Here is a 143,484-nt window from a genome sequence, read left to right on the forward strand (position 1 = left end):
GTTTCTCTCTCCCAAGACTAAGTTTCCAGCAATTGTTTTGTTAAATATGCTTTCTGTGACTTTCTCCATCGAGAATCCCCACAGTGTATTTATCCACTTTATGGTATCCCATGGGTCTTATATGCTTTCTCTACTCTTTTTCATTGTTTTTTTTTTTTTTCCTTGTGACTGAGTTAAATCAATAGACTTGTCTTCAAGTTTAGAAATTCTTCTATTTGACTAGCCTGTTGTGGCTCTCAATTGTACTTAAAAATTTTGTTCATTGAATTCTTCAGTTTCAAGACTTCTGCTAGGTTCCTTTTTTATGTTCTCTATTTCTTTGTTGAATTTCTCATTCAGTCATGAATTGTTTTCCTTATTTCCTGGAGTTTCTATGTACCTTTTGTATCTTGCTGAGCTTCCTGGAGATGATTATTTCATAAATTTCCTTTCCTTTGGGGTCTGTTGGTGGAGAATTACTCTATGCATTTGGAGGTATCATGTTTCTTTGTCTTTTGTTTGCTGTGTCCCCACATTTATATCTGTACATTCAGTTGCCTTCTCTAATTTTATGGAGTTTTTTTCCATAGAGAGGAGCATTTTCCTGTGGGTGGGTGCTAGATTGTCAGTTGCTTTGATTCTGGGTGGACTCATTAGGTTGGCCCCGCAAAACTTCTTCAGCTATAGTCTTCATCAGAGATGTCTATGGGTGCATAGTGTCCGAGGCTGTGGGTTTCTGTGACTGTTGTGGCATGGTTTTTCTGGGGATGGGACTGCTGCCTGGTTGGCTGCTGGACTGAGTGCAGGCACCTGCAGGCATTGTGGTTTGGCCGGCTGCAGGCTGTCTGGTGGGTGGGGCTGCTGCTTGGCTGGCTGTCGGGCTATACTTGGGTGCATGTGGGAGTTGCAGGCTGGCTGGCTGGCTGGCTGGCTGTGTAGGGGGCTCACTGCCATCTGGATGTCTACAAGGGCCAAACTTTGGTGTGTGCAGGTGCCATGGGCTTACTGGCTGTGTAGCATGCTCTCTGGGATGGGGGCAGGGTTGATACCTGCTGGTTGTGGGCTCAGGTGTAGGAACCCACAGGTGTTTCAGGCTGGCTGACATGCAATTCTACCCATTCTGAATGTTGGGGTGCCACAAGGATATAGAAATTGGTGTCTCAGCTGTTCTATTGGGCCCAACTGGGGTCCTGGCATTATAGTCACCTGTATGGTGGAATAATGGTGGCACCTCAGGAATGGGGATACACTGGGACTACTAGTTCCCAGGGTGGACACACTATCAGTGGGTCTGGTTTCATTATGGTGCCAAGTCATGGCAGCTTAGGTCATAGTAAGTGGGGTATGTGCAACATGGGCTCCTACCCTGGGGTAATACAGGGTAATACAGAACTCTGGCAACTTTTCAAGCTATGGGAGGGCTATGGGAGTTCTCTATAAGATTCTGCAACTGCAATGGGGACTTTTGGGTATTTCCAACTTAGCTTTTCTCGATAAGGAGACATCTGTCTTGTCTCCAAGTAGATCCAGGTAGGGGACAGAGTGGAGGTGGCTTGCTCTGTCTCTGGTGCTATCCTGGATCTCAGTGCTATAGTGGAATCTCACTGTGTCCCTACTACTCTTTAGTGTGTTGTGTGTCACACCAATTATAATATAGCTGTTTCCCCCAAAAAAACCTTTATGAGATGTATGAGGTTTGTATTCCTTAAATAATTACAACTTTAGGAACATGGTGATTCTCCCCACCATACCCCCTGTCCCACGTACTCTCCAACCCCTCTTCCTCCTCCCTCTCCTATTGCCATTCTTACTTTTTACTAAGATCTATTTTCAATTAATGTTGTTTATTCTTTGCCATGGAAACTTTTTGTGAGGGGTTTGAGTGAAGGCAACTCTACTTGGCTGTCTTACTCTAGAAGCACTCTTACATGGTCATGACTTTTTAAATAAGTGAGTTGCGGAAGGAGAAGAGGAAAGGAAAGAAAAATAAGCAGGGAGCTCATTTGGGCTTGAAGTCTTCCAAGCAAGGCGCTGGGGCTACTTTAAATATATTACCTTTTTAAAAAAATTATTTATTTACTTGAAAGGCAGAATTACAGAAAGGCAGAGTCAAAGAAAGACTTCCATCTGCTGGTTCACTCCCCCAGCTGGCTGCAATGGCCAGAGCTGCACCAATCCAAATCCAGGAGCTTCTTCTGGGTCTCCCACACGGGTGCAGGGGCCCAAGGACTTGGGCCATCTTCCACTGCTTTCCCAGGCCATAGCAGAGAGCTGGATCAGAAGTGGAGCAGCCAGGACTTGAATTAGCACTGACATGGGATGCCGAAACTGCAGGCGATGGCTTTATCCGCTAGGCCACAGTGCCGACCTCTAAATGTATTTCTTAAACTTTTTCCTAGATACAGTGGCTCCCTACTTACCTGCATTTCCTACTTGTTACTGGGTTACTTTGGGTAATTCATTTTTTAAGCAATAAATCAGTCATTTCATTGAGATTGAAAAGCTATTAACATAATTGATAAACTTAAAATGTATGCTTCATAATTTTTAATCTTGATTTTTTTGATTTTGCACCTCTTTTTTTGCTTGGATTTGCCTGAAGATTTTTAAATAAAGTATTGTTGAATTTATTTATTGATCTCAGTGTTTTTCCATTTTTGATTTATTCCTGCTTTAATCTTTATTCTCTGCTTTCACTAGACATTTTGTTGATTCATTTTGTAAATTATTTAATCATTTAATTTTGTTTTCTGTCAGGTTAATTTTTTTTAATTACTCTTTTTTTAAAAATTTATTTGACAGGCAGAGTTACAGACAGTGAGAGAGAGAGAGAGAGAGAGAGAGAGAGAGAAAGGTCTTCCTTCCGTTGGTTCACCCCCCAATGGCTGCTACTGCCGGCGCTGTGCCGATCCAAAGCCAGGAGCCAGGTGCTTCCTCCTGGTCTCCCATGCGGGTGCAGGGCCCAAGCACTTGGGCCATCCTCCACTGCCTTCCCAGGCCACAGCAGAGAGCTGGACTGGAAGAGGAGCAACTGGGACTAGAACCCGGTGCCCATATGGGATGCTGGCGCCACAGGCGGAGAATTAACCAAGTGAGCCAAGGCCCCGGCCCTCTGTCAGGTTAATTTAATTAACAAATTATTTTACTTTTGAGCATCAACTTGGCTAGGGTGTAAATTTTCTTTTTTTTTTTTTTTCATCTTTTTTTTTTAACTTTTATTTAATGAATATAAATTTCCAGTGTACAGCTTATGGATTACAATGGCTTCCCCCTCCCATAATTTCCCTCCCAGCCGCAACCCTCCCCTCTCCCGCTCCCTCTCCCCTTCCATTCACATCAAGATTCATTTTCAATTCTCTTTATATACAGAAGATCAATTTAGTATAAAGATTTCAACAGTTTGCACCCACATAGAAACGCAAAGTGAAACATACTGTTTGAGTACTAGTTATAGCATTAAATCACAATGTACAGCACATTAAGGACAGAGATCCCACATGAGGAGCAAGTGCACAGTGGCTCTTGTTGTTGACCCAACAAATTGACACTCTATGGTGCCAGTAACCACCCTAGGCTGTCGTCATGAGTTGCCAAGGCTATGGAAGCCTTCCAAGTTTGCCGACTCTGATCATACTTAGACAAGGTCATAAAAGACAGAGTGAGGATAGTAACCAATGATCCTAAGAGTGGCATTTACCAGGTTTGAACAATTATACAGTATTAAGTGGGGAAGAGGACCATCAGTACACACAGGTTGGGAGTAGAGCCATTGGTGGTAGAGTGGAGGTTATGATTACAAAGGGATGAGGCCCAAGTGTGCTAGACAGGGTCTAGAACAAAGGACAGAGTCATTATTAGAGGAGCTAAGAAAGGTGCTGTCTAAGCTACAATTAAGTTTTCTGACTGAGAGGCAAATAGAACCTCACAGAAGGGGCTTGATAATAATCTGGTGGGCTTTAGGCCTTGTAAGTTAAGAGGCCCAGACCTATCTATCTCTTCACATGGGGTATATCCTAAGGGAGGTGTGAACCTCCTAGGGGAAGGCACTCTGTTGACTTTCATTACTTGGCTGGCCTGGGAGGAGAGCTGGCCAGGTAAAGGCAGGGGGCATCTCTAACAAGAAATTTACAGTTCTGCCTGCAATGTTGCTGACCCTACTTGACCACACCCTCAGCTGCAGTGGTCACTTTGGAAGTTGGGCTGAGTGAAGGGCTTTTCAGCTTAGAGCCAATAAGATCTGTGGCTCTGACCTGGGCATCCTTCGACTCCAGGGCAGGTCCATTTCCAGTGATCCAACTCTTGGCAGAGCTGCCAGGGCTCTTCACAAGCTGACTTCTGCTGAAGCCCAGGCTTACCACATTGAAAGCCATTGCAGTGGACTGGCCTGTTGGGTCTCCTTGAGGGCAGATCACTGTACAGATCAGCCATTAATAGGCCTGCCACCCATTGCTTCTGATGCCTAGCTTTCTTTTCCTCCTGGTTTGTGTTAAAGCAGACCAGAGGATGCAAGTCAAGGGAGTGCCCGTGTCCCATCTCTAATCTTCGGTGGCCTGAACTACAAGTCTATAGTCACAGGCATGTTCTGTAGTAGTTTTTCTAAGGTAGACAATGCCCATGAGGAAAATTATATTCTCACTTTAAAACTTTCTTTCCCTTTGGTCTGAAAAGGAGGTTTTTTCTACTTACTGTATACTTTGCTGATGGCGAAGTGAGTAGCTATGAGATTATTATTTAAGTTCTTATTTTGGCTATGCTATTACAGAAAAATGTTAGCCATCTCTTTTATAAGGTCTAAAGATTAAATTGTGCATCCTACAGATTCCTTTATAATAGAATTAGTTTCCTACCTTGAAGAGAATAGAGAAATGAAAGAACAAGTTGGGCTTAGAATAGAGAAATGAGGGAGCAAGTCCTAGATCGCTTGCTGACAATAGCAATATTACATGAATTCTTAGCAAACCGTTTCAACCATTAGATAACAACTTAAGAAAACATTTACCAGAAGGTCCAATGCCTTCTATAAATTTTAAGAATCATGTATTTGAAAACACCTCTTAAATATCTAACATGGTGTAGTTTGTTTAACCAGTAAACTTAAGCACAACCATATAAAATGTTTTTAGTTTCTTTCTACCAACAAGTTTAAAACATATGATACACAGATTCAGGTCACACAAATTAAAATGTATCTTTGATTGATTTTAGCAGCTTAAATGTATGGACAATCTTATCTATAAGCCATTTAAAATAAAACTCTTAATAAAATTTCCTATGTGGACATACAATATGCACACACATATAACATAGCATAATAGACCAATATAGCAATTTTAATAATAGCTTTTAAAATCTTTAACTCTTTTTGTAGATTGCCAATTGATTTGAATTGCTTTTTGTTTTTAGATTACTTTAACACATTGCTTTAACAGAGCATCAGAGTTTAATTCTATGTCAAAGAGAAATTGAGCTTCCTGTGATCTTTTGCTGTGAGGTTTCCTTCCTTTACCTTCTTTCATATTGGTGACCATGTTTCTGTGTTTCTGTGTGTAACACATCTTTAAGCATCTTTTGCAGGGCAGGATGAGTGGCAACAAATTCTTTCAGTTTCTGTTTGCTATGAAAAGTCTTAATTTCACCTTCATTCACAAATGAGAGCTTTATTTTACTTTTGAGCATCAACTTGGCTAGGGTGTAAATTTTCATATACAGTTTATTTTGTAAATCATTTATATTTACATTTCTTTCTTTTGACTGGGCTGCACGGGCTAGGACCTCTAGTACAACATTGAATACAACTGGTGAGGGTGGGCTTTCACTGTTTACCTCTTCTGGTCAAAATTATTTCTTAATAAAAACGTTAAAGTTGTAACTGGTTAAATTCATATGATTAACTTCTAGTTTTAGAATGCTGTATTTAGAGTATGTGAATTATACATTTTTTGGGGGTCAACTTTCAAGTTTTCTCTGCTTCAGTTTGTGGTTTTGTGGGAAAAACAGATTGCATCTAAAATTTGAGATATGCCCTTTATCCTATATCAATATTTTAAATTGTCATTCAGGGAACTATCTCAGTTACAGATTAAATGCTTTTGAGGTTGTTTATGGCTTCTCAAAGCTCAATTCAAAAACCATAGCATTGAAATTGAGTATTAAAATGCTTTCACCAGAGTTACATCATGTACACTTTCTTTCCTAGAGTGGAGTAACCTGGTGTACACCTGATGTACAAAATTGCGGGAGTAAGGCTCATTTGTGGCCATAATTAAGCCCTGAATAGAGCAGCCAGTCATACTCAAGTGAGACTTTTAAGTCCTCAGATCCATAAGTAGGCAGACACATAAGTAAGGTCACAGAAGGTTTGTATTTCTTTCTGTTTGGTTGAAGATCACAGTACATCAACGCGTAGAGGAGGACAATGAACATAACAGCCTATATTGTGTGCCAAATACTATTTAACCTTACAGAATTTGCAGGTTTAATATCTACAACCACTCATTAACGGCCACACCATTTTACAGTGAAGGCTCACCAAAGGTCTCAGAGTTAATAAGTTACAGAGCTGGCATTTGAACCTAGGTAGACTTATGTCTGAGTTGTGTTCTCACTGTGAAACCATCCTGCCACTAAATCAGTGGCAGAAGCATGGTGCTGCAGGTGGAGGTTTACCCAGTATGCCACAGTGCTGGCCCCAAGTGTTTTTCTGCTTTCTAAACAGTACCTTATGTGTTGGGAAGGCTTCATACTCGTGTGTGCATTCTTACTTTATATCTTTTCGAAAATGGACTATTAGCTACACACAAATGTTTATTTTTGCATCTTCATGGTAATTTTTTTTCAATATGAAGTGACTTGAAGTCTACTTTGAGTATAGCTACATGAGCTTTCTTTTGACATTCTTACAGATTTTTTTTTTTTTTAACAACTGTACTTGTTTACTTGAAGGCAGTTAGAGAAAGAAAAGGAGGAAGGGGCATCCTTGCATCTGCTGGTTCACTCCCCAAATGGCTGTGATGGCTGGGGCTGGGCTACGCCAAAGCCAGGAGCCAGGAGCTTCACTGTGGTCTTCCACTGGGTGTACTTGGGCTGTCTTCCGCTGCTTTTCCAGGCACCTCCCACCAGAGAGGTAGATTGGAAGTAGAGCAGCTGGGACTTGAATAGGCATCCATATAGGATGTCAGCAATCATAGGCAGTGACTTTACCCACTGTGTCACAATACTGGGCCCTAGTCTATTTTTTTCTATTAAAAAATAGGGACGGAGGAAGGGAGTAGGAAGAGGGAGGGAGAAGGAGGGAGAGGGAGGGGGAGGGGGAGGGGGAGGAGCAGAGAGGAGAGAGGGAGGAGAGAGAGAGAAACTGCCCCCCCCCCAATGTCTGCGAGCCCAGAACACAATCCAGATTTCTCACATTGGTGGCAGAAACCTGATTATTTGAGCCATCACCACTGCCTCCTGGAGTCTGCAGTAGCAGGAAGCTGGAGTCGGGAGCTGGAGCAGGGTGTTGAACCCAGGCACGCTGATGTGGGATGCAGGCGTCTTAACTACTAGGCTAAGCACCTGGCCCTATTTTTTCTTTTTACTTTCAGTTTTCTGTATCCTTACTCTAGGGTGCATTTCTTACAAGCAATACATAGTTACAGGTTCTAAAAAATCCAGTGTTTTAATCTTAAGAATTTTAAGCTTATTTACATTTAATTCAGTTACCAATGGGGTTTAAATAATCTGCTCCAGTTTTTAGTGTCTTCTCTCTCCTATATTGTTTCATTTTTGGATCAATTATTTTTAAATTCCCAGTGTATTCACGCTGTTAGCTGATTAGTTACACATTGTTTTACTTTAACAGTTGTCCTAATGATTACCGAATGCATACTTGAGCATGAGCTGTTGAGGTCTAATGTAAATTAATAGTCTGACCACTTTCTGTGTAGTGCAAGAGGACTTTGAGCAGCTCACCCCTCCCTTCCCTGGCGCATGTGTGATTGCTGTTGGATCTTTGAGCTCTTCAGACATACCCCTGACTTTGCTTCTGTTGCTTTGTGTAATCGTATGGATGTATCATCTTGCTTTCTGGCACTTCCGTTGCTTTCTGCATCTCACATGATGTCGTGCTCCTGCCGGAAGAGTGCTCTTCAATGCATTCACTGTGTGAGACTGCTGGCGAATTACCTCACCTTTGCTTCTGCAGCAAAATGTCTTCATTTTCTTTCATGGTAGCATATCTTCAGTGGATTTAGAATTTGGATGTAAAAGTTCTTAAACTACCGGTGTACACGATCCCATAATACTTCAATGTTTCCAACTAACAATTCATGATTTAGTGGCTTTATCCAAATGCAGGAGTTTTTCCATCCATCAGCCCACCCAACACATTTGGACACCTCCTACTTAGCAGGTAGTGGGTTTGATGCTAAATGTTTAGGGCTGAGAAAAACAGATATAATGTATGCCTTTGGGGAGCTTATCTAGTGGAGGAGACAGACATTAATCTAGTAAGCTAATGTGTATACTTCTAAATTGTGTTGTTCAGTGTAGGAAGTGTGTGAAGAGTACTTGGACTGTGATGAGTAGTCGGGAAAGAGTGGATCCTAAGCCTCTCTTTGAGGTGCCATTTAACTGAGCCCTGAGGGCTACAAAGGAACTAGCCTGGTTTAGGGGGAGTGAGAAAGAGCTTTCCAAGAAAGCAAGGAGAGTTGCATGTGAAGAGCTACTAATAAGATTGTTGTCTTGTAAATAAGATGGAAAATCCCATGTAGCAGCCCTTGGAGAGGCTGGTGCAGGTTTTTTTGTTTTGTTTGTTTATGGAAATAAAAATGCACTCAAGATGGCTCAAGTGGAAAGAGAATTATTGTCAAAGGTCAGGGGCTCAAGAGGGCAGAGTCTGTTGCACAGCTGGCTATTGTGGGAGCCAGGGCTGGACAGAGCTTGGGAAGGTGGGGGCCTTTCTCTCTTCTGTTAGGCAGGACATGTTCTTTCCTCCAGGAACCTATTCCACGGTTGCTCTTTCTGTGAAAGTGGTTTTCTCTGTTGAATCATCTGTTTGTCCAGAGCCTATTACAGCTGGTCTCATTCCTCCAGTCCCTTAAAAAAAAGATTTATTTATTTATTTGCAAGTCGGAGTTACAGAGAGAGAGGAAAGGCAGAGAGAGAGAGAGAGAGAGAGAGAGAGAGAGAGAGAGAGAGAGGTCTTCTATCTGCTGGTTCACTCTCCGATTGGCCCCAATGGCCAGAGCTGGGCTGATCCGAAGCCAGGAGCTAGGAGCTTCTTCCAGGTCTCCCATGTGGGTGCAGGGGCCAAAGGACTTGGGCCATCTTCCACTGCTTTCCCAGGCCACAGCAGAGAGCTGGATCAGAAGTGGAGCAGCCGGGACATGAACCAGTGCCCACGTGGGCTGCTGGCACAGCAGGCGGCAGCTTTAGCTGCTGTGCCACAGTGCTGGCCCCTCCAGTCCCATTTTTTTTTTTCACTCTGACATTGGTTTTCTCCTTTAAGAAAAATCTCTGAAGGAATCAGAAAGCTGTGACTTCTGTGACCAGCAAATTGATTCCCAAGGCTCCTATGGGCCCATCACAGTCCGTTCACCAAGCCAGGCTCTCCTGTAGGAAGGGCGGCTCTTCAGCCGGCAGATGGAATGCATTAGAGGGATCTAGGAGCCTCAGGGGCAGAATGCTGAGTGGCCATTACTTGGGTCAGTACTCCAGGGCACCAGAATATCTCCATGTGGAAAAGAATTTCTGCTTTCAAGAAAAACAATGAATATTATGAAAAAGCTGATGATCACAATGTTACTGAATTATAATCTCAAAGTTGGATGCTTTCCTCTTGCTGTAGCATTTGTCCTCGGACCATCCAATTTCAATCGTAGCTTTGGAGAACCTTTCTGTGCTATTGCTGTCACCCATGAGGCCTCTTTTTCCTTTTCAAAGACATTTTAAGTTTATTTGAAAGGAAAAGAGACCCAGAGAGGGCTTCCATCCTCTGGTTCACTCGTGGGACAGCCAGAGCTATTTCAGGTCAAAGCCAGGAGCCTGGGATTCGACCTGGTTTTCCCTGTGGGTGGCAGGTACCCACGTCCTTGAGCTGTCATCTGCTGCCCACGTGTGCATTAGCAGGAAGCTGGAATCAGAAGCAGAGGAGCTGGGACTCAAACCAGGCGCTCTGATACGGGATGTGGGTATAGCAAGCAGCAGATTAACCACTGTGCTAAATGGCCACCCCACCAGGCCTCGTAAATCAGTACGTGTATGCTGGTGGGGAGTTAACGATCCTGTGGCGACTCTCAGCCACTGAGTGATGGCAGACAGTGGCTAACCCCAGCCTTCTGATCTTCAGAGGCTCAGTTTGAAGTTGGCATGCTACACATTTCTTCCACAGGGGACCAGCAGGCTTGAGCCCCTGTTTTGCACAGTGAGGCTCTGTAAGACACCCGTCTTTGGCTTTTCCTCGTTCTCTAATTCTTCTAGACCCCTCATTCCAGCTTCCTATGACCTCTGAAATAAATCGTCCAAGTTCTGATCTCAGACCTTACCTTTGGGGGAACCCACGTTTTAAAGCAGAAAAATGTCAAAGGCTGGCTTTAGGGAGAAGGGACCTGATTTTGTAGCAATGTCAGCAGCTGGATTGCTCCTACACACACACACTGTGTATTTCTGACTAGATGTTGGGTTTCAACTGATACAGGGTTGTAATTCGCATCATTGACTGTTGTGATCTGAGTGCTTCCGAAAAACAGACTAGCATCTATAGGAAGCAACCCCAAGAAAGAAATCATGCTAATGGCTCAGGAGAAAACCCCTCCTACTGCTCTCCTGTCTCCGTGTACAGTCTTCTCATCTTCAGCCATGAGCAACTCACGGGGCTCAGAGCCTGGCGCTTTCCTGAAGGAAGGCTGCTGGGTGTGGACCATTAGTCAGCACATAAACAGAGCCAGGAAAACAATGAACGAAATTCTTGTGCTGGACTAACAGTAGAATGGTGAAGGGGTTAAAGACGCCCATCAGAGTGCCTGGGGCAGAAGTCCTGCTAAGCTCCTGGCCGGAACATATGGTGTATTATACCCAGAAGCAAAGCTATTCCTGGTAGACAGGGAACTGGGGAGGGTGGAAAAGACCTATTGGACCTCCGAGGTGCTGACTAGAGTGACCACACCAAGTCCCAGTAATGTGGCCCCACAAACCCAGGGGCTCTGTATGATGTTGCTCCTCTGCCTCCAGACACACATGTTGGTCCAAATAAAACTCAATATATCCGATGACTTTTTCAATAAATTGTTACTGCATTATCCATCATGCCCTAGGTATTAGGGTAAATGCTAGGGCTGGACTGCAAAGGTGCACAGCACAGAGGTTCTTGACCTTGAAGAGCTACCACTTGGGGCATAGGATGGCTTAGGGCACAGACAGCTCCTGGAGGAACAAATGGTTCAGCAGAATGAGTTGGATTCCATCGGAAGTGTGCATACAGTGCTTTGGGTTCCTTGGGGAGTGTAGTAGTTTTGTGCTCTTAGAATATCTGAGGGTAGGTTTTAAAGACTTATTTTATTTGAAAGGCAGAGTTACAGAGAAAAGGGGACACACACACACACACACAGAGAGAGAGAGAGAGAGAGAGACCGACCTTCTCTGATTGATTCCCCAAATGGCTACAATAACCAAGGCTGGGCCAGGCCAAAGCCTGGAGCTTCTTCCTGGTCTCCCACATGGGTGCAGGGGCCTGAGCACTTGGGCCATCCTTCACTGCTTTCCCAGGCATGTTAGCAGGGAGCTGGGGCAGAAGTGGAGCAACTGAGACTTAAACTGGTGCCCACATGGGATGTCAACATTGCAGGTGGTGCTTTGACCTGCTGCACCACAGTGCCAACCCCAGGTATGGGTAACTTTATGAAGAAAAGAGGTTTATTGGGGCTCCCAGTTATGGGGGTCCAAGGTCAAGGGGCTGCAAAAGATGATGGCCTTCTTGCTGGCAGAGTCCTGAGGCAGGGCAGGGCATCACAGGGTGAGAGATGGGGAGTCTCTGTGTCTTCCTCTTTTTTTTTTTTTTTTTTTCGACAGGCAGAGTTAGAGAGAGACACAGAGAGAAAGGTCTTCCTTTTTCCGTTGGTTCACCCCCCCCCCCCCCCCGAAATGGCTGCTACATCCGGCGCGCAGCGCTGATCTGATCCAAAGCCAGAAGGCAGGCGCTTTCCCCTTGTCTCCCATGCAGGTACAGGGCTCAAGCACTTGGGCCATCCTCCACTGCATTCCTGGACCACAGCAGAGAGCTGGCCTGGAAGAGGAGCAACTGGGACAGAGTCCAGCACCCTGACCGGGACTAGAACCCAGGGTGCTGGTGCCACAGGCAGAGGATTAGCCTATTGAGCTGCGGCGCCGGCTGTCTTTCTCTTCTAAGAGCTACTAGGATCCCGTCACAGCAGCCCTCCCCAATGACCTTATCTAACCCTAACCCCTCCCAAAGGCCCCATCTCTGAATCCCACAGTTGGATTAAGCCTCTGCCCTCTTAATGCCTCAGGATGGAGCTGAAATGGCAACACATGAGTCCCTTGGGGACAACCAAATGATAGCACACCAGCACAAGGAGGGAGGGGCTGTCTTCTCATGGAGGCTCTGGGGGGCTTCAGGGAGGAAGCAAGGGGTGAACCCATTGTCAACCTTTGGTTAAGCATCATTGGAAGATAAAGGGCAAGGAATGGAAGGTTGACAGACAAGCTGGAAACCATGGGAAGCCATCGCCACCCCTGGGACTGAAGGGGCATGTAGTGGGGGCTGGTGCCTTGGGGGCTGGTCTTTGGGGTTTTGTGGGGCCACATCACTGGGACTTGGTGTGGTCACTCTAGTCTCTGGGGCCTAATTACTGCCAGGGATGCATCTTTGGAGTAGGGAGCTGGCATGACACCTTCTCAGGAACACTAACAGGAAGCTAGATCAGGACAGAGCAGGGGCCGGCGCTGTGGTGCAGTATGTTAATCCTCTGTCTGCGGTGCTGGCATCCCATATGGGTGCTGGTTCTGGTCCTGGCTGTTCCACTTCTGATCCAGCTCTCTGCTGTGGCCTGGGAAAGCAGTGGAAGATGGCCCAAGCACTTGGGCCCCTGCACCCACATGGGAGACCCGGAGGAAGCTCTTGGCTTCGGATCGGCTCAGCTCTGGCTGTTGCGGCCATTTGGGGAGTGAACCAGCAGATGGAGGACATTTCTTCTCTCTCTTCCTCTCACTGTCTGTAACTCTACCTCTCAAATAAATGAAATCTTTAAAAAAAAAAAAAGGTAGGGGGGACAGAGCAGCCAGGACTCCGACCAGCAGTCCAATGTGGGATGCAGGCTCCCTAAGTGGTGGCTTAGCCCACTGCACCACCGTGTCTGCTCTCCTCGCTTGCCAGGGACTCTGTGGAAGTATTTCTCATGACTCTTTCCCTCCCATGTCTGCCTTGACCTTGACCTGAAGGTCACTGGAGGATCTAGAGAGGGGGGCCTCCTGGAGTTAGACAGCAGTTGAATGGCGCTTAGGATCATGCCAGCCCTGTTTATTCCGTGAATTTGGCACACTTGGCTCCTGAAAAGCTTGTCCACTTGTGTGTGACCTCCAGCACTAGTCACGTGGCGCTCTGCTGCCCACAGCTCTTCTGCTTCTCTGCCTTACATGATTCCACTTGCAAGGAGGCCCAAGCCTCTGAGTTTCCCCAAGCACTACCACGGAGTGATGGACTCGGTGTGGAGGAACATACGCGATGCCCTGGGGATGTAGCAGGTGCTCAGAGTTCCGAGCTCCCTGCTCCCTGGGACTTGGTATATTCCGGAGGGCAGAAGGGATTGGATTAGAGGCACTAGGAGAGGTTTCAAAAGACGCTCAGAGTCCACCCCCATGCATTTGAATCCCTCACTGATCTGGGGTGAGACGGACATTGCTAGTCCCCGCTGCTGTGCCCTTGGGCGAGTTGCTCCCTGGGTTGGAGGTGAAAGGCCGTGGCAGAGAACTTGGGGCCTGCTGCATGGAGCAAGTCCTGCAGACAGCAAACCTCATGAAGAGGGTTCAGGAGCCAAGTGCTGGGGCAGGAACTCCAGGAGGCTCCAGGGCCAGGAGCTCTGAGCTTGAGTGGGTGGAGGCAAGGCTCAGGTTAGACTCAGACACCCCAGCGCTGGGCCAGGCAGGGATAGGGCACACAGAAACCAGGAATAACAGGGGTACCAGGTGTGAGGAGAATAACTGCGCCCAAATGACCTGGAACGTGGACTTGAAGTTGTCTATTGCAGGTCCTGTGATGAGAAAGGGCCTGACGCAGTCTAAAGCTTGTAGGTGTTTTCCCTGGGCTGGGTCGTCCCTGCACCAGAGCAGTGCGCCTGGCCCCGGGTTCTTGCGGGCAGGCAGTGTCAGCAGCAGGAGGAGGGGAAAATGGGGGAGCCGTGGGGAATCCCGAAGGTTAGGAATCAGGCCTTCGGATGTCCCTGCAGATGGACTGGGGTCATGAGCAGGAACGCATGGCAATGCTTGTGCTCCATGGAGAGGTGGGTGAAGGCTCTCTCTGGGCACGGGGACAGGCCAGGGGACTCGGGAAGACGAGTTGCCTGGGCTCCCAGCTTTCTGCAGGTTAAGCTGATCCTACCCTCTCCGGAGGTTGGATCACAGGCTCCACTGGCTCGTCCCTTGCCTCAAAGAGCTGAACCTTCTCTGGGACCGAGATACTGGGCCATTCTGCAGCTGGCTCACCCTTGGCTGCTTTGCCATGAGGTGTTCATGTGTGGCACAGGCGAGGCCCACGCATGGGCGGGAAGTACAGAGGCTGTCCCATGGGCTTACGGAAGGGGGTTGACAGTTTCAGAACATCTCCCTACGGTTAGAGACCAGACAGTGGGAAGGGGGCAGGCAAGTTGACTGCGGATGCTGGGAAATGGACAGATTGAACCGAGATCTCGATAGATGCAGGCCACCATTCAAGGCCATACTTTGATGGCGATTAGATGCCAACTCTAGCCGGTAAAATGTTGACTTCCTCTGCCAGGTCTCCACAAAGCTTTTCCTAAGCGCTGTTGCCCCATACTGATTGGTTCCTTCACCAAGTCCTGTAGCACCAAGGTGCACAGATTTGAGGGTGCCGTCAGAATCGCCTGGAGGGCAGAGGGGGTGCACGACATCCCTAGGTTTAGTGGATCTGGGCCGGGCCTGGGGATTTGCATTTGTAACAAGCTCCCATGTGATACTGCTGCTGCCAACCGGGGCCCACACTTTGAGAACCACAGCTCTGGACACATCCTGTCCCCCTTATTGTTTCCTAGTACCCTTGTGTTTTGTCCACAAATAGTCCAGAATGGCTTCTGTGTGTCCGTCTGTCCTCCAGCCAGACATCGTTGATTTGGGGCAAGGACTGTGGGCTGTGTTTTCTCTTCCACATCAGCCAGCACTGTGGGACACACAGATGAAAACCTGAATGTGGGAAGAATTTCAGAGAACCTGATTTTGTCAGGTACCACAGGCATCAGCCATGGTTCATTTATGATTCCCACACTTGGCAAATCTCTCTTCTCCTCATCTGCATTTGCAGGGAGAAATCGTCATTTGCTTTGGCAATACCTCCATCTCATTAAAGAAAAACTCCACTCTTGATTTAGGAAAAAAGTTCATTCCTTCATCCTTCCAAATAAAGTACAGTACAACTGGACAACAACGCACAACACTGACGGACACAACTGCATCTTATACTGCTCACTACTCTAAGTGTAATTCAGATATTAAGGAAAAGAACTGCTAATCACATTAACACATTACAGAAGTCAAAATTAACTTACCACACAATAAATTAAAACATTAAATATTAACCTTTTCAGTGCAACATATACAGAAGTCAGAGTAATGAGTTCTAAAAAAAAAAAAAGCATCATGTTATAACAAAGGTAACGAAAAGTTGAACATTTCAGTAAGATTTCTCTAGCAGGGCTGGCTTGCTGTTCAGTATCCTCTGTGTGTGCATCGCTAGATCTTTCTGGAAGGCTGGTAAAATCCAGGCCTAGAGAGAATAGGTTGTACTTGAGAACACTAAAGACAAACACACGTGTTGGTCTTGTTTCTAGGACATCCCGTGGTTCTGGGCTTCTGGATCCTTCTTTGGCTGGGACTGTTCACGTTTGGCTGGGCAGGGGTCTCCCGTGCAGAGCGAGAGGCTTGTTGGTGCGTCCCTGCCAAAGTGTGGAAAAGCAACTTGGTGGGGGAGGGGGCCCATGCCCTGAAAAACCTGACTGGAAAATCCTGGACGGCTTTCTAGACATGCACAGAACATCCTCAAGAAGTTCGGGAACCACACATCCTCCTCCCTCACCAGTGTGGGTGGGAGAATGTCACCCTCTCCCTTCTCCTTCCTCAGGAGAAAGCCCGGTCAGGCCGTTCTGCCCAGCTCCTGTGCTGGGACCCGACAGGGAGCTCACCCCTTGCTTGGTTCCACTTGAGTTCAGTGGCGGCCCTGCCTGCTGGATTAGGCTTGGCTGTGGTAGAAGAAAACATTGTAGCCCAGAGAGCAGCGGGAAGACCCAGGCTCTAGAAAAGATTTGGAGCCCTATTGTAAAAAGGTTCTTAATGGGGCTTTTCAGGGTCTCCTGAGCCTTTCGAAGCAGCTATACTCCCCCTGCCAGGTGTGTGGCTGTGCACCAGGTCGGGCCCCTGGAAGGCTTGCCTCGTCTCCAGCACTGGCTTTCTGAAGGGCAAAGAAACACAGGGAACCTGCAGAGATGGATTAGCAGCGCTATTTTACACCTGCAAAGAGAACACGGATACGGCTCGCCAGAGAACCACCACTGCCGCCAAGTGACAGGCGGCTGATGCTCAGCGGTGACTTGATTTCTGAAGGAAAAAGCACCCAGGGAGCAAGTGCGCCCTCTCACAGTCCACACAGGCCTGCCTTGACCCAGCAACTGTTTCCAACTCGCTGTTTCACTCGCTGGTTGACAAAGGACCTGTCTGGGAGGAGTGTGTTTACACCTGTCCACTGCCTGGTGGTACAGGCGCCAGGAAGGGGGCGCCAGCAGCTGCCCCCTGCTGGACCCCAAAACCACAGCATCTGGGAGACGCCCAATCTAAAGTCCTTGCAGGGAGCCCGTGCTTCCACTGGCCACCAGTGCTCAGCTTCTCAGCCTCTGCTGAGTCTCTTGGGCGCCAGCTGTTGACACTGTCTTTAGGCGGGCACTGATGCTTCCAATGGCTGGGTGAAGAAAGCCCCACAGAACATGTCCACACAAGCTCACCCTCTTCCCAAGCAGTCGGATCGTCACGGTTCTCCAGCAGACTGAGAAAAGAATTCTTAAAGTAACCCCAAGGGATGCCACTCCACTTTCATCAGTCTCTGAGCCACAATCTCAGACTTTCAGGAAGTTCTGATGAGAAAGCTGGGTGTAAACTGGTGCCTAAAAACCAGCGACAGCGGCTGCTCTCTGAGCAGGCTGCTACCGTCGTGCCGTGGCCCACACATCTGCTGCTATAGGACCAGCCCAAGCAATGCAAACTTGAATCTAAGTAAATAAAAAGAAAAAAAGAAAACTAAAACCAAGAACCTGGAGCTCAGTCATGACACAGTTAGGGGCCAGCTCTGGTTTTTCTGCAGTTAGCACATCAGGTGTGGCATCATGAAACAAGAATGCCAAAGCGAAGATCCAGCTCCCGTGTTTGTCTCAGTTACAAAGCAGCAATGAGGAATCTCAGGGAAGAAGAAACTCGGGGAGGATACAATTTCCTAATGGAAAGTTTAAGCCAACTTGACATATCCCTCTCCTGGTGGGATAAGCTAGATGCAATGAAGGCTTAACGTGGAAATCTTGTACTTTTCCAGTACTAGTACGAAACTTTCCCCACACAGAGTTTCTATATTATTCTGGTTCTAAATTTTCACGAAAATTCCTGGGCATGAGCTCCCTGCTGTTCACTGGGAGGGGTTCCCTGCTCCCCACGGCGGGCCCGGGGGTCAGAGCATCCCCCCATGTTCAGGACAGCCCAGCCCTTCCTCTTCTTGAGGGCAAACTCAGACCCACATGGTGGAGATGGCTCATCCAGCCTTTTTGTTAATAAAACCAGCATCCTGAACGGAAAAGCAAAAGCCACTGGAATATTTCTCCTAATGCTTGAAAATAAATAGGAAAGTTAACGTTTCTCCTTTAAAAATAAAGTAACCAACCAAGCAAGCAACCAAATGGAAATTACAGGACTGGTCCCCCTTTCCATGGATTTGGCCTGTAATGCTGGGCGGGGCACACGAGGAAGTCCATCTGTGCAGTCACTGCGTGGTGGCGTATACGTTGTTTGTCCTGGGCAGAGGCACACAGGCTGGCTTTTGCAGACGGGCGGGCTCGGCTAACTTTCCTACCTGGGTGCATCTGGAGCGTTTTCCTGCTTTGTGTCCTAAATGGTGGCAGGGCCTCTGAACCCCAGTCCTTGCTTCTGTCAGGAACCCAACTTCCAGATCCGTCTCTACTCGCCCCCCACCCCCCCCACCGGGGGCCTCTCCCCAAACCCTACGTGTCCCAGAGAGGCCGGTGTTTCTGATCAGTATAACAATACATACATCATGAATGTACAAGTCGGGAGGGGTGTATGCTTTTTACGTTGACTTAAGAGATTAAAAATAGAACCATTATCCATCTAATAAATAACAGATGAGCTCTGAGGGCAGTGTCCATGGAGCCCATCAGAATGGTTGAGGGCCTCGGGGTTAGAGGACGTGGCTCTTCTTAAGCTCAGTGTCTTCCTGTAACGACAGGCAGCTTCCCCTTCGCTGCTTCCTTCCCCAGTAAGCAGATGGGAGGAAACTGTAGTGACTGTAGGAGCCCCCGGTGCTGGACAGCGTTCTGTGCTGGGGAGCAGGCGCATCACAAAGAAATCCAGCCTGGATGCTGTGCCTGGCAGCAGGTAACCGCACACACCTGGACTCGGACGCCGATGACACACCTGCCATCGGTAAACAGGAAGTCTACCCTTTGCAGTTCTCGTTGGACCAGTCTCTCCATCCTGGTCCACTGATTTCTTGGTCACAAAGAACAACCCGAGCAGACAGAGTTCTTGGCAGAGTTTTAAAGGCCCAAACAGGGCAAAAAGGCTGCGCAGGTGATGGCAGGCAAAGTCGGAGAGGTGTGCTGGCATGCCCCAGCATGCCTTGCAGCGCCGTCCTGAGGAAGGCCTTTCTTCTGCAGGCTGCTGCAGTCCACCTGGCCAGACTCCGCCCCTGGGCTCTTCAGACCACTAGGAGGGAGGAAACACAGGCTAGGTCATGCGGGCCTGGCACTCAGAGACGGCATCAGCCGCTGCTTCTTTGGTCTTCTCAGGAAGTCGGGCCCGAGTTTAGAGTCTACTGGTTCAACCTCAAGAAATTGTGCTTTCAGTGCCAAAGGCAGGCAGCAAGCTGCCTGAGAGCTAAATGGGTTGCAGCAGAAGAGGAAGGGGGAGGGTGTGGGTGCACCCTATCCTGAGGACCTCCAGCGGTCTGTGGCCAGTTCCCTGGCAGCGGGTGGCTGGGTGGTAGAAGGGGCCCCAGGTGTTCTCTGTGGCTGTCGAGGTGAGGCAGCATGGACACTGCCCTCAGCTCTTCAGTCTAGCTCAGCCTCTTCCTCCCCTGGTCCTTCCCATGGTTCCCCTGGCCCAGGGGTGGTCCCTGAGGTGGTGCAGGTGTGCATCCCCCCAGGGAGAGGGGCTTCAGCCTCAGGTCATCTCCAAAAGGCCAGACCCATCCTCAGATTCAAAGGTAACTTATTAAATGTGGCCCAGGAAAAAGTGACAAGAAACCTGCTCTACTGTCATGTAGCTCTGCTGAGGTCCAGACAAATGCTATAAAGTTTATACTCTTTCTAAAAAAGAATCAAGTAGTTTTCTATTGGTGCTACAAGGAAAAATAAAATTTGCCTTTAGCTCAAGGGATGGTCCCCTCCCCAGGCCATGGAGGAACGTGTGAGGGGAGCCTCCGCAGCCCCAGATTCTTCCCCGGGTTCCCGCATTGACTCGTGGGAGGACCCACACGGGCCTTTAGAGGGCTCCGTTCACCCACATCTCTGAGGCCATCACCAGGATGAATGTGTGTGATCCTCAAGAGCTGTGGGCCTCGAAGCCCAAGGTCGTGCTCTTGCCCGGTTACCTTGGTTACTGAGAGAGACCCAGGGAGGGATGCTCTTGGGCTTCCAGCTGCCTCCAGCCTTTCTTCCTACTCTCTACTAGAGCCGGGCACTTGTCACAGGCCACACAGTCACCAGCAAGGATAAGCTGAGCACACCTTAGAAGAAACTAAGCTTGACCTGCTGAACCTAAGAGCCCCTTCCTGCTTCCAAGAACTTCCGCCCGGCTCGGAGGTGGTCCCCGAGCCGGCCCGCCCTGGCGCGGCTCCTTACCTGTCTCCGAGTGGCAGCAGGCGCTCCTTCCCTTCAGGAGGGCACTGGGCTTCTCGTGCCGGCACACGAGGGCCCGGCACCACTCACAGTGTTTCCGGACCTGGCAGCAGCTGCAGACAGAGAAGACAGCCTGGGCGGGGGCCTGGCGGGGGCCTCTCGAGCAGCCCCCTCCTGGGGGCTGTGGCGCTCGCAGGGCAGCGGTCCTTTGGGACGGACGCTGGCCAGCACCAAACCACCCACTGGCTGCCCCAGAGGCCGAACGGACTCCAGCTTCCCTGGATGTTGGGGGGGACTGGCCGCTCGCCCGGCTGCTTTCTCCATAAAGAACACGTTGAGTAACTGCAAAAATGTACCGAAGGCCTAGAAACAGACATCGGGTCTGGGACAGCGCAGCTGCCCCGGCTGGCAGGGCTGCGCGGCCTTAGGAGGTCTCATGAGCTATTGCCAGCAGCAAAGCGGGGAACTTGAATGGGCTGAATTGACCCAGGGAAAAGAGGCGAGAATGAGTCATGGAACTCGATGGCTTTCAATCTTCTGAGGATAACATTCTAGTTTTGGAAAATCCAATTTCTCTGTAAACCTGTGTGACCAGGAGTCCCGAAGCATAAGGGTTGCAAAGACGCCAGCCTCTGCCTGTGGGCAGGAGCAAGCACGTTCCGGAGCTGGTGTGAAAAAAGAACCAGGGAACTTGGAAGCAGCAGCACAGAAGGAAACTTTGGGTGAGACGTTAGCTACCCATGGGATGTCGGCGGGCTTTGTACACACACGAAGGTTAGAGTGACTGCAAGCCATCCAGGGGCGGGGCTGGGCAGAGCCTCCCAGCTGACCTGTGTCCACAGGGAGACAGACAACAAGCCTGTCCTGTGCTTCTCTCTCAGTGCCAGGTGGCATCTCGCAGTCCCCGCCCTGGCCTCTCAAGCTGGGGAAGGTTACCAGGCTCTGAATCTTTAAACGACAGAGCTGAGCAGGGGGCCCTGGGACCACCTATTTCTGTCCTGGGTAGAAAAGGGGAGGCCAGGACAGTCTGCCTCGCATGACTTACAGAGTTGGGGCTGGGACCAGGCCATTCCACGCCACACAAATCTAAGGGCCTCGATTCCAGGTGCATCGGTGACTTTCTGGCAGTCAGCTGGCCAGGCAAACTTGTCTCGGTCCCTTTCCAGGCAAGAGCCCCAGGGCAGTGGGATCAGAGCCTATATATCCCTCTAGCATGAAATACAGCGATCTCAGCCTGGCCCCATGCCCAGGCGGCCAGCAGCCTGGAGAGCTCGAGGGCTTAGTCTGGGAAGGGACAGGAGAGGTGGGAGTGGGTACTTCCCTGGGAATGAGATGGCCAGGCTTCTGGAGCATCCAGGAACATTCACTTCAGTTTCTCCGATTATAACCTCCTCCTAAGCCTGCACAGCCCTGCCAGCCTGAGCCTAGACTTGATGTCTGTTTCAGGCCTTCAGTACCTGGGAGTTATCCAACGTTGTTCTTTAGGGAGAAAGCAGCCGGGCGAGTGGCCAGTCCCCTCCAGCATCCGGGAAGCTGGAGTCAGGTTGGCCTGTGGACACAGAGCTGGCACTCTGGGGGCAGCTAATGGGTGTGTTGGTGCTGGCCCCAGTTTTGTTGTTAAGGTTCTGGGCCCCTCCTGGCTACAACATCAGGACTGTGGAAGTGATGGGTGAGCGCACAAGCAGCTGGTGACGGGGGATGAGCCCAGCGGCCCAACAGGCTGCTCTTGCCCACATGGAGAGTGTTCATGAGTGTCAGAGCCCAGGTGATGCCCAAGTCTGAATCGGGGCTGCTTGGCCCCTCCCAGCAAACCTGCTTCCCCAGGACACCTGGCACCGAAATGGACACTGCCTGGGGAGGAAGGGAAGGCGAGCCCGGTTCACACCATATCCCTCACCGCCTAATTCTGGCTTGGTCCAGAAGCAGGATGTGTGCAGGCTGTGGCTACTGCCAGAAAGCTGGGGCTCCAAGAGGCATCTTGTTTGCTGCCAGAACGAGGGGGCCTGTGCTTCTGATGTTACAATAGCAACAAACCAACAGGACCGAGTCTCTGCCTCTCTGTCCCAAACCTAGGCATCCTTGGAGGGCTGACCTCTGGTTTCCTGCGTTAACATGTAGCTGCTTATTCCGGCCCTTGCCCAAAGTGGCCTGTCCACTAACTGCCTTTGCCATGTGTTATCTGTGCTGAATGGGCCCATAGCCTTTAAACGGTCTGTGAATTCCTTGTCATAGCCAATTAGTATAACTTAGGCTGCAGCTATTTCCAGGGAATACATCTAGCACAGTACCAGATTCTGGGAAGAATCTCTGACTTGGCAGGGCAGTGCAGGTGGCATATGGAGCAAGCAAAAGGGGTCAGGACACTCCCACCAAGGGGCAGGGCTCAGGACGGCTTTCTGTAAGATGCCACAGGGAGCCCGAGGTTGGAGGCGGTGGCGGGGTGGGAGATGCTGTGCAGAGCGGTGGGCACCGGCTTTAATAACAGCATGTGCAAAGTGCCTTCTGCAGCGAGGAAGCGCTTCTGCTACTGCTCACTAGGGGCTGGGAGCTGTTTCCCGTTCTTTCTGGAGCACTTTTCTGTCCTTTATAGTGGAGAGGGAGGCACCTTCAGGCCTCCCAAGTGCACAGACCCACCCACCCAGGATCGCAGCGTGGCCACTGTAGCACACCAAGAGTCACTAATGTTCCTCTTCTCTCCACTGACAACACCCTGGTTGGCTGTCAGACAGCAGATACTCACTGTATCAGCACACACGTGATGATGAGGACAGCCAGGGCCACAATGGAGACCACCACCAAGGCGGTGATGGCCTGCTTCTTCTGGCTGGCGGCCACGACGGCCAGGAGGTCCGCGTGCTCACAGCGGGCCCCGACGTACCCGGAGTGGCAGCTGGGGAAGAGAGAGATGTCAGCATGTTCTCCCTGTGGGAAGTCTTGTTTCCCCAGCTCCCCAGGGCTGGGCTGGGCGCACCCTGAGCCTTTAGGAAGAACCCAAAGGGGCCCCTCTCGCCTTTGCTACGGGAGGTGAAGGTGTCAGCAAACGAACTCCTTCCTGGTCATAGGCATCGCCTGCAGGGAGCAGAGGCTGGGATTAATCACCTCCACCCCAACATGCTGCTGAGCCAGATCTTGGCAGAGTAAAGGCAGCCAATGTGTCCGCAACACGAACTGCATTTTGACAGTTCATAAAAACCCAGGTGACTTGTAAACCAAATGTGTGTATTCAGGACTTTTCATTATGGACGAAAGAAAATATACTAAGTCAGTTGGAGACACAGGCTGTGCTTGGCTTTTTAATCTATGTCAGCACGTTTAATTAGTCCTGCAAAGATTTACTTGGTGGCCCAGGACACAGGGGGACATCGGGAGGTAGACAAGGGCCTAGGGTGCACTACCCAGTCACAGTGGGGCTGGGGAAGGCACCAGTCTCCTGGGAACCCTGATGGCCTCACAACCAGTGATACCTGGCCTGCCTCCACTGCAGGATTAGCAAGGGCACCGCAAGGTCATGTGTGAACACGTGTGTCAAGTCCACGGCGCCCTGGCCATGTTATCCCTGGCGTTGCTACAGTTCACAGCGGCTTTGGCATCCACCGCATGGCCAGCAGCCTCCTGCTGGGTGCAGATGGGTCTCACTCCCTTGGTGCTCAAGGACACGCCCCTGCTACATTTTGTCAGGCCTGTGGCTCTAAGCACGTGATTGGAAGACTCTTAGCTTCCACAATGGGCCTTTGTGCAGGGTGGGATTCTTGGTGTCAGTGAGAACGTTTGATCACCACTTTCTTTCCCCAGGGGACTTCCGGAAGGGGCAGCCCCACATCACAGGCAGGATTTAAAGTCTGGTTTTGTTTCATCCTCTCCCCCCAAGCCTGCTGCCACCCCAAGGCTGTGGTAGCTAAGCTTTTCTTTTTAAGAGTCTATCTTTGGTGCAACTAGCCTGCTGGTAAGCATTGCCTGTAGACTGAAGTGCCTGTGAGTTGAACTGAACGGAGACTTGATCCTGGCCTGTCACTGTGCCAGGCTGGCCCGGGGGCACTGCCCTTGGAGTTGCTCTATGTGCGTACTCCTGAATCGCTGAGCCCCGGATGTCAGAGGGATGCGAGGAGCCACCAGGTAGACCCAAGAGTTCCCTGGAGCAGCCACTTTGTCCAAAATCAGCAAAAGTGTAAGCATTTTGGTGCTAAAGGACTAGGTACTGGATGGATTTGAGATTAATAGAAAATAGGAAATGCTGGAAAAAACTGTCCCAGAACCGCTACACGTGAGACCCCGGGGACACAGCTCTTGTCTTTAATGCTGCCTCATGAGGAGTTGTTCACGGACTGTTTATTGTAAATGCACCTGATTTAATCCAGAGGTTTCTTCAAAATCTTTGTGGAAAAACAAAATGTGAGTTTATTTTGGTGCAAAAAATTCTGAAATCCTAGTACATCAGGAGTCTTCCCAAAGTTCATGGAAAACGATATTATGAAAAAACTGCATTGATTTCAAGATGTTTTTGCACCAAAATAAACTTATCTTTTAATTCCATTGCCTACCAACTTTTGGAGGTACCTTTATGGGTTTTTTAGTTTGCATTCAGGCACTTGTTCTACTGTTAAGGGTTATTATACATTTAACATACAATTTTTCACTTAATCCTTGCGTGGAAAAGCCAAGACAGTTGTCCTCCTCGTGTTCACTCTGCTAGGGATGAATCTGTCCCCAGGTCTGCTGACCCGGGGTCTGGGCTCGCCCTTATTCTCCCAGATGCTTCTCCTGCATGCTAACCAGGCCCTGGGGTGGGAAGGCCACAGTGAAGCTCTTCAGGAAATCTGGCTTCTGGTTTCACCTCTAATCTCGAAAGGGTGAAAGGGACTTGTGAATCAGATTCAGCGAGGTGCAAAGGGTTTGTAGGCTTTGCTAAGTAAGGAAACTGAGGAGGCCAGTATGTTGGGAGACGCCATCCAGGGTTCCGTGTAGACCCAGGGCAGAGAGAGCTGCTCCTAAATGGGGGAGGCACAACGTGGAAACTAGGGGCATCTCCAGCAGGAAGCTGCCTCTTGAAAATGATCCAATCAGAGTTCTGAGTAAGAACACTGTCGGGGCTGAGGGCCTAGTGGGCCCTGGTAGGCTTTGCCTTTTGTCTGGTTCACATTTAATGACAAAATTATGCAAAGGCAGAAGTCCAGAAACAGCTTATGCTAGAGGCTCGCCCTGTAGGGCGCTGGCCCTTGCCCAGTGGCGGGAAGCTGGCCAAGGCCTAGACTCAAGGTGGCAGCGGGGTACTCAGCACCAATGTCCACGCTGCCAGCACCTACATACCCGGTCCTCAGCAGGCCCACCTGAAGTTTTTGCATCCAAATGGCTCCCTACCTTCCAGGGGGCCACCTGAGATGGTGGCTTCCTCTAGGCAGGACCCTGATCCACCCTTCTACCTGACCTCCCACCACCTTAGCTTCTAGCCAACTGGAAGCTGTCACCTCTCCTCCAGCCCTTTCGCACAGCGTCCACCACACGGGCACTCGGGGTGTGCTGCACAGTGAATGAAGGACCACCCTCATTTGTCCATCTCTATTCCTGCCGTCGTCTCTACCGAGACAGTTACCCCCACTCTCCCCAGACTCCCCCCTCCACAATCACATTCTCCCAAAACACGTGCCTCACCCCCGCCCCACGTGCTGGTCTGCCCATCCATTGTCCCTCAGCTCGGCCAGGGGCTCTCCCTAGACTCCTGCTGTGAGCATCCCCGCGACTACGCCAGTCCTGATCGCTTTTCTCTCCCCAGCCACTGTGAACCACCACCAGAACGGGGCTGCAGAGCCGGGACTCTGGAGTGGGTCACTGTATTTCTAACCTTGAGCGGCAGCCAAGGCAATGGGACCTCTTGTAGAAGGGTGCCAGTGCTGACAAGGAGCTTGGGTGGAGGACTTGGGTATGAGAAGGTGGCACTCACAAGCCTGTCACATGCTGAAATATTCCCACAGGCCCTGGGAGAGAAGGATCCTTACCCCTCCCCCATCACTGGGCTCTGAAAACCCTATGAATGAACTCAGGGTTGGGACTCCCAAAAAAAAAAAAAAAAAATCCCATTTAAATAAAACAGTGCCAGCCAAGTGCTAATTACAACATGTATCGTTTATCGCAGGCATTATGCTAATCCCACCAATCCCAGCTGCATTTGAAGTTGTGCCCCTTTCCTCTCTAAGGTAAGGAAACGAGCTTCTAGAGGTTTGGAAATGTTAACCTCAGCTGCGACAGCCACCATGCTGTGTCCACGCAAATTCTTTTGGGAGCTGTGCTCAGCTAGGGAATTCAGCGACAGACCCCACCGTGGTCAGGGGAACCACAGACAGGCTGCTGGCAGTCCCCTAGGAGTGCTCCCTGTTGCCACTGTGGCAGTGTGCCACCAAGATGTCCCCAGTGCTGCTGTCCTGAGTCATGGAGGAAGATAACCCCCGGGGCAGGGTCACAGGGGGCTGACCTCCCGTGGCTTTCCCACCAGAGGAACATCTGCCACTTGTGTGTGTGCTGGTGCTGGCCCAACCAGCCCTGCCTCCACGCTGGCCCTAGGCGAGGTTCTTAGGAAGGTCGTCAGGGCAACAAGGACACCTCTCTGTCACCCTGTCACTGTTGCAGACACTTGGAGCCCAACAGGCTTCTGATTGAAGGCCTGGGAGGCGCGTCAGGGAGCAGGTGAGTGCCCCGCAGGTCTCCACTGCAGCCGGGGAGCTCCAGGAGCCTGAGCCGGCCCAGCCTCCCTTAGATCCTCCCTGATCAAAATCCCCCGAGGAGAGGGGCCTGCACATATTAAAGAAAGGGCCAATGGTCTGAGCATACTTCAAGAAACTCATAGAAAGCTGGAATGAAAATGTTTGTTTTGGTGCAACAATTTTGAAATCCATGTATCTTTTTTTTCACAATATGTATTTTCATGAACTTTTTGAAGACCCCTTATGATTCTGATGAAGGCAGAGCTGAGAGCCACCATGAAGCTTTTTAAAACTTTGAAAGGCAGAAGGGCAGCTTCTATCCACTGGTTCACTCCCCAGTGCCCACAACAGCCAGGGCTGGGCCAGGCTGAAGCTAGGAGCCAGGGACTGCATCCAGGTCTCCCGTGGAGCTGGCAGCAACCTAAGTGTTTGGGTTTCATCTGCTGCTTCCTAGGCACGTTAACAGGAAGCTGGATGGGAAGGGGAGGCAGGACTTATGGCAGACGCTGATATGGGGTGTGGGCATCTCCAGCAGTGGCTTAACCTGCTGTGCCACAGCCCCTGCCCCCACCAGGAAGCTTTACACAGTAAAAGCAATGGTTCCTAACCTTGGGCACACATTTCAATTGCTTAGGAAGCTTTCAAAAATCCTGATGCCTAGGCTACCTCCTAGTCCAACTCAGTTGGGATCGCTGGGGTAAGTCTTGCGCATGAGTATTTTTTTTTTTTTTTTTGACAGGCAGAGTGGACAGTGAGAGAGAGAGAGACACAGAGAGAAAGGTCCTCCCTTTGCCGTTGGTTCACCCTCCAATGGCCGCCGCGGTAGCGCGCTGCGGCCGGCGCACCGCGCTGATCCGATGGCAGGAGCCAGGTGCTTCTCCTGGTCTCCCATGGGGTGCAGGGCCCAAGCACTTGGGCCATCCTCCACTGCACTCCCTGGCCACAGCAGAGAGCTGGCCTGGAAGAGGGGCAACCGGGACAGGATCGGTGCCCCGACCGGGACTAGAACCCGGTGTGCCGGCGCCGCCGGCCGCGCATGAGTATTTTTGAAGCTGATGATTGCCTTGGCAGTCAGAGCTGACAGCCACAAGGCAGCCTTTCTGACCTGGGGGTGGGGAGGGGTCCTTCCTCTTCCCAATCATTTATAATAATGGGGACGCTTCTCAGTTGCCCTTTCTGAGAGAAGGAAAAAAGATGGTGTTATCTTTTTTGAAAAATTTCTCAAGCTTCTACTAATATTAGATTTCATTCGATTATTTTAGGCACAAGTCACAGCAGGAGGGGGAGGAGCCGCACGGCCCCTGTGAGTCACGCTTGGCCTCAGGTAGGCACTGGTTTCTGCCCGGCTGCACGGCAGTCACCTGGGCAGCTCTGGGAGATGCTAGGACCAAGGGCACAGCCCTGGAGACGCTCCTCCAACTCGGCTTGGGCACCCAGTGGGTTTCTACCATGCAGCCAGGTCCGAGAACCTCTGAAACTGATCTAGCGTGCGAGTAAGGGAACCAAGAAGCCCCAAGGTCACAGTCTGCTGGCTCTGCTTCCCCCTCCCTCCCTCCGGGCTCCTCCTCAGGGCTGGGGCTGTAGAGTGGCCCCTTCTATCAGCTGCTGGAGAAGCTGGGGAGGTGGTGCCTCTGTGTAAGAAAAAAGCAGCGCGAACACAATAGGAGCAAGAACTGTGCAAGACCCCATCTTTCCAGAGTGGATGTGGTGGCTTGGTGAGCACCATTAGTTCTCTGAGAGGGAGGGAGGGGGGAGAGAGAGGGAGGAGCCCAGGAGGCTGCAGGCGGGCTGGGATGGAAGGCGAGCGCCCTGCCTGGTCGGGCCTGAGGCCTTTTCGTGGCTGTTGCTGCCGAGGTGTTGCTGCTCCCGTGCTTTCCTTGCACCGCGGCCTCTCCCCCTCCCAAGGACAACTGCACTGTCCGTGGACCGCCCTTCCCTTCTGCAGGGCGTCTGAGTCTTCCGCAGGCCCCGTGGCACCTGGCTCCTGGTGCCTTCTCACACCTTTAAGAAAACCGAGGGTGCGTGTACAGCTGTGCTCAAGCTTGTTTGTTTTGGTATGAAAATTTTTCTCCCACTAGAAAGTGAATGTTTCTAAGTAAATTGGCAAAGGCAGGAGGCCCATCCTGTTTCACACTCCCACACCTGCGCAGTCTGAGCGGCATGTTTCCTTCCAGACTACTTCTGTGCCATTTTTAACAGTTAAGCTTTTTTTGTAAAAACTGATCAGTTTCTCATTTGAACATGGCCATTTCACTGCATCATTAGAAAGCTGTGGAAGTCGTTATAAATGGCTGCACAGTGATGTATATGCCGCCATTTGCCTCACCAAACCCTCATCACTTATGCTGTGCCCAACCCTGCTATCGGTAGTGCCAGGTGATTGTCCTGGTGCACACATCTCTGTTTGCATTTGGGCTTATTTCTTCAGGACAGGCTTCCAAAAACAGGCAGCATGGCACAGACCCTGTGGCCAAATTGGCATGAATTCCAATGCCACTGCCACTTCCTGCCTGTGTGACCTTGAGCAAGTTATTTAACCTGTCTGAACCACGGATTCTGCATCTTTAAAATGCAATAATAAAGCCCTCGTTTGAAGAGTTATGGGCATCAGATGAGTTAATCTCATCAAGTCCATCAGCCAGCCCTGACAAAGGCAAGTCTATGTAAGTGCTGGAGACACAGAGCAGGAGGGGCGCATTCTTAGGGCTCTTGAGATGTGTTATGTTCTGGTGGGAGGGTAGTCCCTGATTCTTAGCCAAGGCTTCTGGCACGGTCTTGAGATAAAGTCTTCACCGTGATGTTCAAGGACCGAGTTGAAATAGTTTAGAAACACGTTTTATGCCAACTTGCCTTTAACCTGCAGGGATTCCCCAGGGCTGGGCTGGGAAGTGCAAACACCAAGTTCAAGGGTATGTGTAACTGGGCTCGCCCATTCTGGACCTCTCAAGAGCTGGATTCTCTGTCCTAGAACCTCTCCACTGCAGGGGCAGGGAAAGGGTGGGCTGGAGTCCAGGCTACCTCTGCAGCTCTGATCCAAGGGATCAGAGGGGATGCCCGTGAGTTCTGTGGTCAACTCTCCTTCTGCACTCCCATCAGCAGGACCTCTGAGCGGCCCTAAGCTGTGCTGATGGTTACCGTGGTGTTGACAGAATGGTGAGGGTGCCGACAGCAGCTGCAATAGCGAACACTTGAACTCTTGTGTTACACTGGGAACCGGGCTTGAATGTTCTCTAGTGCTGTCCAGTGGGGCTCTCTGGGATGGCAGGAGTGGTCCATTACCTGGGCAGTCCAGTACGGTAGCTGCCAGCCACCTCAGGGTACTGAGTGTTTAAAAAGGCCTAGGAAACTAAGAAACTAAACTAAATCAACCAGTTAACTGGCTGGGTGTTTAGTAGCTCTTATCCTGGGCAATAATTGCTCCATGTGTGTCACTGGGTGCTCAATACAATGCTATGAACCGTTCATGTTCCCATTTTGTACACAGAGAAATTGAGGCTGCATGGCACCCAGTCACTTGAATGAGAAACTCAACTGGATTTTAATTCAGCTCTGATCTCAACTTCCTGTCTTGACTGCTGTGTGACCCCTACCACCTGCCTGTGGTATGGGGAGGGTATGCCTTCTCCAAACACGTGGACAGGCATCATGCCACGACCACAGGTCCACAGAAAGTGGCTCAGGTGCCGTGGAGAAAAATCACTCTCCTGCTGTGGTCTCTGCAGAGCCACGGCCTTGTCCGGCACGCCGGCAGCCCGTTCCCACACTGGTGGCAGCAGTCACGTCTCCCTGGGTGTCTGACTCTGCTCAGGTTCCCCTGGAATGTTCTGCGGCCAGGCCCTCCTGGATTGTTTTCCTTGGCTGCTGCAGATTGTTTTCTCGCTTGGCTACGGGAGAACTGTCAGAAGGGCAGAGGTGGGGAGCGTCGAGGAGAGACACTTCCACCTGGCTGCCACAGGGGCCCCTGGAGTGCCACCTGGGCGCTCCCTCCGACTCTTTCCCTTGTCTGAAGGCTTCCGCCGGCCACAGACTGCCAGTCTGAGGACTGCGCCTCTGGGAAAAAGGAGCTGTCTGAATTTCCCATTGCTGCAGCCTTACTGTCTTGGGAAATCCTCTTCCCGTTTGTTTTGTGAGGTAGCTGGGCACCAGCACAGGGATTTACTGCTGGGAATCAAAGCCATACATGCTGCACAAGCCTTCAACTCTTCGCTCCCTTTGCTCGTCTCTGGTTATTTAACATTGTCTGTCTTGCCCTCGGTTTACAGTGTGCGGTGTCAGCTTGGCTTCTGTGGAAACTAGAGACTGTTGTTCTGCACACGACGAGGGAGAGTTCCTGCTTCCAGGCTATAACGTTGGCTCCCCGGGAGTTCTTTACAAGCCCACGGCAGACGGGGCCTTTCCTCAAGGTACGTCCGATTTATTGGCCAGAATGTGCTGGGGCAGGTCTTAAGAGCAGGGACAGAACATTCTGGCTCTTCCTGCCTGGACTCGGAGTTTCTGGTCTAGTGGGAATTCATTAATTAGAACATTCCTCTAGGATAGGTATAAGACATGGTCTTGTCTTCTCGGAGCTAGCAGGGAGGCCTTGGAATTCTGTGCCCTGTGCAATGCTGCCCGGCAGAGTGGGAGGGGCCTGTGAGGGACACTGTCCAGGGGCTGGACGCTCCAAGCCCTCTGGGGCTGCATGGGTGGGTGAAGCGAGCCACGGGGTGCGTGCTAGCAGGTGACTGGGGACCAACCTGCTGCTTCTGTGCTGGGGTCTGGGCGGGGCCAAGCCCTGTCTGTGGTGTGGCCAGCACCACCGGGTCCCAGCCGAGTGGCCTGCTGCTGCCATTTTTCTGCACATTCAAGAAGAGGTGAGCATCTATCTGTATGGACACGGAAGCCTGGCTTCCGGATGCTGACCGAGGGTCCAAGCTGTGTAAGGCGAGGCGGGGGCTCACTAGTTCCTTTGCAGAAGTTGAGGTCACAAAGGAGCGATTGCTTGCAGGGCGGGGCCTCCCTGCAGAGGAGGGAGCATCTGTTTCCAAACTGTGAGGGTATCTTGGCTGTCTCTGGTGGCCCCATGCTGTGGTCAGGGGCCACCACTGTGCCAATGATAATCATGAGAAACGCCAGTTATGCCGCAGCATCAGCATCCTCAGGGGGCTCTGTACTGGGAGGGTGGGCAGTGCTTGGCTCTGCAGACATTCCCGGGGGAAGGTGCTCCAGTACCTCCTTCCTCTGTAGGAGAACTCACAGCTGCCCCTCGGGGAGAGGAAGGCCCTTCCACCCTCACTCCCTGCAGCCGGCTTGCTGGTCTCCCGTCTCTCCTGGGTGAGTGCACCTGCTACCCTTCAACACCACGGTTAAGCGGTCAGCAGCCCAAGAGCCAGGGTTTGAACCTGACCTCTGCTGTGTGACCTGGGCACCACCTCTCTGTGCCTACCCATGGGGTTGCTCTGTGGATTAAATGAATTCACACGTGGGTTGTGCTTGAAACAGTGCCTGGCATGAAGCAAAGGTCAATCAAGGATCATCTTAATTAACATTCAGTATTTATGATGTGATTAGGTTGCATCACACGCAGTTGCTGACTCGCATTTTTAGAGGTCAGAAATGGTCAACAATTTCATATAGACGAGTGACTCTTAACTAGGGCGGGGGTGATGGTGCTACTGGCACCTAGCGGGGAGAGACCAGGGCTGCTGCTCACCTTCCTACATTGCACAGATGACCCCACAGCAAGAAGTTACTGGGTTCTGAATCTCAGCAGTATAGAGGTAGAGTATAGGCCCACCTGGTATAGTGTGCTAGTATGGACAGTTTGTCTTAACAGAGTTCTTCCCAGAATGTACACTGTTGTTCTCATCTAGGGGAGAAAGGCTGTCCTCCAGCAGGCTCTGGCCTCCTCCCTGTCTCGCAGTTGTAGCCTTGCAAAGTCTCCCAAGCACTCCAGGCCTGGAACCCTTCCCAACCTGGCTTACTGTGGCAATCCCTGGTGGCCCTTAACTAGTACGATCCTCAGGGTCCACTCTTGGAGGTTGAAATTCAGTGGTCAGCAATACTAAAGGAACGATGAGGCAGTGGATGCTCAGCCAGGTACAGAAGCCGCATGCCCTGGCCTCATCTTTATTTCTAAGTTGCTCCTTGTTCTCTTGTTGTGTCCATCTATGGACCCTGTGCCTGCACATCCAGCTTACTACTAGCTGGACTGTGAAGATGTTGGAGGCGAGCCCTCATCTCTGGCGCTGCAAAGGTATGCAGCCCCCTGCTTTGCCCTCCAGAAATTCCAGGTAGTGAATTTAGCTCTAATCCAGGAGTTTTCAGAGTCCCAGGCTCCAGCCCCCAAGGGGCCCGGTGGTTCTAGGCTTGGGGTCCTGGATTTTTAACTGATGACTTTGAAGCAGGTGGCCCTCAACCAGCTGTTCTGATCCTGCAGCAGTAAATGCTCTTCTAATTGGATGCTGGCCCTCCCCCAAGCCCTGGGACACTTACACACATGCTGGCTTGTCTTCCTGCACCAAAAACCTGCAGGTTCCATGGAAGCAGAACTGAGTGTGGGAGTCTGGGCAGTCGTTAAAATGGGACACCACTGCTGCGGCCACAGGCGGGTCTGCTGGGGGAGAGAAGAGACACTGAGGTCAGATCCAGGCACTGCTGAGCACACCCTGGCCCCGATCCCACTGGTCAAGGAGACGGAGCCCCTGATGGCTGGGACTTCTGGTCCCCACCTGGGGTACCCCATGCAGCGCTCCCACGGACTTCCAAAGGGCCCGTACAGGACAGAGTTCCTGCATCTTACAATTTTAAGCAGGACTTTTTTCTTTTGTGCAGACAATGAAAAATATCTCTCCAGAACTTTCAAAGACACTCAGAGCTACTTTATCATTTCAACCCAAGAGCAACCTAATCTCACGTTTGCAAAGTGTCGGCAATCATCTTTTATAAAAAGGTGGCCTTCATAAAAATCCATTTTCAAAGTAGGAAACCAGAAGAAAGGTACCTAAGGGTCTATAACCATTACATTGTTACAAGGGCACAGGAGTTAAAGATGTTCATGACGGCTGCAAGTGAAACCGTGGGTTTCTAATATGGTGCATATCTTAAGATTCTCTTTACGCCACAAGGACATTTAGATACGAAGGAGTCTGGGAGCAAATACACTAAAATGGCAGCAGGGCTCTCTCGAGTTGAGGACTAGAGGGTGACAAGGTGAAAGCAGAGAACTCCCTAGGACTGCAGCATGGGCACTGCTGGAAGAGAGGGGGCAGGGTTAGGGGAGGGTCTGCTCTTGCTCAGAGCCCTGGCACAGTAAGTCTCAGTAGCTCGTGTTGGGCTGCAAACCTCCCGGGTTCTTTCCTTGGCTTTCAGACAGGAATAGAAACAGCTGGCCCATCGTAAGCACTGTCCTGCATAACGCATCACAGCACAAAAGGCATCAATTTGATTTTTGTTCCATTCCCACAGCCTCATTTAGTCCAAGTAACCCTGGAGGTAGAGCAGGCAGCTGTTCACAATGGCACAGGCACTGGGGTTTGTGCTGCTATAAGATTTATTTATTTGAGAGGCAGGGGATCTCTCCCTCCACCTCTATCTGCCAGTCCAGTCCACCCCACAAATGGCCAGGCCAAAGCCAGGAGCTTCATCCTGGACTCCCAAGGACTGGGGTCATCTGCTTCCCAGGCCATTAGCAGGGAGCTGATTACATGAACTGGCGCCCATGTGGGATGCCGGCGGAGGCGTAACCCACTGCGCCACAGTGCCAGCCCATGTGCTACTGCTTTTAGCAGCTCCACCTATGCTGAGGTGTGGGGAGTGAGTCCCATTCCATTTTGCTGAAAGGCCAGAGCATTTCTAATATCCACTGTCTTCCTATTAGTGAACTGCTTCTAGAAGGGGCATAACTTTAGAAGTCCCAAAATCCCAGTGGAAAAAGCAGAGGCTAAAAACAGAACTGGATCCTTGACATGGAAGGTGAGAATGTGTGGTACTGAAAAGCCTAGGGGGCTGGTGCTGTGGAGCAGCGGGTTAAAGCCCTGGCCTGAAGCGCGGCATCCCATGTGGGCGCTGGTTCTAGTCCCAGCTGCTCTTCTTCTGATCCAGCTCTTTGCTATGGCCTGGGAAAGCAGTAGAAGATGGCCCAGGTCCTTGGGCCCCTGCACCCACACGGGAGACCCGGAAGAAGCTCCTTGTTTCAGATCAGTGCAGCTCTGGCCATTGCGGCCATCTGGGGAATGAACCATCAGATGGAAGACCTCTCTCTCTGTCTCGACCTCTCTCTGTAATTCTTTCAAATAAATAAAAATCTTTTCTTTAAAAAAAAAAGCCTGGGATTTGGGGCCAGGCACCCATCCTGCCTCTGTGACCTGGAAGAAGGAATTTGGCCTTGACCTCTCTGAGATGGGGGGTCTACCTGTCCCGTGAGTGGTTCTGTGGTTCAGTGAGTGACGAGTAAGACCTGTTAGGTGCTGTATCAGACAGGTTGTCTGTTGCACGACACTTGGCTGTTAGCATCACTGACAACCCCAAGATACTGATGAAGCACCCCATGTGACAAGACCTCCACGGCATATCATACTTTTTCTTTCTGGAAGTTCACTGAGGTGTAACTACATGTTCAGCGTCCCTCCAGCCCCATGGCCATAGCTTTGACAAGGGAGGATAGGCAGAGGAGCCCAAAGCTGGTGGCAATGTTGACCTGGGGCTCCTGGCTGTGGATTCTCCACCCAGCTGTAGCCTCTATGACTGCTGTGGTTCGAGGGTTCCCTGAGGGTCCCAGGCTGGGTGGCTGAGGAGCAGCCCCAGCCAGTGGCTAACAGTGGACACAGGGAATGTGCAGTGGCAGCTGGAAGGGTCTGCTGTACCTCCCGTCACTGGCTTTTCTGTGCTCCCTGAATTTGTCAAGGATCAAACGTGGAGAGATGAAGGGGCTGCAAATTACTGCATCTAATTTGAGGTAGATGTTCAAAGAGGTTTTTGATGGGCTCCACAAAAGGCCATTTAAACAACCACTCTAAGCAGCCAGGGGCAGGCCCTGGCCAGGCTTTGGGCTAGACCCCTTCAAGTACGGTCCGTGGACTGACCTGCAACTTTACATCCCTGGGAGCTTGTCTGAAAGCCAAGTTCACGGGCTCCACCCTAGACCTACTGAATTAGGGTCTTTGGGGGCAGGGCCTAGGATTCACGTGACAAGTTCTCTAGGTGATTTATTTAAAACTTACTGATAATTTTTTTCATCTTTGAAAAACATATTTGAAAAGCAAAGTAACGGGGGGAGACACAGATCTCCCTCTGCTGGTTCACTCAAACAGCTGGAGCCAAAGGCTGGAACTCCATCTGCATCTCCCACTTGGGGGGCAGGGACAGCTGCTGCCTTCCCAGGCAGCTGGAGTAGAAGCAAAGGAGCTGGGCCTGGAACCGTCACTCCAATAAGGGACGCGGGCACTCCAGACGGTGGCTTAACCTGCTGCACCCTACGCTCAACCCTCTAGGTAAGTTTTTATAAGTGGAGCTCGTTGAGCTAGAATTGTTACGTGGTGACGTCCACCCTGCAGGTGACGCTGATGCATGCCATGGTTGGAGACACACAGGAAAAGTAAAGCAACAACAGTCCTTCCAGTTTCCTTTTGGAGCTGGTCTCTGTCCAGCTCCTCAAACTCCTGGGTGGTTCTGAAATCCTAACTCTGCCGAGAGTCTATGGTGCTGAAGCATCCAGTCAACAGAAATTCACTAAAAGAAATCTCCGGACATGGTTCCGGGCACATCTCTCTGCTAACCTGCTGCGGCATGGATGAACCTCACGTTCTCATTTTCCCCTGGGAGATGATGCTGTGCCTCTTCTCATGCATGCCCTGGGGAGGGCGGGCTGCGTACAAGTAGGCACCACAGATAGGAGATGCACACGAGGCAGGTGCCCATGTGATGGGGAAAGAGAGGGAAGAGAGAGTGCAGGCACCACGCACTAGCTCCGCTCTTCCCGGCAATCTCAGCAAGGACCCACAGGAGACAGAATACGCGTCCCCCGTCCCCTGACGCAGGATGGACTCAGGCAGGGAGCAGCTTCACTGTGGCTTCTATTCCCAGGGAGGACTTCATGTGCCAACATCCTCCACAGCATCCCAAAGACACCTCAGAGAAGCATCCTGCACTTCACCCAGCTTGGACAGAAGCCAGCAGGGCCCAGCTAGGAAGCCAGGCGGCACCGCAGTCACGCGTGAGGGCAGGTAGCTTGGGGTGTGCAGAGGCCAGGGTGGAAGCGAGGCTGAGGACCGCGCTCCACCAAAGTGACTGGCCCTGGGAGCCTGCGGCAGTCAACCATCACAGTCCTTAAGGGACGGTTCTGTCTACAATGCCCTTCCCCTAATTTCACAAGGAATGCAGTCTGTAACTTTTTGAAAATAAAAATAGCTCTTGAGCCTCCACTCAGGATGGTGTTAGTGCGCGCTGACCGAAACGTGCACACGTAGCCATCTCTAGCTCATGACATGCACTCCCCAGTTGTTCTCGTGGACACCTTAGAAGCAGCGTTTAGGGTGGGGATCCACCAAGGGTGCTGTCCTCACTTGAGTCCGCCACAGGAGGGGCTCTATTGTTGCTAGTGCGTTGGGCAGCTTTGGAGCTCGTCACAGGGGGTTAAGCAGGGGACTTGCACCTGAGAAGCAAGTGGACAGGAAGGACAGACCACCCGACAGTCCCTCACAGCAAGTCAGCCCTGGACAGAGGGTGAGGCATGGGCACGCATCCATCCCCAGAGGGGCTGTGCCAGCTGGGGCCGAGATGGTTCTTGGCTGGGGTCTCGGTCATCACCGGACTCAGCAGGGCACCCCCGGCACCCCACAGACGGTTCCTGGGGAGGCAGGTGTGCAGCCGCCCACGGTGCACGTGAAAATAAGCTTTACAAGGAAGCGCCCCAAATCGCCAGCATCTTCCCCAAGAAAGTCTCAGCCTCTCAGGATCTGAAGCTTTTTTTTTTTTTTCTTTTTCAACCCTCCCCCCCTTTTATTTTCCTCCTCTTTCTGAAAATTCAGAAAGGTATCAAGTGAGGGAAATAAAGGCGCAGAGACAAAAAATCACATAGGAAAGGGAGAAAAAATACAAGCCACATAGGCGACAGCGTGAGGTATCAGGAGCACCCCAAGGAGGCATCCTTGTGAATGCAAGTGGAAGGGGCGGGGCTGGCCCGGACTCCGGAGCCGTCGCCTCCAAGCTCCGAGTCTGATTAGCACTGGGGCTGATAGGAAAAGCAAATGTTCCCGTTTTCGGAACAGACCTCAGACCGCATACGCACACGCGCCGGCAGCGGCGCTATCAAAGCCGCGGTTCTGGTTGCTATGAAATGGACGGGAGGCCCAGCCAAGACGTGAACGAAACACACATCCTGCAGACACGCCATCCTCCCGGGAAGCTATGGAAGCTCTGCCCAGAGACCACAAACCTCCTAACGGGGCCTGGAGCCCGGCCCCCTCACAGGAAGAGGGTCTGGAATAGCAATTGAGTGGCAAGGAAATCCCGACTTCAGTTCCCCGAGGGAGTGGGGTGGTGGTGGTAGTGCCGCTGGTTCAGAAGCACAAGGAGACAGCATCTGGACAGCCCCCGCAGGCAGCCCGGCGGGGTGGGGGGGAGCGGGGCAGGGGGCACGCCCCTGAGAACCATTGCCCCCCATAGAAGCAGCCCTAATTGGACTTCGTGCCGGGCTGGCCTGCGGCAGCTGCTAAAGCCAGGCTCTCTGCTCTCTTTCCCAGATGTCCAAAGTTGCGAGCACGTTTGCCCCTTGCAAAGCTGACGTCATTTATAGGCATTTCACGACTTCCTCAATATCCTGGCTAATGTGCGGACAATTTCCCAGTGATGTCTGCCGTCTAGGTATGGAACCTGAGCCAGGGTTTTCACTCAGAACTAAGTGTTTTTCTCTGTACAAACTACAGTGGTGAAAGTCAGACTGATGCCTCTGGAGCGTCCAGGGAGAAAAGGCAGTAGATTGACCTAGAGAGGAGGGGAGTTGCAGGCAGCTCTGGGGGTGGCGGCTGAGCCTGTCAATCAGAGCTGCACACCTGGATGGCTCCAGGGGCCCGGCTGGATTCCCCCGACCCCACCCCCCTGGACTGGGGAAGCTCAGCCCAGGTCCCAGGGAGCCTGCGCCAAGCCAGGAAGGAAGCAAGCAACGTGTGGTCTTGCACAATCAGCCACGGTGTGGAGGAGAAGCCGCCAACGGAAGCTTGTACCTGGGGTGGCAGAAAAGCTAATCCTGGGCTTAGATAGGTAAATGCTCTGGAACACAGGCGCCTGTCCCCAGGGACACTGCTGAGCAGGGCGACGTAGGAGAGGATTAGGACCTAGGATCCAGGAGAGAAAGGCAGAGTCGGGATGGCCCTGGGATGCACAACTCCCAGCCTTCCCCAGAGAAAGGAACGCCTGGCCATGGAGAGCCCAGCGAGGGCGTCTCCCGGGGCCGTGGGTGGGCACGGGGATGCCAGGGCAGTTTTCCACCGAGCGGTGAGTCAGCAGAGGACAGAGCGGTGACGCCATTGACAGGAGCAAATCCACCTCCCCGTGATGGATCCGGGGAACTCAAGCTCTTTTTGGAGCAGAGATGACGAAGTACCATCACGTAACTTGTTCACTAAGGAAGCCTAGGACAGCGAGTGTCTTTGAAGTAATAGTTACAAAGCAGTGTGCGAACAGTTTAGCTTCTTCGCAGTACCATCCTTTAAGAGCGAAGGGGCTTTGATTTAAGAGAACAATGAAAGGCTGCGCTTCCTCGGCCACCCTGTTTTTGTCGCTGCCACTCTCCTATCCCAAGCCTCTTGATCTCCTGAGGGAACGCCTACACTTAGAGATGCCTGCTTTTCCTGTAGCCCGACACGTGACCAAAGATTGACTAACTCGGCCCTCCTTCCCCACCACGGGCTAATTTTGACCCAGTTTGAGGTTTTCCCTTACCCTGATCCTACACTGGCTTTAAAACTGTGCCCTCGTCAACACCACTACCTTAGTACCCCTCAAACCCCCCGTGCAGTAAGCACTGTCGGTCTGCTGCTCCGAAGAGGAAGAGCGCTTCAGCGACCTGGCCGAAGGGCATGCGGGGAGAAAGGACTAGCGCTGGAATTTTCAGTCTGCTCGGACAGAGCTGTAGAAAACGAGGATGCTGTTCCAGGCCAGCAGGACAAAGGCGGAGAGGGCACACGGCCAAGTCTGCAAAGCACCGGGCAGTGAGGAAGGGGGCGCTCCCTGGTGTAGCAGGCTCTAGTGCTACGGGAGAAACCAGGGGACTGTGCAGGTGGGACTTAGTATCCCTGCAAGGGAGCAGTGGCTGCAGGATAGAGAGAGATTCAAGACAGATGTCTGCACGGCACATCCACAGCGAGGGGTAACAGGAGTGGAAGGGGCAGGGGGCTGGCTCACGAGACACCACTGAGCACCCCTGCCCCCCAACACACACTTTTGAATTCCAACAGGAAGGGCAAAATGAGATAAAAATCCACATGAAAATGCTTTGCCAGGCTCCTGTTCCACCTAAAGTATTCAGGTGTGGAGTTTTTAACCCAAGGTGGATTTTCCGATACCAATGATGGCAACTATTATTAATAGTAGCTATTATTAATAGATTGTCTGCTAACTGCAGATACGGTGCTCAGCATTTAGAGAGAATTCTCTTTCATCCTCACAAAAATCCTGTGAGCAAATCCTCACTATCCCGGCCTTGCAAAGAAAGTAGGGCTGAGGAAGGTTAAGGTGCTTCAGTGGCAAAGCTGAGATCAGAACTCTTGGTTTTCTGTAAGGTTCTTGTTCTAACACACCACCTCATCACTGTGTGTGTGTGTGTGTGAGAGAGAGAGAGAGAGACAGAGAGAGAGAGAGAGAGAGAGAGAGAATGAGAATGAATGGACAAGGGGTTAAGAAATCCTTGATGGGCACCTTCTGCAGGGAAGACAACTCTTTGATTTGGAGAATAAACAAATCAGGCTTATATGAAATTCTCAGGGGGTATTTGAGCATTCAAAGGGCTAAGATTTCCAAGGCAAATGGCTTTAATTAGCAAAGAGGCTTAGGAATCTAGAACAAAACCTCAGTAAAATCGTGTGAAGTGCGGGCTGAGGCCAGTCTGTATCCATGGAAGGAAGCAGAGCACATGTATTTCGGCTTGGCCTCTTCCCTGCACCCTGCACCCCGCACCCCACCCCTGCCGGGAGCACCCTCTCCCTCCTCACCCACGGGGCTTGCAGAGATGGGAGGCAGGCATGAGAGTCCCCTTGTTGCCTGTAAGTCTGTGTTTTAGACTCTTTGTGAAAATGACACGGAAACAGAAGGGCCCCGCCCCGGACAGCTGACTCCCTCTTGCTCCTCACGGCTCCAGCCTCCAGGCGGCTCCTCCTATTCCTACCTATCCTGACCCTTCATAATTTCAAGAAAAAAAAAAAAAGAAAATTGCAGGTCATGATTCTGCTTTGAAGATGGAAAGCCAAACCTCCCCACTTCTCTTAGCACTTTAGCAATTTCAAAGAGATCATTCTTTCTCTTCTATCTTCAAACCAGAAAGTCCCTTACTCTAATTACAACTTCTTGGGTGTCACCCAGCATTTTGAAAAGGCCTGGCTTCCCACTGCTGTGCACAAAGTAAATGCGGACATCTATGCTCCGCTCTGTCCAGCTGGCTTTGCGTCAGAACGTGCACAGCTCTGGGAACCGGGGCCCGGTCTTGCTGGCTGGGGAATTCTGTTCTGGCTTTGTTGGAAGAACAGCCTCGTTGCAGCCCAGGGCTACCTGCCTTCGCCGTTTTTGTGTGTGTATTCTCTTTAGAAATATCAAAATTGTTAGGTAACGCGGTTGGCAGGAAACCCTCAATCTTCCCTTAGGAAAAAAAAAAAAAAAAAAAAAAACACGCTTCCTTTTTTTGAGTCTTTGAACCAAGAATCCCTGGGAGCCTCTGTGGGGCGGATGTGTCAACACACGGGTGGGGGTGGCTACTTTTTTGGAACATTGCATGGTTTTCATTTGTGGTTTGCAGATGCAGATCGGGTGGAGGAGGCTTCTCGTTTGAAGCGAGGAAACTGAGGCACACAGAGGTGCATTTAAGGCCCAGCTCAGCAGCCTTCAGGACACAGGAGTGGGCGGGCTTCTGTCCCGTGGCATCAACGTTCACTTCCCTCTTCCATTTGAGGTTTGTGTGGCCGATTGTTTTAGAGGAAAACCCTTTAATCAAGATTTTATTCCAGAGGAAAGGCACTGAGAACTTAATAATGGCCAGATTATGGGTAATTGCATTCTTTCCTGATTTTTGAAATTTTATAAAGTGAGAACTTTACAGTATGAGAACAACCAGTATTTCAAATTACAACCTCGCCGCATAACCTAGTTACAGCACTAGGCGTTCTTATGCTTACTGTGTCATTCACAGGTAGAGCTGTGGTGTCACAGCTCTAAGGAGTCTAGGTTGGAAGGGAATCGTGTAAAGTCATGTGACTGTCTCCTGTTTTTACTGCTAAAAGGGGATACAGAGGAAGGAGAGAGAAAAGCCAGTCATCTCTCAGGATCCAAGGGGATTGGTTCCAGGACCTCCTGTGGAGACCAAAATCGGCCATGCTCAAGCCCCTTAGACAAGATACTGTAATATCTGTGTGCTTGGGGACTTCAGATAGTTCATGCAAAAACAGAATTAAAAGACAGGCGTATTTTGGTGCAAAACATTGTGAAACTCTGCATAGTTTTTGTTTCACAAAATGCATTTTCCATGAGTTTATTATGACCCTTTTATATGCATAGATTTCAAATATTTTTGCACCAAAAGAAACTTATTTTTAATTTCCATGACCTTTTTGAAGTACCTTTGATAACTTCTGCACACCTCCTTGTATACTTTAAATCATCTATAGATTACTTTTAATACCTCATATAGGGACCAGCATTGTGGTACAGCAGGTTAAACTGCTGTTTGTGATGCTGGCACCCCATGTGGGTGTCACTCTGAGTTCTGCTGATGAGCCTGGGAAAGCAGCAGAAGATGGCCTGTTTGGGCCCCTGCACCCACATGAGAGACCAGGATAGAGTCCCAGGCTCCTGGCTTTGGCTTGGCCCAACCCTGGCCACTGTGGACATCTGGGGAGTGAATCAGCAGATAGAACATGTCTCTCTCTCCCTCCCTCCCCCCCCTTCTCCCTCTGTAACTATGACTTTTAAATAAATAAATAAATCTTTAATAATAGGGAGAGAGGGAAGGAAGATGGAGAAGGAGAGGGAGAAATCTTCCATCCACCGGTTCACTTCTCAAATGGTTGCGATGACCAGGTCTGGGCCAGGCTGAAGCCAAGGACCAGGAGCTTCATCCAGGTCTCCCACATGGGTGGCAGAGGCCCAAACACTTGGACCATATTCCACTACCTTTCCTAGTCCACTAGTAGGGACCTGGATCGGAAGTAGAACTGGCAGCCATATGGGATGCTGGTATTGCAGGCAGTGGCTTTACCCGCTGCGCTGGAACACTAGCCCCTCTGTTTCTCTATCATGTCTTTTCTCTCTCTACCTCTGCCTTTCAAATAAATCTTTAAAAAATACCTAATATAAACAGTTGTTGAATTTTGTTGTCCAAGGAATAATGACAGGAGAAAGTCTCTCTGTGTTTAGGACAGATGCATTACTTTTCAAATATTTTCAATTTGTAGTTGGTTGACTCATGGATGCAGAGCCCATGGGTAGGGGTCGACCTTAAAGATGTTAAGAGTTGACCTCAGGCTTGGCCTCTGTGGACAGAAACCTTACATGTTCCTCCTGCAAACATCAAAAACCCAGAAAGAACTCAGCCTATTCCAACCAGGAGACTTGGGTCTTTTTTTTTTTTTTTTTTTTTTTTTTTAGTTGATTAAGCTTAGCTTAGGTATACAACTCTGAAGGGAGCAGGGAAGAAGAGAATGATAAAGTCCGGCCAGGGACACCCTGGCAATTCCTAAACCCAAGTTCCTTTCCCTCCTGGGCACACAGCCTACATTTTCCAGCCTCCCTTGCAGTTGGGTATGACCATGTGACCAACAGAAGTGACAGCTCCACTTCCAGGCTTGGTCCCTACACACCTCCCCTGCGCCATCCCCCTTTCTCTTTCCCCAGTTGCTGGCTGAACAGATGCCCTCCAAAACTGGGGAGAAGGGAGGGTCCTTGGTGGTCCCGGATGGCAAGAGCTTGGTCCTTGATTAAGCACATGGAAGCGTGCAGGCCTAAGGCCACCTGAACATGCTTTGCCACCAGCAGGCAATCAACACAGCCTGGAGCTTATCCTACAGCAGGGAGTGCTGATGTCTGAATAGTGCATTTGTAATTTTGGAGAAATCCTCACTATAAACCATAGCCCTTTTCTCCTGTTCTCCCATTGTCTCCTCTGGGAACCACACCCAAGCACACCCAAGCACTAACATGTCTCACACTACAATCTGGAGTCAGCCTGGCCCCGAATGGAAGCTCCACTGCAAAACCCTTGCTCCAGGGTACTAATGGTCCACACCTCTACAGGGGCGAGGGGTGAGCTGTCCTAGTGGTGAGTGTTGGAGGCTGGCTTTGTAACGGAGCCACGGACGGACCGGACGGAGCAAAGGATTCAGCTCTCAGCAACAGGGCAAAACAAAGGACAAAGCAGGCAGGGCGCAGCTGTTTTGATTGAAATGACACAGCCAATGGGAATTTACTGGGTTCTCACAAACCCTGCAGATGCAAATCTCCCAGATAGCTTCAGTCTTCCAGACACAAACACAGGAGCCCTATAATGATTTCAGATTGTATTGATCTGGTATTTCATGAGATGTAAAATGCTCAATTAATACCACCAGGGGGAAAAAAAAAGATGCAAGAGAGACTGGTACCTTGAGAAAACCTAATTAGGACTACCACTGCGGGCTTTCATCTTTCAGCAGTTTTACTAGTGATATGTTACACACAAAGCAACTTTTTATAACCACTTCCTCCAAGGGTTTTATAATTTGTTATTTAAAAAGTAAAATATGCTCATTGTAAGCAAACACAGATTTAAGAAAATTACTTGTCATTTTATCACTGAGAAATAACCACTGTTTTGGGGCCAGTGTTGTGGCGTAGCCTGGGACACCAGCATCCCATGTGGGCACTGGTTCAAGTCCCGACTGCTCCACTTCTGATCCAGCTCCCTGCTAATGGCCTGGGAAAGCAACCTTCAGAAGATGGCCCAAGTGTTTGGGCCCCTGCACCCATGTGGGAGACCCAGAGGAAGCTCCTGGCTTTGTCCTGGCCCAGCCCTGACCATTGGGCCATTTGGGAAAGTGAATCAGGACATGGAAGATCTCTGACTCTCCTTCTCTCTGTAATTCTACCTTTCAGAGAAATAAATCTTTTTTAAAAAAGAAAGGAAATAACCATTGTTTTTTAAAAAAAATTTATAATTTTTTTCTAGTAGTTTTCCTTTGTCTCTTGCATAAAGGATTTTGTTTGACTTCTTTTCCTTTAGAGTGATTTTTAATATATCTTGTTAATATATTGGTTTAGATTTTTAATAAATTGAACCAGGGCTGGTGCTGTGGCACAGCAGGTAATCCTCTGCCTGCGGCGCTGAAATCCCATATGGGCGCCGGTTCGAATCCTGGTTGCTCCTCTTCTGGTCCAGCTCTCTGCTATGGCCTGGGAAAGCAGTAGAAAATGGTCCAAGTGCTTGGGTCCCTGTACCCATGTGGGAGACCCAGAGGAAGCTCCTGGCTCCTGGCTTTGGATCGGCGCAGCTCTGGTCATTGCAGCCACTTGGGTAGTGAAGCAGTAGATGGAAGACCTTTCTGTCTGTATCTCTCACTGTCTGTAACCACACCTCTCAAAATATTTAAAAAAAAAAATTTAACCTATTTTCTCTAATTATACGTGTTAAGAATGAAATTGAATGCTCTACTGGATAACTTTTCACACTTTTACTTCTTCCATCCTTTTGTCCCCAGTTACCAGTTAATCTAATTCCATACCCCTATTGCATTATTTTTATAAGAGTACTTCAAAAAGTTTGTGGAAAATGGAATTAAAAGTTGATTTTGTTGGAAAAAATTGAAATCCCTGCATAGTGTTTTCAAAGAACACATTTCTATGAACTTTTTGAAGACCCTGCATATGTGACTTCTATTTTAACAGGTAATTTTTAAAAAGATTTACTTATGTGTTTGAAACCCAGAGTTAAAGAGAGTGAGAGAGATCTTCCATCTGCTGGTTCACTCCCCAGATGGCTACAACAGCCAGGGCTGGGCCAGGCTGAAGCCAGGAGCCAGGAGCTTCTTCCAGGTCTCCCACATGGGTAGCAAGGGCCCAAGCACTTGTGCCATCTTCTGCTGCTGTTCCAGGTGCATTAGCAGGAAGCTGGATCAGGAATGGAGCAGCAGAGACTCGATCCGGCGCCGTACGGGATGCTGGTATTGCAGGAGGCAGCTTTATCTACTATGCCACAACGCTGGGCCCTAAGAGATGACTTTGATGTCTGTCCTAGTAGAACTAAGTGGACAGAAGCTCTGTAGACACGTTCTCACTGGCTTTTCTATACCACATCTTCTCCATCTGGGGGCTTCCTATCTTGATGAGGTTGCAATAGAGCTGAAAAGGAACATCCCCCTCCCCCCTCCAGGAAAGGTGGGTAAGAGGTGTGTGTATGCTGGGAAATGCCCTGTGTCTGTGCAGATCTTTCTGGGCTCTGTCCGCATTCCTGGCTTTGCAGATGAAGGACCTCCTGGGCCACACTGTGTGGAGCCCGCGGGCCTCTCAGCACGCACTCCTGTTCGGCAGTTGATGAGACGCCTCAAGCTAGCTTGGTTATATTCCGTTGTCAGTCACCTGCCCTTATTTTCACCTTTAGGCTTCTAAGATTTTTCTTTGTAATGCAAACTAGCTACATAACATTGACGCTTATGTTTTCAAGCTTAAGGAAAGTCTTTCTTCAGCAACTGTGGCAATTGTAAGTTTGCTTTCTTCTTTTGGACTGATTATCTGTGTGTTGCATCCTCTACTTCTGTTTTCCAGGTTTCCTTTTATTTGCTCAGTATTTTTATCTTTGGGATTTTTGAGTGTTGGGAGAAATTCCCCAGATCATTAAAAAAACAGGCTCAGTTTTTTCTGTACTGTCCAATCCGCTGCTCACCGATGCATGGTGGAGGCAACGGTGACCATTAGTTTTTCATCTTGCAGCTGTTTCTTACTTGTTTCATAGATGCAACCTGAGCTTCAGTTTTGACACAGATTACAGATCATCCAACAACTTCACCCACTTCTTAGGGCAGGGGCATTCAGAATTCCAGAATGTTCTTCTCAGATAACGAATCTTTGCATGTGGCCAGCAATGTCTTGTATCACCATCTTTGCAGAAAAAGATGGACTGGGTCTGACTGGGACTTTTGGTGGGTTCTATCAGACTGCGTGGGCCTTCTCAACACTCTGGGCCCAGGTACAGACAGAGAAGGGCAAGTTCAAAAATCTAGTACTGCTGTTTGGCAGAAGCGGGATACAGCAGCTCAGCAGAGCCTCCGGCCAGAAGGTGGTCTGTCTCCTTCCCCTGCGGGAAGTCTGGGCCACGCCGGGCGGGGGAGCTGACCGAGTTCTTCACTCAGCGAGGCCCTGACGGTCTGCTTTCTTCAGGTGTGGCCAGGATCCAGATGACCCCTCCTCCAGTCTCACTGCCACACGGGTCACCTCACCCCACACCTTGGCCTGCCAGGGCTGGGCTGCTATGTTTCTGCTCATGACCATCTTGTTTCCCAGGGGAATGGTGGATAGAATGAGAACTGTCTGCCCCTTCACTGAAATTCTTGAGAGCTTCTAGCACGGCTATGAGTTTGGAATCAGTCTGATTCTACTGCTCATTCGTTTCAATGTGTCCAAGGACAGAACGGGAAGAGGAATACAGGTGCCCTGTCCTAGTTTTCATTTTCCTAGCGGCTCTTCATTTTCCCATAGCTGTTTGCTACATCATGTGCACACAGGGCAGCCAATGGAACGGTGCCCCCACAACTACCACCAGCCACCTAAAAAGTTTCTCTAGGAGATTGTTTTAAGGCTGAATGCATTTGTTTGGGGGCTGGTGCTGTGGTATGGTGGGTAAAGCCGCCGCCTGCAGTGCTGGCATCCCATATGGGCTCCAGTTTGAGTCCTGGCTGCTCCACTTCCAACCCAGCTCTCTACTATGGCCTAGGAAAGCAGTAGAAGATGACCCAAGTCCTTGGGACCCTGCACCCACATGGGAAACCCGGAAGAAGCTCCTGGCTTCAGATCGGCACAGCTCCGGCCAATTGGGAAGTGAGCCATCAGATGGAAGACCTCTCTCTCTCTCTACCTTTCACATAAATAAATAAATCTTAAACAAATAATTATTGTATTTGTGGTTCTCCACATGGGTATCCCTAGCTAAGTCTCAGCAAGAATCTTTGCACAAGGAGAAGCGTGGTTTCCCCGATGGATGTCTGCACTCTGCCTGCCCGGTGTCCCTCAGAGCTGCACACTCATCCCTCTCTGGGTCTCCTGGGATTCCAGGGTATGCCAGTGTCCCTGCCCCTGCACCGACCCAAAGGCTCTGCCTCACAAAAAAGTTGGGAATTCCTAGCTTACCCCCCTGGGCTAAGTATAAACCAACCACTGTGGAACACGGTTCTTAAAAGGAGGGATGTAATGGTATTTCAGAAATACCAATGTCATTTTATCTTTTAATGGTTTTTCCATATCATACTGATTCAGAAATAAAGATCTCATATTTTGATGGAAAACTTCTCCATCAAAAGCAACAGAATGGAGCCCTCAGTAGGTCTCACTTCATGAAATTCTTCTCTAACCCAGAAATAATGTGTCATGGAGTTGGGGGTCTTGGCTCTTCTGGCATATTCTTCCAGCACTCCCCGAAGGCACTCCTGCTGGCTGGGCCTGCTCCTGGTTAGGAGCCTCTTCCTTTGTCATCTGCCTCCTTGAAACCGCTGCTTATTGGTCTGAACTATGTCCTTAGAAGCCACGCAAGGTGAGTCTCCCTCTTCTATACAGCATTTTTTTTTTTTTGACAGGCAGAGTGGACAGTGAGAGAGAGAGAGAGACAGAGAGAAAGGTCTTCCTTTTCCGTTGGTTCACCCTGCAATGGCTGCTGCGGCCGGCGCACCGCGCTGATCCGAAGCCAGGAGCCAGGTGCTTCTCCTGGTCTCCCATGGGGTGCAGGGCCCAAGGACTTGGGCCATCCTCCACTGCCTTCCTGGGCCACAGCAGAGAGCTGGCCTGGAAGAGGAGCAACCAGGACTAGAACCTGGCGCCCATATGGGATGCCGGCGCCGCAGGTGGAAGATTAACCAAGTGAGCCACGGTGCCAGCTATACAGCATTTTTTAAAAAAGATTTACTTATTTGAAAGAGTCACAAAGAGAGAGAGGGAGAGAGGGAGGAAGTGTGAAAGGGAGAGAGGGAGAGAGATCTTCCATCTACTGGTTCATTCCTCAAATGGCCACATCAGCTGGGGCTGGGCCAGGCTGAAGCCAAGAGCTTCATCCAGGGCTCCCACATGGGTTCAGGGGCCCAAGCACTTGAGCCATTCTCCACTGCTTTCCCAGACCATCAGCAGGGAGCTGAATCAGAAGTGGAGCAGCCGAGACACGAACCGGCACCCCCCACAGTATCTTCACTTATCTGTAGTCGGCCATCAAATCTCCTCTGAGTCTTCAGGATCCTTCAAGCTGGCTGCCAACAATCTGAGCTTCTTGATGCCCGCGGCCCGGGGAAGTCCCCTCCCACACCATCTCAGCGTTGGTCTGTGTGACCAACCGATTCGGGATGCAGGTGACTTCAGAAGCTAGGACATAGGCACTGTCACTTCTGTCTGCCAGCCCTCCCTCTCTGCCAGGCTCCCCAGCGAGGCTGGTTCTAGGCTGTCAGGATGCTCAGTGGAGAGGCCCATGTGGTAAGACTGAGGCCAGCAGCCAGTAACCACGTGAGTGAGATGCCCCTCCGGCTCCTGCTACAAGTGACATCTTGATGGCCTCCGAGCCACAGTGTGACCCAGAGCCTCCCAGCAAAGCTACTTCTGAATTCCTCTCAGGACCTACGTGAGATTAAAAATGGTAATTCAAGCTGCTGAACGTTAGGGTAATTTGTTACACGGCAATAAATGATACACGTGAAGGTCCTTGGAAGATGGTACTTGGGCCATCTTCCATTGATTTCCCAGATGCATCAGCAGAGAGCTGGATTGGAAGTAGAGCAGGTGGGACACTAACTGGTGCCCAGATGGAATGCACCTTATGACAAATGCTGTCTTCCTTTTCTGTGCCCTTCTTGAAACAACCCGCGAGAGAGCAACAGTGACGTCAGCGCCGCTAACCAGCTGCTTCTGTGCCGACTCCCACATATACCATCTGAGTTAGCTCTTACAGAAGTGCTGTGACCCCGGTCCTATTATGCTACTCAGCATACAGAGGCATTCGAGAGCTTTAGGATCTTGCCCAAGGGCACAGAGCTAGGAGAGGCAGAGAGGAAACCCAGAAAGAGGCAGTGTGATGCCACAGCCCTGGCTGCCACGCTCTCGGCTATGGCCCCCAGCACAGCGGTCCATCTCCTGGGCTCTGGTTCCTTCACTAATAGAATTTAAACCCCCACTGGTTTTGCGAGGAGTCCTGGAATGCCACTGGATTAGAACAGCTTGTGATCGACTAAGGTGCCTGGCTTTTTCTCCACTTGAAATGCCGTCAGAGCTGGCCTCATGTCCTTCCTAATTAAATCTGCTCAATTTAACCGGGTTGGCTGGCTTTGATCCATCATTCCAGCTCAATATTTATTTCCCCTTTTGAGTCTTTATTCTAGCATCCAACACTTCAGCTGTCACTCTGAGAAGTGTCACCTCTAAACTTGATAAATTAGCCTTACACAGATTCCTTCAATTTGCTCATAAAATTCTCAACAGAACAGGAAGATCAATTTCCTCTGGCACAGCCTGGAGGCCCCCATCCATGAATGCTTTCTTTTCTTTTTTAAATTAAGTCTATCTAGTCTGCTTTCTCTCTTTAAAAAGATTTATTTATTTATTTGAAAGGCAGAGATAGAAGTGATACAGCGAGAGAGGGAGAGAGGGAGAGATCCATGAATGCTTTCTTTTCTTTTCTTTTCTTTTTTAAATTAAGTTTATCTAGTCTGCTTTCTCTTTTTAAAAAGATTTATTTATTTATTTGAAAGGCAGAGATAGAAGTGATACAGCAAGAGAGGGAGAGAGGGAGAGAGGGAGAGAGGGAGAGACCTTCTATCCACTAGTTCACTCCCCAAATGGCCGCCATGGCCGGGGCTGGGCCAGGCCGAAGTGAGGAGCCAGAAGATTTTTTCAGGTCTCCCATGTGAGTACAGGGGCCCAAGCACTTGGACCATCTTGCACTTCTTTCCCAGGTGCATCAGCAGAGAGCTGGATTGGAAGTGGAGCAGGTGGGACACTAACTGGTGCCCAAATAGGATGCTGGCGTTGCAGGTGGAGGCTTAACTTTTTGTGCCACAGCACTGTCGCTGTGAATGCTTTCTGAAGATGCCTTGGTTAAAAATGTCCTGCCCTCCACTAAAACTTAAGCAGGGCACACCTGGGGACCCATTCATCTGAAGAGAGCACTGTTCATAGTTCCTGCTCACCAGCTGGTCCATTAGGAACGTTTAAAACTCATTTTTCTCTATTTTTGGCCAACTCAATACTTTCATTTGATTTTGTCAAGTGTCATGCTGAATACAAATTGTATTATCTTGACAGCAATATGCTGGTAGCATTTCACTTATATGTCCTATAATGGTAAAAAAAAAAAAAAAAAAGAGGAACTTTGCTCATTTTTAGTGACTTCATTCAAGGAAGGGCTCAGCTTTTCATTCTTTGTCTGCTACAATAATCTGGCCTAGCCATCTCCTGGGCATATCAAGTTTTATCATCTATTTTAAACAATCTTCATGCATTTTTACATATTTAAGGTCATCAGGAATATACTGTCTTTCCCCCTCTTGAGCAATTTTTACACTTGCTACTATTTTTTTTTTTTTTGCTTTTTCTTTTTTTAAATTTAGTAAATATAAATTTCCAAAGTACAGTTTGTGGATTACAATGGCTCCCCCCCCCCCCCATAATTTCCCTCTCCCATTCCATTCACATCAAGATTCATTTTCAATTATCTTTATATACAGAAGATCAATTTAGTATATATTAAGTAAGGATTTCATCAGTTTGCACCCACGCAGAAACACAAAGTGTAAAAATACTGTTTCAGTACTATTATAGCATCACTGCACATTAGACAACACATTAAGGACAGATCCCACATGAGATGTAAGTACACAGTCACTCCTGTTGCTGACTTAACAATTTGACACTCCTGTTCATGGCGTCAGTAATCTCCCTAGGCTCTAGTCATGAGTTGCCAAGGCTATGGAAGCCTTTTGAGTTTGCCAATTTCGCTCTTATTCTGACAGGGTCATAGTCAAAGTGGAAGTTCTCTCCTCCCTTCAGAGAAAGGTACCTCCTTCTTTGATGGCCCCATTCTTTCCACTGGGATCTCACTCGCAGAGATCTTTCATTTAGATCTTTTTTTTTTTTTTTTCCAGAGTGTCTTGGCTTTCCATGCCTAAAATACTCTCATGGGCTCTTCAGCCAGATCCAAATACCTTAAGGGCTGATTCTGAGGCCAGAGTGCTATTCAGGAGATCTGCCATTCTATGAGTCTGCTGTGTATCCCATTTCCCATGATGGATCATTCTCTCCCTTTTTGATTCTATCAGTTAGTATTAGTAGACACTAGTCTTGTTTGTGTGATCCCTTTGACTCTTAGACCTATCAGTGTGATCAATTGTGAACTGAAACTGATCACTTGGACTAGTGAAATGGCATTGGTACATGCCACCTTGATGGGATTGTATTGGAATCCCCTGGCACGATTCTAACTCCCCCATTTGGGGCAAGTCCAATTGAGCATGTCCCAAATTGTACATCTCCTCCCTCTCTTATTCCCACTCTTATATTTAACAGGGATCACTTTTCAGTTGAAATTAAACACCTAAGAATAATTGTGTGTTAATTACAGAGTTCAACCAATAGTACTAGAACAAAACAAAGAAAAAAATACTAAAATGGATAAAGTATTACATTGTATATCAACAGTCAGGACAAGGGCTGATCAAGTCACTGTTTCTCATAGTGTCCATTTCACCTCACAGGTGAAATCACCAGCATGAGGGGCATGGCTTTTTAGCATAGGGTGAAGATGCCTGGGTTTGATTCCTGGTTCTAGCTCTGGACGCCAGCTTCCTGCGAACACAGACCCTGGAAGGCAGTGCTGATGGCTCAAGGAATTGGGTTCCTGCCACCTTTGGGGGATACCTGGCTGTTGTGAGCATGTGGGACATGAACCAGTAGATGGGAGCTCTTTCTTTCTGTGGCTATTTCTCCACTTGTCAAACATATCAATAAACCACCAGCAGGGCTGAATCAATTTTTGCTGCAAGATTCCTCAGTATCCGAGGTATGATTCATCCACATACTTGTAAAGGAAATGCATTTGTGGCATTAGGTGGTCTTTACTAGGAACCTCTTCCCCAAAATAGCTTTAGATGGCCCTTTCTTGGGGCTGGCATTGTGGTACGATGGGTTAGGCCACCACTCGAGATGCTGGTGTCCCAAACTGGAGCACCAGTTTGAGTCCCAGCTGCTCTGCTTTGGAACTAGCTTCTTGCTAATGTGCCTGGGAAGGCAGGAAGGTGGTGGAAGATGGCCCAAGTTCCCTGATGCAATACTCTCTCTTGCTCTGCTTTCCAAATAATCTTTAAAAAGATAGAAAGTCCTTTCCTGGTGACCAACAGCCATGCAGGCAAGCCTCAGTGCCTCTGTTCCTCAGTATTGTTGTGTTCTCAAAAACACCTGCCAACACCCACAGTAATACCTGCCACCCGGGAGGCACCAAGGTGACTGTTCACTAAGCAAAGCGCCCTTCCAGGCCATTCCTGGTCACCTCCTGGAACATGTCTTTGGATTTTCCGTGCATAACTTGCCAAATGGTATACCAGAGAACTCCCTCTGCAGATGCACCTGGGTTGTCTCTGTCTCTTCCCCTACTTTCCCAGGTGCCTTCTGACTATAAACTGAAAACCGTGATGAGCCATAGTCCCTTTAGAATCCTACGTAGGGGAAATAACATCTGATTTCTCTGAATTTTTGGAGGGAGATTGTTTTCCTGAAGTTGAATATGCCTGGTGTTTCCTCCTTTCACTGCCACCAACATAAGACAGCACCTAGAGACACCAACTTGTCATCCCTTCTGCTCAGGACTGCATTCAAAGAAGCAGGCATCCCTGCCGTCCCCCCGACCTTATGAGTAACACCACAGCCAGCAGGTGTGTCAAGAATTTTTCAGGTGTTCCATCCGGGGCATGCAGAGATTTCCAGAAAATATACTGATCAGAAGTTGCTGTCAAACCACATTCTATGCTATGACTGCTCTGTAATCAGGACCCGGACAGGATGATTTGGATATAACCATCTGGCCACAGAACTGACCCATGATGATATTGCTTTCAATATTCCATTTTGATCTTGAATCAAATATCTGCATCTCTGATGAACATATTTGCTGATGTGGGGCTCCCCAGCAAACATTTCTCCACTTCCTAATGGTACTCAGGTTTTTTTGTTTTTGTTTTTGTTTTTTTTTTTTTTTTTAAAGGGAATCACCCATTCTGTTATGTATTTCCACTGGCTTATCACCATGATCAATGTCTTGCCCTCCTTTATATCCTGTCTTCCTATGAATCTTGAAACAACACAGGTAATGCTGACAGAATTAATAGTAGGTTACATCTGTGACATGCTGAACACAGTTCTCATTCGATTGCTAATTCCTGGCTCTCCAGATCCACCTGGTTACCGTTCATTTTTAAGTGGGATCCTTCAGTCTTCCTGCCAGTTCTGTGGACTCCCAACAGCCTTCCAACAAGTGTACTTTTGTTCAAGTTACCCAGAATTGATTGCTGATCCTGACTTGGAAGGCTTGGAAAAATACCCTTGTTGGTGTCTTCTTCCAATGACAGGCTGTAATACTGTTCCTTTTGGCCAAATCTCCAGTGCTCACAGCATATGGGATCACCCATTCAACTCACTGGAATGATCCACTTCAGTGTTTCAAAACCATTTCTTCAACCAACCCAAAGGCAGAAACTGGGTTAAAATATCAAGGTTAACCGATTCATAGCCCCCAAAGCAAGCTCTACATTCATAGTCATCCAAGGTCTGCAGTACTGGTTATGGTAAAGCTGTGTTCTGCACCATTACTGCTACCTCAACCACAGGTACCTACACTGTCACTCAAGATCATCCAAGAGGTACTGGCACTATGGCGCAGTGAATAAAGCCACTGCCTGTGAAGTTGGCATCCCATATGGGCGCTGGATTGAGACCTGGCTACTCCACTTCCCATCCAGCTCCCTGCTAGTGTGCCTGGGAAAACAAAGATGGCCCAAGTGCTTGGACCCCTGCATCCACGTGGGAGACCCAAAAGAAGTTCCTGGCTAACTGGCTTCAGCCTGGCCAACCCTCGCCCAGCCCGGATGTTGTAGCCATTTGCAGAGTGCACCAATGGATGGAAGATCGATCTCTCTCTCTCTCTCCTTCTCTCTGTAACTCTTTCAAAATAAATAAATCTTAAAAAAAATTCTAAGTAAATACTACCCAGATTCTTACAATTTCACTCTCTAGCCTTTACCTCTTATTTTCTGTACACTTTGAAATTTTACTCATGAAAGTAACATAGGTTTAAAGCAGAAAACTTGAGAGGACAAAAAAGCATCAAGAAAAAGCCCAAATCCCTGGAAAGCCCATGAGTCCCAGATTACCGTGCTAACACTTTGGAATTACTCTTGACCTCTATACTGAGTTCTACTGTGTGCTCCACGAGGAACAGAATGATCTTATCACCACCGTTTCCCACGGAACAAGGATCACACAGCAGAGTAACCTCCGACGTCTACATCTGTTCTACAGACAGATTTTATTTAATAATTGAGCACTGAGATGGCTTTCCAATAGCCCAATATGACAAGAGATACATGGAACTGAACATCCTTCTATAGAGATCTTGGTTCATGATCTTTTTCCTGGAAAAATTACTGTGCCCAAAGAATGCTCATTTTGAGACTTCTGTGACAAACCATCAACCTGCATTCCAGGACCTACCCTGAGGGCTGTCTCCCAAGACTGAATGTTATCTGTCATTTCCCTATTTCTAATTTCAAGGAGGTGTATGAGGCTGTCTTGCATTAGCACATTTTCTTAATTACCTGTGATTTGGAATGTTTAGCCTTTGTCTCCCAACTGTGGTTAATATGCTGCTTAGGTCTTTGCCTATTTCTTACCAATACCATCTTTCTTGTTTATTTGTAAGCACTCTCTCAAGCAAGAGTAACTCTGTCTCCTGTTCTACCTGTGGTAAATAATCTGTGGCTTGTGCTTCCACAGAAGTCGCCTCAACACTGAGTACAGGCCTCCCCGTCCTTAGGTTACAGACACATTTACTTAGGTTTCCTCCTGCTATTTTATCGTTTCCAGCTAATTCTAAACATCTATAACTCATTTTGGCACTCAGTGTGGACTTTGTTTTCTAAACAGCCGAACGACTGTCCCAACACCACCAAGGAACAGTCCATCTCATTGTCGATCCAAAATGTTACCTCTATCAGACCAAGTACAGCCGTCCCTCAGCACCCACAGGGCAGCGGGTCCAAGAACCCATGTGGATGCCCCCACCCAAGGATGCTCAAGTCTCCTAACTAAAATAGCATGGTATTACCATAAAGCTGGTGCACACCCTCCTGCACACCTCACACCATCCCTAGATAGGTTGCACCTGATTATGATACCATATGCACGTTGACACTGTGTAACTAGTTGTTATGCCACATTGTTTAGGGAATAATGACAAGAGCCTGCCTGTGGGAGGCAGATGTATTTTTCCCCCTGAATATTTTCCATCTGCAGTTGGTTGAATCCACAGATACCCAGCCCATGACCATTGGTGGTGGTGGTGGGGCAGGCGGAGTGCACTTACTTTCTGTTCCTTCTATTTAGTTCCATTGAGATTCTCTGTATTTTTGTACCAGTGCCACTTATTTCCTCTAACATTGTAGTATGATTTTTTAAAATTTTTTTAATTTATTTTTTTGACAGGTAGAGTGGATAGTGAGAGAGAGACAAAGAGAAAGGTCTTCCTTTTTGCCGTTGGTTCACCCTCCAATGGCTGCTGCAGCCGGCACATTGTGCTGATCCGAAGCCAGGAGCCAGGTGCTTCTCCTGGTCTCTCATGCGGGTGTAGGGCCCAAGGACTTGGGTCATCCTCCACTGCCTTCCCGGGCCACAGCAGAGAGCTGGCCTGGAAGAGGAGCAACCGGGACAGAATCCGGCGCCCCAACTGGGACTAGAACCTGGTGTGCCGGCGCTGCAAGGCAGAAGATTAGCCTGTTAAGCCACGGCGCCAGCCTGTAGTATGATTTTGTATCTGGCAGTACCAATTTCTCACTGTCCCTTGCTCCCACCCCTCAGTTTTTGGAAACAGTTTTACTTTCTCCAGATGAACTTTAGAATCATATTCTAATCTTTGGATGACTGGCATTATGAGTTAATTTAGAGAGAATGGGGCCATCAACAGCATGGTACTTCCTCCTCACCAAGCGTGTCCCGTATCTCTGTTTCTACCCATCTCTGTTGTGCACCTTGCAGTAAAGGCCCATGGACTCGTGCACACAGCGGCTTCTGGGTAACCATGGCTGATGGTAGTGAACGTGCCTCCACTGGAGGCTGGGATGGGGCACCAGGGCTGGAAGGGCAGCAATGCAAAAGGCTGAGTTGGCAGCCCAGGCCCTCATGGTGGCCGTCACCCCGACTCCTGACGACTTTGGCCAAGCCACTCTTTCCTGGTGTGCTCCCTGTGAGATGCGGGGTTTAGTCTCTACAGCCGCGCTTCCCTTCAGATGAACGCTCCGATTCTGGCAGAAAGGAGGTGGGGGATGGAGGAGTCCCTTGGGCACGGAGCCCCATGCACTTCAAAGGCCGTGTCTGTTATTCAGGGAGTGCTTAGGTGCTGCGGGAGCACAGAATAACGGGGGATTGTTTCACCGAGACAACCAGGAGACGGTGAGCTTGCATGTGGGATCCTGAGAGGCACAGTGAGAGCTGTGTGCAAAGCCGCAGGGGCAGGGCTTGGGTAGGGGAGGCAGATAGATCTGAGGCGCCCTGAGAGCAGAAACCCCGGTAGACACTCCACAGAGAGGAGCGCCGCAGGACAGCGGGGTATGAGTGAGTTTTCACAGGTCCGTTTCTTTTAGCTCTGTCTTGAGCGGTAGTTCTACCAAGTCACCCCAAATCTACCGCTCAAAGCAGGGGGCCGAGAGGAGAAGGTCCAGCCCAGCCCTAAGATTTCCCTGATCCGAAGGATGATCAAGAATTCAGGCACATTAATTTGGGAATCTTGGCCTTGACTTAGATCCATCCAGGAGTCAAGAAGTCCCCAGAAGTATGGAGTGAGATGACCTTGGCCATCCCAGCACACAATACCGGGTCCTCGGCGAAGGGCTGGGCACGGGAGGTGTGGGAGAGAGATGCCCCTTCAATCTGGACCCCAGAGTGAGGCACAGCACGCAGAGCTTGCCAGGGAGGCACACGTGCTCTGCAGCTCCACGAGGCTCCCTGGGCAGGTGAGCGCCTTCTCCTGTGAGCTGCTCAGGGAGGTGGGCGTTGGAATGCTGCTCTGAGGCACCCTGGCCTCGCTCAGCCTGGCGGTTCACACACCCATCCCTTAACCTCATTCTCTGCCTGGCTCATTCTTCTTCCCACGCCATGTTTACCAAAATCTCTCCTCCCCATCAGACGAAGCACGAGACCAGGGCTCCCTGTGGGGAATGTTCTCACAACCCACGAGCCACTGGGCAGAGAACCACAGCGTGGCCACCCTGTCCCACTGCTCAGGGTGGAGGGATCCCAACCTCTATCCCTGGGGTCATGGATGCTCTTGGGGACAAGAAAACTCTTGGGCAGCTTTTCCTTTGGGCCTTGTACATGAAAAAACAAAAGACCTCACAGGAAAAGGAAGGTGAAGCTTTGTCATTTGTTTATAAAACGGGACAGCAGTCAGGGACAAGTGAGAACCTGTGTGGCATGTCTCACTCTCCGTGTCTCCAGTCTAGCATCTAGCTGTATGTTGTCTTCTAAAGTCTAGGACCTTGCTGCCCAAAATGCAGTCCATACTGCAGGCTTGGGGCTGCCCTGGAGGTTGTGATTAACACAGAAAGTTAGGCCCCACTCCAGTGCCGCTGAACCCCAGCCGGCGTTTTAGCCAGCACCCCCAGGAAAGTGCCGTGCACCGTGTGGTCTGAGGCCTGCTGCTCTGGCACACTGCAATCAATGTGGAAAAATACCCGTGCCAGGTTCACCTCCCAGAGATAATGATTTAATTGTCCTGGGGTGCAGCCAGGACAATGGGGATTTTTTTAAAACTTCTAGCCGATTGTAATATGCAGCAAAGTTGGAGAGCCACTGATGTAATAGCCACATCGAGAGAGAAAGAAAAGTGAGAAATGCCTTCCCAGACCAAAAGAGGATCACAGAATGCTTTGTCAACAGCTACAGCAAAATTCACTGGCAGTGAGCTGAACATGTACCCAACCTGGTGTGTCTTTAGCATAGACTGTCAGTGATGTACTTAGAAGAGAAACGTAAAAATAGCGACGAATCGCACCCGCCAGTGAAGCTGAGAGATCACACTTCCTCTCCCACTCTCTTCCTACGTGGTGACTAATAAACCTCCCTCCCCATCTAAGGATTGTCAGACCATGGCAAACGGGAATACTGTTGTGCTTCCAGCTTCTTAGCACAATTTCATTTTTGCCGTGCAAAGTTCGCTCTGATAATGCGCTTTGCGCTGGGGTCCATGAGCATAGTGGAAGGTCTTGTGTTCACTTGTAGAGCACAGAGCTTCCTTTGACTCGCACACTCCTTTAATGTAGTTGGACATCAATCTTTCCCACTTAGAAAGGAGGTTTTATTTCACTGCCAGCGTATAGAACTTCCAAAAAACACAAATGTCTTTCAGCATCATGTTGAGTAAATAATCAAGGGGGTATGAATTGCTCTCTCTCTCTAACTTCCTGCTCTATTTTCCTTTCAACTCATAGGTGAGCCACAAAAAGACATCTGCCGTCACGTTCCAGCCACTAGGCAGGACGTCAGCCCCAAAGATGAGCGTCAGCTTACAGTGGTTCCCGTGTTTTGCACACGTATCAGGTCCTGGGGTCGCAACAAAAACTAAAGTGTGGATGACAGGGCTGTGGACCAGTCAGTGCCTTTCAGTTCAAGCCGCCGTCATTCATAAAATCGACTCAGGGAAATGTCGACTTCCCAGTCAGACTAGGTTTTACCTATGAGATGCCTGTAGCTCAGTGGGAACTGACAGTAGAGACTGTGGTCAGCAGTCCGAGCCCCGAGGCATCCTAGGGCTCACAGACCCTCAACCCACACCCCACCACCCAGTGCTGTCAGCTCCCGAGGCGCCCCCAGAAGCCCAGCACGTTCACCCAGAACGGGGTTGAGGACAACGCTTGAAATCCTGGTTGGGGCTTCGTCCAGGCTGCTTGGCAGCCAGGTTTGCAGCACCAGGAATGGGGTTGAATGGAGTCCCCCAGGACAAACCCACGTCAAGGCTGGGCAACCACAAGGCAGTGGGAGGTGCTGGGAGGCCCAGTGGCTTCAGCTCAGTAGAGTGCAGGAGACCGACAATCTTCATGACCCAAACCACGTTCTCCAGCTGGGCGTGATGTAAGGAAAGTGACCGCCACCCACGCATGTGCCAAGCAGACCACCCTGCTCGGGATGGCGCCACCAAAGTCCCCTGCACTTCCAGGGGTTGCTGTGGATTGGGAACAAGAAGGACAAAAGTGTCACCTTGTCCCAGTCTGCCAGCCCCCTCCTGGGAGACGGTGGTATAACCTGGTTATAACCAGACAAACTTTGGGAGCGACCACCAGGGGGAGCTGGGAAGGGGGAGAGCGCGCCATCTTGTCCCGTCTGATTCGAGCCACTCCACAGCTGCACAATTGCACTCTAACAGGTGCTGGAACGTGCAGTCTCCTCCACCCGAGGGCAGAGGATTCTTCAAGAGGAATTATCGGGCTCTGATATGGGCCATGGTCGGTGGGTGGCATGTGGCCCCAGCATATTCCGGGCCAGACTGTGCCACCCTCCATGTCAAATGCAGACAAGATGTGTGTATCTTTCCCACTTCCTAGACAAGGAACCAGGAGCCAGCAGCCGACGTGACTCATCTGAGGAAGCCAGAGCCATGTCAGGGGCCCAGCATGCTCTGCTCTCTCAACCCTGTTCTTTTTCCCTTCTCTTCCTGTTCTAGACTGTCATGTTCACCTGGAGGCCCCCTGATATCCCTTCTGATTACTAAACTGGATTTATGTCAACAGGGGTTTCCCATATTCCCACTGATAATTTCAAAACCCAGCTTCCATTTCATAACCTTCCATACGCTGAAGTAACCAGTTTCAACTCTGCTGCCTCCCCAAGCCTCGCAGTCTCTGACTGTGCCTCAAGTGCGTTCTGCAAACCAAAGGTGGCTTTCCCGCTATTCCTTCTCCCTTTGGGTGTGAATGCTAACTTCTACAGCAGTGGCTCCTGATGCTTTTAAGTTGACCGCGTTCTCATTTTCAGATGTTGAATAGATTGCAACAGTAATGAATATCGTTTTGGGTTCTTTTGTGTGTATGGAGAGGAAACAACACAGCAGGAGTGGGGGAATGTCGCCTGCAGACAGTGGAAGGCCTGTGAAATCATTTGGTCTGGTCCTACCAAAGTAAGCACTGGCACGACTCAAAGTTCAATAAATCGATAGCAGGCTGGTTTTTTAAAGATGATAATTCAGTGTGGCCCATGAATGATGTTATAAATATCCAAATGGCCCCTGACACACATGACAAAACCTCCTTATGCCCATGGAGTAAGCTATTAAACACGCCTCGCACTTGGTAGCAGCAAGCGACAGCTCCAACCACCAACACGGCCGTCTCCCCCTGCCACACTTCCAGTGGCTTTCTGGTAGACAGCCTGTGAGGACAGATGGCTCAGGAAGGCCCCTCCCTCCATTCTGGACAACTCATGCATGGTCTTCTTCTGCAGGTGGCAATCTGGAGTAGGTGTGTGAGTAGGAGGGGTATTCTAGGAAATCCTTCCAGAATGATCTAGGACCACCAGGGGAGACTGGGAGGCCTGCACACCCCGTGTCAGGTGCACTGTGGCATCCATTTGTTGTGGTTCTGATGGCTTCTCACTTCTGCACACACCTTCATTTGCCTCCACCTCACACACTCAAGTGTTCCAGGATCTTCCACACACCCCAGAAAGGAAAATGCAAACAGTAGTGTAGCCAGCTTCCAAAACAAATAAAGTAAATCTGCTCATGGCCTCACCCATACTTAGGTATCTAACAACGGTAAACAAATGCTGAAGGAGGAACAGGACTTTAGAGCCAGAAAGGAACCCAAGGGGTGAAGATGATGAAATGTGGAGGGGTGACTTCCTAAGGCTGTGGCTTCGGGTCCAAGTCTGGAACTCCTCACCCAGGACCAGCTAACGTCCAGCTACAGCTCAAGTTCAAATTCGGCTTTTCCTCCTTGCCCAAATATATTTGTTTTCTATCACTGCCACAACAAATGATTGCAAACTTAAGGCCGCAAAACCACACCCATTTATGAACTTGGAGTTGTGCAAGTCAGAAGTCTGGATTGAGTCTGACGGTGGCTAACATCAAGCTTTCGCCACCATCAAACTCGGTTCTTTCCGGAGCCTCTTGGGGAGAGTCTGCTGCTTTGCCCCGCCCAGCTCCTAGAGTCTGCCCGAATCACCCTGGCCTCTGCTTCCCTCATCACAACTTGTAACTGATGTTGACCCTCCCACCTCCCTGTGCAGGGCCCACCCACAGAATCCAGGAGCATCTCCCCATCTCGAGATCTTCAGTTTAATCGTATCTGCAGCGTCCCAAAGGCCACGGAAGGGGACATCTGCACTATTTCTGGAGATTCAGAGGTGGACATCTTTGGGGGATCACACCGGACACAAAGGTCTCCCTCCTGCAGCCCAGCCACCAGTGTATTATCTGCAGAAGATTCTAAAATGAAAACACTGACTGGAGTAGCAGGAAGAGGAAACCTAAGCTTTTGTTTATACAACTAATCCACAGACCAATAGGTCTGCTGGAACTACAAAAACCTAAGCAGGTGTGCAACGGCAAAACTGTACACGGGAAACCTGGCCCCCAGTTCAAAGTGACCCGAATGATCCAAACCTGAAAAACTTCCATCAGAATGGGAAAAAATAAGCAAACCCCACCCTCAAGTAAGAGACCACCAAGTGCATCATCACCATTTACAGAAGCACCTTGTTTAACCCTCAGCCCGTGAGTCGAGACAAAATGCTCCATAAAAAGCCGCCGGGTCCTGTGCTGTCCATTCCAAAGCAACTCTAAACCCTCCCCAGCGTCTCTTATCATCCCAGAGTTTCCTGATAAATATCTTGCTGCAATGAACATTATCAGTCAAATCTGGACACAAATCCACCCATGCTTATTTCCTTAGGATAAATGCTTAGAAGTGGAATTTCTGGGTCAGCGAGTGAGCAGGGCATACAAGTCTTTTAACAGCCTTGAATACGGGAGGATTGCCAAATGGCTCTCATAAAAGTTGTAACAATTCACACACGCAACAATACAAGTCTCCAGCCTCATCTGCTGTGTACACGGACAGCTTTTATCTTTGCTAATTTGGTCAATTAAATGTTATCTGGCATTGATTTGCATTTCTTTGATACTAGCAAGGCTACACTTCCTATGTTTATTGACCACATGTAATTTTACTATTGTGTCTTACTTATTTCAGTAATTTGCTCATTCTGTTATTGGTGTGTTAAAATGTTTGCTAGTCTTTCATAGGAGTACTTTGTATATTAAGCATATGAATCCTTTTTAGGATTTAAATACTGACAAATACTGCTTATGGTTTTTCTTTCTATAGTGGTTTCTATAGTGTTATTTTGGCACTGTTCAGAAATTTATCACTTTTATAGATCTCTTTTCCTGTATGGTTTCTGTCTTTGAGTTCTGATTTGTCCTGCTTTTTAAGTTATATGAGTATGTAACTTTCTTAGAGAAATGTTATGCTTTCACTTTTTAAATATTTTAGTCAGCTAGAACTTAGAATGAACTTTAGAAAGTCACCAAGTTTTCAGACCCAAGTTTCTTTTTAAATGTTTAGCTACCACCTCAGAACCATTTGTGACAGATTCACTCTCTCTCTCTACTGATGTGAAAGGCTACTTCTATCATGTGTCAGCTTGCATGGTGTAAATGAGTCTCTTTGGGGATTTCCCATGCTTCTACATACATGTATCTTTTCTGATGCCAGTGTTAGAATGTTTGCATTATTTCAGCTTCATAGTATTTATTAATATGTGATGGCACTAATCCCTCCACGTTTTTGTCAACATTTTCTTGTGCCTTATTCTTAAAGGCAAACTCCAAAAAAAAAAAAAACATTTAGTTAAGTTCATGCTTACCCAGCCCGATCCTATGAAAAGAGTAACTAGGGTTGCCTTAGATTTCTAAAGCAATAACAGAAAGAACAATTGTACAACATCATGCTTTCCCATTATAGCATGGGTCTCTTTTGTAGTTAAATGGTTATTTGAAAGCACAGTTTGAGAGTATTTCTCAAAAAAAATTCTGAACATGTCTTTCAAAGATTATTCCTACATAGTCTATAGCCTGTATTTCATTATTATTTTGAAGGTGATTTTCTCCAGTATATTTTGTATTGTTACTGTGATTATTATTGTTATTTTTTTGTTGTTGTTGTTTCATTTGGAGCTTTTGCCTTGTTAACTTTTTACACGTGCAGTACTATCAGCCATAAGCCCAACATGGTACAGCAGCTCCCTAGAACCTGGGCACCCTGCATAACTGGAGCTTTAAAACCCTTGGATAGAAACTTTCTATCCCTGCCCCCACCCTGCCTGTCCAGTGTATTTCTGATGGGTGATTAATGATTTATAGAAAAACCACTGTTTTCTTATTTGTACCCGTGTGGATTCCCCTAGTGTTTCTAATAGGCATTCTGGGAGTTGAGGGGTTTCCTGGGCATGTAACTATGTGACTTACACATGCAATGATCTATTTCCTTTCCAACCGGAGTTTGCTGAGCAGTGAGGCTGCTGCACAGCTGCCACCGCCCCACACGTGTGGCCCCTGAAGTCTGCCAGTGGATGGAAAGAGGCGTGGCTACCAGAGCATCACCACTGTTGTCTGGAGCGCGGCGCTGCTCTCCAGTTGTTGCTAGATTATTTGTATCATTTTATGAAAGCTAGACTTTCAGGCAGGCATTACTTCCCAAATAAGCATCACCCATAATTCTCACACTCAAGCAGATCTCTACAGCTCCCTCCAAAATACTCTCCCATCAGAGCACAAGGCTTTTTGCAGAAAACAGCAAGAAAGAACCTACTTCCAAGGTTGAGGACATCAAGTCCACATAACATTGTTTCAGTCACGCAGTGGCTATGAAAGGAGGCAGGTGCAGAGGCAGGGAGGATGCTGCCGTCCTGCCCCGGCTTTGTGTGCGGAGGGAGGGAGGGAGATGCACGCGCACAGATCCAGTGTGTAAGAAGAGCACGCCTGCCAGTGCAGAAGGCCTGGTATCTTCAATACCGCAGGCAGCAAACCCTTTCCTAGCCACTGGATCTTCTCTGCTATAGACAGGCAGGTGAACCCAGCCTCAGTGTGCATTAGAGTCAGGACTCCAGGGCCTTTGCTCTCCCCATCCCAGCTCCATGCCTATGGTTTCCTACTCTGGCTGCACAGTAGAGTCTCCTAGTATTCACTTATGATCCAGGCTGACTGTGTATCTGTTGCATCGGGCTTTGTGCTAAAGAGGCAGAGAGTCTCCCATTCCCCATCTTCAAGGAGCACACCATGGAGACAGCAGGGGAGAAAAAAAATTTCAAAAACAAAGGAATGGACCAAAGGACAAATTGCTTTTGCCTACATGGGTCGGAGAAGCCCCCTGCGGCAGCAGTTGTGTGACCTGGGTCTGAAAGTCAGCAGCTCTACAAGGGGGCGGGAGAAGGCGCTGGATACTTGGGCTGGAGCTCAAGACTGGGATGAGACCAAGCAGTGCGCTCTCAGGGGCTGGCGTTCCAAGAAGGAAGGAAGGGATGGGAGTAGGAAAAAATACAGGATTCTAGAACTGTGAAATAAATATGAGTCACACGAGTTAACTTGACATTTTCTACTAACCACCATTAGGGAAAAAAATTAATGTGAATATGTTTTATTTAACCCAGTTTTGTCAAAATAGTGTCATCTTAGGAAACAACCGAAACACTTACTATTTAGAATTCATTTTTTTAAACACGCTAAGTCTTCACAATTCGGTCTATATGGCATATTTCTGACATCTCAGTTTGCACTAGCCACATGTCAGGAGCTCCCCAGCCATGTGTGGCTGCCACAGGGGACACCCAGTTCCGGACAGAGCTGCCAGAGGCTGTTAGAGACCAACTCTTTTCAAGGAGGGTGTGTGTGCCAACGGCCTGGGCATCAGGAACTCTTCATTTAAAAAACATTAATTAAGCATCTTCCCCAGGCCAGATTTCCAATTATGTCAGTCTTTGAACACCCATAAAATATACTATTTCAAAAGGTCAGTGCCGCCAAAGCCTTCCCTGCCTAAATAGCATCCTGGTTATGTGCACTCACAAAGCTGTATCACTTAAGCCAAGTTTAAAATAACAAATCAGTGTTCAGTATTAAGAGCAAGACCACCAGTCAGTGCCGTTTTACAAAAGCAAAGCCTTGGGTAGCCCTGTAGTACCCACTCTTCACCAAGGTTGATCATTTGACCTTGAAAGGTGACCAGCAGGGAGAGGGCCTGCTCAGCTCAGTGACTGCCCCCCCCCGCCCCGCCCCCAAGCCGGTGGATGCTGCCTCCACCAAACCCAAAGACAAAGGACATCCACTGGGGCCCTCCGTGCTGTTGGGTTGACTCCTTATGTGGGGGCCTCTGGAGGCTCCCACGCGGACCCTTTACAGATGTAGGTTTGCAAATGTTTTCTCCCACTCCATAGTTTGTTTCCTCATTCTGGCGATCGCTTCCTTGGCTGTGCAAGAACCTTTCCGTTATATCTCATCCCACTTGCCTATGTTTGCTTCTGTTGCCAGTGCTTTTGGGTTCATATGCAAAAAACAACATCACCCAGGTCGTGGTTGTGGAACTTTCCCCTTTGTTTTCTCGTGGTTTTACAGTTGCTGGCCTGACACTGGAGTCTTTCACTACCTTGAGTTGACCTCTGTGTATGAGATGAGGGTCTTTAAGCACGTGAGGCAATGTGTACGTTAGCTAGTTTGATTTAGTCATCCACAAATATAAACATGTGAAAATATCATGCTGTATAACGGGTACATAATTTTTATTTGTCAACTTAAAATATTAAAAAAAAAATTTTTAAATGTTTTTTTAAAAAATTTTAAGTGCTGTTTGCTTGCAAAAAAAAAAAAAAAAATCAATTCTCTGGGGAAGGTGTTCCATCCCCTCTGGCAGAGGCCAGCCTGCGGCTGGTGCTTCCTGAGGGGGACTTGCACACCACTCTGCCAGCTACTCCTCACCTCCACCATGGAGCAGACCCCAGGGGCAAGGACTGCTCCCATCCACCTGGACGTCCAGTACAGCCCTCCACAGTACACCCTCCAGGCATCAAAATACTTTTTAAAAAGGAAGTCAATTGAAATTAGGGCAAGGGACCCTTTGGATTAATAATATCTTGTTTCTCCAAGGTTCTTTTTCCCCAAAAATATATGATTTTCCTCCTTGTCCCCAGATGGTTGAGAATTTAATCCCAACAGCTCCAGCTCCTCAATGGCGTACACGCTCCACTTAGTGATCTAATTATTCTCCCGTCTTTATGTGGCTCTAACCTGTACTCCTGCTCCGATTTCACAGCATTGGCATCAAAAAGGAAATTAGCAGTGAGCTTTTCCCACATCAGTGCCTATTAATAGGGCCCACATGATCCGCAGCCTCTCCCTGAACCCTGGGTGTGAAGTGGGAGCGACCCACTTGTAGGTTAGACTACTGCAGCGGGGGTGGGACTTCCTCAGCCAGCGGTCCTGCTGCGGCCCCCTGTGTGTGTGGGACCTGCAGGAAGCCAGGAACTCCCTGTGTCGTCCTCCCCCACCCTGCTGGGCCTCTGCTTCGCCGGCTGTGGCCCTCCCCAGGGTGTCCCTGTGCTCCTCTCCCATGCCTCCAGGCTCCCTCGGGTGCCTCAGGATGGCAGCAACCTCTCACATCTCCCGTCACTGCCACCGAAGGGGGCAGACGGAGCTTCCTCTGCGCTGGGTACCACCATTCCAAAAATAAAGCTCCATTTTTTTGGCATCTACTAGAATAGCTGGTCTCATATGCCACTTCCCAGCAGGCAAAGGGGGGCTTCCTTTCATCTGTTTTTTTTTTTCCCCAAAAATGTTTATGTATGTATGTAAAGATTTATTTATTTGAAAGGCAGAGTAGCAGGGAGGGAAGGAAGTTGGGAGGAAGAGAGAGAGGGAGGGAGGGAGGAAAAGATGAAGGAGAGAGGGAAGGAGGGAGGGGAGAGTGAGGGGGAGAGAGAGAGAGAATCTTTCTCTGCTAGTTCAGTCCCCAACTGCCTACCATAGCTGGGGCTAGGCCAGGCTGAAGCCAGGAGCCTGGAACTCCACTGGGTGTCCTGGGGACCCAAGCATTTGGGCCATCACTGCTCCCTTCCTAGGTACCTTAGCAGGAAATTGGATTGGAAATGGAGCAGCCAGGACTTGCACTGGTGCTCTAATACAGATGCTGGTGTTGTAAGCAGTGGTTTAACCTGCTGCACCACAATGCCAGCAACCCATATTTTATTTATTTTCATTTTATTTGAAGGAGAGAGATTTTTGGCCACTGATTTACTCTCCACATGCCAGGGCTGGGCCAGGCTGACGTCAGAAGCCCAGTCCCCTACATGGCTTAGGGCTCCATCACCTGCTGCTTTCCAGTGTGTGCACTGGCAGGAAGCTGGATCAGAAGCACAGCAGCCAGTACTGGAGTCAGGCACCCTGGGTATGGGATGCAGGCGTCCGAAGTAAAACGCCTGTCCCTGGTCTCGTATCAAATTGCTCACTTACATCATCAAAGTTCTTTACGACTTCAGGCCGTAATCTGCCCCTGCCACCGATGAACAATTGGGCGTTCCAGATACTGTTTCTTACACCTCTGTTATTGCTTTCTCACTTTCTATCTTTGTAAATCTAAGTGAAAGGATTTATATAATACACACATAGGACTGAGAGTGCACCTGGCCCTGTCCTAAGGGCTTTCTGTATATCATCTCATTTAATCCTCACAACTCCACGAGGCAGGTTCTGTTGTCACCTTCCCTCTATAGGTGGGGAAACTGAGGCACGAGGTGGCTGAGGAATTCACTTGAAGTGGATCCCCATGGGGCACGGTTAAGAGCTGAACCCGAGTCAGCCGACCCCATGCTCCATTTTTAACTGCTGTGTTATCAACACTTAGGGGTTTTATTTTAGACACCTTTGCAGGAAGCCAAAGGTCTCAGCAGCTCACCTGCTGTTGAGAAGCAGAAGTTGAGCAGAGCACAAGCCATCCCCTAGAAATCTCTCACGCGGATATGCCCCCAAGGTAGGGGGCACGTGGGCAACTCCACACACAGGAAAGCTGGGTGACAGGGCTGGGTTTGGAACCCCACTGACTTTTGACTTCCGAGTCTACAGGTTCAATCCCCTGTATTTCCTAGGTCTCCTAACACAGCCCAGGAGAAGAGTCTAAGACACACCTATCCACAGCCAGACTTGTGCAAAGACACTTTGACAATAAAAACCCAGACAACTCAGAACAAAGCTATCAGTCTCTGGAACTGACACGGTCTTGGAAGAATTGACATCGGATAAAGGAAGATTCTGTCGTTTTGTGCCAAGAAAGACGATAAAATCCAATCAAAGCTTATATACACACACACACGTGATGCACAGGCACACTCGTGGGCACATGCATGTGTAATTACCTGCACACACAGTTGCACACACTTTGAGATCTATGTCTAGTTTCTCATGAAACGAAGATTAAAATGCAGTTTCCCTGTCTTGGAGAAGGGGAAGAAAGAGTGTCATACAGTTACATAATGCAGTGTTGGCCAACCTCCCCTCATGTGGCATCTGTGGTCTGAATGGGATATGCATGTACCTGTGTGTGTATTTTTTAGCAGAGTGGTGGGGTGGGCATTGTGGTGCAGTGGGTTAAGCTGCAGCTTGCGATGCCCACATCCAATATCGGAGTGTTGGTTCAAGTCCTGGCTGCTCCACTTCTGATTCACCTTCCTGCTAATGTGCTTGGATTCCTGCCACCCACAGCAAAAAACCTACATGGGGTTCCTGGCTCCTGACTTCAGCCTGGCCCAGCCCTGGCTGTTAAAGTCATTTGGAGAGTTAACCAGTGTGTGGAAGATGTTTCCTTCCTTCCTCCCTCCCTCCCTCCCTCCCTCTCTCTCTCTCTCTCTCTCTCTCTGCCTTTCAAATAAAAATAAATAAACCTTTTTAAAAAAAAAAACACATACTGATGAAGTGCTTAGAACTCTTCAGCAACTTATCTGGGTTTAAATCCCAGCTCCACTACATTCTATGTGACCTTGAGCAAATTGACTTCTCTGTGCCTCAGCTTTGTCAACTGTAAAATGGGATTAATAATGGTACCTTTTCTTAGTTCTAGAAATTAAATAATACATATCGAACAGTACCCAGCATACAGTGAGTGCTCCAGAAATGTGAGCTCATATTAATTATGTGAATTCTATTTTTTTTTTTTTTTTGGACAGGCAGAGTGGACAGTGAGAGAGAGAGGCAGAGAGAAAGGTCTTCCTTTGCCGTTGGTTCACCCTCCAATGGCCGCCGCGGTTGGCGCGCTGCGGCCGTCGCACCGCGCTGATCCGATGGCAGGAGCCAGGTGCTTCTCCTGGTCTCCCATGGGGTGCAGGGCCCAAGGACTTGGGCCATCCTCCACTGCCTTCCCGGGTCATAGCAAAGAGCTGGCCTGGAAGAGGGGCAACCGGGACAGAATCCGGTGCCCCGACCGGGACTAGAACCCGGTGCCACAAGGCGGAGGATTAGCCTAGTGAGCCGCGGCGCCGGCTTGTGAATTCTATTTTGATAAAATAGAAATTCATTTTAAAGTGTTACTGAGTTCTTAAAGAGCACTTGGCCATTATGTATATTAATGAATAATTCAGGCACACCCACCGTCTGTGGGTTCTCACACATGGGTCTCTGTTCTGAAAAAGGCTGCACAGTACTGACCAAAAGTTAAGTCCTTGCAAAGTTCCCTCAGATGACAACTAAAATCTCGTTATTTGGTGGGGTGTGCATTTGGGATCCTGGAGCTTTGTGCTTCTCTGAGTGTGCTTACTTAATGTAACATTAGGTAGGAAGCTGGCTAGAAGTGGAACCGTATGGACGCCAGGCCTTGTCATACCCCCGACACTGCAAGAGCCATCTGGGGCAGATTGCATAGCAAGATCGCACGCCCTCCACTCTCAGGGTCTCAAAAACGCCTCCTTGGGCTGACTGTGTGAGGCAAGGGATACAGGTTCATTACCTTCCAAGCCCCCACAAGTCCAGTTACCAAAGGGATTCCTCCCCAGGTTGCTCTGTGACCACTGGGAAGGTCAAGCTGGTCTCCTGAGCCCCAGGCTGCACGCCCAGGGAGAAGGATGGAGCCCTCACTCTACCTCCTCTTAGCCACTTGGTGCTGTGTGAGGTAGCTGAGAAACAGAGTCAGTGCCACTCAGCAATCCCAAGGCCGGATCTGTAAAGTCGTCTTGCAGTATCCACTCTGATAAACCGATCTGTCCACAATGCTCATGACAAAAACTTAAGAAGGGACACTCAGAAAATCTGTAAACCAGTTACGGGGCCTGCTAAGGGGGGATATGTACACCTGGCTGGACTGGAATGGCTGGAGGTCTCTTCATTCACACGTAACCAAGTGCTCCAGGCCCATCTCCAAAAGCACAGGCTGGGGGTCTGGGCTTGGGCTTCCGGCACACACAGCTGATGCCTTACCAGAAAGCCGTGGTCATCATTTCATCACAGCCAGGCCAGCAGAAAGAGGATGCGTGGAGGTGATGGCCCAAGGCCTGAGGTTTTAACTTCTCCTTACCACGCTCCTGGGTGAACGCTAGCACGCTGGTCCTGGAACACACACATTCCCCCCAAGACGCAGCGCTGCCCAGCTGGGAGCAGCAAGAGCCCCCAGGGTGGGCAGGCGCTGGGCTGGCCCCTTGAGCTGACAGCATCTCAGAGCTCAAGGCCATTTGCTGCTCATCCTCTTCCTCCCACTGAGCTCTAGCAGAGTGGTTGGGAGCTAGGGGCCCCAGGAATCTGCATCAACACGGTCTGCAGGACGAGTGCGACGCACACCGAGACGTGAGGAGGGCCGTCCTCGGACTTGACTACAGGGGACACGACGCACCATCGAGACACAGGAGTCGCTTCCCAGCCTGGGCGTCACCAGGGCTGAGAGCAGACGAAGAACAGGCTTAGTGAGAGCAGTGAAAGTGGCTTCTGTGTGCCTGGATACCCCAAGTGCTTTACAAATGGCGAGCACGCCAGGCTCACGGCGGCCCCATGCGCAGGTACTGTTATCATTCCCATTCTACAGAGGACCCCCCCAAGGCACAGAGAGCTTAAGTAACTTGCTCAAGTCTCAAGGCTAGTAACTGGCAGAAATGGAAGCTGAACTTGGCCCGGTCTGGACCTGGAGTCTTCGCACCTGAGACACTTGCCCTAAGGCTGGGAGGAGCCCAGAAATGCTCCACTAGTCTGTTGAAACCCATAGGTATCAAGTTCTTAGAATTTCTGAGAAGTGGGTCAAGAGTTAAACGCCACAGGGGCACGCTGAAGAGTGTGAGTTAACATCACCAGAACTCTAGGGCAGACTGGCAGTTGTTGGGGCCAACCTACCCAGGCAGCGAGGTCCCTGGGAGGGATGCTGGCCACACTGCAGAGACAGGGCAGCCCTCAGGCAAGGTTGGGGGGCAGGACCCCACGCCCCAGAAACAGCAGTGCTGCCTGAGTGATGGCTACAATCTCTGGACAGTAAGACGCAGATAGCCAGCACTCAACACGCACTGGCAGACAGCCCCGTGGGACAGCCAAGCAGCCACTGACTGCGCTTTCGCTACGGAAAAACAGGAAAGTACAAGGGAAACGAGATTATCCACCAGAGATAACGAATGCTGACATTCTGCCGTGCTCGCCCTTGAATTTACATCTGGCATACAGTTCGGAATATCACTCAGCTCCACATCCTAGTTTAATGTCCTTGAGGTCACTGCCTTTGTTATGATCAGGGCCCTACACATAGTAAATGCTTATTAAATATTCGTTGATTGAGCAAATGATTCAAAGACTCAGCTTGGACTAGGGCCGCTGATCTGGGCGTCCTCCAGGTCTGAGGGAAGCTTCCATGCCTGTGGCTGACGCTGCCCGCTGGCCCCTCGTCACTTGCAGCCTTCTCCTTCCAATGCTGCCAGGGCTGTGGGGTGACCTCTCGGCCAAGGAAGAACCCAATCTGATTCTTTCTGGAGGCCCTGAGCCAAGAAGCACAGACATGGAACGAGCTGGGGTTAGAATGATCTTCATGGTGGGTACCGAGTGCTGGCCACAAACCACAGCCACGGAGATTCCCCAGTCGCCCTGGCTGCTCAGCCTCTCCCTGGACTCCCTAAGGCCTGGCCCCTGTCACGCAGGTGGAGGTGTGGTTGAGACCTGGCTCCTGCCACCAAGGTGGATGCGTGGCCATGTTCTGCTGTTGCGCCTGGACATCCTTTGTGTCAGCTTCCAAGCTGATAGTCACAGTGCAGAAGAGACAGAAGCAGCCCAGAGCCACAGGGAACGAGATGCAACTATACGGAGATTAGGCAGCATGTAGTTGCAAACTTAGATTAAAAACGGGAAATCGGAATGTGGCAGGAGTGCCGTTTGCTACCAAGAAACTCACCACGGTAGATCATGGCTTGGAGACGTTAAAATCATCAACGTAATATGCCTGGCTCAATGGCCTGATATCAGGGCTCATGGTCCATTCCCATGTGTAGTCCAGGATTGAGCACAAAGCCCAGTATAAGGCAGGAGTTGATAAATACTGGTAAATAAATGTTGAAAACTAAAAAGTGGAAGAACAGCAAGGCTTCTATAGGCCTAGATTTTTTTTTTTTAAATCCCTGAATTTTGTCATTTGCCTTCCTCTTTCAAAAAAAGCAGCACCTGACTTGCCCAATCCCATACTCTGCCTCTTTTGCTAAAATACCTGGACTGCCACCCTCAGCATGCAAAAGCCCAGTAAGTTGACTACTCGAGTTTACCAGCCTATTTCTGTGCATTCCAATTAGGCTGCCTATTTACCGAGAGGCCATTTATGTTGGTTCCCAAACCTGTTTATGTCGGTCGCACTCATTATTCCATTTACGTAATTACATATTACGTAAATTAATGAAATATCTGTGCATAAGGAAAGCGCTGTTGTTCCTCTAGGTTGAGTGTTTTGGAAAGACTGGATGAAGATGGGAATTTGAATAGCACTGCTGTCAGATCAGGGGCAGACAAGACAACCATCAAAGGCTACGGTGGCGGGGGAAGTGTTCAGTCCCAGAAGACTTATGGCCCTGGCTCTGCAAGTGTCGAAGTCCTTAGGAAGAAATCACATCTTGAACTATAGAAAATGCAGTATGGGTGCAATTCACACAAGCACAATGATGTAGAATGCCAACATCTGAATCTACTAAGACCTAAAACAAGAGAATCATAGCATAGTAACGGCCCTTTCTCTGAGTAACGCCCTTCGAAATTCCCTATTTTTAAAAAACACTCATTTATTTTTAAATTTATTTGAAAGGCAGAGAGAGAGAGAGAGAGAGAAAGAGAGAGAGATCTTTCATCTGCTGGTTCACTCCCTAAATGCCCACAATGGTCAAGGCTGGGCCAGGCCAACGCGAGGAGCCAGGAGCTCCATCTGAGCCTCCACATGGTGTCAGGAACTCGAGTACCTCTACCATCAAGCTGGATGGGAGGAGGCAGAGGCAGGATCAGTCCAGGCACTCCAAACCCGGGATGCGGGTGTCCCAGGCGGGCGGCAGCTTACCCCACTGTGCCACAGGCCTGCTCCACACATTCTCTATTGTCAGCGATTCAATTTCTCTTTTTTTTTTTTTTTTTTTTTAAAGCTAGTAGTGCTCAACTAAAATGCTGCTGCAGCTCACAGTCTGAGAAGGCACCGACTGAATCCTAGTCCTTCATTTTACTGATGGGGAAGGGAGTCCAGGGAGGCACGGTCGCCAGCCTGGATCCCATGTCCCGCGTCTGGCAGCTGATCCGCACGGTCTCCTCGGAAACAAGCAGGAGATGGCATGAGGCGGTAGACAAGGATAAATTCTGGGGAGAGAAAGGCAGATCTCACATTTTCTCCCCTTGCTCCTTGGAGCATCTGTGAACGCAGGGACGCACAGGTGCATGTGGTTTCAGCCCAAACGAAGACGCACCAAGTCTCTGTGTGACAGACACATATCACATACCTGGGCTGAACATGTGAGCCTTCTAATTTTAGACTGACTTCAGCACCATGTGGGAAAACTCAGACAAAGGAACAGGGAAGCAGTTTGCAGTTGTGAAAATCTTTTGTTAGGTGAGATGAGCAAGAGCCAGGTCCCTTGTTTGCCAGCTGACCCACGCTCTGTTTGCCAAACAAGACCTCAAAGACTTCCCTCCCTCTGTGCACTCCGGCCCAAACTCACCGTCTCAGCATATTGAAGCCCAGAGCCCCCACGAAGCCCCGAGCACCAGCTCCCCATGCAAGCTGATCATAGGAACAGTCCCCGTGCATAACCCCACGCTATCTCCAGGTCGTTTCAGCACCAAGCCTGAAAGGTCTCCCAGATGCTAAGCCAAACAAGCCCTCAAACACACCCCACTTCTCAGCAGACACAGGCGAGAGGAAGGAGCAGAAGTTCAGCAGCTTAAAGAGCCATGCAGAGTACCCAGATCACCCAAGGCACACAGCAGAGGGAAGCCAGGGCCTGGCTCCCAGGTGCCCCAGCCAGGGCCTCACCACACCCCATCGGTCATTAGAGTCTCACGAAAATAGGAGAACCAGATGGGCAGCCTGGGAACGGTGACACATTTCTGAGGGTTAAGCAAGCAGCCACCCAACAACTTCTGAGCTGTGGTGCATTCTGTCCCTTTTAAGGGGCATTAAAATGCCTTTGCAAGATGGGTCATACGTCCTGCCTTGGGAGGGTGTGACAGATGTTCTAAGCTTTAGGTGCTGCCACCCTCAGCTGCCTCCAGCTAATGTTTCCTTTGGTGCTTTATAAATGGACAAGCAATCGGATAAAAATGTCCTGGCCCAAACTCCAGACTCTGGATTTCACTCCCAACTCATGCACAGAGCAGGTGCCCCCATCATGATGATGCTCTCCTTATGGGTGGGCTCCATAAGGGCAGGAAGAGACAGCCTGAGTTTTTGCACAGTCCCAGCAGCTGGAGAGTTAGAACCTGAATGCACAACGACACCTGATTCTAAGAGAATCCGATATACGACCGACACCCTCCCACTTCCCAACCATGGTCCCTGGAAATTGATCACTGCAGTGCTTCTGGAAAACCCAACTGCAGCTCATAACCTTCTCAATGCAGCTCCCCAGTCATCCGTACCGATCCATCAGAGCGGTCTTGTGTGAAAAACCTAGCAGGCTGCTCCTGACGGATGCCCAACAGATGAGGAAACAAATCCAAGCAACAACCAGACACGTAACTCACCCTGCGACTCGAACAAGCCAAGACCCACTGAACCCAACCAAGATCCCTGACCTCCAGCCTCCGGCACCAGATCCCACCATTGTCCCACCCAAAGCAGATGTCTGGGAAGCCTTTACTGCTGGCAACACCAGCGTCCTGTGATTCTGGTGTCACCTCCATATGTGGGGGTCTACGGAATGGGAGAAAGAAGCCAAGGAAACAGAAAGCAAGGCCAACTGCAGGTGTCCGATAACAACAACATGAAACTTCTTTAAAACTCCAGAGGATGAGCCCCCATCTCCTTTGAGAGCGTGCACACCTGGGATGGGCACATGGAGCCGCCAGTTCCCTCTCCGCAGAGCTCCATGAACGTGTCGGGCTCCCCCCCAGGGCAGGCCTGTACCCTGTGGCTCCAGCGCTGTCACTTGGGGATGCATCACCAACTAGCTCGTTCATGACTGCTCCCCATTCTGGTCAAGCCTTAGAGTGGAGAGACCTGCATATTTACATTATGGAAAAGCCCTCATAAGCCTTTGTCCTGTACCCGCTCTTCTTCACACCTAAATTGATGGTTCTGGGATTTAGCAAACGAGCTCACCAAAATCCAGAGCAAAAGGAGCTGGGGGCTCAGAGGTGAATGTCGCCCAAAAGGAAAAACTAATGCATTTCTAAGAAACTGAATGCCTGAAAGAAATGTCTATCAGTAGGGAACACCACACGAAACATCGAAGTATCACAAAATCAGATACAGCACCCTCTACCCTGCATCTTTTTTTTTTTTTTTTTTTTTTTTTTAGGCAGAGTGGACAGTGACAGAGACAGGTTCACCCTTTAATGGCCGTCGCGGCCAGCGGGCTGCGGCCAGTGCACCGCGCTGATCTGAAGCCAGGAGCCAGGTGTTTATCCTGGTCTCCCATGCGGGTGCAGGGCCCAAGCACTTGGGCCATCCTCCAATGCACTCCCAGGCCATAGCAGAGAGCTGGCCTGGAAGAGGGGCAACCGGGACAGAATCTGGCGCCCCAACCGGGATTAGAACCCGGTGTGCGGGCGCCACTAGGTGGAAGATTAGCCTGTTGAGCCACGGCGCCAGCCTCTACCCTGCATCTTAAAAATGAATTTTTTGCTTTCATTGGTGTGGTCATGGAGCCAAGGTTATGTTTTTAAAAGCACTTATCATATACCCTTAATGAAGGGTTCATGAGTGAAATAAGCTTTGCTTTCAAATACCCGGATCTGTGGATGATTCTTATAATGCCATGGACAAATAGTTTTACTTCCTACATTAGCCAAGAGTTAAATCCACCCTTACTCCAATGCTGGGGTAGTGAGTGTGGCTGGTGGGTACTGGGCCCCAGTTTGAGCTGCACTCACCCAGGATTCAGCCCTGGCTAGGGAGGAGTGGTAAGGCCTACCATGGCCTAGGGAGCCTTCCAGGAGACAGAAAGGCCTCCCTAAAAGGAAAGAACGTGAAGCAAACAAGCCTGGACCAGTCACGAAGTCCTAGCTTTTGGAGGGGTGACAACAGTTCAGTCATCGCAGCCCAGCCCTCTCTGGAATCAGCTCTGGGGCCCACAGGGAAGACCTTTCTCATTAATCGCTAAGAAAGTTCTTTAGCTTAGTAACTCATCCAGCAGAGAGCAGCTCAGGGGCCACACAGAGGCAGCCGCCAATACTGGGACATCACACGTTGTGGCCCTGCCTGCTCTCACTCATCAGCTCGCTCTACAGAGGGCATCAGCCAGTCACAGGATGGTGTGCCTCACAGCAGGATCTCGACAGCTCGTAATGAGAGGCACTGAACATCAGGAAGGTGTCAATGTCAATGTTATACCAGGAACGAGGGACAAGGGCTGGTCACCGCTGCAGCAGGGCAGTCCCCTTCTGGATGAATGCTTCAGGTCTCCTCAGATCTTCCCAGCAGGCCCTGGGCCCCTCCTAGAGGTCTAGGCAGGGGCTGTGCCAGGCCCCTGGGGAAACAGGCTCAGGGACAACATCCTTTAGCTCTTCTTGCCTGTATGAATGGACGGAGGCTTGGGAGGATGGGGTCAAAGAACCAGGAGAGCCTCTCCCCTCATGGAAGGGCACCATCAGCGTTTGCCTTGCAGTGTGTGCCCTGAAAGTGACTCAGCAGAGAACCCAGCTCCTGGCCTACCAGGTCTGGGACCTGGAGGAGCTGAGGGGAGGACCGTGCAAGAGAGCCAGGGAACCAGGCATGGAGGCCCAGGCCTCCTACCCACCCATCTGGCCTAACTTCAAGGCCTTTATGCTTCAGTTCCATCCCGCTGGGCCTAAGAGCATGCAAGAAAGGCGAGGAAAACACTAGGACATCTCGTCCTGTGGAGATGCCCAGTATCTAAACAAGTGGTGACTGCTGATTGGTGCCGGATCCAGTTCTCCCAAACAGCGCCAGAGGGGGCTGCTGTAGCAACAGAGCTGGAGTGGAAGTCAGAGGAACCGACTCCATGCTAACAAGGGAGCAATGGGGCTGGCAGCCTCCTGCATTGCTGAAGAGAATCAGCGCGATCCACCTGGAGCTGGGAGCAGGCAGTCTGTACCCAGGATCCTCAATCACTCCTGCTCCCCAACATCCAGCCCAAGGAAAAATTCAAAGCAAGGAAAAAGCCCCTAGGCATGAAGATAGAGCATTGTAACTTTAAAATCTGGAAGCATCACAAATGTCCCCTGGGTCAGGGCTTGGTGACATCACGCATGCCTGTTTTAATAGTTTCGTGACGTTTTCCATGGATACATTTCAGGACATCCCAGCAACATGGAAGAACGCACAACCCAACAATTCTGTCTGAAAGCAACTTGCACCTGTAAAGGCAGGTGCTTCCCTGTAATGCGCGATCCCACGTGCTTTGCCTCCTGCGCTTCCCAAGCTCCCCAATATATCGATCCAGGATCTTAACGATGGAAACAAAAAAAGGAGGCTCGCATACAAATATCCAAAAATAAACCAGAACACAACTGCACAAAGCTCACCAGGCAGATGCAGCCTAGCAAGTTCAGGAATCTGGGGCCTTGGGGGAGAATGAACATGTGAGCTGGAGAGACGCAACCAGTTCTGAGCTCTGGGGTCCTGCCGGCCCCGCTTCCCAGTGCACCTGCCTACACAAACCGTCTGAACCGCTGAAGGGAGATGGGAGAAGGCAGGCCCCTGTGCAAGCCAGGAACTGCCTGCCTTGGGCCTAACAGTTAAGACCTTCCTTCCAGTGAGCAAGGAAAGGGCTCAGGCACAGGTGCGCCCAGTGGGCAGGAAGCCAGCAAGGGAGCGCTCCAGGTGACAGCCACAAGTTCCACAAACTAGGCCCTGTCTGTTCCCTTCGCTCAGCCCACACACCACCCACGGCCCCAGGAGAGGCTGGACTCACCGTTGAGGGGCGACGTGCTGTTCTCCAGGGCTTGGCACACAGCCAGCAGGATGCCTGCGAGGGGAAGAAGAGAGACAGCAGGTAAGAGCCCGCCTGGCAAACAGCTTTCTCGGGGGGTTCCAGGACAGGCCCTTTGAGGGTGGGTATACCATCTGTGGGCCCAGCACAAAATGAAAACATGCGATGACCTTGTTCAAAGAGCAGACACTAAACTCCTTCTATCTTCCCACAGTCTCTCTCACCACCTGTCGTGGTATTTTTTAAAACACTTTATATTAAAATCATTTATTTATTCATGAGGGTGAAGTGGAGGAAAAATTGCCATTGGCCAGGCCAAAGTTGAGAGGCAGGAACTCCATCCAGTCTCCCATGTGAGTGGCAGGCTATTTGAGCCACCACCTGCTGCCTCCCAGGGTCTGCATCAGTAGGAAGCTTGAGTCAGGGGCCAGAGCCAGAGATGGGACCCAGATACTACAATATGGGACACGAACGTCTTAACCAATGTCTTAATGGACAGGCTAATCACCTGCCCTGAGTTTGTATCGTGGACAGATGCACAGAACATAACACACAAGGGTATCTACAGGCAGGACGTCATCCTTCACAGGCCCTCGGGGGCCAGTGACAACGTGTGCAAGTAAGCAAGGGGCCCCTGATGGCTGGGTCCCCATGCCATCTCACCCCGCCCCACCCCAGGCAGCAGCTGGACTGACGTGCTGTGACCCATCTGGGGTGGGGAACTATAATCAGGTATCCGCTCTTCCCAGGGACCCGTGGTCCCCACCCAAGATGGATGGGCCACCCCAAGGGTACTGCACCTTCTATGCCAGTACGTGCTGGGCACTTGGATGAGGGGAGGCGGAGAGGCCTGCCCGCTGCCCACTGATACAGTGGAGCTGCCAGCCCGGGAGAGGATGGCTACCACCATGCTCCCCTCCCCGCCACACCCCAGCCAAGATGCCAGGGGGTACACACACCCAACCTCCACCTCTGTGTCCAGGTTTCATCAGGAGCAGAGCAGGGCAGAGCAAGGACCCCACCCGGGGGAGGCAGGAAGATGGCAGGAATCAGGACCCTGGGAACCCAGGCTCCAAGCCTGCATTGCATACTCCACTGGCCCACTAGGCTTCGCTTACAAGACACAAATGCAAAGATAAAACCATACGGTTTCGGCTGGTGCCGCGGCTCAATAGGCTAATCCTCCGCCTGCGGCGCCGGCACACTGGGTTCTAGTCCCGGTCGGGGCACTGGATTCTGTCCTGGTTGCCCCTCTTCCAGGCCAGCTCTCTGCTGTGGCCTGGGAAGGCAGTGGAGGATGGCCCAAGTGCTTGGGCCCTGCACCCCATGGGAGACCAGGAGAAGCACCTGGCTCCTGCCTTCAGATCAGCGCAGTGCGCCAGCCGCAGCAGCCATTGGAGGGTGAACCAACAGTAAAAGGAAGACCTTTCTCTCTGTCTCTCTCACTGTCCACTCTGCCTGTCCAAAAAAAAAAAAAAAAAACCACACACAACATAGGGTTTCAAGACTGTAGCTGTCGAGCAGTGAACCCAAGCTCATGCCCCTCTGAGCACGGAGCACCGCGCGACCACATAGCCACCCGTGCCAGCAGATGCCCCCGGGGGCTCTCACATTACCCTACAGAGATTTCTGGAAACACAGCAACAACACTCAGTGAAGAAAGAACCTCTTGGGAGTTATGCAATCAAGATGAGCTAAACTAGAATGACTTCCCCAAACTGAACTGTGAAAAGGTGCCCTGGTGTCCATGCGGAGGGCCTGGGACAGGTCAGCCCAGCAGGTGGACAAACCGAGTGAGGTCAGAAAACCAGCCAAGTCCTGTTCTCACTCTTGCACTGCACGGGGCCCAGGCAGCCGACCACTCCGCAGACTGTGAGGGCGCCTCGCCCCTTCTCCCTTAGGGTGTAGACACGGAAGTCCTGACTCAGGGAAAACACACACCTGGGACAGAGACAGAAGCGTTCAAACAAGAAACATCCTAAGAACCTCAGACAGCTTTCCCTGGAGGCCCGACATGAACTCTCCCGACTTCAGCATCCTGAACCACGTATTTGGGCTGGAGTTGGGGCAGGGTGGAGGGACAGAGAGCGATAGTTAGCAACAGCACGCGACAGCACACACGTCTCCCTGAGCAATTCTATTCTGGCTGCCAGGTGACACTAATTTTTGTAAGTGTGACTCTTGGGGTCTCCCTGGATACATGTAAAGGGGTAAGCGAGGGGCCAGTGTTGTGGCACAACAGGTTAAAGCCCTGGCCTGAAGTGTGGGCATCCCATGTGGGCGCTGGTTCTAGTCCCGGCTGCTCCTCTTCTGATCCAGCTCTCTGCTATGGCCTGGGAAAGCAGTAGAAGATGGCACAAGTCCTTGGGCCCCTGCACCCACTTGGGAGACCTGGAAGAAGCTCCTGGCTCCTGATTCTGGATTGGCTCAGCTCTGGCCATTGCGGCCATTTGGGGAGTGAACCAGTGGATGGAAGACCTCTCTCTGTAACTCTTTCAAATAAAAAATAAAAAAATCTTAAAAAAAAATAAATAAAAAATAAAGGGGTAGGCATGTAATCCACACATCTGGCGTTCCTAACCCAGCCAGGAAAAGTCTAAGGAGCTGTACACTTGAAGCTGAGGAAAAGAGGTGATGTGTGGCCTAGTGGTTAAGACGCCTGCATCCCACATCCGAGGGCCTGGGCTCTGCTCCTGACTCCAGCTTCCTGCTCCAGCAGACCCTAGGAGCAGCAGGTGATGACGCACATGGTTGGGTCCTTGGACCCACATGAGAGGCTGGGGGTGGGTCCCTAGCTAATGGCTTCGGCCTGGCCCTGCGGTTGTGAGCATTTGGGGAGTGAACCAAGGGAAGGGAGCACGTGCTCTCTCTAATAAGTTAAGACAACAAAAAACCTCGGGAGCAGTCATGTTCTGCCTCTCCTGGCACTGCCGCACAGCAGTCTGGGCTCGGCAGCCAGTGACCCAGAACAGCAGCAGAGGACGATGCGACGACAACGCAGGACATGCTTTGCATGCCTCTGGCGGGAGGCGTGACGGGCCTGTCCCTAGTGCCCGAGCTTCACGCCTCACTCCCTGCCCCACTCCTGTCAGTGAGGGTGAGCACAGCCCAGCTCCCAGGCTTCCCGCAGGCGTCCGCTGAAGCAAAGCCAAGATGAGAGCAAGTGCATGCAATGGAGTGCGGTGGACACCAGCTCTCCAGGAAGACACCAGTGTGGGACGTGGCTGCTGCCCATACCCCAGGACAGGCCGCTTTGCCTCCTGGTCCTCACCCATGAGCTAGCAGCTGCCAAACTCACTGCTTTGGGAATTAAGGTTTGCAAAGCCACCATGCCCACAGAGGGAAGAGGCCCTGGGACACAACGTGAGGCCTCGGCTTCCTCTTACCCCCATAGGAAGCTCCCTGGGTGAGGGGGGGGGGGGGCCTGGACCCGGAGGTCAGGGTCAGACCTCTCTCGTCTCAGGGGGTGGGTATCAGTCCCACTGAGCACACAGCAGTCCCAGGCCCAGCGCCAGGGCTGTATGGGGGGTTATCTCACCTAGTCCTCGTGATAGCCATGAGCCGGGCACCTCCCAGCCTCACCGCCTTCCATCCAGCGGATAGAACTGATTGTACGGATGAGGGAACCGAGGCTTACACAGGCTAAGAAATTTGCTCAAGCTGCAGCAGTCAGGTTCAAGCTCACCTCAGTCCAACTGCCATGCCCAAGGGAGTGAGCAGTCGCCACTCCAACAACAGTCCCTCCGACCACAGCCCTCACGGAACCCTGGCGGGGAGGAGTTCATCAGTGCCCCTCCCTACCCAAACAGCAGTCCAAACAGCAGGCTCGGCAGACACAGGGGAGTCAAGCCTCTTGGGACTTTCCCATGGCCCCCAGTTTCCCTGAGGGGCTGGGGTGCCGGCTTCTGGGCTAGTAGCTGCACAATCTGCACAGACCCAGGGGCCCTGACCCCCAAGCCGGATGCTGTGCTTATAAACCAGGCTGCATGAAGACCCTGCAGGAACATGGGGCCTTGGCAGCCCCGAGGCGTGTGGGCAACCAGGTCAGGAGTGGGCAAAGTCTGGCTACAGGACCAGGCGCCACACACAGGGGCTCAAAGAGACACATGGTGCAGATGGAGCCTCGGTGCCCGCAGCCATAGGGCCCTTCTGCCTGACTTTCAAAACCAGATCTTGGGGCCGGCATTGTGTCACAGTGGGTTAAGCTGCCACCTGCGACACTGGCATCCTATATGAATGCAAGTTCAAGTCCTGGCTGTTCCACTTCCAACCCAGCTCCCTGCTCATGCTCCCAGGAAAGTACCAGGTGATGACCCAAGTGCTTGGGCCGCTGTCAACTACATGGATGACCTGGATGGAGTTCCAGGCTCCTGGCTCCAGCCTGGCTCAGCCCCAGCCACTGTGGCCATTTGGGGAGTGAACCAGCATATGAAAGATCTCTTTTTCTCTCTGTCTGTAACTCTGTTCCAAATAAATAAATTAAATGTGTTATACAAAAGCTGGGCTTGTACGTCACAGGCCCTCTGATGGATGGCATGCAGGCAAGAATCCCAGTTAGGCTGCTCCTGCCAGATTTGCACAAAATAGCTCCAAGAGGGGAATCCCAAGATTGTGAACTTCAAAAAGGAAAATGGAAAAAAGAAAAAAAAAAAAAAAGGCACAGGTGTCACGGGGAAAGCCACACACAGTGGAAGAAAGACCTCAGGAAAAGCCTGACCCCTCGTTCCCAAAACAGAGTCAGAACCCAGGCTACCTCCAGGAAGGACAGGGATGCCGCACTGATAAGTCAGCTCTGTGGCGCTCAGGTGCACGTTTCCAACAGAAACAATGTAAGAGGAAGGGCCGGCCTGTTTATCTCCTGAGGTGACAGCAGTGGAGCCATCCTGAAACGCGCTCGCCCATGTGCGAACGGGAAATGCTCTGGGAGATGCTGGGCACCCAGCTCCCCTGGGCCCCAAAGCAGGGCTCCCCTGGCTCCTGCCTGGCCTGGCAATCCTGGGAGGAGCCCCAGGCTGTGCCTTCAGCATGGGAACCTCCATCCTCAACTACCTGCCACCTGGGGACCCCCTCTTCTAAGGACACTGAGCTGTAGTGCCTAGATGTGGGGTACCTGGGCCCCAGCCACTGGAGCAGAGGCAACCATGCCCTGGCCTGGCCTCCACTGTGGTCAGCATTTGCTCCCAGGCTCCCTCATACTCCACTGGATGGAGCTGTTGTTCCCTCTAGGATCCAGAGCTCATCCATTCGTGGATCCCCTGAGCCAGGCTTCCCAGGTAAAGGGTGAGGTTTGGGTGTCAGGGCGGCTGGCGAGAGGCTGCAGCAGGTCCTTTAGGATGAGGGATGCTCTGGATTCAGAGGTGGTGGCAAGGGAAGGCCTGCAGGTGAAGCCCAACGCAGGCAGGAGGGACATGAGTCTGTGCCCAGGGAGCAGCCAGCTGCCCCTTCCTCTCCCACCATGCCTGGGCCCAGGGGTCATGAGGAACCCAGCCAGGAGCTCAGGGAGCAGACAGTGGTCCCCGAAGGGGGAGATCTGCCAAGGCAGCCGAGGGAGCAGAGAATCACGTGGACAAATGGGCCGCACAGAATTTGGAGCCTACAGTACAGGCTCAGGGCGTCCTCCCTTATGAATCATATCCCAGCGCTTCAGTGTTACTTGCGAACATTACTGGATTTTAACTGCCTAGTGAAACCTGCCAAATTGTATGATTTTTATCAATGTGTTTATATCTAAGAGGTTGATAGCCAGGAAAAGATTCTGGCTTCAGGGTAGGAACCGATTAGGCAGAAGGAACAAAAGGGAACACCCTGCAGACAAGGTCAGCAAGGGGAGCTGGTGGTACCAGGGCAGCAGAGCCCGCCCCTACCCTAACCTTGAGACTCTCCAGTAACTGATTAGGATATCAGGACCGGAAGCATCCATGTGGCATCTCTCATCAGAGGACAGCCCTCAGAGGAGCTGCGCTCTCTGGCCTGGGAACAGGTGACACAGTTCACATGTACACCTGCTCAGAGCCATGCCAGTGCACCTGCTCAGAGGACCACAAAGCTGCCACAGGATTTGCAGGGGGGCTGGCCCAACAGCTTCAGAGTGTCCTGGGGATGGCAAGGACTGGAGTTCAGAAACGTGGCTCAGGAATGAACCCCATAGGGCAGGCGGGTCAAGGGGATGTAGGGCTCTTTCCGCCAACATCTCAGCCTTTGGAACGCTGCTCTCCAAACACATGCTGGAGCCAGCTGCCAAGGGCAGAGTCTTCCAGAGAATGAATGAGAAACGGCTGGTGTTGTGTTCCTGACCCACAGAGCAGGGAGGGGCAACTCCAAACTGCAAAGCCCCAGCAGTGAGGTCCGGACGGTGCACGTCTCTGTGCCAGTGGCAGAGCAGGGGACACAGCCCGAGGGGTGGCTCAGTCACTGTGCCCGGCACTGCGACCAGAAGTGATAGCAGCCAGGCTCATGTGAGCACTTCCTGTGTGCTCTGCAGCATCCCAGTCAGTACCCGGGGTGCAGAGCAGACAGCACGGGCGAACCCCTCACCCGGAGCACCTGCCACCACAGCTGTTCCAGGTTTCCGAGTCTTTTGGATTTGGGGAGAGCTGAATATACATAATGAGATAACTAAACGTGGAACTCACTTATGTTTCATATGTACCTTATACTCACAGGCTGCAGGTGATTTTATACAGAACGTTCAGTGTTTGTTTTTTGACTGCAATTCGTCACATGAGGCCAGGTTTGGGATTTTCTTCTTGTGGCATCATGCTGGTGCTCAAAAAATGTCTGAATTTTGGAGCATTCTAGAGTTCAGTTTTTCAGATTAGGGATACTCAACTTGTGTTATGCTCCCATTTTAGAGGTAAGAAGGTAGAGGTACAGGAGTATAGTTAAGCAACTGCCCAAGAGTCCTCAGTTTATCACTGACAGATACTGCAAAGCTCATGCTACAGGACCCGGTTGGCCTCATTATGCTTCAGCTTACTGAAGACAGCCGAAGAACACCCACCTGTTACAAAGGATGGCCCTTCCTCTCCTGGACAGACAGCAATATGGGGAACACAAGCTAATGGGGGGGCCCCTGACACCAGGGTCACCTGTGAGTGCTGTCACCTCTAGCAAGTCGTTTTACCTCTTTCAATCTCGGGCCCCTGATCTTTAAGCAATACCACTGGGCCAGAAGATGGGCCAGGTTCCGAAATTCCGGGTATCTGTAGACATGGAACTGTGCACTTTCCTCAAGCTTCCAGTGGGGGGCACTGGTCCTGCCCCACCCCCTTTCAGGTGGATTCCCTGCTTTGAATGGGATCAGGAAAATGAAGGCCACAGGTGCACCGTTTCACTGAGAGTATTCCACTTTATGACAATCTCACTTTCCCACTTAGCGTGGCATCTATGCCAATGATCAGAACACAGAGACTCTAAACCAGGGTCCTTTCCATTCCTATATTCTTAATGGAGTCTTAACGTGGGCTTGCTAACATACTCCAAGGCCACAGCCCACAGGGAATGCTCTGGGGTCAGTGAATTGGGACCCTCTGCTGTTCTTCCTAAAGAGCCCTGGGGTGGCCATGAGCACAGAGTCCAATCTAGTGAGCCAAAGGCAATACCACACGACAGTGACATCCCAGAAAACAAGCAGGCATGATCCAGAAGCTCACAGAGATCTTCCCTACCCACATAAATGCACGTCGGCTGGGAAAAAAGCAAAGTTTCCGGCACTGACCTTCAGGACCAGGAGGCGGGAAACATGGACAAAGGGCAGTTGCAGCGCAACACTCTACCAGTTTCCAATTCTGACTCAGGCTCTGTCACAGCGCAGAGAGAGGAGCTTTGCTGTCAGGTCTGGGTTCGAATCCTACCTCTGCCACCCTGTAATTGTGAGCCCTTGGCTCCGTTACCCAATCTTGGTGTCCCATAGAGCGAGGGCAACATCTGCCCCTGGACTCCTGCATGGAGTCCGCGAGATGACGTGACACCTGGTTCACCAAGTCCTGGGGAGCACTGCCAGTGCCCCCTAAACATGGCAGCTGCTGGGGCTTTCTCCGGGCCTTCTCCTTGGCTCGACTCATCCAGAAAGCTCAGAATGAGAGGAAGTGGCGAGGATCCCCTCACCCCTGCCCTCCCTCTGGGACATCACCCATGAGGCTTTACGTAGGGCCCTGGGTTGCTCTGCTGCTGGTCACTCAGGTTCCAGCGCACTGGCTGTGGAATATTATAGCTTTTGAGGGTTAAAAAAGAAATTGTGACTTGCTTAATATTAAGTCACTGAATAATTACTGAATGCCTCCCAACTGCAAGCAAATGAAAAACAAAGAAATCCGTGCCTTGCTATTCAAAATGTCCAAGCCGCCTGGAACAGCAATGATATCCAAGCTATCAAGGAACCGTGGAATCTTCCATTCTACAGCAGAGGCAGACGGTGTGGGCCGCTGAACTCGCCACTGCTGCCCACCTACACTCCCGTACAGGCTGGGCCTGCTTCCACGCCCCAGACACCATCTGCAACTCCTGACCCCTCTCTGGAGGCCTGGATCTCGTCATGTGTTTAAAAAATAAGCTCATCCCCACCAGCGCTGATAACCACTGTGGATCCGCCCTCTCCTTCCCCACCCCTGACTGCCGCATCATCCATCTGGTCCATCCCCTGCATCCCTACCGCCTTGCGCCAGTTCAGGCCCCATCACCTCCCCGGGCTATCACAACAGCCGCCAAACTGGTTTTGCTGCCAACAACAGCCTCTTTTACCTTTGCTCCTGCTGCCCGAGTGAGCTTGTGAGACCACATCACTGCTTCCCTCTCCACCTTCCATGGGCTCCACGCTGCCCACAGAACCCAGTCCGAACACAGAGCCAAAGTTTAAAGAGCATAACCTGGGCCCCGGTTCCATTTCCAACTGAACTCTTGCCGGGAGCTGCCCCCCTTTCTCTGCAGCCCAACTGCCCTCACCCAGATCCTGCTCCCCTGGACCTAAGTCCTGCCACTGCTGACCTTGGCTTAGCCGAGACTCAGAATCCTTTGCTGTAAACGGAGCTGCAGACATCCACCTCCCACACTGGGACAGGGAGACACAGGAGAAAAGGGTACTGAAGGGCATACAGTAAACACACAGCAAGTGGTAGCTACTGCTGCTGGTTATCGATAGCATGGTGATTTCAAACGCTGACATGCGGTGGAGATCTTAATCACCCTAATTTGACCATCACACAATGCACACTGTACCAAAACTTTGTTGCACCCCAATGTGATATTATGTGTCAATAATTTTTTATTTAAAACACTGATCTCCCATGTTGATACATCCCCAGGGATCAAATCTGCCTGTCAAGGCCTCACCCAATGTCAGAAATGGTCCTTCCTGTCTCAGAGCCATCCTTACCATATGCCTTGGAGCTGGGAAGTTTGCACAACCCATCTTCCCCGTAGTGTAGCCAGGAGCTGTGGCCTATCCGTCTCTGACCTCACACGTGGCACCATGCCTCAGTGCCAGCTAGGTTTTCAGTACTTGCACGTTGAGGTGCATTTCTCTAAGAGATCATTGGCTTGAACACAAAGTTGTAGGGGAATAAACTGGGTAGAAAGACTGCGTGGGCCAGGGAAGGGACCTCCTGCCCCCTCGGCGGGAAGTCCTTCCTCGCCTCTATCCCAGATTCCCACTGCTGCAGCTCTGGTGTGGCTCTTCTGATTCCAGGGGCCACAGAGGATACCTGAATGCCGACATGCAGTCTTGCACCAGGTGCTAGCTGAGCACCTGCTCCAGGTGCTCCGGTGCTGGAGGGCACGTGAGAAAAAGGCCTTCCTCTTCCCATGAGACTCAGTCCTCCCAATTTCAAGACCATTACACGGGTCTGGCTACATCGTTCGGCTCGGTGGTGAGTTAAAACATGTGCGCGTGCTTAGATAGTGATGTCACATGGTCTCACCAGGATAAAGGGAAAAAAGCAAACCATGGAGTAGTGCAGGGAGTGCCATCCCTGTCTGCACCCGCAGTCAAGTCTGCTGACCCGGCCTGCCCCGCTGATCCCGAGCTGTGGTCACCAGTGAGATGACCCCAAAACTGTCTTCCCACCCTAGATGCATCTTGTGGCCTTTTCCAGAAACTTTAATGAGAAAACAAAAGGTCCTGCAGCTGGAGGGCTGGCCACATCCCTAGGAGACGACGACAGGGATGTCGTGCTCTGCGCATGGCCTGGCTGCAGGGGTCGCTCAGGCCAGTGAGCACCGACTGCCCGCTAAGTGCTCAGGAGCTCCGTGAGCAAAGGCAGGACCGGTGACAAGGAGCTGACGCTGCGGAGGACAAGACACAGCTGAAGCAAACACACCCACCCGTGCTCCTGCGGGCATTTCCCACGTAGCCTACTCAAGCCCTTTCTCCCACCCCAACGCGTACCTGGTCAGGTGTTCTGAAGACGCTAACGATCTCTTCTGCTTGAAACAGTTCCTCACTGCACTGCTTCCCTTCTGCCCGGCCTCCCAGGCCAGGCCCACTCCCCACATTCTCCAGGATGCCGCCCACTCCCAGAACCCCTCCAACAGGGGACTCTGTCCTTGCACCCCCGACGCCTGTCTCAGCACCATGACGGGCCCGGATTCCACTCGGGTCACCCATGTGGCCCAGTCCCCTCTGGTTCTTCCTCTCTCAGCCCAGACCCCATTTCCCACCATCTCCCATTTGGGGGCACTGGTCATTATCTTCGCGTCCCTACTTCAAAGGACAAACGAGAACATTCACAAACCTCTTTAGGGAGCTCTTTAGACCCTGGTAAACACCCAGGAGTGACTCCACGTGCACAAGATCATGCAGAGGGGTGCTGTTGCAAAGGCAGACGACGTGTGCTCTCCCTGAATTCTGGAAAAGCGTGCAAAGAATAAACCACCCATGGGAAGCCACAGAGAGCCTCACAAGAGGCGAGCAGCACCGCCCTGTTGAGATGCCTTTTTCCCCCAAGGCCTAGCAGGTGTAAGGCAACGCCTCAGGCTGCCGCACGGGTATCTCCCCCTACTGCCCCTGCTACCCTGGCCCCCTTCCTACAAAGCACAGCCAATAGCACACCTGCGCATAGCAGCTCTACCAACATCAGTGCGTGAACCATGCAGTGTGGAGCACGTGCAGAGGGCAGGCAGGCAGGCCCAGCACGCACTCCCATCTGTGCAGAAGGGGCAGGAGACAAGGCTGGGGCTCAAGGGGCAGATACCATGGCTCTGTCCACAGCCCCGGGCCCCTCCGAGCTGTGAGGTGGCTGATGAGAGAGCATCAGAAATACAGGAACCCAATGCCAGCTCTGCAAGAGTCCTGAGGATGTTCCAAGCCCCCACCCCAGCCCTGAAGGCCCACTGGCCTCGCCTCAGCTTCCCCGGCCAAACTGTAGGCCAGCTCAGCAGTGGTTCTGCTCATGTGCACCTTGGACCAGCAGAGTTAGCAGGTGCAGCCCCTCAGCTGTGTCGAGGCCACCCTTAGACACCCGCCTGCTGCAAACCACTTGCAGTAGGAGCAAGGAGCAGGGAGGAGGCAAAGATAAGCCATCCTTGAACTCTGCCCCATTTGCTCCACGTGACTATCATGGGGTTGACAAACTGATTACCGCCCACTGTAGCACGACAGGCAGGACCCCCTGGAATGGCCCTGCAGGAGTCACTGCGAGGCCCGGGGTGGGGCTGACATAAATACCCATGGGACTTGGCCAACTCTCCGATCAAGGTGGCACGAGCCCAGGAGTGGGGGTGTGGACAGGGCTGCGCCAGTGCTGATCACCACGTTCGTTATGGGCACAGCAGTACTTGTCTCCTGGAAGCTCAGGCACACGTGTCAGGTCTGATGTCTTAATGCTAATGATGGATGGAGTAAGGGTGGAGACGAGATCTAATCATGGCATCCGAGAGGTGTGTCTGATGGGAGGTCTTTGGCTCAGAGGAGGGTTCTTGCAAGAGGGCTGACTACTTGATTTCAAGTTCAGCCTAGCTTCTCTCTCTCTCCACTTCCTGGCTTGCCATGGGGTCATTCCTCCATCCAGATTTACCACCTCGCACTAGGAGACCCCCAACCTGACCATTCCCGAGCCCAGGGGTTGGCACTGCTAGTGGAGCCTCGAGGGAGTGGTAATTTTCTGATCGCTGCAATGATTGGGGGGGCACTCCTGGTACCTAACAGGTGAGGCCGGGTGCCAGCCTTCTACAGACTCTGCCCTGCTTTTGCAGCTAACAGGACACCTTGTTGAGAAATTCTGGACCCCAACTGGGACAGTCCCTTCAGCGGCAGCTGCACATGGACAGAAGGACCAGAACTCAGGGGAAGCAGAAGTAGCTGGCAGATACGCAAGCTGACAGGGACACTCAGGAGAGCCCTGCCAATGGTCTCACAGTGAAATGAGGGATGCTCTTCCTCCTGTCCTGATGTTCACCTGTGCCTGCCTGCCTGCCTGTCTCTTCATAGTAACCCAAAGCATGTGGGTTGCACAACACGAAGCCTCTCTCGAAAGACTGACAAGCCACAACCAAAACCCACCCCGAGTTTGTTGTAGTCATGGGGTTCTCAGAGACTCAGGAGCCCAGGAGGGAGGGAATACACCGCGGGAGACTCACTGGACTTTCTCTTGGTCCACGGTCCGTTCTACAGCCCCAGATGTATTTCCCTCAGACCAATGCACACTGTCACGTTTGTGTGTAGCAAAGCTGCTCAGCGAATGCCCCATGTGCACCGAGTCACAGGAGGAAATGTCATTTGTCGACTCTGGAGTCAAACCAGTAAGAACAAGGCACGCCGGCCCACGGTGTTAGGGCAGAGTGCATGTGGACGTCTCAGTGCTGGCTGCTGAACGCACCTCAGACGGAAGCAAAAGCCCTGGGGAAGACACAGCGGCTCTTCCAGCCGAGCCTGAGGGGTGGGATCTCCCTGCCGACCCTGCTCTCTCTCCTTCCCTTACTTACCCCTTGCCTTTCGCTGGGAAAGGGCAGAGATGAGAAACAGAAGCGAAAAGGGAGCAGGAAACGAGGGAGCTTCCCGCTCGGCGGGCTCAGCTCTAGCGAGAGCAGGAGCACAGAGACAATGGAGGGGCAGCGCTCCCCACTGAAGCCCCCAGCAGAGGGCACAGAAACAGGGCTCGGACGGGCGGCATTCAGGGTATTGCTGGCACTCTGCCTAGAAAAACCAGATTCATTTGATGGAAAGGGGTTTAGCAACCAAAAGCAACTCACGGAGTGGCACAAGGCTCTCAAACACAGTTTGGCAGTTTCTTACAGAACCGAATATACTCCTATCACAGGCTCCAGCTACAGTGCTCCTTGTATTTGCCCAAATCAGTGGAAAACTCATGTCCACAGAAAAACCTTCACATGGATGGTTACAGTAGCTCTGTCCATAATCGCCCAAACCTGGATGCTACCAAGATGCGCTTCGGCAGGTGAATGGATAAATTGAGGTCCATCTACCCAGTGAGATATTATTGTACAGTAATAAAAAGCAATGGGCCAGGGCATTCAGCCTGGTGCTTCACACTGGAGCATCTGGGTTGAGTCCCCAGCTCCCTGCTAACACAGACCCCAGGAGGCAGAGGTAATGACTCAAATAACTGGGTTCCTACCATGTATGTGGGAGACCTGGACTGAGTTTCTCAGCTCCTGGCCTCATCCCTGGCTATCTGTCTCTCTCTCTCTCTCTCTCTCTGTCTCTCTCTCTGCTTCTCAAATAAAGAAAATCAATTGGAAAAAAAAAATAGGCTGTCAATCCACACGAAGACATGGGGAAACATTAAATGCATATTAGCAAGTGAAAAAAGCCAGTGTGAAGAGGCTTTGCACCGCAGGATGACCAACTACATGGCATTCTGGAAAAGGCAAACCTGCGGACACAGCGGCAGATCAGCGGTTGCCAGGGGCTTGGGAGGGAAGAGGGCGCGAGCAGGCAGAGCACAGGGGATGTTTCCGGCAGCGACTCCACTGTGGTACTGTACAGGAGGACACGGTTGTCACACACCTGTGAAACACCCACAGCACACCCAGCAAAACGAACAAACCGGGACGCGAATGAGGGACTGTGGCTTCCATCTAGTTTTAAGTAATGTTAACTCTAGTTAGTGATCGTGTGCCAATACTGGCTCCTCAATTGTGACCCACACACACCCCAGCCCAGCAGTCACCGCAGGAGAGACTGGCATGGGGCAGGGAAGTGTGTGGGAACTCCCTGGACCTTCTGCTGAATTCTGCTGTAAACCTGAAACTGCTCTAAGAAACAGCCTATGGAGGGCACAGCACCATGGTGCAGCGGGTTAAGCCACCGCCTGAGGCACTGGCATTCCACAGTAGCACCATCTCCAAGCCCTGGCTGCTGCACTTCTGATCGAGCTCCCTGTCAGTGCACTTGGGAAAGCAGCAGCAGACAGCAGCGAATCAGCAGATGGAAGATCTGTCTCTCCCTCTAATTCTGCCTTTCAAATAAACAAACCTTTTTTAAGAAAGTCTATTGACTCAAGAACAGAAACCAAACAAGACTGGCTCTTGACAACTGCCACACCACGAAGCTGAGTTGCTTTACTCCTCATCTGAACCACCCGGTCATCCTGTTGCCTGAAGTTCAAACACAATGTCCTCCTCCCAGGCTTCTCTGCATACATGGGAGACACTGCTGGGTGCTCCCGGAGCGCCAAGGCTCTCAGCGGCGCCCGAGGCCCTGTTGGCTTGCCTGGGAGGAAAGGAGAAGACAACACCTGCTTCCCAGCCATCCCTCGCCACCTGACCTGGCTCACAATGTAAGCAGGCAAGAGTGTAACGATCAATGGAGCATGGCCCTCCAACGTGGCTACTCGCACCCTGTGAGATGGGCTGGAGGACCAGGCTCAACAAGCGCTGGGGCACAGTGGCTCCCAGAGAGCGGCAGCGACCAGCTTTGGCCAGGGATGGATCCCACCGGGCTGGGCCACCCTGAGCCCCGGCCCTCACTCACACTGGGCGCATGGGGATGACAGAAGTGGAGGTCAACCACGATTCCCATGGGAAGAGATCATGGCCAAGGCGGCAGAGGCAGCAGGGAGGCAGGGAAGGCTGGCGCAGCGTGCGAGGGGGCTCCCTGGCAACCTTCCGAGACAGAGGCTGAGAGGCACAGTCGGGAGTCCGAGCCGCCTTGGAAACAACCAAGGGAATCCTGCTCTCAGGGCGGCTGGTCCTGCCTGTGTGGTTTCTCATATAAAACAGAGAACCTTGTGTGGGCTGGGGTAAGCTGTCAACGCAATTTTCCGTCCGCTGTCGGCAAGCTCCGATGGAGGGAGTGGAACATGGTTACCAGCGTGGAGGTTTACCCCGACTTCTTGGCCTCCCAGCTACACCCAAGGCTGGGCTCCCAAGTGGGCATCAGATGCAGCCTTCAGAGCAAAATGAAGACACAGCTCCAGAGAACCCTCCGTCCTACTCCTTTTCTTTTCTTTTCTTTTCTTTTTTAAGATGGACTTATTTGGTAGAGCAACAAAGAAAGAGAGAGAGGGAAAAGGAAAGAGAGGGAAAGACAGAGAGAGAGAGAGGGAAATGGATCTTCCATGCACTGATTTGCTTCTGAAATGGCTGCAACAGCCAAGTCTCAGCTAGCCTGAAGCCAGGAGCCTGGAACTCCATCAGGGTCTCCCACATGGTGGGTGGCAGGGGCCCAAGCACTGGGGTCATCATCTGTTGCCTTCCCAGGAGAACCAGCAGGGAGCTGGATTGAAAGCAGAGTGCTCTGATATGGGATGCTGGCGTGGCAGGCAGTGGCTTAACCCACTGCACCACAATGCACAGCCCCTTGTCCCGCCCTTTCTTGCGCTGCAGGAGCTGAGTGTGTTGCAGGAGGCGGGGAGGCTCTGTCCAGCACGAACACCTAGCACCAGGCCACATGCAGGTGGCGCACTCCCCACTCGCACTCACCTTCGCTCATAGCACTGTCACAACCCAACATCTGTTTATCTGAGGCTGTGTGCAAGGGGGAGGGGAGTGTCCGTTCACTACAGCGCCCGACACACACACCCAGCTCGCCACGGATACTTGCTGAACCCAGTTCCTTGCTGAGCCAAGCCTGCCAGTAAGTTCCGCACAGATGTCCTGCTAGCATGAGCCAAACGGGACAATACCTGGACTCCTATTTGAGCAGGAGGGCTTTGTAAAGACCTGTGGGATCAAGAGCCTCTCCTTCTGGAAGAAGACACTGTAGGTACTGTTCTGGAAGGCGGTTCTCTCGGCATTTTCTTCATCGTGTATGTGCGCATGTGCAGGGATAGCCAGTCATCAGGGACACCCTCTCTGAAGAGGTGACATCTACAGAGACTTCAGTACAATGAGCCCCTCAGTCCTGGAAGTCTGTGGGGGAACAGCTTGGAGGCAGAAGGAACGGCAAGTCCAAGGTCCTGGTGGGCGTGGGGAGAGAACTTAGCCTGTCCAAGAAAGAGCAAGAAGTCTGGTGAGGCTGCGGCAGGACAGTGGCAGGAAGTGAGGCCGGAGAGATGCCAGCCAGGGCAGACGCCTCCTGTGGGGAGCCCCAGGAGTCTGGACTTTATTCCAAGCCCCAGGAAGGCTTTGAGCAGAGGAGCGACAGCCTCTGATGTAGGTGCTGGCAGAGTCATTCAGGGGGCTGGGGTCAGAGGAGGCCGTCAGGAGCAGGAGTGGAAACTGGAAAACCAGGTGGGCGCCGTGCAGGATGCAAGAAGTAGGCGGGTCAGAACACAGTGGATATGGGGCCTACAAGACCCCTGATGGACTGAACGTGGCAGGTGTGCTTCGCCTCTCTCTGCACCACTGCTACCTTCTCTTCACCTTCCTGGGCTGTGGGCAGCTTCAAGGACAGCTTCATCAATGTCTTAAAGACCCCTTTGTGACTTCCTGTCTCCCTCCAAAGTGTAAAAGGCACCAACAAATAAATAAGAACACAGGCACCAAGACACCCACTAGGAGGCTCAACACCCACAGGGTCAAATCCACCTGAGTAAATCTCATCTTGGTCCTAATGTTCCATAATTTCTCTAAAGAGCTCTCATCAGGTTCCCTCCCAGGGCCTGCCCATTCTCCTCGGGCTGCTCCAGGGTGCTACGACCTACAACGGAGGTTCTGTCCCTAGACATCTCCAGGCAAGTCCCAGGAGCGCTGGCCTACTGCTACCACGCACTTTCCCACAAGACCCATGTTCAACACCCAGGACATGTCAGCCTGCAGACAACAGCGGCTGTGCCATGGGAAGCCCATTCTGAGTGACATCCTGCCCAGCTGTGGGCTGGCCTGACAGCACCATGGGCTGAAGGATCTGCAGCCACAAAACAAATAGGTCAGCGCTGACCAGGAGGAGAGCACATGCACGCTACAAACTGCCCAAGGCGCCCGGGCGCTGAATCACAGCGTCTGCAGTGACCTCCCAGGCCCCAGAAGCACACAACCCAGGACCCCACTCTCCTCCATGTCCCCTCCCCAGTGTCTGTTGATGGGGGTAGGGCGGGGAGGAGAACTTGACAGTTGTCCACACCGATATGGGAAGAACAATGCTGCGATGGCTGTTGGCACTGGAGGACCCCAGCAGGCCACGTGCCCACAGGCAAGAGAGTCCCTCCCTCTGAAAAACGTAGGAGCCGTGTTCCTGCTGACAAGGAGGCAGCCAGAACACTCCCGTTAACAGCTCAGCAAGAGCCAAGATCAGCAGACTGAAATGTCCACACAGTTTTACTGCCCGGCATTAGCTGTGGTTTCTGCTTCTCACTTGAGAGGAGGGAAACAGCCCACATGTCCCTAAGGGCATCAGGACACACGAGCCCACCCCTCCCAGGGGCCCCGCCTTGCCAGGGTGCCAAGCTGGTATAAAAGGGCTTGGTATGCTTCAACATGGCTATGATAACAACTTCATGGAATGCCTTTACAAAACCCAAGTGGTATATTTAAGTAAAAAGGCATGAAATAGAAGGTTTCTTCAAAAAGTTCATAGAAAGTGCACACTATAAAAAAGTTATTGTGGATTTCAAATTTTTGGGTGCCAAGATAAACTCATTTTTTCATTCTGTTTTGCAAGACACATTTTGAAGTGCCCTTGTATGAGCAATATAAAAACACCTTCATTTCTTGGAGGCCCATCTTTTTCTCATTCTTTTTAAGGTTTATTTTATTTGAAAGGCAGAGTGATAGAGAGGCATGGAAAGATAGAAGGAGATATCTTTTATCTGAGGATTCGGTTTCCAAATGCCTGCAACAGCCAGGGCCGGGCCACGCTGAAGGCAGGACACAGAAACTGCATCTGGGTCTCCTCTGTGGGGAGGCAGGAACACAAGTACTTGGACCATCATCTGCTGCCTCCCAGGCACCGTAGCAGGAAACTGGATCAGGAGCATGGAACAGCTAGGACTCAAACCAACACTCTGATATAGGATTTGTGTGCCTCAAGTAGTAGCTTAACCGTCTGTGTCACAGCACCTGCTCCTCTCTCACTCCTGAGAAAGATGACCCTTCATCTCCTAGGAATGCAAACACACTGCACACATATCACCACCTTCTCGCTGAACCTACCGCAGATACTAACCGATCACAGCACTACTTCCCACTGAACTCAAATGCAGCTTCCAAATTCTAAACAGCCACTTCCAAGTGTTCATGGTTGGCCTGGAAGATGAACTATTTCCTAGTTCTTCCCACAAAATATCCATTGCTATACCAGTGATGCTCTCTGAAGGCAGAGAGAAGTGAGGAGAGCCATGGGATCCATTCTTTGTCATCACGAAAGACATTGGCCAACCACGGAAAGTTAGTGTGGAAGTTGAGAATGGTGTGAGAAGGTGAAACAGCATCCACAACATGGGACACAGAACCACCAGATGAAACCACACAGGCTCCCTCACACTCACACAGAACTGCTGATGGGGCAAGCAGGTCACCCAGAGACACTGGTGAGCACCCGGGGGCCATCAACACGAACCCCTTCTCCCTTCTCAGTACAGGGGAGGCAGCATTCAGAGTGTCCACCTCCACAAAGCACAAAGGCCTTTCTATGAATAAAGCCTCAGAGTTTTAGCGAAACTCTGCCTGTGAAGCCTCCGAAAATAGCTCATCAGGTGATAAACAGCCCAGGTGAAAAACAATGGCAACCATTTATGGAAGAAGCTAAAATGCAGAAAACCAAGAGAAGCACACGGTTAGGTAATTTAGCACAATCTCGCTTTCTTTAGTGCTTTATAACTTTTCAAGAGTCTAAACATGCCTTTTCACCACGATAATGCATTAATCTTCAAGCTGCAATAGGGGTGCCATTCAGCTGCTTCTGGAGTGCTCCCAAGTAGAGGCAGACGACATACAGCCCCAGGGGACACCCCGGACTGAGCCAGGACCAGCCTCTGGGGTGCTGGCAATCCCTGGGGAGGGGGCCCTGCACAGGAGGATGACAGTAGCCTTCCAGCCGGACCCTCGCGCCATCCTCAGGCCAGAGGGTGCCTGCCTTGCTCATGGTACACCTCTCTCTCTCTCTCTCTCTCTCTCTCTGTCTCTGTCTCTCTCTCACACACTCACACGACTCATCACTGGCCCACCTCTCATTTCCGGGGGCTGGGAGCTCAGATAAACCACCCACATGGTGCAGACTGCACACAGGCACTGGCTGGAGTAACGTCGTCTCCCCAGTTCAGCCACCTCCCCCGGCACGGGAACCGAAAACAGCCAGACAGTGTGGTTCTTCCCCGGTGGGCAAAGCACATTTCTGAATGATTAAGCGAGGTGACTGTCTGCACCGCTGGGGGAGGACGCTTATTTCACCCAAGTCTTTTCCTTGTCATTTACCAGCTCCATGCTATTTGGGTTTCTTGGGTTTTGAGGTACACGCTGGAAAGATGAAGAGATCTGCACCCACAAGGAACCCTCTGTTCCAAGACAGTAAACCCTCACGCCCCACCTGCTGACGCTGCAGTAAAATGCAACCAGAGGGGATGAGATGTGAGACACTGGCCACAAATCGAGTAGGTGACCCAAACATAGATGGAAGACGCCTACCATGCAGTGTGGAAACACTCTGTAGAAATGACAAGGAGACCTCTGCTCCGTGTTTAAATCCCGGGAGACAGCGGAGTTTCCTGGGCCCGAAAACACCAGCTCTCCCTTCCCCCGGCAGACCAGCGGGAAGCGCCTCTCACATACTGGCCAGCTGGTTGCCTCTGTGTGGCTGTGGCCGGGGCTGCAGTCTGCTTTGCATGAATGATTTGAATTTGCAAGCAAAGGAACAGGGAGATTGTTCTAGAAAAGGATCATCAAATAGTGCTTTAAATGAGATCCAGGTTCTTCAGACCCACACATCCACACATCTTTTTTTTTCTTTTTTTTTTTCCTCTTTTTTTTTTGTTTAACAGGCAGAGTGGACAGTGAGAGAGAGAGAGACAGGGAGAAAGGTGTTCCTTTGCCGTTGGTTCACCCTCCAATGGCCGCCACGGCCGGCGCACCACGCTGATCTGATGGCAGGAGCCAGGTGCTTGTCCTGGTCTCCCATGGGGTGCAGGGACCAAGGACTTGGGCCATCCTCCACTGCACTCCTGGGCCACAGCAGAGAGCTGGCCTGGAAGAGGGGAAACCGGGACAGAATCCGGTGCCCCGACCGGGACTAGAACCCGGTGTGCCGGCGCTGCAAGGCAGAGGATTAGCCTGTTGAGCCACAGCGCCGGCCCAGACCCACACATCTTTTAGAAGCACACTCATTGCGAGGAGATCCTGTTTGGTTTGTAATATCAGTATCGATATTGTAATACCAAGTACCTCAAAAAGCTTTTGGAAAAAAAATGGAATTAAAAGATAATGTACATTTTCCATGAACTTTTTTAAAAAATGTATTTATTTGAGAGAAAGAGAGAGCTCCCACCTTTTGGTTCAGTCCCAACATCACTCCCAGATGCCTGTAATAGCTGGCCCCAGACCAGGCCAAAGCCAGAAGCTGGGAATTCAATCCAAGACTCCCTGTGGGCAGCAGGAACTCAGCCACTTGAGTCATCTCCTGCTGCTCCCCAGGGTCTACAGCAGCAGGAAGCTGGAGTCAGGAGCAGAGATTAAAACCCAGGCACTCCAACGTGGGACATCTTACCCGCCAGGCCACCTGCCTGCTCCTTGGAGAACCTTTTAAAGATCCATCGTAAATGGTCTGCCGACGTGCATAATTCCCTTAGCTTTTACCAGAGAGCAAAAACGCACGGAGAATGCCAGCTCTGTGGCCCGGCTCTAACATTTGAGGGGTGAATAGTGTAGCTATTCAGAGGGACAATGGCCATCAGAGGCTGCCGCGGGCGGAGTGAACTTCCTATACACAGGGGAAGGAGCAGATGCTAGCCCTGGCTTCGTCTGCTATTGCATCGAGTCCAGGGAACTGCCTGTGCTTCTTGTGGGTACCTGCCACGGCTCAAGTTGGGGGTGCGGAGTGTGAAAGCCGGCCAGCCACCAGCAAATGTGTTAACACAGGCTCTATCTTTAGCTGGACTGAAAGTGTTTAAGTAAATGTGTTGAAGACTTGCTGTCTTCTGCTGTTATTTGGGGAAAACGTTGCCTGGGGAGGCATCTGGGTGGGGCCAGCTCCCCAGCAGAGGGTTTCAGAGTGAGGATCTTGCATTAAAGCAAGATCATCTATTAAAACAAGTGCTTTTAAAAAACTTGTGGTAGAAAAGCAAACAGTCTCCCATTATAGAATTTATTATTTGAAGTTGCTGGATCAAAGCAAATTATGTCAAATAGCACGCCTCGTGTGGTTATCTTCTTTCAAAAGCCTGAACTCCCAAATGAGGGAGGACATAAGCCCCTCACTCTTCTTGTTTCACATAATTGAGAAGTAGCAGTATTTTTGTTCTTAAGATTATTTATTTATTTTAAAAGCAGAGTTACAGAGAGGGAGAAGAGAGAGAGAGATTGTCCATCCACTGGTTCACTCCCCAAATGGCCATAACGGTCAGGCCTGGGCCTGGCCAAAGCTAGGAGCTTCATCCAGGTCTCTCAGATACGTGCAGGGGTCCAAGAACTTGGGCCATCTCCTGCTGCTTTCCCAGGTGCATTAGCAGGGAGCTGGATCAGAAGTGGAACAGCTGGGACTTGAACCTGCACTCATATGAGATGCCAGTGTTGCAGAGGGGGTGGTTTAACCCGCTAGGCCACAACACCAGCCCTAAAGTATTTCTTTTTCAACTGCATGGCAAGTCGTCTCAATATGGTAACTATACCGGGGCGGCTGACTGGCATTCTGATGCCATTTGGCCCAGGGTCCGCTACACCATAGAGCTCTCCCACAGGAACGGCTCGAGCAGCCACAGCCTTCCTGCATTGACATGGCCAGGATGCTGGAGTAGCTAGGACACGAGATGAGGGTCCTGGCTTCCAATCCTCATTCTACCACTTGCTGTCTGTGGGTGACTGGGCATCTTACCTAAGATTTTGTGCCTTTGGTTTCCTTGCCTATAAAAATGGGGATACTCAGCAAATCTCATAAAATTGCTAGGTGGGTTAAAGGGTTTGTGCAACGCCTAAGGCACTTAAAGAGCTTACGACGAACCAGGAACCTCCCAAGCATTGGCTGTCATCTTCTCTCAGTGCGTTTGCCTCCTCATACCAAGAACCTTGCTTCTGGGCCCAAGGTGCTCACTGGACCTCATGCCATAAGGTAAAAAAGCTTGCCTCTGCTTCTGCCACAATTCACAAGAAATTCAGGGGCTGGGGCCAAGGGCTAGCTCATGGTTCCCTTTCCTTCGATAGCACTAAACCTAGTGGAGTATCTGAAGCAGTTAAATGTCTCCCGACCTGAAAAATCCGTAACACAAGTAAATGAAATAACTACCTATGTAACACCCTCACTTCAGGCCGACGGATCTTATTTTGTCATTCATCCCATTGGTTCTGTGATGTACTACACCTTGGGAGAATCACAAATCAAACACTGCATTAAGCTTGGCTCACAAAAATCACAACCACTGTTTGATCACTTAGATACAACCTATGTGAGATGACAGCTGACTCTATAATATACTACTTTGGGTGAATTCTGAACCAAACAATGCATCAAGCTTGGGTCACAAAAATCACAACTACTGTTTGATCACTTGGATGCAATCTATGTGGGATGACATCTTAGGATCGACCACAGGCCTCTGTTCTCCTATTAAAAGGAAAATATCCCGCCTTTTTTTCTGAAATCCAACAAAAAATCCAATTTAGTTGAAAGGACTGTTTTGTTTACCCGCCCCTTCCCCCCTCCCCACTTTGTTGCACAGCTTGGGAAAGAGGCCCTTCCTAAGAAAATGAGCTCCCAGCACATAGGGAGTTGATGTTGCTTTCCCAACAGTAAAACTTTCAAGTGATTTGCTGATGCATAACCAGCTCATTAGCCCAAACCTTCTACCACCCATAGAAGATTCAGAACAGAACTTATTTGAAATGATGACTTCAATAAAAAAAGGGCCCATTACCTTATCCCTAAAAGAACTCTATTCCAGGAAATTGAAATAATTCCTTTTTTTTTCTGCCCAAGGAAAGTTAAAATAGAGCAGAGTTCTGTAACTCTCCCACTCTTTGGTAATAACAGAGATTTTGCATCACCACGGGTACCAAGTAGTGGCAAGAAGTTCATTAGGAATGGCCTTCAGGCTCCTAGAGACCCTAAAATAGCTTTGGAATCATACATGACAAACCTTAATGTGCATACACACCTAAAGATGGCGTCAAAACATACAAAGCAAATATCACCGAACTGCAGGGGGACAAAATTGCATCCACTATTGTAGTTGGAGAGTGCAACGCCTCTTCATCAGGAATGGTCAGAGCCAGCGGACAGAAATTGGCAAGGACACAAGACTTGACACCACCAATCAGCGAGATATGATTGACATCTATAGACTCCATCATCCAACACAGCAGAACACACAGTCTCCTCAAGTTCACATGGAACACTCATCGAGATAGACCACATTCTGGGCCACAGAACACTCCATGACAAATTTACAGGAACGAAACCATGCAGGGTATACTCTCAGAACACAATGGAGTTGAACTAGAAACCAATAACACAAAGAAAGCTGGAAATACCCCAAATATTAGAGAATAACATACTTCTAAACAACACATGGGTCAAAGACTCTCAAGAGAAGCTAAAAAATATTTTGAATTACATAAAAATCAACCAACCACATGGGACAGTATTTCTCAGACTTTTCCACCAAAACCTTCAAAATGACAGAGAAGGAATTCATCTCTCCAAAGTCTGAAGTAATGCACTTGGGGGAAAATTGTAATTGATCTAAAATTTTATGTTGTATCCTAAAATAAACTTAGATATTTCAATTTTGCATTCTCTTCACTAATGTATCTGAATCTGTTTTAATATAGAAGACAGTGTTACGACTTGTATTTTTCTTTGATTCCCTAATATTCCCTATTCCAGAGAGATGCAGCAGGTTTGGTACAAGTGGTTCCAAGTATGCAACTGATATCTTCCATAGCGCCTCATTTGAAAGGGGATGTGGAAATAGAGAGGCTCAGGTCACCACAATGTCCAGTGGAGGACTGTACTTCCACCTCAATCCCTGCAGAGCACAAACTTCCAGAAAAAAAAAAAGGAGAGGGCATAAGCGGGCCACCCACATCTCAGTGCAGGGAGAATCCAGGCTCATCGGTCTCTAGCCAAACTAGGGAATGGGGCAAGTCATGTACTCTCTCTAGGGAGAGAAATACAGTAGGTAATCCCTCCCTCTACGACACCCCAGCAGGAGTGGTAAGAAATGACGATAGCCCCTGAAATTCACTGTTTACCTTCCCAGCACTCCATCTTTTCTGTCCCAATTTCCTGGGGCAATGATACATTCCAGCTCATGGGGGTGGCACATTACAGCCACAATCCTCAGATCAGGGCACAGAAAAGAAACTCCACAAACAGATCCAAGTTCTTAAGAAAGTACTAAGTCACCAAGTAGAACTTGAACTCAGTGAGTGGAGAATAAATTATTTAACAAATAAGGTTAGGGTTTCTGGGGCACCATTATTTGACCAAAAGGCAAATTAGGTCTTTATCTCACACTCTACACTAAAATACATTCCCAAATAATTAAAATTCAGATTGTAATAGTAACAACAGAAAAGTACAAGGGGACATTAGTAATCAATTGGTCATAGAAAATCCTTTCCCATCACAAGATAAGTATTATAAAACAGTATTAACCGCAGGGGAGTCATGAGCAGAGGTTCTTAGAAGTGGAGAAAGCAGGGCAGAGGTATAGCCGAGTGCGGAACCTGCCCACATCCCACGTTGGAGCGCCTGGGTTTGATCCTTGGTTGGAGTTCCTGTTGATGCAGACCTGGGAGGCAGTGGTGAGGGCTCAAAGGTTTGGGTTCTGGCCGCCTGTGTGGGAGATCTGGATTGCACTCCCGGCTCCTGGCTTTGGCCCTGGCAGTTTCAGGCATTTGGGGAACAAACCAAGGATGGGAGCAATCTTTATTACCTTTTTGGGGGTGGGAGATAAATAAAATCACACTTTTAAAACTCAAACACAACTCACATAATTTCAAAAGGAAAGCCACAGATGTTTTCAATGTGTAACAACATACTTTTAAAAATTGCTTACAAAACAATTACTAACTTACCCAAAACACAGTTTAAGGACACGAACAGATAACTCACAGGAAAATAAACTCAAATACTGAAACATGAAAAAGCATTTAATTCCATTAAAAGTCAAGGCAACACAAATTAAAATATCATTTTGTCAACATAATAGAAAATGATAGATTTTTCCAATAAATGGGCATTAACACATAGATGATGAGAGTGAATTTGTACAGCTTTTCAGGAGGGCAGGTTGAAGGGTGAAAAAAGTGAACTACCATCCAGTTCTGGGGATGAATTCATAGAAATCATAGGAGATGCTGCTAATGATTGGGAGAACTTCCCTTTTAGTTTTAAATGCTTAAGTTTGCAACAATCTTTGTCATCATCGAAATAGATAAATACAACAGAACTGTATAAAAGAATACATAACTACTAAAATAAGTTTATATATTTATGTTGGCCACATAAATATTGTCCCTAGACACTCAAGTAAAAAGCAGATTTTAAAACAGAATCTACGGAATGCAATTTTTGAAGGAGGGGGAAAAATACAAAGTATCTGTATCCGCGGCCAGAAAGGGCCGGGTAGACCCCCGGCAGGTAAAGCTGGTAAGAGGACATCTCTGGGGAGTGGGACGTGTTGTGTCTTTAGGTTCTCTTGCTTGTCAAGATGCTGACTGTTTTCTTTTGGGAAAAGAACGGGGCTAACAGGGCTGGAGGAGAAGGGGGCGTGTCGTGCACGACCCACTTGGGGAGCGGGAGGAGGAGCACAGGGGGCAAGCAAGTTCTAGGACAGGAGCTGGCCTGCACTGTTCTTGGGGCTTTCCTTGGGGGCCGGCAGAGAGGTTGGTGAGCTTCCGGGAGAATCAGTTGACCTCACATTCCTCAAACACGCGCAGCCCCCAGACTTGCTTTCCTTCCAACCCAGTTAGTTGACAGGGTCGTCCCCTGAAGCCCTGTGTGTAACGCCCAAGGTGTGCCACGCTCAAGAAGCATCTGCCGCGGTCTCAAGCTGCCGGCAAGCAGCGCGCACAGCACACCGCCGTCCTGACGCCGCCTCCCACAGGTGCGCAGCTCAGAGCCTGGGCACCGGCCTAGGGAGGAGCGCTCAGTGTCCAGCTGAGCCCAGGGGCAGTGAGGGATGCGGTTAGGTCCCACCACCGCTCTTGTGCCTGTGCCCAGGGCCACTGCCACGGGAACAGTTACAGGTCTTCAACTCTTGTTTCCCGTTTTAAAAAATTTTATTCACTTGAAAGCGAGTTGCAGCAAAAGAGGGAGAGACACAGAGACAGAGAGAGATCTTCCATCCATTGGTTTACTCCCCAGACGGCTGCAATGGCCAGAATGGAGCCAGATAGAAGCCAGGAGCCATGGGGGTGGGGGGTGGGGGGTGACAACTTTAAGGTCTCCCAAGTGGGTGCAGGGGTCCAAACACTTGCTGCTTTCCCAGGCACATTAGCAGGGAGCTGGATGGGAAGTGGAATAGCCTGGACTCGAACCTGTATCCCATATCCTTACAGGCAGCGGCTTAACCAGCTACACCACAGCACCAGCCCTTTACTCTCCTCCACCCCCCCCCCCAACCAAAGAATCCTGAACGTGTGTTTTCCTTGTTGCTTGCCCTGGCCTGTTGGAGGGAAGGGGGCAGAGTGTGTAATTGCAAGCCTCTCTGTTGCAGTCTGGGCTGCTCACAGGTGCCCTTTAGCCAGGTCATCTCCCGCAGCCCAGGGAGCACAAACATCACTCGGAGAAGCCACCGAGCCAGCAGGAGAGTGGGCAGGCAGCAGAGGCACACCTGCTTTCTACCCTCTGTCCTGACCTCATCTGGACACAGACTCATGCCCCGAAGGAACAGGAGTGGAAGACAGGGTCTCCCTGAGAGGATTGAGTATTTTTACCAAGACGTAGTACTGATCTTGAAAAGCAAAGAACAAAAAATGGACGAAGTAGTTCTCGGTGAGCCATCACTGTGCTGTAGTAACACCTAAGGGACACCAGAGGAAATTTGGAGGACTTTCAGCTTTTTAAAGAAGCATCAGAATAGAAATTCCAAGGCCACACATGCCCCAAATCAGAGCCGCCTTACTCTTACAGCTCTGCTGTGAGAGACTGTGGAAGCCAACTGTGTACCTGAGCTTGTGGGAGCTCCATTCACGGTAAAACTCCCCTTGAATTCTGTGATGCTTTAAAAGAGGTCTTCAAAAATAAATCTCAAAAGCAGAAAACTTTAAAACAATTAGAGCACTTCAAAAAAGTTCATGGAAAATGAAATGCGATCTAGGACTTGCTCCCTCATTTCTCTATTCTAAGCCCAACTTGTTCTTTCATTTCTCTATTCTCTTCAAGGTAGGAAACTAATTCTATTATGAAGGAATCTGTAGGATGCACAATTTAATCTCTAGACCTTATAAAAGAGATAGCTAACATTTTTCTGCAATAGCATAGCCAAAATAAGAACTCAAATAATAATCTCATAGCTTGATTCACTTCGCCATCAGCGAAGTATACAGTAAGTAGAAAAAACCTCCCTTTCAGACCAAAGGGAAAGAAAGTTTTAAAGTGAGAATATAATTTTCCTCATGGGCATTGTCTACCTTAGAAAAACTACTACAGAACATGCCTGTGACTATAGACTTGTAGTTCAGGCCACCGAAGATTAGAGATGGGAAACGGGCACTCCCTTGACTTGCATCCTCTGGTCTGCTTTAACACAAACCAGGAGGAAAAGAAAGCTCGGCATCAGAAGCAGTGGGTGGCAGGCCTATTAATGGCTGATCTGTACAGTGATCTGCCCTCAAGGAGACCCAACAGGCCAGTCCACTGCAGTGGCTTTCAATGTGGTAAGCCTGGGCTTCAGCAGAAGTCAGCTTGTGAAGAGCCCTGGCAGCTCTGCCAAGAGTTGGATCACTGGAAATGGACCTGCCCTGGAGTCGAAGGATGGGTGTCAAAAATTTTTAAAATCTGGGGCCGGCGCTGTCGCTCAGTGGGTTAACGCCCTGCCTGAAGCGCCGGCATCCCATATGGACACTGGTTCTAGACACGGTTGCTCCTCTTCCAGTCCAGCTCTCTGCTGTGGCCTGGGATAGCAGCAGATTGCCCAAGTCCTTGGGCCCCTGAACCCATGTGGGAGACCTGGAAGAAGCTCCTGGCTTCAGATCGGCACAGTTCCGGCCGTTGCAGCCAACTGGGGAGTGAACCATCGGATGGAAGACCTCTTGCTCGCTTACTCTCTGCCTCTCCTCTGTGTAACTCTGACTTTCAAATAAATAAATAAATCTTAAAAAAATTTTTTAATCCATTTTTTTAAAGGTTTATTTATTTATTTGAAAGTCAAGTTACACACAGAAAGGAGAGGCAGAGAGAGAGAGAGAGAGAGAGAGAGAGGTTTTCCATCCGCTGGTTCACTCTCCAATTGACTTCAACAGCCGAAGCTGCACCGATCTGAAGCCTGGAGCCAGGAGCTTCTTCCGGGTCTTCCACATGGGTGCGTGGGCCCAAGGACTTGGGCCATCTTCTACTGCTTTCCCAGGCCATAGCAGAGAGCTGGATCAGAAGTGGAGCAGCAGGCTCTCAAACCGGCGTCCATATGGTTTACTAGCGCTTCAGGCCAGGGCGTTAAGCCGCTGTGCCACAGCACCGGACCCTATATTTTTTTCATAATGTGCATTTCCATGAACTTTTTGAATACCCAATGTACTATGATTTCCAAAATTTTTTGCATCAAAATAAACTAACTTTTAATTCTATTTTCTACAAGTTTTGTGTCTATTTGGGGGACTTTGGTGTTTACTTTGCTTGACATTTGTTAAAGTCATGATAACTAGGGCCAGACACACACACACACACACATTCAATTAAAAGGAGATCACTGGGTCAGGCGGGACACCTGCAGCCCACATCAGGGGGTGTCTGGGTTCAACATCGGACTCTGACTCCAGCTCCTGAGTCCAGCTTCTTGCTTATGCAGACCTAGGGAAACAGCAGTGGTAGCTCAGTGTTTGGGTCCCTGCCATCCACGTGGGTGGCCTGGGTTACATTCCTGGCTGCTGGCTTTACCCTGACTGAGCCCTGGCTGTTGCAGGCATTTGAGGAGTGAACCAGCAGATAGGAACTCACCCTGTCTCTCTACTGTCTGTGTCTTAAATAATTATTTTTAAAGTGTGCTTTTAAAGTTCTAGTTTGCACTTAAAGAAACAGTTACGAGATAAAAATATTAAAAGGAGGCAAAGTCAACATATTCAATATTACATGATCATCTACTCAAAAGAAACTCAGGAGAATCAAAGAACTATTAAAATGAACAAAACCTATTAAAACACAAATATGAAAAAAATCACTTATATACTAACCATAGCCAGCTAAAATAAATAGGAAAAATGTCCCATCCACTAGGACTTAGCTCCATGAGATCATGGGCTCCATCTCCTTCTGGGCTGCTTCCTCAGCATCAGCAGTGCTGCCAGCACACAGCAGGTGCTCAGGGAACAGAATGAGTACCCGAACAATTTCACAGTAAGAGGGGGGTGGTTTTTTTTTTTTTAAAAAAAAGATTTATTTATTTATTTGAACTTCAGAGTTTCAGAGAGAGAGAGAGAGATCTTCCATCTGCTGGTTCAATTCTCAAGTGGCCACATCAGCCAGGGCTAAGCTAGGAGCTTTATTTGGATCTCCCATGGGGGTGGTAGGGGGCCAAATGCTGGGCCATTTTCTGCAGCTTTTCCCAGGCCATTAGCAGGGAGCAGGATTGGAAGTGGTGCAGTCAGGATAAAAACCAGTACCCAAAAGGGTTGCCGGTGTCACAGGTGGCAGCTTTAGTGCCACAGGGCTAGCCCCAGGATGGGTGCTTGGTGCAGCACTTTGGTCATGTTTGGGATGCCCACATTCCATCTGCAGTTGGGGCTTCTCCACTTCCAATCTAGCTTCCTGCTGATGCACAGCTGGAAAGTAGATGACGGTTCAAGTACTGGGGCCCCTATCACCCATGTGGAGACCAAAATTGAGTTCTGGGCTCCTGGCTTTGGTCTGGCCCAGCCCCAGCCGTTGCAAGCATTTGGGGAGTGAACCAGTAGATAAAGACTGCTTTCTGTCTCTCTGCCTTACAAATTGAAAATGAAAATAAAAATAGATTTTTAAAAATTCATAGTAGAGGAAAAAATACAAAATAATGGAACCAAACAAATTGTACAAATGGATCCAAGTGCTTTTGAGAATTTAGCATATAACAAAAATGAAACTTCAAACCATGGTGAAAAGATGGATTATTCCACAAATGGTAAGTAGGACTATTCACCGCTTGCTTTCAAGAACATGAAATATTAGTTGTGCCTCATACCATACCCTAACTAAATTATAGATAGGATTTTTCAACACAACCTGTGGGACCACTGAAGTAAGAAGGAAAAAAGTAAGAAAACAGACAAAGGAGGACTTCCTAAGTATACAAGCAAAGGTAGAAAACTTAAGGAGAAAGGCAGTTTCGGCTACATAAAAATAAAAACGTTAGGAATATCAAAAGAGCACAAGGAAAAGAAATGGGAGGAAATACTTGTAATCTATGACTGACAAAGGATTAATATTTTTACATAAAATGTTAGTATAAACTCCTAAGAAAAGAATGATCAAACACTAATAAAACAAAAACAGGCTAAGATACAAATAACAAATGCACTCACTCTCACAAATACTAATATGAAAACCGGGTTGAGATCCTTTTCTCTGATCTACTTGGCAAACAGCAAGTGTAACTCATAGTATTATGGAAGACTCAAGAAAATGGGCACTTGTAAACTGCTGATGGGAGAAAGGACCAATTCCTTTGTATTCATCCTAAATAATAAAAAAATGTGTCAAACATTTATGGATGTCTTCTGTATCATTTATGTTGACTTTAGGCATTACACATTTAATATGTTTGTTGCAAAACAAAAAATTAACCAAACTCAGGTATATATATATATATACCTTGTGTACACACACACACACACACACTTAGACATATAAGCCTGGATCTGTTCTTTCAAATTTTTAAGAAGATCCTCACTCTTTTAAAATAGCTACATAGTAAATCAATGCATTAATAGTGTAACTGGCAACTTGCTGCTCTGGCAAACTGTTCAGCCACCAACATCTTTTATATTTTGCACATTTCAACAAGTATTTATATAGACTATACTACACAGTAAAACTGATGACTCAGAAGTTATATGCATTTAAAACTGATAGCTGTTGCCTCATTGACTTCCAAAAATATTGATTTAATTTATCAAAACAACGAATGGATTATCTATAACAGTGAAAAATCTACATGGCCAAAGAGCTTCCAAATTAGTTATGGTACATACAACCAAGCAAAATATTCCCTTGATTGTTATAAGTGAATACCGAATTGCATAAAAGTGTTTGTTGTGAAAGACTGTTTTGACACAACAAACAGCAGTGAGTCCAGTGGAATACACGCAAGCTTTTAAAGACTATCTATACATTCATCCATCAGGTTTAACAAAAGGTTAATCGTCGTAATCTTTCAGTGGCAAATTACAGGTCATTAAGACTCTTATATTCTCCTTAATTTTCTATGTATTCTATAGAAAAATGTTTTTGCCAACATACAGCATTAAACTGAGTTAGGTGCTGCGGTGCAGCGGGTTAAGCTGCTTTGTGTGATACCTGTACCACATAGGGGAGTGCTGGTTTATGTCCTGGCTCTTCTATTCTGGTCTAGCTTCCTGCAAATGTGGCCTGGGGAGGCAGTAGATGATGGCTCAAATGCTTAAGCCCCTGCCCCCAACATGGGAGACCGAGACTGAGTTCTGGGCTCCTGGCTTTGGATCAACCCAGCCCTGGCCATTGTTGGCATTTGATGAGTGAACCAATGGATGGAACGCCAGTCAGTTTTTCTTTCTCTGCCCTTCAAGTAGATAAAGATAAATAAAAATTAAAAATAAATCATAATCTACTTTTAAGATAACAATAAGGGGCCGGCGCTGTGACACAGCAGGTTAACGCCCTGAGCTGAAGTGCCAGTGCTGGTTCAAGACCCCACTGCTCCACTTCTGATTCAGCTCTCTGCTATGGCCTGGGAAAGCAGTAGAAGATGGCCCAAGTCTGTGGGCTCCTGCACCCACATAGGAGACCCGGAGGAAGCTCCTGGCTCTTGGCTTCAGATCGGTGCAGCTCTGGCAGTTGCAGCCAACTGGGGAGTAAATCAGCAAGTGGAAGACCGACCTCCCTCCCTCCCTCCCTCCCTCCCTCCCTCCCTCCCTCCCTCCCTCCCTCCCTCCCCGTCCCTGAATGGAAGACCTCTGTCTCTCAAATAAATAAATCTTTTTTTTAAAAAAATAACTAAAATGACATTCTAAAGACTAGTTGCATTGGTAATGACCATAATAAAGAGTTTTCCAGGATTCATGTTAACACAGCCAAATGCTTTGTGTTTGCCAATGTAGCCTGTCCTTGGAGGAACACTGCACTGGACACCCTAGGAGGTCATCAAATCCTTAACGTCCCTTCTGAGATTTGGCCCGTGCTTAGAAGTGCCAAAGGCAAGGACAAAAATCAAGGAATCCCCAACCCAGCAGAGAAGAGAGGCAAGACCCAGCCGTGGCTACTCCTCAGCAGAACATGTAGGGGCCAGGGCTCTGCTACTTGGGTTCCCAGCCAGAAACGTTAACACCTTTGAAGATTAAAACCCAAAAGGAGAAGCAATAGAAGGCCGGTGTTACACGAAGGAATTCTGTGTCCCAGCCCTTCCTGGGGCAACTCCAGCCACCTACAAGCACTTGCTGAGTGCAAACCCCGAGATGAGGGAAGCATGAAGTCTTTCAGGTAAGGCACAACAAGAACTCCTGACTTAGGGCAAACAGGGCCCCAGCAAAATGCATCAAATGCCATTTCAATCAACTCTTTTCTAAGTCCAGTTAACAACTTACTTTCTTTCTCTTCTTTCCTTCCTTTTGATTTATTTATTTGAAAGACAGTTACAGAGAGGGAGATTTATATATATATATATATGTATATATATACTTTATATATATACATATATAAATTTTATATATATATATATATATATATATATATATATATATATATATGAGAGAGAGCTTCTATCCGTTGGATCACTCCCCAAATAGCTGCAATGGCCACGGTTGGGCCCAGCCAAAGCCAGGAACTTGGAATTCCAACCGGGTCTCCCACATGGGTGGCAGGGGCCCAAGTACCCAGACCATCATCTGAGGCTTCTCCAGGTGCATGAGCAGGGAGCTGGATCATAGTAGAGCAGCCAGGACTTGAACTGGCACGCATATGGGACGCCAGCGCTACAGGAGGTAACTTCACCTGTTGTGTCAAATGCTGGTCCCTATTTATTCCTTAAGTTACAGTCAGTACAGAACAATTTATAATTCTTTAAAAGAAGTTACTCAGATTTTTTAGATTAGGCTTAAAGGGAAGGGGCCTTGCTCTTAAGAGATGGATCAAGTGGCCTCAATTTGTGGCTTTCTTGATTCTATGAAAGATTTTTATATTTGACATCACATGGCAGGTGTGGGAGGAGGCCAAACAAAACCAAAAGCCCGGGTAAAATCCCCCAATCCTCCTCTATCTAGATACTGCCTTAAACTCCTAGCCCTTTAGCACAGGATGAAGTTCATCCTTTAAAATTGGCAATTAAATATTTGGAATGGTAGAAAAACCATGGTCAGTCTTTGGCAATCAAAAAAACAAAAACAAAACAGGAAAGCGTGAGGTGCTGAGCATTGGTAGGGTAGCTTTAATAACAGGGAGTGCTACATTTTCCGTGGGTAAGGTGTACGAACGCTCACAACAACGAACAGATCTCAGCAAGAGTCCTAACTCCACCCTGCTCAGCAGGACAGCCTCAGAAGCGCCTTATGATGGTTCATAAATCCACGGTGGCATTCAAAACATCAGGACATACCTTAGATAAAAATCAGTAGGTAAGCTCGAAGTTACCCTACCCGTGACTGTGGTTCTGTCAGTGTCCCCCTGCCCCGGCTCCAGCAGCAGAAGCCACACCTGGGGACCTGGTGGACAGGGACACTCTTTCACCGACGGAGCCACCTCCAGCCACCTGTGCTAATCGGCTCTGCGGTGACTCCTGATAGGAGATTCCAGACGTTCTGAGTAGGAAACCAAGCACAAGATGCCCAAGGCAGCGTGCACAAGCTATTCTCAGCTTGGCTGACCCAAGCTCTACTCCCATTGCCAGTCCTGTTAGTGCGGAGCACAGAGAGTGGGGCCTTAATCAGAAGACACTGTGAAAAGGTCCTTAGAGACAGGTCTAATGGAAAAGCCATCTACTTTTTGTATGTCACCATAGTAACGGGCACAGGAAACATCATTTACTCCTCTAAGAAAGGTCCCCTGCGCAGGGGACACCGAGTATTCACAGAAAGGTCACTTTATTCTGAGGAAACCGCATTTTGGAAAAGCAAATACAGAGGGGCCAGTCTCAAAGGCTTCCGTATCCACCTTGACGGCCCACATTTCTCCGTGAACACTCTAAGTACGACTGCCCAACCCGGAAAGCGTGTGCCCCGGGCAAACCTCCACCGCTGGCTCCCAAGACCTCACTGCCAGGTAACGGAGTAGACAAGGAGCTGTCTGCAGCTCCTGCTGTCCCCCAGTCCTGGCTCCCACCGCCTGCCTTGTTCCTGTGGCATCCTGCTTCAGGGCTATGTCTAGTCTTCACGTACAGGAGCTGACATCAAAACACAACCCTCTTCATCCCCGAACTACAGAACCCAATCTGTATCATAAACTCAGCTCATTTTGTATGCGACCCTTATTGTTCTGATTTACAAGTACTTGCATAGTCACCATCCTGTTTGATTCTCAGAACGCCCTGGGGAGGGGAGGTGGGTATGGTCTTATTATCCCCCTTCGGGGACTGGCTCCATAGACAACTGATCACTGAGATACCAATGCTTTGCGTCAAAAATTAAAGAATTCATGGCATCTAAAAGCACCACTGCACTTGCTAGAATTTGACATCTGCCCAGTGATATTCACCAGGAATCCCCTAAGGATGGTTTTAACTCGTATGGTATTTTCCTGGCTTAGGGAGGGTTAGGAGTAGGGAGATCGGTTTAAAATGGGCCAACTCTCAGGTACAGAACTCCCATAACCTGTCGCGATGTCTGGAATTCTAGCGGGTGTAAAGGAACAACAAGGATGATGATGAAGCCAAAACTTAGCTCTTACTATGTGCCAGGCACCACTCATCAGATGTTAGACATTTTCAACAACACTATTCATACCCCCATTTCACAAGTGAGGAAAAAAAAAGGCACAGAAAAGCTAGGTCACTGGTGCGACATTGCGCACGCTCCCTGGACACACAGGAGGCCGCGCATCTGGACGAGCCAGGCCCCTGTGAGGTCCGCTTGCCAGCGACGGAAACCAGGCCTGAGGTGGCCGCCGCCGCCACCCAGGAGCCAGGACTGCGTTTCCCATGTTGCCATGCGGGCAACAGGGCCCACAGGCTCCACAAACAACAAGAACCAAGGCTCAGGTCCCAGGTCCTCAAGCATCGGGTCAGCCTTCCAGCAGCCAGGCCCTCCTCAGGCCATCCCGGGAAGGTCTTCCAGATCCCGCTGGTGACGACACAATGGCCGATTCGCGTGCAACTGCTTTCAACTAATTGAAGAAAAATTAGAAAGGAAAGCAGTTCAGGAGGAAACGTGCAAATTAAAGGGGCATGTGGGAGGCGGCAGCTCCAGTCAAGGCACAGAACTAACGGCTCTGGTTTCCCCTTTAATAAAAAGGAGTCCTCAGTGGTATGCACGACTCCTGCCTTTGCCCGCTCTCTACTTGTTTCAGCTGTCTCCTGCTGGAATTCTGTGAGCCGGGCTTTAATACCGATCAACCTTTTTAAGTTGATGCATCTTTTTCTTAAAGGTGGAAACAAAAATCAACTTGAAGAGAACCTTCTCCAGCAGAAGAGAAAAATTATATGATGCACGATGGGTGAGCAATCTAGGGTGGGGGTTTGGGTGGGGGAGGGTAACTGGCAGAGACTTCCTCAAAATGTGCTGACCAGCAAGGTTTCCTGCCTCTAATTTCCACTGAATAACCACCTTGCGATTCTCGGAGTTCAACAAAAAACCCAGCTGAACAAGGAATTCTGGGGCATCCACTCCTTTCGGCAAAGCCCCAGACTTGGGGGAGGAGAGGAGACTTTCCCAGACATGGGCAGGTGCCTCTGCGTATTCACAGTTCTTCCACTTGCATGACCCCGGTCCCACTGCTTACCAACCCCGGCTCTGGTGCTGCACTCCCTCCCACCCCCACCCCCACCCCCGCTCTGGAATGAGGAGGGGGGAGGGGGAGGAATACTAAGACCACCTTGAAAACGAATACTGAATAAATGCAAAGCCCCTGAACCGCATTAGCAATTCGTAGGAGTGCTATTATTCCCCCCAAGCCGTGCAATCACACCCAGAAGGCTTCCACTGCATCAGTAATGCTGTACTGCTTTCACAGTTCTGAAATCCATACAACTGTCCACGCGCACACACAGAGGCGCACTCACGGTAGTTCTCAGGAAAAGAAAACCACCGAGCCGCCCATCATCCTGTCACCTGTTGGTGCGTTTCAGGCGAGGCGGCCGCCAGGAGCGCCCGGCTCCGAGACCTCCGTGGCCGCCGTGCTAGCGGGCGCCTCCTGCCTCTAGGGCACGACCGCCGGCGCGTCCCCGAGTCTCTGCAAGCCCACACGGCCCTGGGTGAGGCCAGGGCTCTGGGCATCTGGAGGCGACGTTTCCGCTGACCTCGCGGCGAGCACCTTGCTTTTACAGGGTTAAACTCAGGGGCCACTGGCCGAAAATTCGCTTCACGGAAGGCCGCAGCAACAGCCGGGACGCCTGGGCTACTGATCGGCTGTCCCAACAGCAGAGGGACCCGGTGCCACCAGGGACCGGAGCCGGCCCCGCGCCCCCTTGACGCAGAGCCCCGAGAGCTTCGCGGTGGAAAGACTCACGCACCCCGCGGACCCGACCCCGGCGTGCGGGGCGTGACGTCCCCTCCCCCACCCGTCGTCCGTTTCCAAGAACAAACTCAAAGGCAGCGCTCCGTCTAGGGTTTCACGCCTGGCCTCGGCTGACACCGAAACCACTTCTCCCGGGGAAGTTAATTAAAAGAACAATTAATCCGCACAAAAATCCAACACCTACCCTGGAGCCCAAGAGCTCCTAAAGTGGGAGGACTGAGGGCGCCTCTGCCGATCGTGAACCTAGGGTTAGGGGCTCGGGCGGGCCTAGGGGCTCCGGCAAGAAGGACCCGGCGGCCAAAGGGGCGCACGCCCGGCACCCGCCCGGCTCGCCGCAGCCCGGCTAGCAGGCGGCCAGGTAAGCAGGCAGGTGTGGGCGTGTGTGAGAACAGACTCAGCCGCGGCGGATTAAAGTTCAAACCCGGCCACAGGGCGCTCCCCTTCCCCGGCGCTCTCACGCACCGCCCGGACGGCCACTTCCCGGGGAAAGCCAGGGCGCTCCACAGCCCCCCACTCCGACATATAGGGAGGACTCCCCTTGCCTCCCAGGCTCGAAGCCATCAAGAGCACCGGCCTCCCTCCACGCGGCGAGGCGGGCGCAGGACCCCCCCCCCCGCCCCGAGAAAGCAGAAACCGGGAGCCGGGGGGCGCAGGGCGCGCAGCAGGCGGCGTACGTACCGAGCGCGAACAGGGCGAGCTGTCCAGCCGAGGTGACCATCTTACGGGCGGGCGGACGGGCAGCAGGCGCTCCAGCCTCCTGCCCTCCCTGCGGTGCCCGAGTGGCGGAGCGGCGCCGCGGTGCGGGGGAAAAAGGCTCTGGCGAGGCAGGGCCGGCCCCCGGCGCGGGCGGGCGGAGCGAGGACCCAGCGCCTCTCGCTGGCTCGCACCCCGCAGCGCGGCCGGCCGGGCGGAAATAGGAAGGCGGTTACCGCCACCTCTCTGCCACTCTGCGACCGGGGCACGGCTGACCACCCTCCCGCCCCAATGGGGGGTGCCCCCCTGAGGGCACAGGGGGTGGGGGTTTGGGTTGGGGGCGGGGACGCTGCGCACTCGGAGCAGGGCGGGGCGGCCCGGGTGTCCCCGAGCCCCGCGGCGCGGGCCGGGCACCCGCACCCAGGAAAAGGCAGGAAGCGCCTGACTTGAGACACCACCCCCAGACTGCCCTTGCGATGCAGCCGCGCGCCCCTGCGTGCGGGGTCGCCGCCCTCCCGCCGAGGAGCCGGAGCGTCCCGGGGCGCAGTGCGGCTTCTCGGCTCTAGGCGGCGGGGCGGAGCCACCTGGGCGCCGGTCACCTGCGCTCAGGGCTGTTCTAGGGGCCTCTCCAGGGCTGCAGACTGGGGACGCGGCCAGGAAAGGACTTGTTCACCAGCCACCTGCTGAGTTGGCCTAAGGAGAGTGACACCCCTCCATCCAGCCCCCCACCCTCCGCCTCGAATCAAGCCAAGCATTTGTGAAGCCAGTTTTCCCACCTGCGCACCCATTCCCACCAATCTGGGACACCTGTCGGGCAAGCCGCTCTCTGTCCCCAGGTGGGTGCATGGTTAATATCAGTGAGCCTTCGCCCTTCTGGCCTGGCGCTGATACGTCGCTGAGACGAAGAGCCAAGTAGCAAGCCGCTGAATTGTGTCCCAAGAGAGGGCTGTATGAGCCACAGTTACTTGGGTGACCCTTTCAGGGTTTGTGGCTTGGAGCTGGCATTGCGGAGGTGGGAAGACATAAGAATGATACTCTAGGCCGGCTCTGCGGCTCAATAGGCTAATCCTCCGCCTGCGGCGCCGGCACCCTGAGCTCTAGTCCCAGTCGGGGCGCCGGATTCTGTCCCGGTCACCCAGCTCTCTGTCCAGCTCTCTGCTGTGGCCTGGGAGTGCAGTGGAGGATGGCCCAAGTCCTTGGGCCCTGCACCCACATGGGAGACCAGGAGAAACACCTGGCTCCTGGCTTCGGATCAGTGTGGTGCGCTGGCAGCGGCGGCCATTGGAGGGTGAACCAACGGTAAAAGGAAGACCTTTCTCTCTGTCTCTCTCTCTCACTGTCCACTCTGCCTTTCAAAAAAAAAAAAAAAAAGAAAGAAAGATACTCTGGGCAGAGAATGGACGATCCCTATGTGGAGGGTGGGGTGGGATGGGCACATAGAGGACAGCAGGCCCTGAGAGTCAGTGACCACCACATTCTCCAGTAGCCCACCTTCTGCCTGGATGCTGCAGGTGGACCCCCTCCCCTTGCAAAGGGGAGGTGCTGTAGCTGGGGAATCTTTTGCTGTTTGCTTGGCGGCAGCCTCAGACTCTGAAAGTCAGTGCAGGGGCCAGTGCTGTGGCGAAGCAGGTAAAGCCACCACCTGCGTCCATCCCATATGGGGCTGCTTAGAGTCCTGGCTGCTTCACTTCAGATCCAGCTCCCTGCTGATGGGCCTTGGAAAGCAGAAGATGGCCCAAGTGCTTGGGCCCCTGCACCCATGTAGGAGGCCTGGAAGAAGTTTCTGGCTTTGGCCTGGCCTCAACCCAGCCGTTGTGACCACCTGGGTATGAACCAGTGGCTGGAAGATTCACTTTTTCTCTTCCCTCTCTCTCTCTCCCTCCTCCCCCTCCCTGCCCCTCCATCTCTTTGTAACTTCAACTTTCGAATAAATAAATTAATTAAAAAAAAAAAAGTCAGCACATTTTACAGGAGTGGAGGGGCCTGGGTTCCAAAAAGCAAGCACTAGGCCATTGGTCTCAGCTGTGCACAGAAAGCATCAGCCTAAGAAAGGGTTTTTGAAAAGGGTGCCGATCACTCCCTGCAGTACCCTGGTCAGAGGATACTTCGTTGCCATTTCAGCCTTAATGATCAGCAAGGAGGATTTCATGGTGAATGTGGGGTACAGGAACTTACCTGTAAACTATTTTGTCCGCTCAAAGCAGGTGCAAGACACACACTTTCTTTACTGCTCCCTCCAGCATCTGGGTCACCCCCTTCTGGTTGGTCTTGACCGGTTCTGGTGGCTTTGCTGTGTCCTGCTTGGGCTAGCCTGCCTGCCTTGGCTATGAGAGGGAAGGAATCTGGACTTCTCCTCCTAGCCTCCCCTGCCCCCACTCTGCTGTCCAGGACTGGAGAATGGGCCTGTCCCCTTGCTTCCCCCTGCAGCTCAGGGTTGGCTGTCCAGAGTGAGGTTCAGCAGTCCCCTACTTCTCTGTCCCCTGCCCCCACACAAAGTTAAGTGTGGGGAAAAGTAGCAGCAGAATCCAGCCAGTGGGCTTTTGTCTCCTGCAGGATTAGAAAGTCTTTTTAATCAAAAGAGAATTTGCCATCTTGCAGCCTAAAGAGCACCCAAATCAAAGCACATTTTAACACTTGAAAATCATCATTCCTCCCCCTAAGCTTTTCAAGAGCCCATCGTTTGTGTATAACCTTCCAATTTTTTCAAGTCAGATAATCAAGGATTTTTTTTAACTTAGACATCATTTTTTGTAAAGTGAATTGAAACAATTTTTGAGCACTTTTCTCAGCACTAACAGGAAACGTAATGTCCTTAGTTGTCATCTCATTTAATCCTCATGACTCAGTGAGATAGACCCTGTGTCCCCCTCTTCTAGGAAAACAATTGGGATCCAAGAGTTCAGTAACTTACGTGGAGCTGCATAGCCAACAAATGGCAGAGCTCTTATTTTAAAAGCAAAACGAGGTACTTCCAAGGCTCATGTGTTGCTTTTTAGACTACACTGTTGGGTTTCCATGTTTTTAATAAGGATAATACTTGTTGGGTTGGTAGGAGGACAAAATGCAAGAATTTAGGGCCGGCGCTGTGGAATAGAGGGCAAAGCCTCTGCCTGTGATGTGGCGTCCATACAGGCACTGGTTCAAGTTCCAGCTGCTCCACTTCTGATCCTGCTCTCTGCTATGGTCTGGGGAAGCAGCAAAAGGTGGCTCAGGGGTTTGGGCCCCTGCACCCATGTGGGAGACTAGGAGGAAGCTCCTGGCTCCTGGCTTCAGATCAGCTCATCTCTGGCCGTTGCAGCCATTTGGGGAGTGAACCAGCGGATGGAAGACCTCTCTCTCTGTCTCTACCTCTCTCTAACTCTGCCTTTCAAATAAATAATAAATTTTTTTAAAATGCAAGAATTTACTTGCATTCTTATTACAATATTTGATATCAACAAAGCCATCTATTATGGAGTGAAAACCCCCCTCAGTGGACCCATCTTTCCCTTAGTTACCTACCATTCTCCTTATTTTGTTATTTTCCAAATCAGTTCCTTTTCTGGGCACATGCTTAACACCCTCCTCCTCAGACGCAGGCACATCCTTTCCTATGGGAAATAATTCAAAGGTAACTCAGGAGCTAAAAATCCATTTCTCAGCTTCTGATGTGAGAGAAATAAGAAAAAATATTACAGAAAGCAGCTTACAGTACACTTTTCCTAGAGGTGTGACTTATGGGGGAAAGCGCACAATACATTGCTCTTGGAGCCAAATGGAATTCCAGTGTAGACCCTGGAAGCTTTGGGGAGACTCAGATGCGTTCCTTCACCTACACACGCTACACCTGTCTCCCGTGGCCACAGAATCTCCTGTTTCTCGGTGCACATGCGACCTCCTCTAGGAATCTGCCCACCTGCCTTTACACACCCGGGCTGCAGCTGACCTTGAGCTCAGCATAAGCCCTGCTGTGACAGGCCCATCCCAGCCTGTCCTCTCTGTGCAAAGGAGAGCGCTGTGTGATGTTCCAGCACAACCCCACTGTCAGTTTTCCCTCTCCTTTTTTACGTGCGCTCATTGCAAAGGGTCTGCTTAAAGAGGCCCCTTCTTCACTGGGATCAGCCTCCCCCGCCTTCCTGATTCATTTCTGGGGGTGATTGTGAGACCACGGGCCCTGAATGATCCGGCCCAGCTGAGCTCGCTGTGCAGCTAGGCAATTACCCCCCAGCTACTAGTGAATAATCAGCCCAGCCGCTCTGAGGGAGGAAGCAGAGCCATGGGCCACAGCATGGAAGGAATTTCAATACCTGCAGACAGGCCTCAGAGAGCAATGGGCTTCCGGGGTGGCAGCAGCCGCAGGGAGGGGGTGGGGGCCCCTGACACAGGAGGAAGGCAAAGGTCAGGTGCCATCTGTGTGCAGAGAGAAAGAAGTTTTATTAAGACTCTGGGGAATTGTGCTTAAGCAGAGTGAGTAGATTTTAACGTGTGGGGGGATTTAGAAAAAGACATCTAACCCACAGCAGGGGGTTGTTCATGTTGCAGCCCCTCTGGGGCCTCAGCTATGGGGGTCCTCCTTATCTCTAGCTGGCGGAAGAAGCGGGAAACCTTATGCTGGGCTGCTTTGTACACGGTCTTCACCTCCAGCGTGTGGGTTGGGTAGGAAGCAATAGTGGCAGCTGCTTTGTCCTCAGCCACAGGTGCTGTGCAGCTGCTGCAACCTGCCTCGCACCTGCAGCCCCGTGCTCTCGGGTCTACCTGGGGAAAGCAGAATGAAGCTCTCGGGTCTACCTGGGTGTGAACTTGCAGCCTCTTTTTGTCAGAGAAGGTCACAGAATGACAGCATGGTGCTAACACCAGGCATGAAGTCCGGAGGTTGGTGGCTGCACGGGTGGCCCTACCAGCTCTGTGTCCCATCAAGGCACTCAGTCAGAGTCTCTAGGACGTAGGGTCACTGAATGGCTGCTGCAATGAAGCACATCATTTTCTGATACAGCTCATGCCCTTCCTAGAGGCCCGGGCTGCAAGACCCAGAAGGTGGAGCGCAGCCGATGTCTGGGAGGCAGAAGGACTCCAAGTTCAAGCAGGCTTCACTCGCTGTCACTGTCAGCCAGCAGCCACCACCACGCCGCCACCACACCACCACACCCTGCTGGTGTCTGGGTCGATGGTCCCCACATTTGCCAGGAGTGCCTGTGGGAAAGTCCCAGGTCAAGTGCGGGGGAGCCTGGCAACGACAACCAATGATGTTGATGGAAAAGAAGACTGACGATCAACAGATCAACAGAAGCCAAAGGCGACGGAAAAAGACAATGTAAAGCAGCAAGGAAGGAAAGCAATCAGAGAGCTAGAGAACTGCGGGTGGCGTGGGGCGGGGGGGGGGGGGACTTCATCATTTATTTTGCCGTGCTGGGTCTGTCTGCCTGAAGAAACTTCCCCCCCCAGCTCAGAAGAAAAGGGGAGCAAGTGAGGCACGAGATACAAGGCAGAAAAAAACCGAGCTAGGATATCCACAATGTTTTTAATGGGGAGCTCAGAGAGAGAGCACAGAACTGATAGGGAGGCTGGTCTGTCTCCCGTGGTGAGAGGAGGGGTCTTGTCTAAAGAGACTGAGCAGAGTGCAAGGACAGGCTTCATCCTGCAACAGACAGCCAAGTCCTCACACTGAACCTCCCTTCCACACTCCCAGAAAAATAATGATAAGGGAAAATCTGTCATCGTTCAGAACTGAAAAGGGTTCCACCCACCTATCTGTCATTTCGAGGAATTTCTGTTATACCCTACATGAGAAGGGTTTGACAACCTTCAATTCACCCTGTAGAGGAGAAAAGACTCCTTGGAGAGCGAGCACCACCGGAACCCGGTGAGGCCCGTGAGTTAGCTGTGACAAGGGCTGCAGGCAGAAACAAGCAATGGGAAAGTCACGTGGGGCACATCTCGTACATGCTGTACGTCATCCATGGTGTAAGTGAGCACGAACCTGCCCATGTTCCCATTAAACATGAATAAGCTCAACTCTCCCTGTAACTACAAATCTGACTGGAGGCTTTCTAGAAACATTCCTATCAGTGATACAGAAAACAAAAGCAATTGCCAAGTCAATGCAAATTAAAGGAAATCTGGGGAGGTAACACGAAAATCAAAATTTCAGCCAAAGATAGAGGAGTACAATCATTTGGTCAAAACTGTTGGAGATACAAGGAGAAGTGCAAGGACAAGCTACAATCCCTCTGTGCTGGTGGGCGGTGGCATCCATGGCCCTCACACTCCCGTTACCCAGGCCTCGTGCCGCCCTCTCCCACACTGAACCGGAGTCTGGCCATGTGATCACTTTATTCCATGGGACACCAGTGAGTGGCGCAGGTAGGCTCTGGCCCGCCCTCCTGGAATGTCTCTGCCATCTCAGCAGAAGCCCAGTCTAGTCTACAAGAGGACGAGAGGCCACACGGAGCAGAGAGCAGCCCCGGTCCCACCCACCAGCTGAATTTGGCTGTCAGTGAACTCAGCCAGCCCACAGAATGGTGAGAAGTAATATAACGCCATCATTTTCAACTGCTAATAGATAATGGGTACATTTTGTGAAACCTGAACTTCTCTCTCTGTGATGCCTCAAAAGAATAAAAGTGAAGTGAAGTGATGATGAATGTGGATAATTTGTCCAATATTAGTGTATATAAAACAAAAAGTTTTACCCTATAAGTGTCAATATAGTTCTTTCAGGCACCCTTGGAAGATTGTAAAGAACCTTCTAAGATTTTTAATGATTATATGCTAATTTGCAAGTAAAACCTTTCTAAATGCCAAGAAGAAAGTACATTTTAGGCTATAGTCATTGGTTATAATCCAATTAAATTAGAACTTAATAACAAAAGACAACTTAAACATCCAATCCCTTGGAAATCAAAATTTTTGTCCTAAATTACTCTTGGATAAAGATAATATGAAAATTATGCTACAAAATAGTGATGAGTACTTGAGATTCAGCCACAGCTATATGCAAAGAAAAATTTGTAGTCACATATTTTCTATTATTCAGAAACAGCAAAACTAAATGAAATAACAATTCAATCGAAATAGAAAAGAGGAATAAAGTTAAGCTAGGGAAGGCAGAAATATAGGGTCACAATTAAAGCGGAAAATAATGAATTATAAAAGGTAAAACTCAGAGTGCAAGAGTATCTTAAAACAAAGGCAAGACTAATCATAAAGAAGAGAGAAAATCAGAAACTTCCATGGGCAGGTGTCATGGTGCAGTGAGTTAAGCTGCCACTTGGGATACTCACATCTGAGTGCTGGTTTGAGTGCCAGCTTCCTGCTAATGTGCCAGCAGATGGTGGCTCAAGTCCTTGGATCCCTGCCACCCATGTGAGAGACACAAATTTGAAAAGACTAACAATCCGAGGAGAAATGGAAAAGTTGCTAAATAGTTATTCCATAGGGGCAGGTGTAGTGGTGCAGCAAGTGGAGCCAATGCTTGAGACACACGCACCCTTTATCAGAGTGTCTGGGTTCGAGTCCTGCCTCTGCTTTGGATGCTGCTTCCTGTTCATGTTCATCCCGAGAGGCAGCAGGTGAAGAAGGAAGTATCTGGCTCCCTGCTGCTATGTGAAAGACCCCAGGGTGTTCCTGGCTCCTGCCCTCAGCCTGGCCCAGCCCTGGCTGTTGCAGGCAGTTAGAGGAACTGTGCACCATAGACAGCAGATCAATTTTCTCTCTGTCACTTTGTCTTTCAAACAAATAAAAGTACACTATCAAGTCTTAACAATAACCATTATCCCATAAAATATATCTGTTCTAGAGTGTTATAGATTTCATTTAGAGCACAAAAATTTTAATAATCTTGCTGTTTAAAATGTTCTAGAATATAATACAGGATGGAAACATTCATAATTCAGTTTTTTTAAAATTTTTTTGCCAGGCAGAGTTAGACAGTGAGAGAAAGAGAGAGAGAGAGAGAGAGAGTTATAGACAGTGAGAGAGAGACAGAGAGAAAGGTCTTCCTTCCGTTGGTTCACTCCCCTAATGGCCACCATGGCCGGTGCTGCGCCGATCTGAAGCCAGGAGCCGGGTACTTCCTCCTGGTGTCCCATGCGGGTGCAGGGACCCAATCACTTGGGCCATCCTCCACTGCCCTCTTGGGCCACAGTAGAGAGCTGGCCTGGAAGAGGAGCAACCAGGACTAGAACCCAGCACCCCAACCGGGACTAGAACCTGGGGTGCTGGCACCACAGCTGGAGGATTAGCTAAGTGAGCCACGGCACCAGCCCATAATTCAGTTTTTGAAACCAAGGTAACTCTGAGATTCCAAACTAATGAAATTAGTGAAAACAAAAAGGAAAAGAAAGTAGTCAATCCAACTTAAGCACAGGTGAAAAAAAGATAAGTAAGATGCTAACAAATAAAAATAAAAATGTTAGTAAAAGTAACAAATGTGACCAAGAAGGGTTTGTTCTAGTAGTTCAGGTAATTAATTCACATAATTACATTTTAAAATAAAAAATAAAACACATCTCTAAAGTTGCTTGAAAAGGTCTAAATTAGCTAGGCATTGGATGTTTAATGCAAAGAATGCCTGTGTCAAGTCAGCATTGTGAACACTAGAAGTATTCCTGTTAAAATTCTTGTGGAAGAGGGTGTTCGGCACAGTGCTTAAAATGCTACTTGGGGCAGCGCATCTCCTATGGAGTGCCTTCATTCAGCCTCGTCTCCACTTCTGAGCCCAGCCTCCTGCCAGTGCAATTCCCTTGGAGGCAGCAAAGGATGACCCAGCTACTCGGGTCTCTGTCATTCACATGGGATAGCTGGATGGAGTTCTTGGCTCCTGGCTTCCACCTGACCCAGCCCTGGCTGTTGTGGGCATTTGAGGAATGAACCAGCAGATGGAAGATCTGTCTGTCTGTCTCTGTCTCTCTCTCTCTCGTGTCTCTCTGGCTGTCAAATAAAATGAAAATGAATAAGTAAAATAAAATTCCTCATATGTAACTATTACAAGATTTCCTGTTAGAGACAGAAACTACACAAGGATGCTCACTGAACCAATTTGTATAACGTTTCCATACAGTGTGACTTGATGGGATGAATCTCAAGGTTGCTTGATACGCACACCTGTATCTAATTTTCTCCACCGTTTGAAGTCACGCCTCTATCACACCACAACTTTATATTCTTGGCCTCCACCCCACTGCAGACTTTATATTCTGTATGAGTGATCTGTGTCTATTTCTGTCCCTCAGTTTCACCCTGTTTTATATTATTTTAGCTGCATAATGTGTTTTTTTTTAAAGATTTTAGTTATTTATTTGAGAGGTAGAGTTACAGACAGTGAGAGGAAGAGACAGAGAGAAAGGTCTTCCTTCCATTGGTTCACCCTACAAATGGCCGAAATGGCTGGAGCTGAGTAGATTCAAAACCGGGAGCCAGGCGCTTCTTCCAGGTCTCCCTTGCGAGTGCAGGGGCCCAAGCACTTGGGCCATCTACTGCTTTCCCAGGCCACAGCAGAGAGCTGGATTGGAAGAGGAGGAGCGGGACCAGAACCGGCACCCATATGGGATGCTAGTGCCACAGGTGGAGGATTAACCCACTGCGCCATGGTGCTGGCCCCCTGCATAATGTGTTCTTATGGCCATAATACAAATACACACATATCCAAACTGCACAACAGAGAAGTTTTGCCAGTCAACATCCCTGCCAGCTGCATGGCAGGCTGCTTCCAACTTTGGGCATTTTTCCCAAGCCATTTCTCTGGATCACATGGACTCTCTTGTCTGCTCCCCACCGATCTGTAGCAACCACACTGTGCATGTTGTTGAAGGCATGTGTAGACTTTCTGAAGACCCCAAGGGAGCAACACCTGGAATAAATGTTCACTCACATCTATTCCAATGCTTCTCCATTTAGCCCTTTCATCCGGTTGCAATGTATTTTGGCCATGACTTAGAAAACTGTCCAGTCTGAGACAAAAGTTGTGCTTCCCGCATTGATATGTTATTGTACACGCACAGAGAAATAGCTGGAAGGCTACAGGTAGACCAAAGCGTTTTGGCATTTCTGGGTGGCAAAATTGAGTGATTCTTTATCTATTCTTCTCTTTGCTCTTCCTTACTCGAGTTTTCCCCACGGGGTAAAGTTCACTTTTGCAATAAGAAGTAGGCTGGTTTCTTTCAGAAGGAGAGGCGGCGGGGGCAGTGGCGGGGGGCAGAGCCACGGGGAATGAGAGTCCAGAGGGTATCTCTATTTTCATAGAGGTAGAGAAGATTCGGGGTGGGAGATGCAACTTGAACTTGAGCTGTTTGTGCTGCTGCACCAGTGCAGGCGGAACGGAGGCTGGCCGGGACACAGGCGCCTCAGTGTGAGCCGGGGCCTGTGATGGGCCGATACTGCCCGCTGCTGGAACAAGGGCCCTGTGTCTGCCACTGTCCCACACAAAGCACAGAGGTCCCCTGTTTACTTTGGATTAGAAACGTCCAAGTGAGAGACAGTGAAAACATTCGCGTGTTCCCCCTTTTCAGCTTCTTACAAAAAAAGAAATTGTAGTAACTCGTGCATTTTTTTTGGCATCTCCCGTGAATAAGAATCAATCACGCTAAATTGCTGAGGAGTCTTGAAGAGCTTCCCTTGTTTACTATTTTTTTTAGATTTATGGCTAGGCCCTGAATTGTCCATTCATTTCCCAGGAAATGAAGCATTCCCAGTTCCTTGGTCAGCTGGGCCAAGTGACCTTTGACCTTTTGCAGCAAGCCCATTATTGGCTGGAAACATCCATGCAATGGTGGACACACCCCTTCCCTCTCCTTCCCATCCGACTCCCACGCTTTGGAATCCTCCTTCCTTTCGGATGCTCGCGCAGTCCCCCACCTCAGAGAAAACCAGACCCAACAGGGGCAGGGCTTGGACCAGACACAGCCGTCTTTAACTCACAAAAGCCTGGGTGGTTCTAGGTTGAAAGACTGCCTGACACCACTGGGACTGAGCCCTCGAGGGTCACAGGTGCATGATGGAAATTGTACAGACTTTTGTGGTGTCTGGGTTCAAAGCCCAGCTCTGGACAGAAGGTCCCAAAGACCCCTTGTGATGGTCAATTTCCTTCCTGTGAAAGGGGGGTGGTGCAGTATCCAGGACAGAGCCACTAGGAGAGATTAAGGAGAGGATGTGCACTAAAGAGGGCAAGATGGAAACACTGGATGCACAGTGACTGTCATCACCTCACATGGAAGAGGCAGGGATGAGGCTAAATGGGCACATGCATAGGCCCGGCAAAGCACAGTTTGACAGGACAGAGTTCTTCTGTCTGATGCTGGCTTGTTCTCAAGTAAGGACCATAATATCAGCAACTGCCAAGCGGGTGCGCTGGGAGCTGGAACCGGGAGCCCAACTCGGGCAGTCCCATGTGGGACGCAGGTGTCCTGACCTGTGTCTTCACTGCCAGCCCAAATGCCAGCCCCTGAGCTGCTTTGGAACCTGCTGTTGCTTCTCGCCCTCTGCTGTCTCGGCTCCCTGCTTGCTACCTCCTGGGTGCCTGTTTCCCTGCCTCGCTCCCTCTCCTGTGGATTTTTCTCTTTCCTCACTCCCTGCCCATTCCTCACTTTCTCTCTGTTTACTAACAAAGGAGAAGCAAAGCATTCATATGTCTGTGTCATTTTATCGAGCGATGCTTTGTGTTTTGTCCTTAGATCTAGGAGCCTCTGCTAACATTTGATCTTGTTGTAATCAAAACCACTTGGCCATCTTTCATTCAGCTGTGATCCACGGACCTCGCTTTCTCCTGTAGCATGAGTGGCATTTTCAATGACCAATGACAATGACCCCTTGACTTCTAGCCTGGTCCAAAACATACTTCATTTTGCCTTTTTATCTCTTACTCTCAGATACCTGGACTTGTGGGTTTTGTTTTGTTTTGTTTCCTGCGAGCAATGGCATGAAGTTAGCAGCGCCTGTTTTTTTTCTAGTGTCATAGTAAAGAACTCAGCATAACCGAGTTCCTGCTTAGTGCGCGGCCTTCACCTATGACCTGCACTTGCACCCCAGATAGGAGAAAAATGTGCCTGCCCCGTCCTTAGCTTAAATATCACTAGAGATCTGGCCAGCCAGCTACCACAGGCTTCCTCCTGATGCCAGCCAGGAGCTGGCCAGGGACCTGTTCCGCCAGTAGGGCAGGACCGTGGAATTCCCCGGGATGGCACAGGTCCTGGGTTATTGCTGTTGGATCACACTGGTGAGATCATCAAAAGGTCCCTCTTGTGGTGCCATTTAGAGAGAGCTTCTGAATCACTGCCTCGTTTGATCTCCTCACAAACCCTGTACCGCAGGTGTACAACGCTATCCCCATTTTCCCTCTGTGAAAACTGACACTCCGAGAGAGCAAGTAGTCTAGGGCTGCACAGCTCAGAAATGTGAGAACAAGAATTTGAGCCCTGACCTTCTGAACTTCAAACCCAGGGCTTGGCACAGAGTGGGCTCGGTGCACGTTGGCTCCTCCCATCACACCTACAACAAGCTGAAGTCACTGCTTCTGTCCCGCGGAGGATGCCACCCCCCTGGGGGACCCTTGGCGAAGAGGAATTAAAGACAGCATCCTGTTGTCTCACTCATCATGCAGATCCAGGAGCTCTCAGGGTCTCTCTGGATTCTCCTGCCAGCTCAGCTGATGAGGCTGCTGCTGAATGGCCTATCTGTATGAGAAAGAAAGCAATCGCCCTTTTCTTGAAGAAGTTAGCAGTCAGGAGTCCTTATCTTAATGTAACAGAAATGTAAGCAGCGGGATTCCCGTGAGGACCAGCACGGCTCAGGGATCTCCTGCCTGCCTTCTGCTCTCTGGGCTGTGCTGGGTAAACTAGGGCATTTCTGATAGCGCCAGGGGAGGGCTTTCAATGAACACTGGAACTGGCTTCCTTGGGAGTGAAGGTAAAGCTTAGAACCAAGTTAGAGAAGATGGAGTGTTTGTAGAAGGGTTGTGAAAATTGATTGCATTATTTGCAAAGGCTCACCTTTGAGAAAATTAAATATCATAAGGGTCCCATTTGTTCTGTATTTTGATTGTGGGGGAAAAAAAAGGTCGGTTTTGCCCATTTCTTATTTTTAAAACTCGCAAAGAAGAAGATGAAGAGAGGAAAGAAAGAGAAAACCTACCTACAACCATTCTAGCTGAAGGAAGCTGAAGGAACTTGGAGGAGAACCAGTGACTAAGAGAATGAGGAATGACAAGAACGTCCTCCCTGGGAGGGGCTCTCTCCGCGCGCAGCTTCACACACAGGAGCCCTAACAAACACCAAGCGTGTGCTCACACGCATGGCGGTGGTGCATGGTTCAAAAGAATTCACAGTTCGAGCAAAGCAGAGTCTGGAACGTGTTCAATGATTTATCCTTGGCAATCATTCTAAATAACCCCAACTCCGAACTCCCTGGCTCCTGCAGCCACCACTCCAGAAGCCCCAGGAAGATAAGGGATATCTAGACAGGAGGTCGAGCTGAGATAGCCCTGCCCAGCAAGCTATACTCACAATGCAAATGTCATCCTTCTAATTCTATTAACTTTTCACCCTTAGCACATTCTCACATTCTCAGAAACACACACACACACAGAGGCCTTCCAGGTCACCAAGTGTTAGTCTTTACTGGTTACCTCCTAGTCATCTTCCAGGCTTAGTGTAAACCTCACTTCCTCAAGGCAACTCCCCACCCCTTGTCCTCATCTCGAGGTGTTTCATCTAACCCCCAAGTGCAGGTATGGGTGCCCTTCCAAACCACACTCCTCTTGCCAGCCCCAGAAGGATGGCCTGGGGGGGATGAGTGGGAACCCAGGGCGGTGTGCGAGCCATGGAGAGCGGGTGTAGAGGGGAAAGCTGGTGCCTCTCTGAGCCCAGCCACACAGCACCGTCTCCCCAGCAGTGGCAGAGGCGATGGCAGCTGCTAAGGTGCTGAGGAGCTGAGGCACCAAAGGCTGCAAGCGTGGTGTCTCAGGAGGCTTGCCGTGGTCGAATTTGGAAGCAGGCGGTAGAACCCCTGAGGAATAAGCTACCATTGCAGGGCAGCACTGGCCAGGACGGGGACCAGCGCTAAGGGGAGGGTCCTCCTGCATTTCCCTGGATCCATCAGCTGGAGGCTGACGGGGTTCCTCTGGGTGAACCTGATCAACCTGAGCAAGTGGCTTCTCAAGCCGGATTTAATTTGACTTACAAAAAGTAAAGGGCCTTTTCTTTGATCTGATTTCATAAATACATCCATCCCACAATTATAATTCTATACAGACTTCCAAAATTGTTGGTTTTTATGTCTACCTTCTCCATTAGAGTTTATATACCTCGCACAAAGTCTAGAAGGTAATTGATTCTCCATAAATATTCGAGGAATTAGTGAAGTAATCTTTGAACAAATTCTTAAATTTTCCAATAACTCCAAATTCTTTTTTTGGGGAAGATATTACCAGCAAAATCATAAAACCACCACCACTTCAGATGTTTTGAGAATCTATGTCGACCCTGCAAGTCTAAAATCACAATTTTTTTTTTTTTTTGACAGGCAGAGTGGACAGTGAGAGAGAGAGAGAGAGAGAAAGGTCTTCCTTTTCTGTTGGCTCACCCCCCAATGGCTGCTGTGGCTGGTGCGCTGTGGCCAGCGCACTGCACTAATCAGAAGCCAGGAGCCAGGTGCGCTTCTCCCGGTCTCCCATGCGGGTGCAGGGCCCAAGCACTTGGGCCATCCTCCACTGCACTCCTGGGCCACAACAGAGAGCTGGACTGGAAGAGGAGCAACCGTGACAGAATCCGGCGCCCTGACCGGGACTAGAACCTGGGTGCCAGCACTGCAGGTGGAGGATTAGCCTATTGAGCTGCGGCACCGGCCCATAAAATCACAATTTTTGAGGGGCAAAAAGATTATTAACCACAACAACAATAACGACAACAAAAAGCCAGTAAAATGAAAGGAGCTTTCAAAAAAACAGATCGAGCCTCAAAGTCCTGTAGATTAGATATTTAATCACGATAAATGGGTGGTCCCCCCAGACCCTCCTCTTTCTCTTGTGTTTGTCCAGGTTTAACTGCTGAGTCAAATGGCTTTATAATACACCAGGAAGGAAGTTTGAGAAGCGAACAGCTGGCCCTGGAGTCTTCATGTAGTGGAGCAGATCTGCATGCTAGGAGCATGAGCTGGTGGGAGAGATGCTAGCAGTGTCCAGCGGTTAGGAAATGTCACCTGCCACAGGGTGATCAAGTGGGAGAGACAGGAGGGGCCTCTCTCCAGGCCAAAATCAATGCAATGACATCTGTATGGAGAAGACAGGTCCTGTGTGAACGTCTCCTTACAAGTGACAAGATAATAGCATTCTCGGATGCTCAGATTCTATCTCTTTATGTCATTCTGCCCGACCAAGAACAATTCTATTTCTCTGGTTTCTGACACATCGCCTCTTTCCTAATGACAGATCTCTGCACATATATAAAAATCAGTGACCACAAAGAAATAATTTCTGCTGTAGATTGATTTGACCCAAAGTGTCTCAGATGGCCTCTACCAACTTTTCTGATGACTCTTGCGAAAACAAAGGAACAAACAAGAGCTCAGAACAACACCAGAAACTTTGCCCACATCAACGGCTCAGCCTGACTCTCAGAGGCATGCTCCATAATTCTAAGGTGGGATGCTTCACGTTGGTGCAAACCAATCCACATTTTGCTTCGTGAAGGATGAATGGGAAACCAGTTGGCTCTACTTTTGGTCACAGACACAGAGCCCCCAGGTCTGTACCAACTGGGAAGCCGGTGAGCACCCATACGCCATGGGACTGCTGCTCCTTGAAGAGGCTAATACTGCTTCTATTTGGAGGTGGTAGCTCCCGGGAAATAACTGGTCAGTAGTGTGCCTGTGTTGGGGAGGGGCCGGCAGAAGGAGAACCAGCAATTTTGTGTTGTGTCCTGGGAGGTGCAAGCTAGACAAGCTAAACACTGCAGGCAAGGGCGGGGACAGGAAGGTCCCTGATAACAGCACACACCGTCCATCACTGCTTTGTAGGCGAGTCCGTGGGTCAGAGAAACAGAAGCAGGTGGGAGGATGTGCTGCCTCAGTAGAACAGAACTGTGGTTAGGTGCCCGCCTGCTAGAAACTGAAACTGGTGCAGACTCACGAGTGTCCCTGTGTCCTCCAGGGCCAATAGGATGCCTAAACAATTAGGATTCATAAGGGACTTTTGCAAGGATTCAGGATACAAGGTCAACTGGTTTCTATGTCTTAGCAATAAGTCACTTAAAATGAAGTAAAAGTACCATATACAACAGCATAACATTATCAAATATTAGAACTAAGTACAACAGAAGGTGCCCAAGGTCTCTATATTGAAATCTACAAATCATTGAAGAGGCAAAATTGTAAAAAACAAAATAAGGGGAGAAATTTACCATGTTCATGGATCAAACCATCTAATATTGTTAAGAGATCATTGCTTTCCAAAGTGGGTTGTGATCTCAGTCCCAATCCCTCCATGTTCTCCTGCAATGTGACTGCCACTGTCCCATTTGTGCTCAGAATCTGATTTTCCTCTCTGAAGCTAGGTGGGCAAGTCTGTGGCGTAGCTTCCTAGTCAGGTCACGAATGGCACCTCGGCCTCTCTTGAGTACTCCCCTTCTGTGGGGAGGCGCTGTGCCGGGAGAAGCCAGGCCAGCCTACACAGGGAGATCACATGGCGAGGCCTTGGGCCCTATAGAAGAGAGCTATATGAGTGCCTGCGCAGTTCCCAGCCATCATCCAATGATCAATGCCTGAGAGACTCCAGAAACATCGAGCTAATTTTCCGGAACTCCTGCCCACAGAAACCATGAGACATAATGAATGATGATTGTTGCTTCATGTCAGTATGTTGGGGCAGGTGTTTGGTTGGTAGAGTGGTCAAGTCATTGCTTGGGATGCCCACATCCCATATGGAAGCCCCTGGGCTAAGTTCCAGCTCAGCTCCTGAGTCCAGCCCCTTGCTAACATGCACCCGGGGAGGCAGCAATGACGGCTCGTGTTGAAGTCCCTGTCACCCATGTGGGCAAACGGGACTGAGCTCCCAGCTCCTTGCTTTGGCCTGTCCAGCCCTAACTCTTGTGAGCATTTGGGGAGTGAACCAGCAGATGGGAGATCTTTGTCTTTCTGTCTATGTGCCTTTCAAATAAATAGATAAGTCACTATCTTTTGAAGCAATTTGCTATTCAGTAAAAGTCACCAGAACAGGACCTTTGAATACATAAAGAACTAAATACAAAACTTGACTTTGTTAAAATCGAGAACTTCTGTTTATCAAAAAATACCATTAAGGGGCTGGCGCTGTGGCTCATTTGGTTAATCCTCTGCCTGCAGCACCGGCATCCCATATGGGCACCGGGTTCTAGTCCCGGTTGCTCTTCTTCCAGTCCAGCTCTCTGCTGTGGCCCGGAAGGGCAGTGGAGGATGGCCCAAGTGCTTGGACCCTGCACCTGCATGGGGACCAGGAAGAAGCACCTGGCTCCTGGCTTCGAATTGGAGCAGCTCCGGCTGTAGTGGCCATTTGGGGGGTGAACCAATGGAAGGAAGACCTTTCTCTCTGTCTCTCTCTCTCTCACTGTCTATAATGCTACCTGTCAAATAAAGCAAAAATATTTAAAAATACCACTAAGAGAGTAAGAACGTGAGAGACAAAATAGGAGAGGATATTTAGAAGACATATCCCAAAAGATCTGAATACAGAATATAAAACAATCCTCCCTCCCAAAAAATTAATAAAAATACAACAAACAGGCTAAATTTAAAAAGTTTTCAGGGAAAGCCATTTGGCACTGCAATAAAGACACTGCTTAGGACGTTGTCTCCCATATCAGCAGGGCTGGGTTGAGTCCCAACTTCTGTTTCTGATCCCAGCTGCCTGCACACTCTGGGAGGCAGCAGGTGACAGCCTAAGTAGCTGGGCCTCCGCCACCCACGTGGAAGACCTGGACTGAGTTCCCAGCTCAGACTGACTGGCCCAGCCCTGGCTGTTTTGGGCAATTGGGGAGTGAACCAGCAGATGGGAGATCCGTGTGGTATGTCTGTCTGTTTCTCTGTCTCTCTCTCTCTCTCTCTGCCTTCCAAATAAGGTGAAAATAAAGAAAGTTTTAAGTTCAGATGTTTGCAAAATCCTTAATTATTTTATAAAATATTAGATAATAAACATAAAGTTATCAACATCAATATACATCAGGAAATAGAAATTAAAACTGCAGTCGATGTGCTACCACACACTCTTCAGAATGGCTAAAATTGAAACTAACAAGGCCAAGTGTTGCAGCATTGTGGAAAAATTACAACTTACATACACTGTGGGTGGCAGCATGAAACGACCCAACCAATTTAGAAAACTGTTTGGCAATATCCCTTAAAGCTAAATGTATTTCTAGCCTATGACCCAGAAATTCCATGTATTCACCCACGAGAAAAGAATGTCTATATTCACCAAAAGGCACATATGTGACAACAGTCATAGCACCTTAACTGAAAATAACCAACTGTTCACAAACAGAACTATGAGTAATAAATTATGACATACTCATATAACAGAATCCTACCCAGCAATAAAAAGAACTGCTGACATCACACAAATCCATGGATGAAGATTCTAGACAGTATGTTGAACAAAAGAAACTGGGTACAAAAGAATACATGCCATATGTTTCCATCTATATGAAGTTTGAGAACAGACAACAGTAATCTATAATGCCAGAAATCAATCTGATCAGGGAGTGAGGAGGTAATGGAGCTCTCCAGAATACTAGAAGCTTCCTGTATCTTGGTCTGGATGGTGATTGCACTAGGAAATACATACAAGCATTCATGGAGCTGTGCACTTCAGTTGAGTGATTCTACATTCTCTACGGCACGTATATTATATCACTACTGAAATGTAGAAAGAAAAACTATGCCAGGATAGCAAGTGGACAACCAGACCATCCTGAGAAAACTGGGATACATCATCACCCTATTTTTTGTGGGAAAGAAACAAAAATGACTAAGTTAATTTTTAATGGAAATTAAAACATGATAACTAAGTTAAAGTCTACTTTGAGTTCAGTAAAAAGTAGAATTATTGCTGAAGGAAACGAAATTAGCGATGGGAATACAAGAGCAGAGGAAGCGGTCTCATAACTCAGAGGAAAAGAGCAAGTCATGAAAACAGTGAGAGAGAAGATGATAGGTGCAGGAGGAAGACTGAAAACCAACATTCAGCCAACTGCTAGCACCTAAGAAGAACTAGCGCAAACCAAAGACACGACAGAAGAAAGGTATGTGATCTCTGTTAAATGGCAGAATTCTTTGCTTCTCACTAAAGTTCATGGGCAGAAACCAGAGCTGGCTAATTGTCCACCATCAGTCACACACCCCTTCCGCGGCACAGGGCTGTTGGGGGCAGTTTTTCAGCCAGGAATTGCATTTCCCAGCATCCCCTGTATCTAGGACAGCTCACAAGGAAATTTACACACATTATTTCTAGGCCACTATAATTAGAAAGTCATGATATCTCCTTCCTTTCTCTGCTGGCTGGATATTGATGTCCAAGGTGACCTTGGAAGCTGTAAGCTGAGGAAGGCGCATGCCCCTTCAGCCCTGATCCTAAACGACTCTGTGGGGCAGAGCTTCCCTTGAGCCTCACTGCAAACCAGGAGCCCACATTACGCCACATTATCCACTTCTATTGTGCTAATCTACAGAACCGTCAGGGTTTGTTTCAGCAAATGTGAGTGAGAACTCTCATAATTGACTGGAGAGGAACAATTACATTGGAGAACTCTCTGGACCTCCCAACACAGTTGCATAGGAAGATATTCTATGACCCAGCAATTCAGCTTCTAAGTATGCATCCTGTATGTAATGCATGTCTACAACAGCATGGTTTATAATAGTGAACAATAGGAAATCACCCACATCTTCACCAAAGATGTGTCAGATGAGTTGTGGCATATTCATAGTAATAGTAATAATAATAATACACTGAAAATAAACCAAAAAATCCAAATTAATAATCATATCATAGCCATAGATGTAGCAATACTGATGAATGTCAAAAACACAATGTTTAAAAAGTCCCATAACGAGACCGGGAGAAGCGCCTGGCTCCTGGCTTCGGATCAGTGTGGTGCACTGGCTGCAGCGGCCATTGGAGGGTGAACCAATGGCAAAGGAAGACCTTTCTCTCTGTCTCTCTCACTGTCCACTCAGCCTGTCAAAAAAAAAAAAAAAAGTCCCATAACAATACAGGTATTTATCTATTTGTATCTAAATGTATATCTATATCAAAAACAAAAACAAAGATCAGGCCAAAATAAGCAATATATACCCATCTTGTGATTAACAACTTTTTTTTTAAAGAATTATTTTATTTATTTGAAAGACAGAGTTACAGAGAGAGGTAGAGCCAGAGAGAGAGAGGTCTTCCATTCTGCTGATTCACTCCCCAAATGACTGCAATGGCCAGAGCTGAGCTGATTCGAAGCCAAGAGCCAGGAGCTTCTTCCAGGTCTCCCACACGGGTTCAGGGGCCCAAGGACTTGGGCCATCTTCTACTGCTTTCCCAGACCATAGCAGAGAGCTGGATCAGAAGAGGAGCAGCTGGGACTGAAACCAGCAAGCATATGGGATGCCGGCTACAGGCTGGGGCTTTAACCCACTGCACCGCAGTGATTAACAACTTTAATCCATCCTGAAAATCCTGCTGCTAAGTAAAAGCCATTAGATGAAAACACATTTTCATTCATTTTAACTGGAAAACTTATGATTCATTCCATTACAACTCAAGATAGCTGAATGAATGTTAGCATAGAAAATATATTGATGTATGGGGCAGATGTGGTGTCACAGCTTGCAGGTTAAGCCCCTGCTTGGGACCCCCACATCCTGTACTGGAGTGCCTGGGATGAAGTGCTGTCTCAGCTTCCAATCCAGTTCCTACTTATGCACCTGGGAGGCAGCAGAGGATGGCCCAAGTACTTGGGTCCTTCTTACCCACATGGGAGGCCCGGATGGAGTTCCTGGCTCCTGGCTTCAGCCTGGCCCAGCTTGAGCTGTTGAAGACATTTGGGAAGTGAACCAGAGGGTAAAAGATCTCTCTTTGTCTCTCTCTTCAACACTCAGTCTCTCAAAAAAAAAAAAAAAACCAATATGGAAATGAAACCTTAAAAAAAGAAAATACATTGATTGAGCATGAGAAAAAAGTTTCTCAAAGCAATGAATATCAGTTTTGAAAGGAAATAAAAACTGTACCATAAATGTGAAATAATGAACATTTATTGCATTCACATAGACTGTAAAGAAATTTATCTCAGAAAATTACCATGTTATGTAAACTTTCTTAGAACAAGAAAAGGTGGAACATTTCCCAACACGTGTCTTAAAGCTGGCACAACTCTGATACCAAACCTGACAATGACTGCACACATAAAAATAAGAATATTTCAAACTGGTTTTACTTATGTATATATTTTTGGAATCACAAATAAAATATGATCAAATTGAAATTAGTTATAATTTCAAAGAAAATACTTCATGACCAAGAGATCTGGTTGAAGTAATGGAAGAATGCTCTAATTATGTAGCATAAAACTTAATTCATTACATTGTCAGATCAAAGAAAAATGACCTTAATAGATGCCAAAAGTAATTGGCTAAAAGTCAGTGTTTACTTTTGATTAATCCTCTAGTAAATTGGAAATAAAGGATTCTTCCTTAATGCAATGGGATTGTTTTTGGACAAAGAAAACTGATGATGTTACTTTTAAGGCTAGGTGCTGGGTATTCCATCCAAACAGGACGAAGACAGGGAAGGGACACCCTATCACCATCTCTATCACTGTCTCTGTCACCATCTCTATCACCATCTTGTGTCACTTTCTGAAATTTCTAACCAGTGTGATCATTTACTTAGACAGGAGAAACAAAGATTATCTTTATAATTAAAAATGGATTTTAATGAAGAACGGGATGGGAGAGGGAGTAGGAGATAGGATGGTTTATGGCTGGGAGGGTGGTTATGGGAGTAAAAATCGCTATAATCCAAAAGTTGTACTTTTGAAATTTATATTTATTAAATAAAAGTTTTCTAAAAAAAAAGTTGGGGGCTAGTGCTGAGGTACAACAAGTTAAAGCTCTGGCCTGCAGTACCAGCAACCCATATGGGTGCTGGTTCATGTCCCAGCTGCTCCACTTCAGGTCCCAGCTCCCTGCTAATGCACCTGGGAAAGCAACAGAGGATGGCCCATGTCCTTGGGCCCCAGCACTTTCATGGAAGACCTGGAAGAAGTTCCTGGCTCCTGGCTTCAGATCAGCTCAGCTCTGGCCTTTGTGGTCATTTGGGGAGTGAATCAGCAGGTGGAAGACCTCTTTATCTCTATCTGTCTCTACCTCTCTCTGTAACTCTGTCTTTCAAATAAACAAATTTTTTTAAAAAAAGGTAAGTTGGTAACTTTTTGACAGCAAATTTGTTCTCCTGCAAGTAGTTTTTCAGAATTCTTCTCATTGTTCCACACTTCATCAATTCCTAGAATTTTCAGACTCTAATTTTTGTGAATATGATGAGTATGCATTGTGGTTTTCAATTGCATCTCTGTTGCTACAAGGAAGGTTGAGCTCATCTTCATATGCTTATTAGCCTCTTGGATTTCTTCTCCCTTCCCCTTTAAAAGTATTTATTATTTTGAGGCTATGTATTTGTTTCCGTAATCTAGATGGTGAAGATAAGGTCTATTTAATTCATAGTGCTACTCTGTAAAGAGTGGGAGGAAATGTTTACTGTTTCCTGGCCTAAGTAATTAAATCCTGAATAATATCAGCTCCAAAAAAAAAGATAATCTTTACTATATGATCAAATTTTCTCCCTGCAAAAATACTGGACAGGTGGGCCAGTGAGAGGAGCCCTCCCTCAGTGTAGGCACCGGAGCCCTAGAGCATTTAAAAATAGCATTTCCATGGATAATGTCAGTAATAAAATTCCTTCCTGAGAAAACAATTCTTCCACTAACTGCAGGGAACCAAACTTTGCAGTTACTGTTGAGTTTGAGTAACATGTTTCAAATGAGAAGATCTTCACGATCTATTCCTTAATGAATATTATATCCGATCAGGACATTCACTGAGACTTCCAGGTAACAGCTTGACATACAGGGGTTGAGAGAGACAGGTTTGTTGGAGAGGGAGTTTATCACCATCTGGAATCACCTGATCCTGTTCCGGGAGCACCTGGAGTCTCCAGGTCACAGCCCTGACCCAAAGAGTAGATTTACACAAACAGTGAAGGCCTGGTGACTGCGATGACAAAGAGCAGACCTTGAGTTACTCCAGTTTGGTCATGTGACCATCGCCAGCACTCAGAAGGGCAAGCTTCCCTGGCTCCATCACTTAAACCACAAACTGGAAGCTCCTTTTATGGATTCATTTTTTATTTTGGAAAAGCAGACATGAGAGAGACAGAGAGAAAGGGAGGGAGAGAGAAACTTCCATCCACTGGTTCAATTCCCAAATGCCCACACTAATCCAAGCTGGGCCAGGTCAAAGCCAGGAGCAGGAACTCCATCCGGGTCTCCCATGTGGGTGGCAGGGCCCCAGGCACTTGGATCATCATCTGCTGCTTTCACAGGGGCATTAGTAGGGAGCTGGGTTGCAAATCAAGTGGTCAGGACTCAACTAACACTCTGATATGGGAAGCCAGTGTTGCAAGTGGTGGCTTAACTCACAGTGCCACAATACCAGCCCCTGGAAACTCATTTTAAAGTAATGAATCAAATCATGGCAGTGTTTGCTATCATTCACCTATTTTCTATGATGTTTGCATAAGAAGAAAAATGTCCTAAGTTTTCATAAGATATAATAAGAATTATGATGAATTTCCTGTGACAGCACTCTTGTTCTTGAAATTGCAAAGACTTTAAAGATTTATTTATTTGAAGGTAAGAGTTACAGAGAGAGAGAGGGAGAGACAGAGAGATCTTCTATCCTCTGGTTCACTCCCCAAATGGCTGCAACAACCAGCTTTGAGCCAGGCTGAACCCAGGGGCCAAGAGCTTCATTTGAGTCTCCCACGTGGGTGCAGGGGCCCAAACACTTGGACCATCTCCCACTGCTTTTTCCAGGTCAATACCAGGGAGCTGGATAGGAAGTGGAGCCACAGGACAGGAACTGGCACCCATATGGGATGCTGGCATCGCAGGTGGTGGCTTTACCTGTTATGTCACAATACCAATCCCTGAAATTCTAATTTTTACCAGATTCATCTTTGTCTTTTAGGCTTTTCCTAACTATTATTTATGTAGTGCTTCATGTGACAAAAATTTTTGATATTAAAATTAATAAAAAGTATTCTTTTTTCAACTATGAACAAAGATTAATAAATCTGGTCACAGAGCTAGCACTGTGGTGTGCAGGTAAAGCTGCCACCTGTGATTCGAGTCCCGGCTGCTCCACTTTCAATCCAGCTCTCTGCTGATGGCCTGAGAAAGCAGTGGAAGATGGCCCAAGTCCTTGAACCTCTGTACCCATGTGGGAGACCTGGATGAAGCTCCTGGCTCCTGGCTTCTGATTGGCCTACTTCCTGTCATTGTGACCATTTGGGGTGTGAATCAGTGGATGGAAGACCTCTCACTTTATCTCTTACTCTCTCTGTAACTCTGCCTTTCAAATAAACAAAATAATTTTTTTTTAAATTTGACAGTAGAGTTATAGACAGAGAGAGAGACAGAGAAAGCTCTTCCTTCCATTGGTTCACTCCACAAATGGCCACTATAGCCGGCGCTGCGCCAATCCAAAGCCAGGAGCCAGGTGCTTCTCCTGGTCTCCCGTGGGGTGCAGGGCCCAAGCACTTGGGCCATCTTCCACTGCACTCCTGGGCCACAGCAGAGAGCTGGACTGGAGGAGGAGCGGCTGGGACTAGAACCCGGCGCCCCAACCAGGACTAGAACCCAGGGTACCAGCGCTGCAGGTGGAGGATTAGCCAAGTGAGCCACAGCGCTGGCCCAAAATAAATTTTTTTTTAAAAAAA

At 49.7% G+C, this 143,484-nt stretch overlaps 1 protein-coding gene across 2 annotated transcripts; it reads right to left on the reverse strand.

Moving 5' to 3' along the window:
• Nucleotides 1-15,568: 15,568 nt before the first annotated feature.
• TGFA (transforming growth factor alpha) lies at nt 15,569-118,578 on the reverse strand. Of its 2 annotated transcripts, none has more exons than XM_062208704.1 (6): nt 118,491-118,578; nt 80,267-80,320; nt 33,479-33,596; nt 23,053-23,202; nt 20,316-20,425; nt 15,569-19,179 (listed from the first exon to the last, which is right to left on the reverse strand). In XM_062208704.1, exons 1-6 carry the CDS (start codon nt 118,528-118,530, stop codon nt 19,172-19,174), a joined length of 480 nt encoding a protein of 159 aa, XP_062064688.1. In that variant the 5' UTR covers nt 118,531-118,578; the 3' UTR covers nt 15,569-19,171. The 2 variants fall into 2 exon arrangements, with proteins under 2 accessions (XP_062064688.1, XP_062064687.1); XM_062208703.1 differs by having other exon boundaries at nt 33,479-33,599.
• Nucleotides 118,579-143,484: the final 24,906 nt, after the last annotated feature.

The sequence above is a fragment of the Lepus europaeus genome, chromosome 13 (assembly GCF_033115175.1).
Source record: "Lepus europaeus isolate LE1 chromosome 13, mLepTim1.pri, whole genome shotgun sequence".
Lineage (NCBI taxonomy): Eukaryota > Metazoa > Chordata > Mammalia > Lagomorpha > Leporidae > Lepus > Lepus europaeus.

Excerpts from the sequence above, each read along its gene's own strand:
- TGFA (XM_062208703.1), bottom strand. The coding sequence starts at position 118,530 with ATGGTCACCTCGGCTGGACAGCTCGCCCTGTTCGCGCTCG. Across the intron at positions 80,321-118,490 it reads GCTCGCCCTGTTCGCGCTCG|GCATCCTGCTGGCTGTGTGC; the intron begins GTACGTACGCCG and ends TTCCCCTCGCAG. Across the intron at positions 23,203-33,478 it reads GAAGACAAGCCAGCATGTGT|CTGCCACTCCGGGTACGTCG; the intron begins GTAAGTGTCCCA and ends TCTCTTCCCCAG.